The 132103-nt window shown below is 44.9% G+C and overlaps 4 protein-coding genes across 4 annotated transcripts in view; 1 reads left to right on the plus strand and 3 right to left on the minus strand.

Moving 5' to 3' along the window:
* SLC2A9 (solute carrier family 2 member 9) overlaps positions 1-7579 on the plus strand; it is a 187919-nt gene extending 180340 nt beyond the window's left edge. The window contains 2 exon segments of the mRNA XM_029235473.1: positions 6888-7051; positions 7053-7579. Coding sequence (XP_029091306.1) covers positions 6888-7051; positions 7053-7140 — 252 coding nt within the window. The 3' untranslated portion in view covers positions 7141-7579.
* Positions 7580-27269: 19690 nt separating this feature from the next.
* On the minus strand, positions 27270-27923 carry DRD5 (dopamine receptor D5). Its single transcript, XM_029234715.1, has one exon. It carries the CDS (start codon positions 27921-27923, stop codon positions 27270-27272), a length of 654 nt encoding a protein of 217 aa, XP_029090548.1.
* A 19871-nt stretch (positions 27924-47794) lies between these two features.
* On the minus strand, positions 47795-89952 carry OTOP1 (otopetrin 1). The gene is made up of 6 exons (XM_029235939.1): positions 89556-89952; positions 77284-77420; positions 72431-72489; positions 66106-66236; positions 62231-63156; positions 47795-48028 (listed from the first exon to the last, which is right to left on the minus strand). The coding sequence occupies exons 1-6, from the start codon at positions 89950-89952 to the stop codon at positions 47858-47860; spliced, it is 1821 nt and encodes a 606-aa protein (XP_029091772.1). The 3' UTR covers positions 47795-47857.
* A 13691-nt stretch (positions 89953-103643) lies between these two features.
* On the minus strand, positions 103644-113040 carry TMEM128 (transmembrane protein 128). The gene is made up of 5 exons (XM_029236036.1): positions 112913-113040; positions 111140-111281; positions 107610-107768; positions 105557-105665; positions 103644-104290 (listed from the first exon to the last, which is right to left on the minus strand). The coding sequence occupies exons 1-4, from the start codon at positions 113007-113009 to the stop codon at positions 105566-105568; spliced, it is 498 nt and encodes a 165-aa protein (XP_029091869.1). The 5' UTR covers positions 113010-113040; the 3' UTR covers positions 103644-104290; positions 105557-105565.
* Between the last annotated feature and the right edge of the window lie 19063 nt (positions 113041-132103).

Below are 132103 nucleotides of genomic sequence, written 5' to 3' on the forward strand. Positions count from 1 at the left end.
GTAGATAAAGTTTTATTGGAATGCAGCCAAGCACATTCATGTGTGTTTCATTGTCTCTGGTTGCCTTCCCACAAAAGCAGAGTTGAGAGGTCCTGACAGACTGGATGGCCCTTTATAGGAAATGTTTGCCGACCCCTGGGCTAGACTTCCAGCCTGGAGATGCCAAGGGGAGGCTAGATTGGAGGCTACTGAAGGAAGGAAACACACGAGGACTTTTGGGAGGATCTGCTGAGAGGACAGGAGGTGTGACGAATGACTTTCAGAGTTCTAGCCTGTGTGGTCCAGCCTCAAACATCCCCCTCTACATTGTGCAGAGCCCCACAGAGAGGGAGGAAAGCCGACATTCACATCACACTGGATGCTCGGCACTGTTCTAAACACCCTGTGATTAACTTACTTAGGAAAAGAGTCCACACCAGACACTATGATGAGTTCTTGGGACCCAGAGAGGGGTGACATGTGCCTCTGTCCCCAGGGAGACAGCAATTGGGATGCCGCCAACTCGCAAAGAGTGGGACATGCGCTGTACAGGTTTGTGGACATGCTTGGACCCAGTGTGAAAGATGAAGAGAAGGCTTCTAAGTCAGAAAGAGTCCTTCCGGTCAGTTCTGGGGGATGGAGCTACTATTGCAGGAATTATTCATTCTAACTCAGAACACTTTTTGCTTTTGATCATCTGTTTGATGGCTACTTCTAAACTGAACCCAGAATTACACCAGGTTATCATTTTGTTACCTCTAGAGCTCGTGGCTTTTGGTGACTAGATTTCTAGGCAGTGCCCATGCCTCTCCCCCTGTCCACACCCAACAAAGCTGATATGCAAAGGAATCCAGGACTAATTTGTCAGAGCTCATGACTTTGTTCCCAGCACTGTACTTCACATCTACTTTCCTTGTTCAGGGAAGCTGGCAGCTCTAAAGAGCTGCTGTGTTTTCACATCGTTCTGATAAACTGGAGTAGAAGAAAGCTGAGATTTCTCTTTATTCTCAAGGATCTTTTCCTAAAAGTAGCACTTTGCCACAATTGCCTAATATTTTTAGCACAATTTTGTGGTATAGTGCATTCTCAAAAGAAAATTTGTTTCTCCATAGTAAAGAATATGGAACACTTTCATGATCATTTGTAATAACCCAATGGGTGTATTCAGAGAAAGAATGTAACTATAGCTTATAACATTTTCATAAGTTGGAGAAGGAAGTTTACCCAGGTGAGAGGGCCAGACACCTACAACTGATGAAGTTCTACTGTTTCTACTACTTCTGTTTCCTCTGAGGCTCCCAGGGGATCCTCAGGACCTCAGGGTCCTGCCTCTACTTCCAGACTGGTCCTCAGCTGAACCACCTGGGAAGGTGAGCCCTGCATCCTGGAGGATTTTTTTTTTCTTTAACTAAGTGCTTACATCTGACTCCAGCTTTAGAGCTTTCTTTTGGTAAGATTCCTTTTGATACCTGTTCACCATGAGTGAATTACTGCTTGGGTTTAGGTTCTTCCATTTACACTATTAAATGTATATTTATATATGTATATTTTAATTATATTATGAAACATATCATATGCAAAAGAGTATGAAATGCATCATATACATATCAACTGAAAAAAATGCACAACCTGAAAGTTGAGAGTTATGTTTTATTCGGTGGACAAAACTGAGGACTTAAGCCCGGGACACAGCATCTCAGATAGCTCTGACAGACTGCTCTGAAGAGGCAAGGGGGGACCCAGGATATATAGGGGTTTTTGCAACAAAGACCAGGTAGTCGGAACATCAGAAGATTGCTGTTAATTAAAAAAAACCAGATTATCTCAAGTTAGGAAATTTAGCGCTTTTCTATGTATGAGATGATGCAAGAGTCTGGGCTTACTGAAATCATTCCTTTGATATGCACCTCAGCTATCTGGGGCCAGCATCCTGTGTTTTCTCATCCTGAGTTTCTTCAGCGTGCAAAGTTGCGGGGGGGCTACAACGTCTGGTGATTTGATGGCGGGCATTCTGTTTCTATCCTGAGTTCCCTCAGGGCTTACCTTCAGGGTGGCTGTCATGTGATGGCTTGATGGCTGCAACATCCTTTGTTTACTGATATGACAGGCAATATTTTTCTTTCATACATACAAAGAGAAAAATTGTTATTATTGTAATTATAGAATGCATTATATTTAGAAGTAGTAGGGAAAATCAATGTAGTTAGCCAACTTAATCTATTGCAATGCCCTGGGTGCCTCTCCCTAATCCCTTAGCAGGGATTTTGTGCTAATTATTCTCTAGGTTTTCTTTAGGATTTGACCCCTGTATGAATGTGTCCCTTAACAATCTAGTGTTTTGCTTTCCCTGGTTTTTATATTTATACAAAGAAAATCATCCTAAAGGTATTTTATGTGCCTTGTTCTTTTACTCAACATATACTGTTGAGCACCATCTGTGCCATATGCCCGGCTACAGGCCGTTGTTTTTTACTACTCTGTAGAATCTTTTGTATGAACGTACCCAATTTATTTATCCCTTCCCTTTTCCATGAACATTGGTGTCGTCTCCCATTTCCTTGCTCTAGAAATAGTGCTGTTATACAACATTGTAAATCTATACTATACTTCAATAAAATGAATTTAAAAAAAAAAAAACTTTGTAGTGCTACTACGAACATCCGGGTACAATGCACAGGAGTTTCCGTGCTGATGGGAACGTTGGCCGTCTGCTATGCAAAGCGGGAGCCACCAGCCATGCGACTGTTGAACACTTGCACGTGGCTAGTGCAACCGAAGAACTGAACTTTTAATTAATTTAAATTCAAACAGCACCACTCCAGAACAGATCCACTCTGAGTGTCATTGCTGGGTCATAGGACACACACAACTCGCCTTGACTTGGTCAGGCCCAGGGATGCTCCAAAGTAGTCGTGGCTATTTACAGCCTCAACTGTATATCCACAGGTATGAAAATGCGTGTTGCTCATCAACACTTGGTATTGTCATTGTCAGGTTTTTCACATTTTTTGCCAATCCGATAGTGTGAAATGGTATAAAATTATGGCTCTAATTCCTATTATCCCAAATTACTAAGGAGAATGAGCACCTTTTCACAAGCTTGTTTGCCATTTGTATTTCCTCTTTTGTGAAACGCTCATTCATACATTCTGCCATTTTCTCTATTAGGTCATCTTTTTCTTATTGATTCATAAGAGTTGTTTTTTTTAATTTGGGGTACAAATTCTTTGTTCGCTATGTATCACAATACTTCCATTTGTTGCTCTTGTACTCTTTGTATGGTACCCTATTTTGTTTGTTTGTTTGTTTTGTTAGGGCAAGAAATTGTGACTTTATTCGGAAAGCCAGCAGATCAAGAAGATGGTGGACTAGTGTCCCAAAGAACCATCTATGTATGGTACCTTTTGATGAACAGATGCTCTTAATTTTAAAGTTGCCACATTTATTTTTTTTAATTTATGAACTAAGCTTTATGAATGTGAGTGTTTTACAGAAAACCTCTAATATGATTTTGTCCATTTTACTAACGGGGAAAACAAGGCCCACACCAGTCGTGGGTGCTTCCCAGGGTGCCATGATGAGTTGAGTGTTTGACAGAGTCAAATCTGGAGTCGAGGTCTATTTCTTCTTAGGTAAGGTCCTTCCTGCAACAGACGTGCTGCCTAAAATCTCGCTTGGGGGACACTGGACTTACCCTCCCATACCAACCATACTTCGGAGGGGTTGAGTAACTTCTCAGGAGCAGTTGGGCAGAAAGTGAATTTCTGAGCTGTTTTGAAGTAAGAGAGGAGACAGGGAAAAAGTGACATGTATATCCTCTGTGCCAGGCACTTTGCCAGATCAACTGCAGTGAATGAATTTGCCCAAGAGAGGCAGGTATGGAAGTGATACAATGGCCTCCATATCAGGCCAACCTGGGTTCAAATTCTAGACACGGCCCTTACCAGCTGGGTAACTGCAGGCAAATCACTTGCCCTTTCTGATCTTCACTTTCTCACCTGTAAGAGGTTAGGAAGATCTGCTTTGCAACTGCTATTGGGGAAAACTGAAGGATCCCAGTAACATTTATCTGCCCCCCCCACACACACACCCCAGATAGGGAGTCCTGGTAAATAATGGAGAGAGTGTAAGCTCGCAGCCGGGCCCACTTCGGTGTAAGTCCTGACTCTCATCGATCCCTACGTGGCTTTGGACATGTTTCAGAAGCTCTCTAATCCTCAATTTCATCTCTTGTAAAAAGGAAAGTGGCTGTATCATCACAGTGTGGGCTATGGGAATCAGATGAGATAATATCTATAATATTGCTGGTACCCAGGAGGTGCTTAATAAGTGCATTTCTCTTCCCAGATTAAGTGCAATCACAGCTTGCAGTTGATTGCCAGGTTGCCGCATGACTGCTGGCACGATATATATTCCAATAACTTGGCCCCTGAGAGTCCTGAGGTGGGCAGTGTCCTTTCCCAGGATGCCTGCAGTACCGCAGGGTTCTTGGCTCAATTCTGTGAAGTGGTGAGAAAAATCCTGTTGCCGCACATTGGGTCTCTTGGGAAAAGAAGTGAAGCAGGTGGCTGCTCCACCGGTGTCAGCTCTGCAGGTGACAGAGGGGTCCCAGGCAGCTCCACATGTGGCCTGGGGTAAGCAGGGAAGCTCTCTGAGCCTCAGCACATTTATATATTCAGTGAACATTTGTGAAGCACCTACTATGTGTCAAGGAGTCTCCCATGTTCTGGAAATACAAGAAAAATAACAACTCCTGTCCTCGGGCAGCTTACCACCTGTCGGGGAGAGGGTTAATAAACAAGTGACGATCCTGCTGGGTAGCGGTGAATGGTTTAAAGAACAATGAAGCAGAATAAGTGGAGAGCTGGGGGAGCCCTTAGAAACAGACGTCAGAGAGAACTTCTCTGAGAAAGAAAGCCGAGATGAAGGGGAGTGGGAAAGCAGGATGTGCAGACATGTAGAAGAAGATTATTCCAGGAAAAGGGAAGAGCATGTGCAAAGATCCTGAGGATATTGGAGGAGTGTCAGAAAGGCAGTGTAGTGGGAGCAGAGAAAGAGAGTGGGAGGTCAGAGAAGTAAGGGGGCCATGTGGGTGCTGGGCTTAGAGGCCATGGTAGGGACTCGGGCTTTGCTCACCTGCCTTGGGATGTCATGGTGCATTTGGAGCAGAGGAGAGACATGCTCTGTCCTTTGCTCAACAGAATCACTGTGGCTTCTCTCTTGAGAATAATCTTAAGCCGGGACACAGAAGAAGCAGAGAAATCTGTTGGGAAGCTATACTAACAGTCCAACGCAGAGATGATGATAGCTTGCCTTCTGTAACAGCAGAAGTGGTAACAAGTGCTCGGATTCAGAATGTATGTCAAGGTAGAGCTGACATGATTTCCTGATGTATCAGATGTGGGTGTGAGAGATAAAGATAAGTGTTTGGTTGGCTTAAGCAAATGACAGGATGGAGGGGCCATCAACCGAGGCCAGGAACACCAGAGCAGGAACAGGTTTAAAGGCTCCTTTGGGACTTGGTAAGTCAAGATGCACATTTAGCATACAAGTGAGGATGTTGAAAGCCATATTGAATATATTTCATTTCATCTTTAAAACAATATGTGGTATAGATCACCATGTTAGAAATGAGGAAACTTCAATCAGTGCATTGAAGTTCTATCCTAAATGGCACATCTTAAGTGTTAACACATCATGTAAATGATGGAGCCAGGATTTGAATTCCACCCAAATGACTATAGAGCCTATCCCCTCCCTTCTCTGTTCCACTCATGGGATCTCTGTGGACAAGTGGGAAGGCATATGCTCTCCCAGCCAAGTGCTCCCAGGTGTGGACTCTTTACTCCATCCAGGACCGCTCTATGACCTCTACAGGGCAATGCCTCATTTAATTCCCACAATAACCTATAACTACCAGTATTATCCTCATTTTACAACGGTGGAAACTGAGGCACAAAGAGCCTCAGATTCAGTACACGGTGCATCTAGGATGTGATCCAGAGATCAAGTTCTTCAACACTATGTCATATTCCAAAATTAAATGTTTGTCAAGTCAAAGAATAGCATGTAATTGACTAAAATCAAGATATCGCTTGCTGTGAACTATCATTCAAAGACAGTGTCACCTTATCATTGAATCAGTAGACGTTTGTTAAATGAAAAAAGCACAGCCCTGACAGCTGGAACCTATAAAGCCTTTTATTTAACAAACATTTATTGATCAACTACTATGAGCCAGGCACTGGATAGGAACAGGAGCTACAGAGGTGACTGAGTCACGGAGAAGCTCAAGGTCTAATGCAGTGGGCAGGGTCATTCCAGTGCTATAATCAGGATACATAAAGTGATTTCATTCAACATTTCTCTTTTTTTCTAGTCTCTCTTATTTGTAAGAAGCCATACGCCTCAGAGCAGCAGTGAGTTAAATCTTCTGCATATTAGAAAAAATGGTGTTATCTTGGCCTAGCCTATGCTCTGGAATTTTTTTATGAACGGGCATTTCACTTCCCTTTTGACATTGCACTTTTCTCATGTGTATATTGGAGGGAGGAAGAATGTGGTTAATGGTAACTATGAACTTAGGATAAGATTCAGCAAGTATCACATTTTGCTTTCATGATGAGTAATTTTTATATGCTTGTTTTCAAAATAAATAAATAAAGACTGCCATTTCCTCATCTTTACCAGGGTTTGAAGCTGATTCATTTGTGTCTCATGTGAGAACATCTCATATAGACATTTATAAGGCACATTTACCCATAGAGCCAGCCTCACATCTGCAGTGTTTTATCCAGGAACATTAATACATGAATGGGAAACTATTAAAAAAAAATCAGCCCAGAGATGGTTTCACAGCCAATTTAGCAATTGTCTTTCTGATGTTTTTTGTCTCTGCCTTCCCACAGAATAGTCTGGACACCTACTGTTTCCTGGTCTTTGCCGTAATCTGCCTCGCAGGTGCTCTCTGTTTGTATTTTGTCCTGCCTGAGACCAAAAACAAAACCCATGCAGAAATCAGCCAGGCATTTGCCAAAAGGAACAAGGCCTACCCACCAGAGAAGAAAATTGACAGCTGTAACTGATGATAAAACAAATGGAAGGCCTCAACCGGACTCCTCCTCCACACTGGAGAATTGTGTCAAAAAGAGGATTGTCTGAATGGATGATCTCACCATTTTGGGAAACGGAAGAGTCCCCCTGCAAGTTCAACCTTACTAAGTATTTAAAAATAAACCTTTGCTAACCTAACATCGCAGCCATGTGGGGTTGATTCACAGCTGAATCCCCCAAACTCTTCTGGCAGCTGGAAAGAATCACCCTATGTTTCAGTGGACCCAGCATTCTTCTGTAGACATCCATGGCCTGCCTTCTTCATGACTTGCCCCATGGTTTCAAAATGAAATTGGGGAAATAGCATTTGAATGCTTTCTCAAAGAATAACAATCTAGTCCGACAGAGGACTCGATGGACTAGAAATCCAGACTGAGTTTCCAGTCCCAGCTCTGCCAGAAATAGCCTTGAGCCACCCTCAGCCTGGATCCTGAAGCATCCAAGGACCCTTGGCTTTGATCCTAGATGAAGGTTTTCATACCTCCTAATAAATGCCTGTTTCCAATCTTTAGCTGTACCTTGTGGATCTCAGACTCAGGAGAGGCTGATACCAACCCACCACCCTCCAGGTCCCATCTCTCCCAGGCTGTACCGTGGGGCTCCAGAAATATCTTTACCTCTGAGTATCAGATGTGCTCACAGAGGGCATAAAGGGGATCAATATGTAGAAGACCTAGAGACGCAGACATAAGAAGTAACTTCCCAGAAGCTGAGGCAGGGACTGCAAATTTAACACTGTTCAGTTGAAAAAAACAATGTTAAGAATGATTCTGAAGTTAAACCTAAGCTTGGAGAAAAGGAACACTGTGATTGATTAGTGATGTCTGCCACAGGTATAGAGTGAGAGTATCACAAATGCTTTATGTTTGCCAATCTTAGAAGAGATTTACCTGAAAGACAATGTATTAGGGTTATTCAGAAGAACAGGAAAATATATATATATGTATATATGTAATTTATTATGAGGAATTGGTTCACACAGTTACAGAGGTTGAGAAGTCCCACAGTCTGCCACAGGCAAGCTAGAGACCGAAGAAAGCCAAAGGCCTGAGAACCAGGGTAACAAGTGGTGTGAGTTCTACTCCAGGTCTGAAGGCCTGAGAAGAGAAGTGCTGATGGTATAAGTTCCAGCCCAAGGGCTGGAGATCAGTGTCCTAGCTCAGCCATCAGGCTGGGAGCAAATCCTCCCTTTCTCCACCTTTTAGCTCTATTCAGGCCCTCAGTAGATTGGATTCCCACCCACATTGGGAAGGGCAGTCTGCTTTACTCAGTCTACCAATTCAAATACTAATTCCATCCAAATTACCCTTGCAGACACACCCAGAAATAATGTTTAACCAAATATCTGGGCACCCCATGATCTGGTCAAGTTGACACACAAAATTAAACATCACAAGTCCACCGCTTGTCAACTTGGCACCTATACGCATCTCTTTAAATCATACTCAGACTCCAAACAAAGACCATAATGAGGTCATAAATCTGCCTAACATGATAGAACTATCCTATGTTCAACCAAAAGTTCACTAACCCCTTCTCCAGAAGAGGAGGTAAAGCCCTTGAGTGATGTTTGCTCTTCTCCTTGATTCTTCATAACTGAAATGCTATGAGGTAAAATTAACAATACTTAAGGACTATGATATAAAGTCAATACATCTTATGTTACATGGTGAGGAAATAAAAGAAAGAAAACGAAGATATTGTTAGATCTATAGAGAGAAATATAAACCTGTTCATAAAGTGAGGAAATACTCATGATAATTACAATCTTCATTCTGTAACTGGTCATATGGTCATAGTTGGTATTATCACTACCTCCTTCCACTTTTTGTATTCCCTTGGCCTTCAGCAAACACCTCAGCTGGTCCTGGTTCTTTATCTGGTAGGGTGACCCAAACCTTCTTTCCTGAAGGATCTGGGCCATTATTAATCCAGTGACAATTGGGTTGTTACAGTTTTTCATGACCCTTAATCACAGGGCTTGGTAATACTAATGACGCCCTAAGGGATCTCCTGTTTCCAGACGCTCTCCTTTACCTCCACTGTGGAACAGTCATCCAATTTCCCCTTGGTGGTCTGGATCAATCACACTAGACAGCTCAGTATGTCCCTTTTACTGTTTCCTTGTTGATTCAGAGGCACGAGGAGCCCAAAGTGACTGGGTGACAGTCTCAGTGGAATCATTATTGTACATCCTGGTGGAAGGATTCCTCCTCCTGGAACTCAGACTCCTAAGCCAGCAGAGCATAAGGCTGCAGGAACAGGAAACAAACAATTTGCTAGGGGGTCATTAGTGGTAATAGTGAGTGATACCACTCCCATTTCCACCCCTTGATTCCTGGACCCATGAATCTGTGCTATGGGAGAAACAGCACCATACTGGACACTGATTCAGAGCATACACAGCCTTATAGGGAACTTTGCCCCAGTTCTGCAAGGTATTGCCACCTAGCTTCAAAAGTCCATTGCAGCATTCTATGGAGCCAGCTGCTTCAGGATGGTAAGAACATGGTAGAACCAGTGAATTCCATGAGCATGAGCCCATTGCTGTACTTCTTTTGCTGTGAAGTGAGTTCCTTGATCAGAAGTAATTCTATATGGATATCATCATGGTGGATAAAGATTCCATAATTCCATGGGTGTATAGGAAACACTGTGCGCAGAGTAAACAAATCTGTGTCTAGAGTAATTTTCTATTCCAGTAAGGACAAAACACTGCCCCTTCCATGATGAAAGTGGTACAATGTAATCAACCTACCCCAGGTAGCTGGCTGATCACCTAGGGGAATGGTGCCATACTGGGGACTCAGTGTTAGTCTTTGCTGCTGACTGGTGGGGCACTCAGCCTTGGCTGTAGCCAGGTCAGCCTTGGTTAGTGGACGTCCATGTGGCTGAGCCCGTGTGTACCTCGACTCCTGCCACCATGGCCTCTTTGTTAATGAGCCCATCGGGAGATGACAAGGGTGGCTGGGGAAAGAGACTGACCGGAATCCACCAAACGGGTCATTCTATCAATTTGACTATTAAAGGTTCCCTCTGATGAGATCACCCTTTGAAGATCATTCACATGGGATACAAATATCTTCACACTTTTTGTCCATTCAGAGAGGTCTATCCACATACCTCTTCCCCAAATTTGCTTGTCACTGATCTTCCAATCACATTCCTTCCAAATCCCTGGCCACGCAGCTAGACCATTGACGACAGCCCATGAATTGCTACATAAGAACATGACTGGCCATTTCTCTTTCCAAGTAGAGTGAACAACCAAGCGCACTGCCCAAATTCTGCCCAGCAGTAGGGTTTCACTTCACCACTGTCCTTCAGCGATGTCCCAGAGAGGGGTTGTCGTGCTGCAGCTGTCCACTTTGGGGTGTTGCCTGCATATCACGCAGAACCGTCTGTAAACCAGGAAGAGAAGACTCTTCTCTTCCTCTGTCAACTGACTGTAGGGAACTCCTCATGGGGCCACTGGTGCAGACTGGGAGAGAGGAGGCAGCGCAGTCAGAGTGGGGACCATGCGCGTCTGGGCTACTTCATCATGTAACTTGTGTCTTCAGGGCCTGCTCAGGCCTGATCGCATATACACCATTTCCACTAGATAATAGAACTTATGGCTTAGTGGGTCAGATAACACCCAGTTCATGACTGGCAACTCAGGTCAAGTTGTAACTTGGTAGCCCACAGTCTAGTGTTCAGTTTCTACTAAGGCCAGTAGCAGACCAAGAGCTGTTTCACAAAAGGAGAGAAGTTATCCACAGAGGATGGCAAGGTTCTACACCAAATTCCTAAGGTCCTATGCTGGGATTCACTTATAGGGGCTGCCAAAGACTCCAAATAGCATCCTTCTCTGCCATTGAGACTTCAAGTATCATTGGATCTGGTGGCCCAAGTAACAGAGCACAGCAGCCTGGAGCTGGTGCAGAGCCTTATCTTGGGCCCCATTCAAAACTAGCAGCTTTTCAGTAGGTGGGCCAGAGTAATACACCCAAATGTAGAATATGTTGTCTCCAAAATCCCAAGAGGCACACTAGGCATTGTGCCTCTTTTTTGGTTGTAGGAGGAACAAGATGTAACAACTTATCCTTCACTTTGGAAGCAACATTTGACATGCCCCACACCACTGGACTCCTAGAAGTTTTACTGAGGCAGAAGGCACCTGAATTTTTCTCAGATTTATTTCCCACCCCTGACATGCAAATGTCTTACCAATAAGTCTAGAGTCCTTGCTACTTCTTGCTCACTGGGTCCAATAAGCACAATGTCATCCATGTAATGGACAGGTGTGATATCTTGTGGAAGGAAAAGACAACCAAGGTCCCTGTGAACTAAATTGTGACAAAGGGCTGGAGAAATGATAAACCCCTGAGGAAGGATAATGAAGTTGTATTGATGGCCTTGCCAGCTGAAAGCAAACTGCTTCCGATGGCCCTAACAGGTGTCAACAAAAAAGCATTTTCCAGATCAATAGCTGCATACCAGGTACCAGTGGATGTGTTCATCGCTCAAGCAATGAACCCACATCTAGTACAGCAGCTGCAATTGGAGTCACCACCTGATTAAGCTTATAATAATCCACTGTTATTCTCCAAGATCCATCTGTCTTCTGCACAGACAGGATAAGGAAGTTGAATAGGGGTGTGGTGGGAATCACCACCCCTGCATTTTTCAAGTCCTTCTTGGGGACAGTAATCTCTGCAGTCCCTCCAGGAATTTGGTATCGCCTTTGGTTTACTGTTTTCCTAGGTAGAGGCAGTTCTAATGGCTTCCTCTTTGCACCATAATAGTCTTCATTCCACAGGTCATGGAATCAACGTGGGGATCTGCTGATGTATATCTATCCCGATTTTGTGCTGAGAACTAGGAAGATAATCGCAGGGTGGGTAAGAGACCCACCGGACCCAGTTGTGAGATGGACCAGAGCTAAAACTCCATTGATCACCTGGCCTCCATAAGCTCCTACCCTGACTGGTGGACCACAGTGATGTTTTGGGTCTCCTCGACTTTATATCAGGGCAGAGCCCATCCAGTAGTCCCCAAAGGCTGATTATTCTCTTTCCTAATTTACAATTACCTTGGTAAACTTGTAGGTCACTTAAGGATAGGCTGGGAGAAAGATGAACAGGATAAGTTTTTGGTATTGTACCAGGATCTTTCTTCAAGGGGAACCAGCCTCCCCTTCATTCAAGGAATTCTGAGAATAGAATGAGAGGCTGTGTCTCTGTTTTTAGACTTCTGTTCACTTGGTCTAGAACTTTTCTGCTAACACGGATCAAGTAAGAATTTACTAGGCTTTCTATCTATTTCACTTCCAGGAACACCATGGTCAACTAGCCAATGCCATAAGGTCTATGCTAGTCAGGCTATTCTGACTGCAGCTTTGATTCTACTGCCAATTATGGTAACCCAGCCCACCTTGACTTTGGCAACTAAGTGCCAGCACTTGGCCGTGGTCACCCTAGGATCCAATTACTCCCATTGCATTTAGGTTTCCAATTCATTGACGGCAGTTCCCATTGTAAGGTCTTGTCTATAGAGAATAATCATTGAGCTCTTCAAGAATACTATATTTTTCAAACTATTGGTCAACTGTATGTCTTCTGGACCCTCCCAGTATGGATGAAGAGGTCTTAAATGACAAATCCACTCTAACTTACCAATCTCCCTAAAACCTTGAATCCCTACATTGAACAAAGGAAGGTCCAGCATTTCTAATTTGCCCACTGTGGGCCACCTTTTTCGTATCCATATTTCAGCCAACCAACCAAACTAACCATTGGAGCTCTTTCTAATTCCCTGAGCTACAACATTAATTGCAGATCTCTGCTGGGTCCATATTAGTAAGTTCAGCCTGATCCAACTTTATGGTCCTCCTACCATTATCCCACACATTTGACATCCATTCTGACACATGGTCCCCATATTTATGTCTGTTGAATTAGAAAACTCAAGCTGTTCTTTAGGAGTGTGGCACACCTCCATGGGCCACACTTGTACCTCACCTTTAGGGGCCTGCTGGGACTTGAGTCTAGAAGAAAGAGGGGTGGTGAGAGGCCGTTACAGTTTCCCAGGCAATGCAAGGTTAACCCCCTTGGGCAGAAATGCAAAGGCCAATACCACTGTGGGTGCAGAAGACACTACCCATTGGGGATGGGGAGGCTGCTTCTACTGGAGGTGGGAAGGTCACTTCTGCTGGGGATAGGGTGACCTCTTCCACTGGCACAGAAGACTCATCAGAATTTAGGGGCTTGATGTCCCTAGCTTCATCAAGGTCTGCCCACCTGTCCTCATCCCAACTTACAGGCTCACACTCCATGCCCTCACTTTAGCAGTAGACACCCTGTGAGGCTGGGAATTCAACGTGCACTATAATCCAGCTGGCCACAGGATGAGACTTTGTGTTTGGCTTTCAGCGATCTCAGTCCTGCAGCTACAGGAGATAAGGGTCTCCTTCAGGGCACACACAGAAGCTTTTAGGTCATTTATATAGTGCTTGAGCTGGGAATTCAAATCCCTAAACTCATCCTTTTCTTTCATGCCAGCCTACCTCATTATAATCGTTTTCAAAAAAATGTTCAAAAGAATCATATACAGTCACCCCACTCTTTGCTTGTTGTAAGTGGTTGATGAGGAGAATCCAATGGAAATATTTGACATATCTCCATTGCCGGATCATGCATGGACAACCATTGCTCTCTTTACTACTGGAGATAGAGTCATTAGCATCTTTAAATCTAATCAGATCTGAGGGCCAATTCCAGAAACCCCAGAACCAATTCAAACAACTCATCCTTAAAATTCTGTTTATTGAGAACTACTCCGGGTACCAAAACCTATATTCATCAGGGTTCTCTGGAAGAAGAGAACCAATAGCATAAATATAGAGATTTATTAAGAGGAATTGGCTCACATGATTATAGAGGCTGAGAAGTCCCACAATCTGCTCTCTGCAAGCTAGAGACCAAGGAAAGCTAGTGGTGTAATCCCAGTCAGAGTCCAAAGAACTGAAAGCCAGGAATATCGATGACATAAGTTCCAGTCTGAGGGCAGAAGAAGACCTATGCCCCAGTTCAGTCAGTCAGGTTGAATGAATTCTCCCCTCTTTTGCCCTTTTGTTCTATTCAGGCCTTCAACAGACTGGATGATGCCCACCCACATTGAGGAGGGCAGTCTTCATCACAGTCCACAGATTCACATGCTAATCTCATCCAGAAACACCCTCACAGAAACAATGTTTAAACGAATATCTGGGCACCCCAAGACCAGTAATTTTTGACACACAAAATTAACTGTCACAGGTCGTGAGTTCACCATTATTCAAAGTCACAAGTAAACTTCGGTTGATTACTTGCCTTGACAGTTGAGGAAATCTAAGTGTCAATTTGGGAGGAAGTTGTTAGGAGTAGATGTTGGCAGTATACTTAAGGGCTCTTCCAACCCTTCTGTGCTAGCATCGTTTGGGTGGAAACACTTGCAGCCTAACATTATAGTACATGCCTTATGGTTTGGGTGCTTCCCTATACTTGCCTCCAGAGTGAAACAAATGCAAAGTACTTGAATTTAGTATGTCACAGTAGAAAGAGTTTGGCCAGAGGGGAAAAAAGCCCTGGACCTATCAACACCATTGGAATCCGTTCAGCCATAATCCCTTCCGTATTTCTGATCATCCTTGACAAAATAGGCCTTAGCCAAAACTTGAGTTCTGATTTTCCTTTCCTACAGAATATTCTTTCATCACTGGGCCTCTCCTTTGGTTGATTGCCAGCTCAATGCACCATACCATCCAGCTTTGGTTCGGCCAGAAATTTTGGACAGTGTTTGTCAATATGGAGAGAAAATGATATGTGGGTACAAAAAGTGGCTGAAACCCAAAAAAAGCCAAATTTGGCTTAAAAAGAAATATTAGCTTTTGGGTGTTCTCTTTCATTTTTAGACTTGAGTATTTAGTCACTCCGTGTTTATTACGTACCTGCCATATACCAGGCACTGAGGATACGTCAGTGAGCAAGAAAACACACTGCCTTTGCCTGCATTAGCTCATGTCTCCACAGGAGATGGAAAATCACAGAAGTGTTAACAGGAAAGTGTCATCAGCACTTGGGGGAGGAGGGACACAGTGATATTGGAACATGCAACAGGACCACCTTATCTGGGGTTGGAGTGAGAGATGAGAATCAGAAAGTCTTCCCAAAATAATGATACAAGTGGAATGAGAAAGAAGACTATCAGGCAACAGACCAGGAATCATTTTTACATTCTACAGTTGAACAACATTAAGAAATTTTTTGAAAAAGAAAACAATAAGACACCCAAAATCTCATATGTTTCATTCTCCCCAACACTGTCATTTTAATTTTTATACGTCTCTGTCCTTTTCTGGTCTATTATTTATCCTGTTATAATCACAGAATATATAAAGCACAACTCACAACTCTTATCTATCTTCTGTTTTTTCCATTTTATATTAAGTCAAATGCATCATCTCAATTTTCAGGCCTTTTGCTCGTATTCTACTATCCACTGCAGTGAACTCTTCATGTGCAGAGTTGTTTTTTAGATACTGAAAGATAATGGGGAATGGTGAGTCAGAGAGATGAGCATTTCCATGAGCCCGGGGACACAGGCTCTAGTGCTTTGCTGAAAGGTACTAACCATTTATAGCACCCTGTATCCATTCATGGACCCTAAAGGAATCTCCTCGAATTAACAGACCTCCTGTCCTAATTCTTGCTGAGGTCTTAGAGATTAGGTCCTGGTCTTACTATTTTATCTATTCTCCCTTCTCCAAGCCATGGAGGTTGACATTTTTTCTTTTCAAGTTCACTGAAAGAAAAGTAACTCATCCAACTTCTGGCTCTGGTTAAGATGAAATAAGCACATTCCACCCCTTTCACTGATTATAACTAAAAGCCCTGGATATAATATGTAATACAAGTATACAAGAACTCTCAAAATAAATTATAGCAGGCAAATTGACAAGGGAAATCAAAACTTGAAGAACAACCAATTTGGGAGTGAGAATTTTGCATTTTTTCCTCCCATATCTCTTGGCTTATACTCCTGAACAGACAATTCCCAGAACTGCCCAATAAGCACTGGCAGAAAAAGCTCTAAGAGAAATCCTCCCTATCTGGCCAGAGGGACAGAAGTGGTAACTGGCCACGTGGGGAAAAGAATACAGTAGGTGTGAAAGAGTCACCTTTAAAAGTGTAAAAATCTCTCCCTTTTTTTTTTGGCCCTGAGACATCAGCCGTGAAGCTGAACTCCTAGGATTGTGGCAGCACTGGTAGCCACATAGACACCAAAAATCTAAGAAAAGTAATCTTCTCTCTGATAACAGGAACAGGCAAAATGGGCCTCTGTGGTCTGAAGATTGTGGGGGAATGCCAGTTATGTTTTCTTTATTTTTTTTTTCTATTAATGTTTTGCCCCAGGTGCAAACCCATTTGTGAAGCTTAACACAATGGGGAGGCTATATCCTTGCATTTCTAGCCAAAATACCAGAAGTGACAACTGGAAACTGGAGATTATTGGGGAAATCACAGTGAGGAGCCAGCTGAAGAAAGGGATGCTCTGAATCTATGTATGAAGTCCTGGGCTCACCCCTGAGCACCACATCAGGGAACTGACCAGAAGCAATGTAGAAAAAACTTTGAGAAGTGAACTACAAGTTAGACCACCACGTGGGCCCAGACCAGCCCCTGGGTGGTACACACACAGGGCAGACCCAGGTAGCACTGCAAAAACTTTGAAAGTTAAACTGAAAATGGAAATACTGTCCACAGAATGTGGGTCAGGACTTGCAGTCTGAACATAACTAGGTTGATTGCCTGCTTTTAAAAAATTGTCCAGAAAGCTTTAATAGGACACAGAGCTTCATGGTATAATATTCAAAATGCCCAAGATATAATTTAAAATTACTTGACCTATGAAGAGCTAGGAAAACCTCAGCAACACTCAAGGGAAATAACAATCAACAGATGTCAATCCCAAATGACTCCGATTTTTTTTGTTTTACATCTTTATTGGAGTATAATTGCTTTACAATGGTGTGTTAGTTTCTGCTGTATAACAAAGTGAATCAGCTATATGCATACATATATCCCCATATCCCCTCCCTCTTGTGTGTCCCTCCTACCCTCCCTATCCCATCCCTCTAGGTAAAATGACCCCAATTTTATGGCTCCTTTAAAGTAACTATTATAGTCCTGCTCTTTGAAATAAGGGAAAACACTCTTGAAATCAATGGAAAGATAGTTCTCAGCAAAGAAATTAAAACTATTTCTAAAAATTGAAAATATAGAACTGAAAAACACAATAACTGAAAAGTAAAATTAACTTTAGAGCATTAGTAGCAGAATGGAGATGACAGGGGAAAAGATCAGTGAACTTAAAAGCAGATCAATAGAAATTACTCAATCTGAACAACGAGGAGGAAAAGAGTGAAAAAATGAACAATACCAAGTAATGGCAAGTATGTGGGGCATTTGGAACTCCCCTACATCACTGGTGGGAACTATAAACAGGAACAGCCTCTCTAGAATGGTGATCAAAGAAAACATCTAAAGCATGTTTCCTAATATTGAGCTCATGAGCTGAACGTGTGCACCAAGCCCAAACTTCTCACCACCCCCCACCCCACACACACTGACACATTTTCTCTCCCACCTACTCATGGGGCCAGGGCATTCATGCATGGAGGGACAGAGAGTGTGTAGGTCGTGTGGCAAGTCAATTCCTGATACAGAGAAAACAGTGACACTGATAAAGATCCCCTCCTTGACCAAACTTTAGTCAGTCTCCTCTGAGCACTCTTCTTGACTAGACCTTGTCCTTGGCCTGCAGATCCCAGTTTTAGCAAGAATCCTGCCAAGTCAGTTTAATGAGAATACCCCAACCTTTGATATCTAATCAAGGTCCTCTTCCCCCATCTTTCATATCCAATCAAGCTCCTCTTTTCCCTGCTCTTGTTACCTAACCAAGTCCATCTTAGTAATTTCCATCCACTGACTCCCTCACCCTGCCCATTGGCTATAAATCCCTAGCTGCCCCCATTTTATTCAAGTTGAGCTCAATCTCTCTCCCCTATTCAATAGTCTTAACCGCTATTGCGATAGTCTTGAATAATGTTTTCCTTGCCTGCTTAACTCCATCTGGTGCAATTTTCCTTTGGCAATCCTCACAGCTTTAAACCCATATATTTAATCCAATCAGAGAAGTTGAACCAGACTTCCCTGTTGGCGCAGTGGTTAAGAATCTGCCTGCCAATGCAGGGGACACAGGTTCAAGTCCTGGCCCTGGAAGATCCCACATGCTGCAGAGCAACTAAGCCCTTGCACCACAACTACTGAAGCCTGAGCTCTAAAGCCCGTGAGCCACAACTACTGAGCCTGCGTGCCACAACTACTGAAGCCCACGTGCCTAGAGCCTGTGCTCCGCAACAAGAAAAGCCACCACAATGAGAAGCCCATGCGTGGCAACAAAGAGTAGCCCCTGCTTGCTGCAACTAGAGAAAGCCCATGCCAGCAACGAAGACCCAATGCAGCCAAAAAATAATTAATTAATTTTAAAAAAGAAAATGAAAAGTTGAATCAGTGAATGTCAGATTCTCCATTTCCCCAAGAAAACTTCACTTGGGGGAAGAGTGAGTAAAAAGGGCAGAGAAGTTCCTGTTTAAGACAGTGGCTGGTCCATACACAGGGCCAGATGGAGATGAAAGTCTTACAGAGGATAACTTCTCAGTACAGCTAGAGTCATTCAAGATACAGCTTCCATCTTTGGAGTGAAGACAGGAAAGGGAACTCAAGGTTCTGGGCCTCTGACAATGAGGTGGCAAGTGTATCTATAATTCTCAACTCCAAATGGACAGGCAGTTTGGGAAACTTTATAAGTAATTCAGCCCTGGAAGGCTGCCCTGCAAAAAAATCCTTAGCCAGGTATTCATTGGTCAATCCACCAGCCAATCACCAGCAAGCAAGGAAGGTGAGACAAAGTCAGTGATTGGCCAGGCTTGGGTTCCCTCAGCAGGAATTGACTCTGCTCTCCCAGCACTGGCTAGAGTCACCTATGGGCCCTTGAGAGATTAGGAAGCTGAAATTATCAAGAAGCACAGGACTCAGTGGAAAAATATCTCCCCAGTTTTTATTTTCTAGTGAGACTGAGGTAGAGGTGTTTGCACAGAGCATTAGGGATGTTTTCCTTATAACGAAGGTTCACTCATTTAGAAACAGGTCACAGGGTGGGCATTCCATCCTAAACATTTATAGTCACAAGGGTACGTGTACTTGAAGGGATTATGTAAGTGCGTGAATGTGTCTGTGTCTGTTTTAAACACATGAAACATTCCTCTTATGTTACTGCATATGTTCACCTGCTCTGGGCATTATCAACTGGTGCTTATCTAGAAAAATGAAGAACTGCTCCAAGAGAGAGGGGGCCATGTCTGTTTGACTCTACACTGTATCCAGATAGCATCGAATCTGGCACATAGCAGGTGCACAATAAATATTGGTTGAACGAACAAATGAATGAATGGGTAGTGTAGTAGACAGAAAAATAGCCCCCAAAGATACCCAGGGACTAATCCCCAGAACCTGTGAATACGTTACCTTGCATGGCAAAAGAGACTTTGCTGATGTGGATAAGTTACAGAGCTTGAGATGGGGGAATTAGGCAAATCCAATGTGATCACAATGGTCCTTATAAGAGGGAGGCAGGAGGGTCAGAGTCAGAGAAGGAGATGTGATGGTGGAAGCAGAGAGTGGAGAAAGAGAGATAGAGAAAGACATAGAAAGAGAGGGGTGGGGAGAGAGATTTGAAGATGCTACACTGGTGGCCTTGAAGATGGAGGAAGGACTCCTGAGCCAAGGAATGCAGGTACCTCTAGACGCTAGAAAAGGAAAGAAAAATGATTCACCCCTACAGACTCCAAAAGGAATTCAGCCTTGCCAACATACTGATTTTATCATTTCTGACCTCCAGACCTATAAGACAATAAATATGTGTTGTGCTAGGGCACTAAGTTTGCAGTGATTTGTTACATACAGCAGCAATAGGAAACTCATACAGTTAGCCCAGAGCAGCTGTCTCCACAGTGAGATATGAGTAAGCAGAGCACAAGACAATTCATTGGGATCTAAGGAGAAAATATGACAAAGGATCTATATTCATCTTTCTTCTTGAAGTAAATATTACTGGACTTATTTTACGTGGTTCAAACACCATCCCTAACCCAGACTGGCCATTAGTTAGATTACATGTCTTGGCTACTTCTCCTCGCAGATGTTTTTTGGTTTTTGTTTTTTGTGGGTTTTTTTGCGGTACGCGGGCCTCTCATTGTTGCAGCCTCTCCCGTTGCGGAGCACAGGCTCCGGACGTGCAGGCTCAGTGGCCATGGCCCACGGGCCCAGCCGCTCCGCGGCATGTGGGATCTTCCCGGACCGGGGCAAGAACCCGTGTCCCCTGCATCGGCAGGCGGACTCTAAACCACTGCGCCACCAGGGAAGCCCCTCGCAGATGTTTTGAAGAACTTCTCTCTTCCTCTTCTCAGAATTTCAAGATTCGTGATTTTTAATGTAGCACATGTAACCCTTCTGTCTATTTCTGTTACATAGTAGGCCCCAGAAAGGTTGTGTTTATTGGAGGGAGGAGCAAATGAAAGAGTGTAAATGTAGTGACAGGAGCACCAGCCACCCACCTAGACCATGATGTTGAAGGTCACACCCGAAGGATAAAGGGCAGTGAACAGTAAGAATCCCAGGTCTGGACTTCATGGAGCAGAGCTGCTATTACAGTCCTGAACTGTCTAGCAATAACCTTTGCTGGTGAGAGTCAAAACTTCTTTCTTGTTTAAGCTACTCTTATTTGGGGTTTCTCTTCCTCATGACTAAACCTAAACTCAATTCATACGGGTCATGACAGGAAATAGCCCAAGGCAAATGAGAACATATGAAGCAAATCTAATCATTTAGACACTCAGCAGGGTGTTTCTCTAGGGCACAGGTGCCTCCGGGTTCAGGGAGCATGAATTTATATTCATGTCGTGTAGTTACTGCAGCTTCTCTGTAGTCTTGGAGCTGTCTGTGGTGCTGACCCGGGTTTTCCGCCTAAGAATACTAATTTCTCTTCTTTACAAGTTTGCAAAATACTTTCACATTATCACTTATGATGCTGGTGGTAACTTGCGAAGGAAATTTTAATGGATTCATTTCATTTCATCCAAACCCTGTTCTTCCAGCTCCAAGCCCAGCAAAGTTTAGTTCTCCTGTCACTGCACTACAGGAGCTCAGCAATTTGGCCCCAGCCCCTTGTCTCCAGGAGACATGGCTGGGACCATGACTCTGACATGCATCCCTCCCTGTGTGTACCATACATGTATATTCATCCCTTCTGCTCTGACTGCCTGACACATACTGATCTGTGGTAGATTGTAGCATTAACAGCTCCGATGAATCATGCTTCCTGGTGTGCATGATTATGTAATCCCCTTGTGTAATCCCCTACTGCTTTGAGTCTGGACTTGGCCGTGCAACTTTCTTTGGCCACTGAGACATCAGAAAATGTGATATGAGCAGAAGCTTGATGAGCACTTTTGCTCCAGCTCTCTCCCTCTTAGAGTGCTAATATCATCATGTGTGGGAGCCCAATCTAGCCTCCTTGAGGATGAAAGGCCATGTAAAGGGAGAGGCCCAGCTGTATCCACTGTTGCAGCTAAGCCCAGATCCGGTGACCCTCCAGCTGAATGTGGCTGTATGAGTGAGTCCCAGAAAAAATAGCAGGAGAACCACCCAACCAATTCACAGAATCACCAGAAATAAATGATCATTGCTTCAAACTGCCAAGTTTTGGCATTGCTTGTCATGCTAGACAGACCATGTGGGAGACCCCCTAGAGAGGGCAATGCCCGAGGTGCCCCTGCTATTCCATAGGTTGCCATGTCCTGTCTCACCAACCAGGCCATGAAACTTCCCCAAAGTGGGGGACAGAGCGTTCCTGCCATTACCCAGAGACAGGAATAGGGTAAGGAGAGTGAGATGCAAAGCTTAAGGAAGTGCTCACTGCTCGCCTGCCTGTTGTCACATGCTCCTTCCGTGCAGTGGGTGGAGAGAGCGCAGGGATTAAGGCCACCTTCAAATTCAGCGTGGGTCCCTCTGGCTGGGTGATCGCGGGTGAGTCTGTGGACCCCTCCCCAGTTCAACTGCCTCATCTCTTTAATGGGCAGGCTGGAAGGACCTCACGGGGGTATTGTCAAGGTAAACCTCTGAAGGCACTTTGCTAGTTCCAAAGAGCATTCAAGTGTGTTGCATGATGAAAACACTTCTTGTGGGGCTTTCAGCCCTGCAGGCCCTTGATCAGCCCTAAATGTGAGGACCGCCACCACCCCCAACAGAAAACACCACCCCTGGACTCGCTGTGTAAACACCTAGTTGCTCAGTGGCATCACCCGAGCCTGGCATGTGTGTGCGTGTGTGTGTGTGTGTGTGTGCGGAGACCAAGGTCGGGAGAGACATCGACATTTATTGAACACCTACTTCGTGCCCAACACTGGTCTAGGCTGAGAAGGAGACCAAGCCTTGTGGGAACAAGACCAGAGGAGTCTCAGCTCTCGTCGCTGTTGGCTTTCAGGACGATGTAGTTCTACCTAAGCTAGAAACCTCAAAGTCTTCTTAAAATTTATCAAACCGCAGAGTTCTTTTAAAAAGGAGGAAAGGGGGCTTCCCTGGTGGCGCAGTGGTTGAGAGTCCGCCTGCTGATGCAGGGGACGCGGGTTCGTGCCCTGGTCCGGGAAGATCCCACATGCCGCGGAGCAGCTGGGCCCCGTGAGCCATGACCGCTGAGTTGCGCATCCGGAGCCTGTGCTCCGCAACGGGAGAGGCCACAACAGTGAGAGGCCCGCGTACCGAAAAAAAAAAAAAAAAAAAATGAGAAAAGGAAAGGAAAAAGAACGACACGAAAATAATCTCAGTGTTACACGAACTCATTTAATCCTCACCCAGAACGTTGGGGTTAAGTTACCCATTTCTCAGGCAAAGAAACTGAAGCTAGGAGAGGTGCTCAAATTCAGACAATTAAGAAAGGGGAAGCTAAAAGCTGAACTCAAGACTGTGGCGCTTCAAAGCCTAGGTAGTGTGGCTTTGCGACAGGCAGCTGGGATGTGGAGTTAGGGCCTCTCAGGGCCAAATAATCCTTTGTGGTGGGAGGCTGTCCTGCGCACCGTAGGAAGTTTAGCAGCATCCTTGACCTCAGCCCTTAGATGGCAGTGATCTCAGGTGGCCTCAGCCTGCGGTGGCTTGAAACATGATTTCAGTTCCCGGCCAGAAATTGAAGTCGGGCTGCGGCAGCGAGAGCGCTGAATCCCAGCCACTAGACCAGTGGCCAGTGACAAGGCTCTGGCCTGTCGGCTCTGTAGAAATTAATTTCCACAAAGAGACAGAAAGCAGTGAAACAAGTAAAGTGTTTATTAGGAGGAAAAAGGATACGTGTGAGTAGACACACAGTCAGGCTCAGTGTCTCGCCCTTGTGGTAGTTTGAATCACTTCTATGGGGCATTTCTTCCAGGTTTCCTCGGCCTGGTCATCTTGCTTTGCCTGGCTCTGAGTCTGTATTTGGTATAACTCAGGGTCCTCCCCATGTGCACGCACGTCTCTTAGCCAAGGTGGATTCTAGTGAAGAGGCCTATGGTTAAGTTGACATCACCTACTACGGGATGACACCCCCAAATTTTGGCCCCCGAGGAGCCTTTCTGTGCATGTGTAGCCTTGACCTCGAGAATGAGAAATCCGTGGTCTCTTTATCTCTTATCTGGGCAGAGCTCAGCACCTCTTGCTCCAGCTATTATCTTCATCTTGGAGTATCTGTCCACAGGGGACCGACTCCAGCTGCTCAGCCTGGGGCCCATCTATCTCCTCAGCGGGAGCACCTCACACTCAATTGTGGCAACCAAAAAATGTTTCCAGACACGGCCAAATGTCCCCTGGGAGAGAAAATTGTCTCCATTGAGAACCACAGGCCTAGGTAAAAACCCTGGTTCCACCACTTACTAGTCATCTAACCTTGGAAAACCAACTTAACCTCTCTGTGCCTCAGTGTTTGCATCTGTAAAATGGAAAAATAGTAGTACATGTGGTTAATGTGAGGATCAAATAGGGATTAGGAAAGTACCTGGCCAAAATATGGGCTCCTTTTTTCACTGCTGCCTCCCCTCCAAACACAAAGGAGCACCAGGGCAGGGACACAATGAACATCAGCTTACACAAGCATATAGGAATGCGTCAGTTAACCAGCTAATGAACAGATGAGCGAGGAGTATTCTGATACAGGCATCAGTGCGTTTGCTGAGTGCCATGCCTCAGCAGCCCCTCTCACCACCTCAGGGCAGATAAGGAAGACGCAATGGGCAGGCTCTCCGGTTCAAGTCCAGCTTGGCCACTCACGAGCTATGTGACCCAGGGCTAGTTACTTAGCTTCCCAGTGCCTTCACTCCCCCATCTGTAAAATGGGGGTAACAAAAGTGCCTGCCTTGCAGGGTTGCAAGGATTAAATGAATCCGTACATGCGCAGCCCGGGCACAGAATGAGTCTCTACAGTGCCTGCCTTTGCTGTTAGCATTAACCCTCCACAGCCCTGTACCCACACCGGCCACCCTTCTCTCTCCCAACGCGCCCCACACACTCCCGTGTCCAGGCCTCTGCACTGGCCACTCCCTCTGCCCAGAGCACTCCTCCCCCTGGACACTGGTGTCGCCCTGAGCCTTCCTTCTCCATCTGTGTCTCTCTTCTTCATGCCTCTTGCTTGACTTCCCTAAATCAAATGGCAGCCACATCACTCCACTCCCTCTGTTTTATTTTGCGTCACATCAGCATCGCTGCCTGACATGACATTTCAGAGTCTGGATGGCGTAATACACTGTGGTACAGCACAGTATCATAGTGTTCGTTTGCTGTCTCTCTCCCACTGAAATATAAGTTCCCAGACCTCAGAGTAATTAATTGGCAACTATATTCCTAGAAGAGTGCCTAGCACGTAGTAGGTATAAATAATTGTAATGAATGATGAGTGATATTGTGCAGAAGGCATTCCCCAAATCCTCACATAACCCATGTTTCCTAACACAGAAATTATCCGAACTGGGGCCGAGAACAACGTTTGCCACCAAAAAACTTTTCTTGTAACAACCTGTCTTTTAGAATAGAAGAGTTGCATTTTAGAGATTTTTCAGATCAATTAGAGTTTCTGAAACTATGTTCCCTGAAACTGTGATCTCCAAAGAGAGAGTAATAAGGAATTGTACCAAACAAGTATTCACAAGGTCGAAGACATTGGAGAACAATGCAGAATTCTCTCCTGCTTGGGGAGTCACGATGCACAGGAAAAGTTCTAAGAAGCCCTGTAGAAAACAGATATTGTACCTCGGTTTGCCGAATTTATTTCGCCCTAGACCCTATGCACTAATATTTGCATCGTGAAACACGATTTGGAAAACTGTGCTCTAGTATAAGTCTTTCAATTTACAGAGGCAGACAGAAACTGAGACCCAGAGAGGTGAGTTGACTCATTCGAGGTCACACAGCTATCTCCTGAATCTCAGAGCAGGGCGCTTTTCACTGCCCCTGATGTTTCCCTAATGGTCCACTTAGCAATCAGCTCACAAGAGGTAAAAATGGAACACTAGACCTCAGATTCCCATATCAATCTGACTAAATCATATATGAAAACTGATGTATCAAATAGGATTCGCTTTCAATCTCACCATACCAGAAAGTCAGTTATTCATTTAGTAGCTGTTTATTAAGCATTATGTGTCAGGCACTGCGCATTTTGCAGTGAGTAAGACCTGGTTGTTCAGGAGACTGACAATAAAATTCTCCCTAAAGAGACCAAAACTGATTGAACCATCCTTGAGAAGCCTGCTTCAAAGTAGGGACCTGTACGAAATTACATATTCACATTTCATTTGCTTCCATTAACAACGCTCACATCTAGATCTAATGGTAATAATATGCTCTGGTCTGGAGTGGCTCTGGAACTAAGTGCTCCCCTTTGCTGCGCCGACTGCACAGAAGAAAAACAAAAAGACTGGAATTCATTGGGCTTTTTCGTCGATTTTCCAATTTCAAGTTCATTCAAATATCATCTCTGGCTCCTGCATTTTAGTTAAAATGCATTCCCTCACTTCCTATTGTCTACAAATGAAAATGCCTATTTAAAAATTGGCTTTGTCTTTTGTTTTTTTTGTTTTTGTTTTGTTTTGTTTTTGCGGTACGCGGGCCTCTCACTGTTGTGGCCTCTCCCGTTGCGGAGCACAGGCTCTGGATGCACAGGCCCAGCAGCCATGGCTCATGGGCCCAGCCGCTCCGCAGCATGTGGGATCTTCCCGGGCCGGGGCACGAACCCGTGTCCCCTGCAACGGCAGGCGGACTCTCGACCACTGCGCCACCAGGGAAGCCCTGGCTTTGTCTTTTGAAAGCATATCAACTCACACATTTCAAAGCCCTTCAGAAAACACGGTAGATCAAAAGCCATGTAACTTTCAAACATTATAGATTTGAGGTCGAGAAGGACCAGGTGATTATTTTATATGATCTTTTCAATGAACTGATAGCATCTGTCTAGGAACCAGGAGAATTGTTTTATGTCATGTAATTAGAAAAAGAAGATTCCAAATGAGAAAAAAAAAAAATGGAATTCCAGGCTTGAGAAGTCCATATTTGATGTTGTGGCATGAAGCCAGCTTTCAGCACAGACTCAAGATGTGTGTATCTAATTTTTTTAAATTCTGAGATATCAGAAACTCTTCAAATTCTCTTGCCCCTGTGTGTACCTTTAAGGCCAAACTGACTGTAAAGAAAATAAATGGGTGCTTCCAGACCCAGCCAAAATCTTTCCTGCTTTTAAGGATGTTCTCATGGCTTCTCTAGGAGCCATCCTGAAAACCAATCTGGCAAAGCAACGATAATCACCCCATAGAATACATAATTTGTGTCTGTTCGACACCAGAACAAATCAGGAAGAATTCCTCAGCTGTAGCAAAGACACAGAGCAAGGAGAAACTGCAGAAACACAGGCCACAGGAAGCAAGATACAGGAAAGCCACACACACTTCCATCAGCGCTACACACACATTGAACCTTATTGCTTAAAAATCAGCCCAAACACAAATAAGTCACTGAACAATCTATTCATTTAGAAGGGGAGGGGAGGGCTTCCTCTGGCTCCCCGGCTTCCTCCCAGGGCGTCCCGTTGACCAGGTTAGATGGTGGGTCCACCCCACCCCAGGAGTCCATCTTGTCCCTGTGCCAGTGGAGCTGGACTGGGATGAAGGAGATGAGGATGGACAAGGTCCACGCCAGGCCGACCATGACCAAGGCCACACGCTGCGTCATCTTGCACTCGTAGCAGAAGGGCCTGGAGGCGGCCCAGGAGCGGCCCACGCTGATGACGCACATGTTCAGGATGCAGGCGGTGGAGCACGTGATGTCGAAGGCCACCCAGATGTCGCAGAAGGCCCCAAAAGGCCAGTAACCGGCCACCTCGGCGACCGCCTTCCAGGGCATGACCAGCAGCGCCACGAAGAGGTCAGACACAGCCAGAGACACAATGAAGACGTAGGTCATCCTGGCGCGCAGGTGGCGACTGCGCGCGATGGACGCGCACACCAGCACGTTGCCCAGCAGGGTCCAGACGATGAGCAGGGTCAGGAGGCCGGCCGTGACCACTTGCGCTGGCCCCAGCAGCGTCACCCCCTCCGAGGCCCCCACGGCGCCCCCCTGCGCCAGCTTCTGCTGCCGGGACCGCGCCCGGTAGGCGGTGCCGTTTCGCCCCGGCGGCAGCATATCAGGTTCGGCGGCACAGGCTGGCTGCGCGCGGTCCCAACTTCTGCCCTGCGTTCACCGGGCGGCCCCATCGGGTACCCGGGGGCTGGTACCCCGGGACCCGCGGCTAAGGGATCCCCGAGCTTCGGGGGGCGCTCACCGTGCGCTGCGCCGGGGCCCCGGGGCGCGCCGGCACCCCTCTTGCCTCCTCGACCGCCACCGGGTCCGTGGCCGCGTTGCGCCCCTCCGGTGCCGGGAAGCGGCCGGTGCCCGAGGGGCTGTTCCCGGGAGCCGGCAGTGCGCCAGCCGGCGACGGCGGCTGCGTCTGGTTCGGAGCCGGATAAGCGAAGAGCGAGCCACCACCGAGGGGGAGGGGGCCGGGAGCGGCCGGCGCCGGGCTAGCGCTGCTGCGCGGCCTCCTCCGTTCCTCGCTGCTCCCGGGGCCCGCGCTCCCGCACCCGCCCCCCGCCACCGCACTCCCCAATCTCCTGCCTACCCGCCCCACCTATGCCTTGGCGCCCTCACTCTTCAAGCTGCGAGTTTGGGGGCAAACCCGCAGGTTTGAGAGGCGCTCTAGTACCAGACCCCGGCCCTCTGAAGACCCAGACCAGCGCCCCAGGAAGCCGAAGAAGTGCCTGGCCCAGCCCTGGTGCCCTGGGCACTTTTGGGGAACAAGGAGGTGGAGTAGGAATGGGAAGAATCACTGGCTTCTAGACTGGGAAAGGGCGTTTGTAGGGTCAAGAGGATGGCCTTGGATTTCTCATAGACTTAAGTCCCACTCTGGACTGGCTGTGTGACCTTAGGAGTCCTCCTTAACTTCCTTGGGCCTTGGTTTTCTCGTCCACAAAATGGGGTAAACGATTCCTTCCTTCTCCATCGGGTGGTGTAAGGGTTCAGTGAAGCCAGGAGGTGGTGTCTCCTGGGAACATCTTCTCCCAGCCTCCCCCGGAACATCCATCCTAAGATTGGGACTTGACCTGACCTCTTGGGAAAGCCTATTCCCCACCCCCAATCCTTACACGGCTTTTCCTTTGGGGAATAATTTTGGATGAACCCAGCAGGTGAGGAAGAGCCCCAGCCAGGTGCCTTCTCCCTGCAGGGTGCATTCAGTCTTTCTCTTTACAGGGATGGATTCCTATCTCATGCTTAACAGATGAGGAATCTGAGGCTTGAATAGGTGGCCCAAAGCCCAAATTCTTAAAAAAGAACGGTGGGGAGACACTGGAGAGGGAGGGCAGTGTTCCTGGATCTTACCTCCCTCCCAGCTGACAGCTGCGCTTGTGAGTCCCCGGGTCTCTCTGCGGTGTTAAGCTCAGTGGAAGGCAGCTGGCGAGAAATGGAGGAGGCGGCAGCACGCTGCTCAGGCTTATCTGAGACCCGCTGACCTATACACCCACCCTGTGTTGGGGTCTAGAAATGGGGGCTGGACTCTCAACTCCTCCCTAGTCTCTCTCTGCACTCTGACCCACCTGCCCCATTCGCCCTGAGCCCCCCCTGTACCTTGGTCCAACAGCTGCAAGTGAAGCAACTTCTCAGACCCAGCCTGCTCAGCCCTACGCAGCCTCTCCCACCGCAAACCATCTCCCCCTTCAGTGCTTTATGCTGCCAGAGATGACAAGACCACCTGTCCAGGTGTCTGTGCCTAAAACGGGGGAGTCACACTTACACCTGTCTCTCCCCATCTCCTAGGAGCTGGACCACCCCTCTCTCCACTGATGTCCCTGTCCAGGACTTTTCCTTCTCCAAGGTGTTTTGTACTGACACTACCCTAGCCTCCAGGTTCTGTCCACCCTCCACTCAGTGGCAGGCAGAGTGAACTTTCTCAAATCTAACTATGGTCATGCCTCTCCCCAGATGAAAAACTCTCAGTAGCTCCCTGTGATCCTTGATCCTGAGGCAAGCGAGGTCTTTTAAGTCTTTTAATCATTGTGCCCTTGCTCAGTGCCCCAGCTTCTACTGCTGCTCCTCTATATGCAGCCTGGATTCAAACCACTATCAACACACATACACACACACACACACACACAAATTGTAATTTCCCTAACGAGTCAAATGGTAATTCTTCACCCTGAAATGACCTCCCTCCCATTTTGTCCTCCTGGGGAACACCAACACATGACGTTAGCAAAGAACTTGGGTTTTAGAGACAGGGGTTTGAATTTCAGCTTCTTATTCACTTATTCAGCAAATATTTATTGAGCACCTATTATGTCCCAGATGCTGTTTTGTTTGCTGGGAATACAAGGGTATATAAATATATATATATTGCCCTTTCTCTCCACAAGGTTATAGTCTAGTGTTGGAGAGAGGCTTTAATACAAGAATCACCCAGAGAAATGTATGATTACAACTGTGACAAGTGCTATGAAGGAAAAGTACACAACCTGATGAAAGTGTACAATAGGTTGGTTTGACCAAGACAAAATGTCTAGAGAAGACTTCCCTGGGGAAATCTCTCTTTGGGTTGAAATCACAGTTAAGAAGGCAAAAGAGAAGATAAGAGAAGGAAAGCATGGCAGGCAGGAGCAGGTATTTACTAGCTGTGGGATCTTGGGCAAGTTATTTGATCTCTCTGAGCCTCAGTTTTCTCATCTTCAAAATGGGTTGATCATAGTAGTTTAAAAGATAAATGTTATAATACCAAATTCATTCCTGTATGAGTAACTCTGAGCCTCCCTTTTTCCTCTGGCTGTACCGGGGCAGTTCCTCACCCTGGGCTGCTTTCCAAGGATATTTCTGCCCTGAGTTTTGTGAAAGAGAGTCAGAAAGTGGATGCATTATTGGACCTGAGAGGCTGGAGGAAGAAGGAATGGTCCCAGAGGAAGAGATTATGTTTGTCTTCATAATAAAGAGCAGAAGGAGAAAAGTGGGAAAGGGATTGAAAGCTCAAGGTGGGGTTTCCCAGGGAAGTTTGATGTGAATGAGGTGAGGGAACTGGGGTCTGTAGGAAAGTGGATGGGAAGGGACAGGGAATTTTAGAGAAGTATTACCTGCTGCCTTCCCAGAACTTAAGAAATGCAAGAAAAGTTTGAGTTAAGAAATTATCTTCTTGAACATAACACTGCTTGGAGGCTGAAACACACGGATCATGGCTTTATATGTTGTCTGCAGCACTTACCAGTGTTAGTACCTTTCCCTCCTTTTAGATCTGACTTAAACTGCACCCCTCCAGGAAGCCTTCCTGGCTCTTCTGGACTGAGTCAGTATCCTGAGCTCCAGTGGAGCCCTGGGTTGGCTCATAGGCAGCAATCGTGACACTATATTGTCACCATTCATTTACATGGCTATCTGACCCTCTAGCCTCTGAACTTCTTAAATCAACAAACTGCATCTTATTCGTGTCTGAATTCCCCAAACCAACACAATGAGTGGGTGCTTGACAAATCTTCGTTGGTGGAGGAATAATAAAAGGGGGGGCTCTGTGCCCAACACTCTGACACTAATGGACAATTCAATCAGCAAAGGTACACACAAGCTCACCACACAGTTCTGCATTGGTTTTTCAGATAGTTCTGACTCCCTGAATTTCATCCATTCATTCAGCAAGCATTTATTAAGGACCTACTATGTGGGAGATGGAGGGGAGGCTGTATGGGGTATACAAGTCATAGCCAGGGTAGGTTTGTACAGTGTTTATTTAAAACTTCCAGCAAAAGGCAGTAAATTATATTGAGAAAGGGGCATCTTTTTCTAATTAACACAAAGTTGATGTTTGAGCCAGGCTCAAATGTAACTACGTCCCAGGCTCTGCCCTAAGCTGGGGGATACAAGAAGAATCAAGGGCTTCCCTGGTGGTGCAGTTGTTGAGAGGCCATCTGCCGATGCAGGGGACACGGGTTCGTGCCCCGGTCCGGGAAGATCCCACATGCCGCGGAGCTGCTGGGCCCGTGAGCCATGGCCGCTGAGCCTGCACGTCCGGAGCCTGTGCTCCATAACGGGAGAGGCCACAACAGTAAGAGGCCCGCGTACCGAAAAAAAAAAAAAAAAAAAAGAAGAAGAAGAAGAAGAATCAAATATACATTCCTGTCCTCCTGGGGCTTACATTCCCGAAGAAGGAGGAGGTGGTGGAAGAGGAAGAAGGAGGGGAAGGGGAAAAGGAAGAGGAAAGAGAGAGAGTGCGTGAGAGAGAATGACACCTTTGAGCCTCTACCCTGCTCTTTGCAGTTACAAAAGCCTTTTGCTAACACGTATCTGAGTTGAGTTTCAGTTGTCACCTACGACTGAAAAAGCCCTGCCCAGAGCAGGGAATAAACAAGTTCAGTGGTGACCTGAGAACAGGGGAATGAACTGCCCGTTTGGGTGGGCAGCACGGGGAAGGGCAGCACAGAAGAGAGGACACTCAAGCTGGAGTGTTGAACGGAGTCCACCAGCATTCTGGGATTGGAAGGGCATTCCTTGCAGAGGGAACAGCATGTGCAAAGGCTCAGAGGCATGAAGCTTTGTGTGTGAAAGGACAGATTTCAGAACTCCAAGACTCTTTCCTCTGTTATCCAAAATATCAGGTTTCTCATCATTTTTGGAAACTGAGAGTTTTCTCTCTATCCATAAGACCCTGGGCAAGCAAAGTAACTTAATACGCTGCCAGGGTGCTACAGCCCCTGTGTCTTCCATCTTCACAGGGAGCAGTCTGCCTGGTAGGGATGATGGTTTTGTGTAAGTAGTGGCTGTCCTCTCTCACCCAAGCTCTTTCCCACATACTTCAAAAGAGCTGGTTAACAACCGAAAACCAAGGAGTCTCTTGGTCAGCCTCCGAACCCAGGCACATCTGCACAGACTCTAGCCAACTAAGGAGCTAATAAATTCCTTCTCTTATTTTATCCCAGCTAGAGCCCTGCCCTCAGAAGATGACAGCAAGTAAGTGATCCTCTCACACTTTTGGCTCCTGCAAAATTGTACTAAGAGGATTTACTTAGAACATTTTAGCACAAAGGGGGTTTTCCTAATCCGGTTAGCAAATAGTCCTCTATTTAAACTCATTGATCCTTCTTTTTCTGAAGATATATTTTCAGTTGGATTCGTTGCTGAGACAAATGGCTAAATCAGTGGGCCAACAGCCAGGATTTTGCTGCTGCCGCCGCCACCGCCACCGTTGATGATATCAAAAGAGTCAACTCTGTTTTACACCAAGACAGGCTTAGTTCCTTGGCTATAGGATACACCCAGGCTGTCAATGTACTCAGCTTGGCTCAGCGGAACCCAGGCAGAAAGGTAGAGATGAAACATCAGCCTCCATCCCTGAGGCTGGAGAAGCCCCCTCAAGCACACATCCACTGATGGTGACCTGGAGGCCTCTTCAAACCCAAAGGCTGGTCCCCAGGCCCCCACCCCTCTCCCAACTCAGAAACACAGGAAGCCGAAAGCAGCCATTTCTGGCAGGAAAAAATAGCTATCCCAGAAGTTAGCATATTCACATAGATAGAGAATGGAAGAGGGGTTTGCAAGTCAGACAGTCCCATGTTCAAATCCCTCTTCTCTGACTTACTAGCTGTGGGACCTTGAGCAAGTTACTTAACTTCTCTGAGCCTCAGTTTCCTCATCTTTAAAGTGGTAACACCAATACCTACTATGCAGAGATATTACCAGTAAACAACATGCCGTACTTAGGAAATGGTAAGCTCCTGTGTTAGTCAGGTTTTGTTACCATAATGCTGTGTAACAAACAGCCCCAGGATCTCAGTGGCTTAAAATAACGAACTTTTATTTGTCGCTAATGGTCTGTGGTCCGCTGGGGAAGCTTTGCCCCAAAATGTGGGTCAGGTTCAGTTTGCTCCTCCACTCCCTCATTCCCAGGCCACTGATACCCCTGGGGCTTGCCTTCTTGGGATGCAGGGTGGGAGCCAAGAGGGTTGCCCCAGCCATGCACATACTTGGAGCTTCTGGTTGGATGGTGCATATGTTAACTCAACTCATGCATCCAGGACCAAAGCAGGTCAGTGGGCGAGCAAGAACGACGCCCTGTCCACAGGGAAGCCACGGCAATGTGAGGAGGCCAATTGTGAGCAAATAATATCAACCACACGGTCTGCAATAAAGGAAACCACTATGGTTTCATTGTTCTCAAATGGCTCCAACAGCCAACCCCTTCTATCTGTCCCCTCTGCTACCCCCAGTTCAGGTCCTCATTGCTTCATGCCTACACGGTTGCCAGAGCCTCCCAACAGGTCCGTGTGTCTTGATGTCTTCTCTACCCTCCATCTGGTGCTCTACCGTCGAGATGATCCTCCTAAAACACAGATGAGATGTCTTTCATCAGCTTAAACACATCCCACGATGCCTTGTGACCCACACTATTAATTATTCACCCAACTAACAAAAGTTAATCTGTTAATTCCAAACTTCTTAGCACAGCCCTTCCCACCTGGTTATCAGCCTCATCCCTTGCCTCCCAAGCCTTTCCCAGTAGACCCCACCTTCTACCCACCTCAAATTGTTCCCTCTTCTCCCGGCATGCCTAGTTCTTTCAGGTCTTCTGCCCTTGCCCTGGCTCTCTCCTCTGCCTGAGATGTCCCCACCCTTTTCTGAGTGGGAGCGAACTCCCATTCACGTTTCAAACCCAGTGCCAATGGACCACCCAGATGGGTCTTCCTCAAGTCTCCAGGGAGGTAACCATTCAGTGTCGGCGCAACACACAGCACCTACCCCTGCTACAGTGCGCAAGCCCACTGTCATGTGATGGTCTGTTCGCTTACTGTTTACTTACCTTTCTCCCCCTGCTGTAAACCACCTGAGGTGAAGTCATCTCAGCCTCTTGGAGTCAGCTTGGCTATGAGGAACTGAGTTGACATTTGTTGCATGAATGAACATACTGTGGTTAGAAGGGGTAAGGGCGCACCAACTAACTGTGTGTTCCCTGTGCTGCCCAGACTCCCTTGGACTTCTGGCAAATGGCAGCGTGAGCAAAAGTGATGCAGACTTCCTTGCTGGAAGTACCTTAAGAACGGGCATGACTCCTCGGCCTTCTCTTCAGCAATGACCTCGTGCAGGGACGTCAGGGCTGCAAAGATGGACTCTCCCAGGATCCACTAATCTGCATCAGACTCTCCATGAGTGACACATATGCTTCTTTCTCCAGGTCACGCTAGTTAGCATGACTAATACACAGATGAGTAAGTGTTGCTCCATTTCTCATGGCTTCAGACTAAATGTTGCTCAGTACCCACAGGGTACCCAGATCTTGGTTTATAAATACCAGCCTTCACCAAAAGGACTCAGAGAAATGGCTGATGCCAGAGCTGGGCAGAGAAGGTGCCACACAATCCTGGGACATCTTGTGGTACCAGAAAACAAGAGAGTGCTCAAAGAATGATGGAGACACGTGAAAAGGGCACAGCAACCAAGTTGAAGGGGCTCCCACTTGCTAAACCTGGGACAATGTGAGCATCAGAGTTGATAATAATAATGGATTATAACCTATTGAATAAAATGAAAATCCATGAATCCATAGTGATAAGAATAAAAAGGAGGGAAGGAAGAAGAGGGGGAGAGAGGGAAGAAGGAAGGAAGGAAGGATGGAAGGAAGGAAGGGAGGGAGGGAGGGAAGGGGAAGGAGGCTTCCTTACAGTAGAATGACAATTAATAAACATGAAAAGTGGAGAACAGTATGGAGGTTCTTTTAAAAACTAAAAATAGAACTACCACATGACCCAGCAATCCCACTACTGGGTAATACTCCGAGAAAACCATAATTCAAAAAGAGTTATGTACCACAACGTTCATTGCAGCTCTATTTACAATAGCCAGGACATGGAAGCAACCTAAGTGTCCATTGACAGATGAATGGATAAAGAAGATGTGGCACATACATACAATGGAATATTACTCAGCCATAAAAAAAAACGAAACTGAGTTATTTGTAGTGAGGTGGATGGACGTAGAGTCTGTCATACAGAGTGAAGTCAGAAAGAGAAAAACAAATACTGTATGCTAACACATATATATGGAATCTAAAAGAAAAAAATGGTTCTGAAGAACCTAGGGGCAGGACAGGAAAATAGACACAGACGTAGAGAATGGACTTGAGGACACAGGGAGGGGGATGGGTAAGCTGGGACGAAGTGAGAGAGTGGCATGGACATATATACACTACTAAATATAAAATAGCTAGTGGGAAGCAGCCACATAGCACAGGGAGATCAGCTCGGTGCTTTGTGACCACCTAGAGGGGAGGGATAGGGAGGGTGGGAGGGAGACACAAGAGGGAGGAGATATGGGGATATATGTAAATGTATAGCTAATTCACTTTGTTATAAAGCAGAAACTAACACACCACTGTAAAGCAATTATACTCCAATAAAGATGTTAAAAAATAAAGAAAGAAAAGAAAATTTTTTAAAAAACAAGCCATTGGCTAAGAAAAAATAAAATAAAATAAATAAACATCAAAGGAATAAGAGAATTAGAAAATCACATCTTTTGAATGGATAAAGAAGATGTGGTACATATATATACAATGGAATACTACTCAGCCATAAAAAAGAATAAAATAATGTCATTTGCAGCAACATGGATGCAACAGATTATCATACTAAGTGAAGTAAGTCAGAAAGAGAAAGACAAATACCATATGATATCACTTATATGTGGAATCTAAAATATGGCACAAATGAACTTATCTACGAAACAGAATTAGGCTCACAGACACAGAGAACAGACTTGTGGTTGCCAAGGGGGAGTGGATGGGAGGGAGGGATGCACTTGGAGTTTGAGGTTAGTAGATGCAAACTATTACACATAGAATGGATAAACAAGATCCTGCTCTATAGCACAGGAAACCAAATTCAATCTCCTGGGATAAACCATAATGGAAAAGAATATGAAAAAGAATGTATATATGTGTATAACTGAGTCACTTTGCTGTACAGCAGAAATTAACACAATATTGTAAATCAACTCTACTTCAATTAAAAATTGAAAAAAGAAGAAAATAAAATCATATCTTATAACCATAATAGTAATAATTGATTTAGACAAGAATCATCACTAAGTAAAAGTTTGGAGAGGAACAGGATATTTGCATTGTCTCCAAGCACCTCCACTCGTATTATTTATTAATTACAAAGAGAAAAAATGGTGACTTCACTGTTGAGAAACCTTAATGAGGTGAACAAAGTTTAATACCCCCAGGAGTGGGACAAACAGACACCAAGTGGCCCTCGATGTGATGCACCAAGGACACAGCATCTTTACGTAGCATCCCTGCTCCCCGAGGAAACATCAGACAAACCCACATTGGGGACCTTGACCTGAACTCTTCAGAAGTATCAATGTCACAACAGACAAAGAAGGGCCAAGGGACTGTTCCAGATTAAAGAAGACCGTGGAAGCATGCCAGGGATCAGGGGAGACCCTTTAAAAGATGTTATTGCGACAGTTGGCAAAATGTTCATGTGGACACTACATTAGACAATCATTGACAAGTAGACCATTGACAATCAACAATTATTGACAATTAAGACAGTTGGATGGCAGCAACCTTAAATTTCCTGAATTTGATCATTGGACCTCCCTTGTTCTTAGAGAATACCTGCTGAAATGTTTAAGGGAAAAGGAGCCAGATGCCAAAACTAAACTTCACATGCTCCAGGAGAGGATCTATAACAGATCAGATCAGATCAGGCCATATATGCAGTAGAGACATGGGCAAGAACAATTGGTGCATCTGGGTAAAGGGTAAATGAAAGTTCTTTGTCTTACTACTCTTCTGTAAGCTTGAAATGATTTCAAAATAAAAAAATTTTTATGGAAGCAACCTAAACATCCATCAACAGATGAATGGATAAAGAAGATGTGGTACATATACACAATGGAATATTACTCAGCCATAAAAAAGAATGAAATTATGCCATTTGTAGCAACATGGAGGGACCTAGAGATTGTCATACTAAGTGAAGTAAATCAGACAGAGAAAGACAAATATCATATGATATCACTTATAGGTGGAATCTAAAAAAAAAATGATACAAATGAACTTATTTACAAAACAGAAATAGACCCACATAGAAAACAAACTTATTACCAAAGGGGAAAGGGGGTGGGGGAGGGATAAATTGGGGATTGGGGTTTAACAGATACACACTACTATATATAAAATAGATAAACAACAAGGACCTACTGTATAGCACAAGGAACTGTATTCGATATTTTATAATAACCTATAATGGCGAAGAATCTGAAAAAAAATATATATGTATGTATGTATGTATAACTGAATCATTTTGCTGTATATCTGAAACACTGTAAATCAACTATACTTCAATTAAGTTTTTAATTAATTGTTTTAAAAAGAAATTTTAAATAAATATATTGATTAAGGGTGCTCTCAGCTGTGCATAACGGAAAGCCTGACTATTCGTGGTTTATGCACCCGAGACACACATAGCAGGAAGTTCAGAGGGAGCCGGCAAGGGCTGGTGCAAAAGCTCGGTGATACAACCGAGGACCCGGAATCTCTTTATCCAAATGATCCACCTTCTCAAGGCTGTGGCTTTGTGCCCTTGGAGCCTCATGGTCACAGGATGGCTGTTACAGCTTTAGGCATCATGACCAAGTTCAAACTCCAGGAGCAAAATGGGGGTAGGCTATGTCAGCGGGACTTTTCTTGATGTGTCTCTCACCTGTCACCAGTGAAGAAAATCTTCTTAGAAGGACCTTAGGTCTCCTTAGCCAGAAGGGAACCACGTGGCCGCCCCTAGCTACAAGGCAGACTGCAAAATGTTTCCAGTATCAGGGAAAAGGGAACAAACTACCCGTGCTAGGCTTCAACAGACCGTGAGCCATCACCTGAGGCCGGGCACTTTGAGTCCCCAACCAAAGTCAGGGTTTTCTTAGCAAGCAAAGGAACTGTTCTCGGAAAGCAATTAGCAGTGTGTGTCATCATTGATATTTGCTAAATACCTGCTCGGTCGACATTGTACTGAACATTAGAGATGAATTAAAGAGATGAAGACTCAGTCCCCATCCCTGGAGCTCACAGTCTGTAATTCCCCCATCACAGCCCTCCATCTGGAGTGTGGAAGCCCCTTCACAGTTCAGTTAGGAAGTGGTACCAAGAAGAGGTGACCTCACAAAGTTTATCTGAGTTTTTCCATAACAAATAAATAAATAACTTTTTAACCATCCTATCCAAATATCAAACAAATACATGTTTTCTTACTGAGTTTTCCATAGTATTGAAACTATCTTCCAGTTCCCCATTTTTGTCTTAAAAGATCTTTAAGCATTCATTCATTTATTTTTTCATTTGACAACGATTATGGACTCCTCTTCTCCTGGGACTGAGGACACAGTCCTCAGGAAAAAAAAAAAACAAACACTGTCTCTCCCTCTTGAGGCTTACAGTTAAGTGGTTTTAAAAAAAGGACCACTATTCAAACAATCTGACACATAATTGTATGATTAAAAGGTACAATAGACACAGTGAAGGAAAGCTAAATGGTATTGCAAAAGTTCATAGGGACACCAGACCTGGTCTAGGGATGAGTGAAGACTTCCCTGAGAAACCATTGTTTGGATGGAGATCTGAAAGATGAGTAGGAATTAACTAACTGAAAGGAAGAAGAAGCAGCAAGTGCAAAGGTCCTGGGGCAGGAGGGAATATAACACGTTCAAAAAACTAAAGAAGCTGGTCAGTGTGATGGAGCACAGAGGAAAAGTGAACCACAAGGAAAGTGGTATGAGATCAGGTTGGAGAGGTGGTCAAGAAAGACCATGCAGGACCCGGGGCCAAGGTAAATTTCTCTGTCTCAGCAGTGAGGGGAGGCCACCGGAGGATGTTGGGCAGGGGAGGGACAGGAGCATCTTGGCCTTTCTCAAACACCACTCCAGCCATAGCATGAAGGACAGACTGGTAGAGGCAAGGGATGCACTGGAGAAACGAGTGAGGAAGCTACTTCAGAAGACCAAGATGGAGATAATGGTGGCTTGGAGTAGGTGGTGGGATTGGAAGTGGGGAGAAGTGGATGCAACCAAGGTATTTGGGGGTAGAAGTGACAGGTGTGGCCACTGATTGGAAATGAGGCATAACGGTGGTGTAAAGACAGCCCTTGTATGTCTGACTTGAATAACAGACAGAGGCTGGAACAATCCATGGGGATGGAAAATATGAAGGGAGAAGTAGCCAGAGGAGTGGGATATCTTGAGTTTGGTGTTGGACACATTCAGTATAAAATGCCTTTGAGACATCCAAGTATGCTGCTGGAAATAACCAGCCTGCAGTTGAGAGGTCAGGCTGAAAATGCAAATTTCAGAGCCAACAGTATCTGTACCGTAGGCAAGCCCTTGGCCATGAGCTAGACCACCAAGAAGAGCAGTGAGAAGCCAAGAGGACCCAGTATAGCCCCGCAGAAATTCCAACACCAAATGGCCAAGAAGAGGGCCATGAGCCTGCAAACAGCTCTGAGAAGGGAGGCCAGAGAAATAGAACCAACCCAGAGGAGGTGTGTCATTGAAGCCAAGACCCGATTCATGCTGCTCACCCACTCCATCTGCAGACAGCGAAACCAAGACACAGACGGCTCGGTAGTGCCCTGGACCATCCAGCTTTTTCCGGTGCAAAGGGAAAAAGCATTTCCTATGCATGCTATAACAAACTGCCACAAACTTTGTGGCTTAAAACATAAATTTATTATCTTACCGTTCTGGACATCAAAAGATCAAAATGAGTCTTACTGGACTGAAATGAAGGCGTTGGCAGAGCCATCAACAGAGGCCTGAAGGAGAATCCCATCCCTGCCTCTTCCAGCTTCTGGTGGCTGCTGGCACTCCTTGGCTTGTGGCCACATCAGTTCAATCTCTGCCTCTGTGATCACATTGCCTCCTCCTCTTCCATAGTCAAATCTTCCTTTTATAAGGACATTTGTGATTACATTGAGGTCCTGCCCTGATATTCCACGAGAATCTCCCACCTTAATATCCTTGACTTAGTCACATCTGCAAAGTCCCTTTTGCCTTCTAAGGTGACCTATTCACAGGTTCCAGGGATTAGGACGTGTGGACATCTTTAGGGGGCATTGTCTTTCCTCCTACGGGCTCTCTGGCCCATGTTGAGGACCAGCAATCTGAGAATTCTCGGAGCAGCACTTATGTGCAAAGAGAGACATCTGGTCCACACTCGGCAGCATCCCTGGAGGCAGAGACCTGAAATTGTCCGTGTAGCCATAATAATAACTTGCTGCCAGGGCTTCCCTGGTGGCGCAGTGGTTGAGAGTCCGCCTGCCAATGCAGGGGACACGGGGCCCCGGTCCGGGAAGATCCCACATGCCGCGGAGCGGCTGGGCCCGTGAGCCATGGCCGCTGAGCCTGTGCATCTGGAGCCTGTGCTCCGCGACGGGAGAGGCCACAACAGTGAGAGGCCTGCGTACAGCAAAAAAAAAAAAAAAAAAAAACTTTCAAAAATTTAAAAACCATTCTTAGCTCACAGGCATAGGTTACCCCCAACTGGTCTAGAGCTATTCGCATGCCCACCTCCATACCGTCCATACCGATGCCCAGCGAAGGAGAGGAGGTTGTCACTATGCTTGGCTTAGACCAATCACCCAAGACGGGTGTTCTAGAAACATCTGCCAAGACATGTAGGCAGCCCTTGCGGCTGTCAGTCTGTCGGGGAGACGGTCGGATCACTTCCTGTCCCGGCGGGAAGAAGCGATTGGCCGCTGGTTCCTCCCTACGGAGGAGAACAGACCCCACCTACAGGCCTCCGTAGAACTGGGTGCCCCTGCTTAGCTCCTGATGCAGAGCAGGAAGAGGTGAGCACATCCTAATGCACGGTCTTCTCTGGACTCTTTATTAAGCACCAGGCTTAAAGCGCCCTCTTGTGCCTTAAAGGCGAACGAGGGTCCGCAGATGTGGACTAGAATCGGGCAGAGAAGTTCTGCCAGGTCTGAAACAGGCCAATCACAAGCCTTCCTCGGGTCTCCCCACGCCCTGCGATAGTCTGGGGTCGAGAGGGCAACACATGTGGTCATGCAACCCACGTGGTGAGGCCCTGGGAGAGAAAGAGGCAAAGCCCCACCCTCCCAAGAGAAAAGCACAAAAAAACAAGTAACTAATTATGCAAGTAACCGTAAAGGGCACCGAGGTGAAGCACAACAGAGGGTCTGTTTAGACAGATGATCAAGGAGGGGTGGGAAGCACTGCAAAAGTCCTGAGGAGCAGAAGAGCTTGGAATATTCAAGGACGTGCCCTGGGAGACGGCTGTGGCTGGAGCAGTGCAGGCAGGCGGGGGTGGCTGGGGGAGGAGGAGGCAGAGGGAGGGCCTGGCTTGAGAAGAAGATGGAGCTGCAGAGGCCAGCTCCTGAAGATCCCAACAGACTACGGTTAGGAGTTTGTACATTCTTCTAAAAGCAACGGGAAGCCGTTGAAGGGATTTTAGCAGGTGACTTGATTTGATTTACTTTTTTTAGACAATTAACATACCGTCATCACTGTGGTGTTTCCTATGTTATTAATGCAGCTGAAACACCACACCAGAACTACCATCCCTTTTGAGCATTAAAACATTACACTCATCATTCTCCTGTCTCCTCACCACGGTCCCCTCGGCTCTGCTTTTAGGACAAGCTAATGTCTCGGTCATTCCCCATCAGACCCCACAGAGTGCCCTCCCGCCAGCTGCCCTGACCAAGTTGCACCCCAGCCTCATAACACCCTGCATACACCCTGTTCCTCCAAACCTCCCCCAGGAAGTGGGAGGTGGTGAGGGCACGTGGAAGGAGCATCCTTGTTGAAACTAACTAGTTCTCAGCTTCCCTGTGAGAACTCAGAATTTTCCCAGCCCTCCGCTGGGATGGTGACAGCCATCTCTGACACATCGCAGGAACCCAGAGCTATGGATAGAGTACAATCGGGGCATTTTTACCCTTAGGCTGCTACCACATCTCCCCTCACTTTGGCCTGAAAGTGCAAGTGAAGTGGGCTCAGAAGGAAAGGCACCAGCGCCCCCTGCTGGTCACCTCTTCCACAGCAACGCTCGTAATCCCAGGGAAGAACCAGCTGTTTGCAGCAGCTTCCGCTCACTCTTCACCCTGTGAAGCTAAGTGTAGCAATTTACAGCTGGGAGAAAAGGGAGATGTTCTGTCCGTGGATGCATTGGCCTGTACACACATCCTCAAGCAACTGTTTGAATGATATTTTTACCGAATTGGCTTTCTTTTTAAGACGATATGTCTAATAGAGAGGAAAGGCAATGGGTTTTTAAAAGGCTCAGTGGTCCAAATGCTACAACTTCCTCGTGATGTAGGCATGGTCAAAGGTTCCCTGCATTTTTTTTTGGCCGCACCGCATAGCATGCGGGATCTTAGTTCCACGACCGGGGATCGAACCCCATGTCCCCTGCAGTGGAAGCACAGATTCTTAATCAGGGAAGTCCTACCCCCCATTCTAATAGAGTAGTAATGCTTATCCAGTGAGGTCAGCTGGGAGCTGAGACTTCATAGACAGAGACAGACATGAGGAGCTTGGTGAATTTGAAGGGTTATGTAGTGAGCAGGCGAGAGTAGTAATTACTCCAACTGGGCTTCATGTTCCCTGTGGGGAGACAAAGGAGGCTAATTTGACCTCCAGGCAAGGACGACTAGGCAGATTCTGGTGCGGTTTAGGCCAGCAGTTCATAAAAGGTCTTGTGGAAGGGAAATCTTTTCTAAGGCACGCCCAGGTTCCACGGGGCTAGTTGTGACCCTGGGTGTCCAGCTCCAAAGTTTTTGCCCTTCCATTCAGCCTCACCAAGAGCCATGGTACCCAAAAATCATGAGTTCAAATCCTGGCTTGACCAGGGTCAGGGATGAATGAGCTCAAGCTACCAAATGCATAGGCTCCTCCCTGATCAGGTTGCCACAGGTGAGAACAGATGAGAAAGAGATTATCCTGGTAACTTGAGCGCCAAGGGCATCGGTCCCCACAGTAGAGAACCACATGGGAAAACAAATCCATGTCGGGTTTCCTGACGAGCAGGGAATCATCCCTGGGGAGCGAGTCGGGTGATGTTTACAGCTAATGGCATTGAGTTACTCCACCTCTGGGATCTACCTGCCCAGGAGACCACACAGCAGTAGCCTTGACACCCTCGTCCCAGCAATGGTGGATGAATATTGCAAGTTCACCTTCTCTGATGACTCTGAGTTCATCTTCCTTATGTTGACTTTCTTTTCTCTTTCTTTCAAATGTTTTTATTATGAAATATCTTGTGCATATCAAAAAGCACAGAAGAAACTATAATGAATACTTTTATACCGATCACTTTGTCTAAGACATCAAACATTTCAGGCACTGCATGCACTTAGCTGTTTGTCTCCGCTCCAGACCTCCCTCCCAGCCCACAGGTAACCACCACACTGAACTTGGGGTGCATCCTATCTTCATGTGTGTTTATAATTTTACTGTGTATGGATGTATCCCCTAAATATCAGGAATTGTTTTGTCTGTTTTGAAACATTATATTAATGGTATCATACTAATTATTCCTTCATGCTACTTCATTCTTAATTCAGCATTGTCTTGAGGGATTACCCAGGTTGATACATGTTTTTCTGGCCCATTCATTTTTTTCACTCCTGTGAAAAAATATTCCATTGTAGGAATAGTCCATAATTTACCTATTCATACTCCTAACTGATGGACATTTAGGCTGTTTTCAGTTTTTCCCAATGACAAGTACTATTGCTGTAGACATTTCTGAACACATCTCCTATGTGTGATGAACACATGTGAGTGAGGGTACCTCTGGGGCACACACACACCAAGTGGTATTGCTAGGTCTTAAGGAATATGCACCTGTAGCCCTAGTCAATATTGCCAATTGTTCTTCCACGTGGCTTTATCAATATACTCTCCTACCACCCGTGTATGTGAATTCCCTTTCTTTCACATCTTGCCGACCAACCCTTGCCAATCTGATGAATGGGAAATAGTATCTCATAGTTATTTTAATTTGCATTGCTCTTATTCTAGCCCTGAGATCTGGACATTTGTTAATTGCACACTCTGGTTCCTTTTCTGTGAATTGCATTAAGGTAATAAATTTTCCTTGGTGCCTCAACTGGTTGAGTCGGGATGCTTAACTACTTGTGGGTTGAAGCTGCCCGGCTGGAATAGCCACCCCTGAGGCTGTGGGCTCTTCTTGTTCAGGACATCTTTAAGATCCCTCCTCAAAAGCCCTGAGCCCAGCAAGGCTATGCTGACTTTTCTGAGCTCTGATGGTGCCCCACGCCCACCCCAAAACCACCACACCTGGACCAGTTGTTCCCAGCATTCCTGTGATTCCCTATATCTCTTTGGCAGGGCCTAAAACCCACAGGCTGAGGCCCTAGGGCTGTACTGATGTGCTTAGAACAGGGGGAAATTAATAATGACCAAAATGGGATCTTTTGGAGAAATTGGCATTCACGTGTAGTAATCTCACACAGTGTCGTTTACCAATGGGCACAAAAACTCAGCAGAAGACGCTTGCCATGGTATCACTTATAATAGCAAACAAACAAGCAAGCAAACCACTTAAATGTCTCTAAATGTCCAACATCAGGGTTTCACTACATGAGGAATGGTACCTCCCTCCAGGGAATGTACTTTGAAGCCGTGCAAAGTCACACTGCAGAAGACAATACAACGTCGAGGAATGTCCTTCAGGAGTCTTAACTTGAGGTGCGTGGACTCCTGAGATGCTTCTGGAAGGGAGTCGGCATCACCTGAGATGCTTATTTAAGCATCCAGGACCCCGCTGTAGACCAACGGAAGCTGACCTTCTAGCTGGGAAGGCAGGAATCCTAACAGGCTCCCTCAATGATTCTAATGCATTCAGAAGTGCGAGAATCGATGCTGGGGGACCCTAAAATAGTTACAAAGCTTGCTGGCGTATTAAGATTTCAAAAGCAAGTTACATGCAAATACAATATATATAAAAGCAATCCCGTTTGGGACTGTGAGTGTGTGTGTGTCTGTGTGTGTACTTATAGGTACCAAAAATTAACAGCAGTAACCTCTAGATGGTAATTTCTCAACCTAGGCACTGTTAACATTTGGATCAGAATAATTCTTTGTGGTGGAAACAGTCCCGTCCTGTGTACTGGAGGAGGCTTAACAGCTTCCCTGGCCTCTACCCATTAGATGCCAGTAACGCCCCCTAGCGGTAACAAAAATATCTCCAGACATTGTCGAAAGTCCCCTGGAAGACAAGATCACCCACGGTTGAGAACCACTGCCCTAGATCGAAGGTATGATAGATAATGTTTTACTTTGCTTTTAGTCTATCTGTCCATTTCCTATTTTTTCCAAAAATTAATATAAAGTATTTCAGTTATGTAAAAATTTTGGTGTTTCTTATGTCCCTCTGTGTTGTCAAAAAATATATATATATATATACCACACACACACTCAGATGAAACGATGTTCACATTAGTACTTACAGTAAGTTAACTATTTTATTATGATTTTAAAAGAATTAAGAAAAAGCATATACAAAGCCATCCCAAATGTCAATATTCCTTCAGAGGCTTTAAAGTATTTATAACCTTTGGATATGGCATCCTAATTTTAAGGTGTTTTTTTTTTTTTCTTTGCGGTACGCGGGCCTCTCACTGTTGTGGCCTCTCCCGTTGCGGAGCACAGGCTCCGGACGCGCAGGCTCAGCGGCCATGGCTCACGGGCCCAGCCGCTCCACGGCATGTGGGATCTTCCCGGACCGGGGCACGAACCCGCGTCCCCTGCATCAGCAGGCGGACTCTCAACCACTGCGCCACCAGGGAAGCCCTTAAGGAAATATCTTAAGAAGTAATTCTAAATATAGAAAATGTTTTACATATATGGTGGATTTTTGCAGAGTCACTGATAAAAACAAAAAGTTATAAACACTCTAAAACCAACAATAGGAAACAAAGTTAATTACGGTACTCAATAGAATAGAATATAGTATGAAAATTATATTTACAAAGAGTTTATAACAATGCGGGTGGGAAGGTTTGTGCCATATTGTTGAGGGGAAACTGCATACGAAATTGAATATGTCGCATCATCTCTGGCAAGTATAACAAAACAACAATGAAAAGAACCCTGTGAGTCCAACACAGTTAAAAGAAACACATCAAGATGTTTAAAAAATGACTGTCAAGATCCTTATCTTTAATTTTGCATCTATATGAGATGACGAGTGTTCACGAAGCTTATTGTGATAATCATTTCATGATGTAAGCCAAATCATTAATGTACACCTTAAACTTATACAGTGCTATATGTCAATTACATCTCAATTAAACTGGAAGAAAAACATGACTGTCAATTGAACAATGGCATCTTAGGGGATTTTTCTCTCTACTCTTCTGAATGTCCTAATTTTCTAAAATAAGCATATATATATTTATAGTGAAAGATACTAATGTATTAAAAAAAACTTCACAAATGAAAATATACCAAAATTTCAGGTGAGAAATATGTCTTTATATTGATCTATACACAAATTTCCATCCAGACGATAAAAATAACTTTGTTCAAAAAATGAAACGTATTCAGAAAGTACAATATAAACTAAATGTGATTTTAGCTACATTCATAAGCTCTGGGAAAGATAAATCTTAAAGGTGATTAGACTATGCAGATGGTCAGGAAAAGGTTGTATATAGTAACATGATAACAGAAAATATTTTAATGAAAAACAAACTGGATATATTTTTTTCTGACCTGAAATCACATTATTCTAAAACAGAGGATCTCATTTCGAAGGAGATCAAATAATTTAGGTTCAATTAGAATTAACTAACCAAGGGCAGACTTCAGCCATCTCAGATTTTGATCTAACTTGTTTACACTCATCCAGGGTGACGGGCAATTCCAGCTCATGGGAAAAACTATTATCGCAGACAAAAGGCAGCCCTTCTCACATTTGTAAGGCAATATTTGCCCGACCTCGCCATTCCCAGGTGGCTCCACTGAATTCTCTTGTTAGCTCTCTCCTCAGTCTTTGATGTGGAGACAGATTATATCTTACAATAGACCTCAAAGAGGGAGGCAGCTGCGTGCATTCGGTAGAAAATAGAAAAAGGCATGGCCAGGTTGACCACTATTATCCAGGGTTCAAAGCCAAAGACAATTTCCTCCAATCCGTTGTCATACTCGGGGCGGCAGCCAAAGGCAGGAGGGATCCAGAGCTGCAAGAGAAGAGGAGGTGGTCCTAGCAGCCGCCCGGGGGGCCCCCACAAACCCAGGTGCTGACTTGGACTCAGGGAGACCGAGTCACACCTGTCACAGGGGAATAAGCAGCCCCTGTGTGTTTCCCATCTCTATGGAGTCCACTGAGCCAGTCCACTGAGCCCCGATCCTGCATGAATGCTCTTCACACCTACCTGGTTCTCTCCATCCCCACAGCCCTCACCTTGGTCTGGTCCTCCATCTCCCCTTCCCCAGACTGCTGCAATGCCTCCCATGATCCCCCCCACTCCAATGGGTGCCTTCGATTCCCCCCGACACCCCGCTCCAGCACATCACGTGGCTTCAGAGTGATCTTTATAAAGCACACATCTGACCTTGTCACTCCTCTGCTGACCACGCACCAGGGCTCCAAATGCCTTCAGGAGACAGTCCAAATTCCCTCAGTGATCGGGAACACGTCCACGTCTCCACATCTCTCGTCACGCCCTTCACTCTGGCCCTCCCGGGCTGTGCACAGCCCCCAAATGTGCCTTTCCCCAGCCTTCAGGGTTTTGCTCCTGCCTCTTCCTCTATCAGGGACTCCCTGTCTTCCTTCTGCTAAGTCTTACCTTCTTCCAAGTCCTGAGACACCTCCCCTTCCAGGAAGTCCTCCTTGATCTAACCAGTCAGGCAGGAACTCCCTGTGTGTTCCCATAGCCCCCAGTGTTTTCCTACAGTGGTGCTCCCTGTTTCCCACACCCGTCTTTACATTTCACCATTGGTGCTTGGGGGTCCCAGCCACGTGGGTCTGGGCTGGGGAGTTCTGTGGTCCTTTTTCTGTCTTGTTCTTGGCTTAGAGAGGCAGCCCAGGCCCTGCCCACATCCCCCTGATCGGGAGGAGAAGCACATGCCGTGGAACCAGCCCTGGGTTCCTGCCACTTACAGACTATAATTTAACATCTCCAAGCCACAGTTTCCTCACCTATAAGATGGGAATACTAACACCTGTCTCAGAGGGCCCAGGTGAGAATAAAATGGCAACTACGTCTGCAAAACATAAAGCAATAACCTATTATTTTTGTTGCTCATGGAATCTACACACTGGTTCCCCCTTCTCAGCCTCCGTGTCCCAGTTCCTCCTCCTCTACCTCCCCCTAAATTGTTGGGCTCCTAGACCTGCTTCCCTCTCACACTGACATTTCTACAACTTTCTCCACCCCTACACTGTGGCAGGTAGCCTCTCGGGTGACCCCCCATGGTCCCACCTCCTGGGAATCTTGTGGAGCCCTGTCCCGCTGAGTTGGACTGAATCTAGTGACTCTTCTAACCAACAGAATATGACACAAGTCATGGGATGTCACTTCTGAGATTAGGTTACAAAAGGACTCTGGAGTCCATCTTGCTCACCCCCTCTTGCAAGAGAGGAAGCTGGCTGCCACGTGAGCCAGCCTATGGAGAGGCCACATGGCCAGGAACTGAGGGGGATCTCAGGCCCGCAGCCAGCAAGGAACTCAAACCCTCAGCCCAACAGCCCACCAGGAACTGAATCCTTCCAACAGCCACATAAGTGGGTTTAGAAACAGACCCCCTTCCCCTCCAAAATCCAGCCATGAAATGACTGCAGCCCCAGTGGGCACTTTGACCACAGCCTGTAAGGGACCCTGAGCAGAGCCACCCAGCTAAGTCACACTCAGATTCCTGACCCAGAGAAGCTGTGAAATAAGAAATGTCTGTTGTTTTAAGTTGCCGAGTTTAGGGCTCATTTCTTACGCAGCAATGGGTATCTGATACACATGGCTTTCATTAACATCTCCATATAGAACACTCGTGGGCTTATATCTCTAGCCCACTTTGTTCTCTGTGTTCTGGGTCCTTAAGTGTCATCCTCCCACGCCAGCTGGTTCTTCCCGCCCTCCTTAGCTGGTTCCTCCTCCTTTGTTCAGTCTCTTAACGTTGGCTGGTCCCAGGGCTCATTCATTCCTGGGTCCTCTTCTCTGCCCTATACCCATGACCCCTAATGATCTCACCCAGTCCTGGTTGTAAATACCAGCTATGGGCCTACGACTTCCCAATCTAAATCACCAGCCTGGTCCACCCTTGAGAATTGCAGGCTCGTATATCTCACTGGCTACTTGGTTGTCTGAAATGCATCTCAAACTCAACATTACATTCCCATTTCTCCCCATCTCCTCAGGAACATCTTCCTCCCAGAGGCTCAATCAAATTTTCAGGCATCATCCTCATCTTCTCACTCATTCTCATAACAATCCACCTGCCACCCAATGCATCAATTCTCAATCCACCCGTTTCTCTCCACTCCACCTGCCAGGCCACCACCCCCATCTCTCACCTGGACCATTGCAGTGGCGCCCTGCTTAAGCTCTCAGCCTACAGTCTATTCACCACTCATTGCCAGATTAACTATTTATGTAAGATGGTGTCCCTCTCCTGGTTAAACACCCAAGGGCTTCACAGTACATCTAAAATAAAATCTACCTGCTACATGGGATGGCAGAGCTCTCTGTTAGATGGTCCCTTACCACCCCCCAGCCCAGCTCCCCAGATTGTCCCCCACCCACCCACCCCAGTCACATGGCCTTCCTCCTCTTCTCAAAGGAGGAAAGCTCCCCCCACCCAGGGTTTTGCACCGGCTGATTCCTCTGCCTGGAGCACCCATGGCTCCTTCTGCCATCCAGCTCTGGTCTCTAATCCCACCACCTGAGAAAGCCCTTCCCACCAACTTGGCCATGTGATCTACCATGGCCATCCAAGCACCACTTCACGCCCATCCTTTCTTACTTCCCTGCAGGGCACGCAGCACTATAGGCATTTCTCCTGTTTGATTTTTTGTTGCTAGTCCTGCCATCTGGTTTATAGACCCCATAGGAGGAAGACCAGAGCTCTGGGGCATGCTGCACCCTCATCACGCACAGCACTGCTGGCCCTCAGTGGGCACACGGAGGATATATTGTCAAGAAGGAGGGAAAATGAGAAGAAAAGGAAGAGACCTTCAAGATGGCCGAAGAGTAAGACGTGGAGATCACCTTCCTCCCCATGAATACATCAAAAACACAGCTGCATGTGGAACAGCTCCTACAGAACAACTACTGAATGCTGACAGAAGACCTCAGACTTCCCAAAAGGCAAGAAACTCCCCACGTACCTGGGTAGGGCAAAAGAAAAAAGAAAAAACAGAGATAAAAGAATAGGGATGGGACCTGCCCCTCTGGGAGGGAGCTATGAAGGAGGAAAGGTTTCCACACACTAGGAAGCCCCTTCGCGGGCGGAGACTGCGGGTGGCGGAGGGGGGAAGCCTCGGAGCCATGCAGGAGAGCGCAGCTACAGGGGTGCGGAGGGCAAAACGGAGAGATTCCTGCACGGAGGATCAGTGCCGACCAGCACTCACCAGCCCGAGAGGCTTGTCTGCTCACCCGCCGGGGAGGGTGGGGCTGGGAGCTGAGGCTCGGGCTTTGGAGGTCAGACCCCAGGGAATGGACTGGGGTTGGCGGCGTGAACACAGCCTGAAGGGGCTAGTGCGCCAGAGCTAGCTGGAAGGGAGTCCAGGAAAAAGTCTGGACCTGCTGGAGAGGCAAGAGACCATTGTTTCAGGGTGCACAAGGAGAGGGGATTCCTCCCCTGTCTGCACACAGGGGGCAGAGCACCGCCTAAATGAGCTCCAGATACGGGCGCAATCCGTGGCTAACAGCTCAGACACCAGAGACGGGCAGGAACCACTAACGCTGCTGCTGCTGCCACCAAGAATCCTGTGTGCAAGCACAGGTCACTACCCACACCCACCCTGGGAGCCTGTGCAGCCCGCCACTGCCAGGGTCCCATGATCCAGGAACAAGTTCCCCGGGAGAACACACGGCACAGCTCAGGCTGTTGTAACATCACGCCAGTCTCACCCCGCATCCCAATGATGACTACTGTACCCCTGCCTCCCCCGGCCTGAGTGAGCCAGAGCCCCCTTATCAGCCACTGCTTTCACCCCTCCTGTCCGGGTGGGGACAGACTCCCGAGGGCAGCCGACACCCAGAGGCGGGGCCCAAACCAAAGCTGAGCCCCAGGAGCTGTGCTAATAAAGAAGAGGAAGGGAAATCTCTCCATGCAGCCCCAGAGCAGCAGATGAAATCCCCACAATCAACTTGATAAACCCTGCATCTGAAGAATACCTGAATAGACAACGAATGTTTCCAAAATTGAGGCAGTGGATTTTGGGAGCAACTGTAGACTTGGAGTTTGCTGTCTACATCTAATTTGTTTCTGGTTTTATGTTTATCTTAGTTTAGTATTTAGTACTTATTATCATTGGTGGATTTGTTTATTGGTTTGGTTGCTCTCTTCCTTTTTTTTTTAATATATATATATATTTTTTTTTCCTTTTTCTCTTTTTGTGAGTGTGTATGTGTATGCTTCTTTGTGTGATTTTGTCTGTACAGGTTTGCTTTTACCATTTGTCTGAGGGTTCTGTCTGTTCACCTTTTGTTTGTTTTTGGTTTTGTTTTTTTTCTCTCTTCCTTTTCTTCTGAGCCATGTGACTGGCAGGGTCTTGGTGCTCCGGCCAGGTGTCAGGCCTGAGCCTCCGAGGTGGGAGGACTAGTCCAGGACATTGGACCACCAGAAACCTCCCAGCCCCACGTAATATCAATCAGCAAGAGCTCTCCCAGAGATCTCCATCTCAACACTAAGACCCAGCTCCACCCAACGGCCAGCAAATTCCAGTGCTGGACACCCCACGCCAAACAACTAGCAAGACAGAAACACAACCCCACCTTTTAGGCAGAGAGGCTGCCTAAAGTCATACTAAGTTCAAAGACACTCCAAAACACACCACTGGACATGGCCCTCCCCACCAGAAGGACAAGATACAGTCCCACCCACCAGAACACAGGCACCAGTCCCCCCCACCAGGAAGCCTACACAGCCACTGAACCAACCTCACCCATTGGGGGCAGACACCAAAAATAATGGGAACTAAGGACTTGAGGCCTGCGAAAAGAAGACCCCAAACACAGTAAGTTAAACAAAATGAGAAGACAGAGAAATATGCAGCAGATGAAGGAGCAACGTAAAAACCCACCAGACCAAACAAATGAAGAGGAAATAGGCAGTCTACCTGAAAAATATTTCAGAATAATGACAGTAAAGATGATCCAAAATCTCGGAAATAGAATGGAGAAAATACAAGAAATGTTTAACAAGGACCTAGAAGCACTAAAGAGCAAACAAACTATAATGAACAACACAATAAATGAAATTAAAAATACTCTAGAAGGAATCAACAGCAGAATAACGGAGGCAGAAAAATGGATAAGTCACCTGGAAGATAAAATAGTGGAAATAACTACTGCAGAGCAGAATAAATAAAAAAGAATGAAAAGAATTAAGGACAGTCTCAGAGACCTCTGGGACAACATTAAATGCATCAACATTCGAATTATAGGGGTCCCAGAAGAAGAAGAGAAAAAAGAAAGGGACTGAGAAAATATTTGAAGAGATTAGAGTTGAAAATTTCCCTAATATGGGAAAGGAAATAGTCAATCAAGTCCAGGAAGCACAGAGAGTCCCATACCGAATAAATCCAAGGAGAAACATGCCAAGACACATATTAATCAAACTATCAAAAATTAAATTCAAAGAAAAAATATTAAAAGCAGCAAGGGAAAAGTGACAAATAACATAAGAGGGAAACCCAATAAGGTTAACAGCTGATCTTTAAGCAGAAACCCTGCAAACCAGAAGAGAGTGGCAGGACATATTTAAAGTGATGAAAGGGAACAACCTACAACCAAGATTACTCTACCCAGCAAGGATCTCATTCAGATTCGATGGAGAAATTAAAACTTTTACAGACAAGCGAAAGTTAAGAGAAATCAGCACCACCAAACCAGCTTTATCACAAATTCTAAAGGAACTTCTCTAGGCAGGAAACAGAAGAGAAGGAAAAGACCTACAATAACAAACCCAAAACAATTAGGAAAATGGTAATAGGAACATACATATCAATAATTACCTTAAATGTAAATGGATTAAAAGCTCCAACCAAAAGACATACACTGGCTGAATGGATACAAAAACAAGACCTGTATATACGCTGTCTACAGAAGATCATACTTCAGACCTAGGAACACATACAGACTGAAAGTGAGGGGATGGAAAAATATATTCCATGCAAATGGAAATCAAAAGAAAGCTGGAGTAGCTATACTCATATCAGACAAAATAGACTTTAAAATAAAGACTATTACAAGAGACAAAGAAGGATACTACATAATGATCAAGGGATCAATCCAAGAAGAAGATATAACAATTGTAAATATTTATGCACTCAACATAGGTGCACCTCAATACATAAGGCAAGTGCTAACAGCCATAAAAGGGGAAATTGACAGTAACACAATCATAGTAGGGGACTTTAACACCCCACTTTCACCAATGGACAGATCATCCAAAATGAAAATAAATAAGGAAACACAAGCTTTAAATGATACATTAAACAAGATGGACTTAATTGATATTTATAGGACATTCCATCCAAAAACAACAGAATACACATTCTCAAGTGCTCATGGAACATTCTCCAAGATAGATCATATCTTGGGTCACAAATCAAGCCTTGGTATAAATTTAAGAGAACTGAAATTGTATCACGTATCTTTTCCAACCACAATGTATGAGACTAGATATCAATTACAGGAAAAAAAAACTGTAAAAAAAACAAACACATGGAGGCTAACCAATATATTCCTAAATAACCAAGAGATCACTGAAGAAATCAAAGAGGAAATCAAAAATTACCTAGAAACAAATGACAATGAAAACACGATGACCCAAAACCTATGGGATGCAGCAAAAGCAGTTCTAAGAGGGAAGTTTATAGCAATACAATCCTACCTCAAGAAACAAGAAAAATCTCAAATAAACAACCTAACCTTACACCTAAAACAATTAGAGAAAGAAGGACAAAAAAACCCACAAAGTTAGCAGAAGGAAAGAAATCATAAAGATCAGATCGGAAATAAATGAAAAAGAAATGAAGGAAATAATAGCAAAGATCAATAAAATTAAAAGCTGGGTCTTTGAGAAGATAAACAAAATTGATAAACCATTAGCCAGAATCATCAAGAAAAAAAAAGGGAGAGGACTCAAATCAGCAGAATTAGAAATGAAAAAGGAGAAGTAACTGATACTGCAGAAATACAAAGGATCATGAGAGACAACTACAAGCAACTATATGCCAATAAAATGGACAACCTGGAAGAAATGGACAAATTCTTAGAAAAGTGCAAACTTCCAAGACTAAACCAGGAAGAAATAGAAAATATGAACAGACCAATCATAGGCACTGAAATTGAAACTGTGATTAAAAATCTTCCAACAAACCAAAGCCCAGAACCAGATGGCTTCACAGGTGAATTCTATCAAACATTTAGAGAAGAGCTAACACCTATCCTTCTCAAACTCTTCCAAAGTATAGCAGAGGGAGGAACACTCCCAAACTCATTCTATGAGGCCACCATCACCCTGATACCAAAACCAGACAATGATATCACAAAAAAAGAAAACTACAAAAAAGAAAGCCATTATCACCGATGAACATACATGAAAAAATCCTCAACAAAATACTAGCAAACAGAATCCAACAACACATTAAAAAGATCATAGACCATGATCAAGTGCAGTTTATCCCGGGAATGCAAGGATTCTTCAATACGCACAAATCAATGTGATACACTATATTAACAAACTGAAGGCTAAAAACCATATGATCACCTCAATAGACGCAGAAAAAGTTTGCAAGAAAATTCAACACCCATTTATGAAAAAAACTCTCCAGGGCTTCCTGGTGGTGCAGTGGTTGAGAGTCCACCTGCCGATGCAGGGGATATGGGTTCATGCCCTGGTCCGGGAGGATCCCACATGCCACGGAGCGGCTGGGCCCGTGAGCCATGGCCGCTGGGCCTGCGCGTCCGGACCCTGCGCTCTGCAACGGGTGGGGCCGCGGCAGTGAGAGGCCGGCGTACAGAAAAAAAAAAAAAAAAACTCTCCAGAAAGTAGGCATAGAGGGAACTTACCTCAACATAATGAAGGTCATATATGACAAACCCACAGCCAACATCGTTCTCAATGGTGAAAAACTGAAACCATTTCATCTAAAATCAGGTAGAAGACAAGGATGCCCACTCTCACCACTATTATTCAACATAGTTTTGAAAGTTTTAGCCACAGCACTCAGAGAAGAAAAAGAAATAAAAGGAATCCAAATCAGAAAAGAAGAAGTAAAGCTGTCACTGTTTGGAGATGACATGATACTATACATAGAGAATCCTAAAGATGCTACCAGAAAACTACTAGAGCTAATCAATGAATTTGGTAAAGTAGCAGGATACAAAATTAATGCACATTAATCTCTTGCATTCCTATACACTAATGATAAAAAATCTGAAAGATAAATTAAGGAAACCCTCCCATTTACCACTGCAACAAAAATAATAAAATACCTAGGAATAAACCTACCTAAGGAGACAAAAGACCTGTATGCAGATAAGACACTGATGAAAGAAATTAAAGGTGATACAACCAGATGGAGAGATATACCATGTTCTTGGATTGAAACAATCAACATTGTGGAAATGACTATACTACCCAAAACAATCTACAGATTCAATGCAATCCCTATCAAGCTACCAATGGCATTTTTCACAGAACTAGAATAAAAAAATTTACAGTTTGTATGGAAACACAAAAGACCCCGAATAGCTAAAGCAATCCTGAGAAAGAAAAACGGAGCCGGAGGAATCAGGCTCCCTGACTTCAGACTATACTACAAAGCTACAGTAATCAAGACAGTATGGTACTGGCACAAAAACAGAAATATAGATCAATGGAACAGGAGAGAAAGCTCAGAGATAAACCCACACAAATATGGTCACCTTATCTCTGACAAAGGAGGCAAGAATATACAATGGAGAAAAGACAGTCTCTTCAATAAGTGGCGCTGGGAAAACTGGATAGCTACATGTAAAAGAATGAAATTAGAACACTCCCAAACACCACACACAAAAATAAACTCAAAATGGATTAAAGACCTAAATGTAAGGCCAGACACTATAAAACTCTTAGAGGAAAATATAGGCAGAACACTCTATGACATAAATCACAGCAAGATTCTTTCTGACCCACCTCCTAGAGAAATGGAAATAAAAACAAAAATAAACAAATGGGACCTAATGAAACTTAAAAGCTTTTGCACAGCAAAGGAACCAATAAACAAGACCAAAAGACAACCCTCAGAATGGGAGAAAATATTTGCAAATGAAGCAGCTGACAAAGGATTAATCTCCAAAATATACAAGCAGCTCATGCAGCTCAATATCAAAAAAACGAACAACCCAATCCAAAAATGGGCAGAAGACCTAAATCGACGTTTCTCCAAAGAAGATATACAGATTGCCAACAAACACATGAAAGGATGCTCAACATCACTAATCATTAGAGAAATGCAAATCAAACCACAGTGAGGTATCACCTCACACCAGTCAGGATGCCCATCATCAAAAAATCTACAAACAATAAATGCTGGAGAAGGTGTGGAGAAAACAGAACCCTTTTGCACTGTTGGTGGGAATGTTGATACAGCCACTATGGAGAACAGTATGGAGGTTCCTTAAAAAACTAAAAATAGAACTACCTTATGACCCAGCAATCCCTCTACTGGGCATATACCCTGAGAAAACCATAATTCAAAAAGAGTCATGTACCACAATGTTCATTGCAGCTCTATTTACAATAGCCAGGACATGGAAGCAACCTAAGTGTCCATCGACAGATGAATGGATAAAGAAGATATGGCACATGTATACAATGGAATATTACTCAGCCATAAAAAGAAACGAAATTGAGTTATTTGTAGTGAGGTGGATGGACCTAGAGTCCGTCATACAGATTGAAGTAAGCCAGAAAGAGAAAAACAAATACCATATGCTAACACATATATATGGAATCTAAAAAAAAAAAAAAAAAAAAGGCTCTGATGAACCTAGGGGCAGGACAGAAATAAAGACACAGACATAGAGAATGGACTTGAGGACATGGGGAGGTGAAAGGGTAAGCTGGGATGAAGTGAAAGAATAGCATTGGCATATATACACTACCAAATGTAAAACAGATAGCTAGGGGAAAATAGCTGCATAGCACAGGGAGATCAGCTCGGTGCTTTGTGACCACCTAGAGGGGTGGGATAGGGAGGGTGGGAGGGAGACGCAAGAGTGAGGAGATACAGGGATATATGTATATGTATAGCTGATTCACTTTGTTATACACAGCAGAAACTAACACAACATTGTAAAGCAAATTATACTCCATTAAATATGTTAAAAAGAAAAAAAAAAGAAAATGAGAATAAAAGAAGAGTTTATGGACCTCTTTCCTGAAATCCAGATCTTTCCATCTGCTGTGAAGTTGGCTATAATTCTTGCTACTCATCCCCTTGAAAGGCAACCTATGCCCCCTTCCCTTGAATCTGGGTGGACGCTATCACTGCTGGACCCATAAAATATGGCAGAAATGGTGCCGTGCAATGTCCACACCCAGACCTTAAGAGACTGGCACTTCCAGTCCTTTGGAAGCCTGGCTCTGGGTCCTGAGCCATCACCTAAGAAGTCCACCTCCCCTGAGACCGCTGTGCTGGAGAGTCCCCATGAATACGCTGCAGCCAGAGTCCCCACTGAGTCCAGCCTTTCAGCCTCCCCAACCCAAGGCACCAGATCGTGGACTTTCCAACCCAAGCAGCCCATCCAGTAGCTTCAGTCAGTTTCATTAGGAATAGAATTGTCCAGCCAGGCCCTGCCAGAATTCCTAATCCACAAGTTCCTGAGACATAGTAAAATGGTTGTTGTTTTTGTCATGCATTTGGGGTCACTGGTTACACAGCAATAGAAAACCAAAATTTCTGCCTGTTGGTTATGTCCACTTGGATGTCCTTTTACCACTGAAAGTGTCCAGTACTAAACTCACGTGCTTCCTTCCACCTGAGCCCCTCCCAAGCCTGCTCCCCCTCCAGAGACCCCAATCTCCATAAGTAGCATCACCATGTATCAGGAACTCAAGGCAGAACCTGGGAGCCGCTCTTGGCAACCCTCTCCCTCCACAGACTACAACATGGATGAACCTGAAGGTCCTTGCACCACGTGAGATAAATCCCGTATGATTCCACTTATATGAGATACCCAGAGTCAAACTCATAGAGAAAGAGAGTAGAACGGTGGTCGCTAGGGGATGGGGGTGGAGGGAATGGAGAGTTGTTTCATGAGTACAAAATTTTAGTTTTGCAAAGTGAAAAAGTTTTAGAGGTGGGTGGCGGTGATGGTAGCACAATCATGTGAATGCACTAAATGCTACAGAATCGTACACTGGAAAATGGTTAAAATGGTAAATTTTAGGTTATGTGTTCATTACCACCATTAAAATTTAATTTAATTTAAAAGAATAAAAACACGAATCAGATCTTGTCACTCAGAGCATAAAACCCTTAGATGGTTTTCTGTTGCATTTAGGATTAAGTCCTGGCTTGTGGCCACGCCTCTCTCTTCTTGCTCTCCAAGTTCTAGCCACGTGGGTTTCCTTCCAGTTCTTGAGCGCATCCAGCAAGCCCTACCTTGCTCTGCATCCGTGCCTTCCCCGTACCTGCTGCTCCGCCCAGACTGCCCCACTCCACCAAGAGGAGGCCTCCCCTGAACCCCAGTGTTCCCACAGCACCCAAAGTCTTCCATCATCACACCCACCGCCCTTTACTGTCCAACCCACAGCTGCCAATCGCCCCACGTGGTCGTGCACACCAGCACCTCCAGCCGCTGCCTCTGCGCCAGCTCCTGGTCCTGGACAGAAACAGTTCCTGCCTCTGCCAGATGCCCTCAGCACAACATGGGATGAAGTGCAGGGTTTCAAAGTGCTGCCCGTGGAGTTGGCTCAGGTCATCCTAAGACATCAGCCTGCAATCATTTCCGTCCTCTGGCTCACTCCCCAGGGAACGGAGGCAGTGCCTGGGGCCATCAGGGGCAGAGCACAGAGATGAAGAGATAAAACGTGTACTTCTCCTGGTCCAGAGCCCTGAACCTGGCCTTCGGGTCCCAAGAGAACGTCAGTTGCCACTCGATTCTAGTATAGCAGTGCTATTCTCGGTCAAGCTGGTCCAAAAAAAGCAAGCCAAGTGTACCACCTGGTGATCAAGCAAAAAACCAACACAGGGAAAGTGGTCTTTCTGAACTCACTGAAAAGAGAAATCTTTATGCCTTGGGGTGCATAAAAAACAATACGCTTTAGGGGCTTTCTAGAACCAACTCTGACTTTATAAGAACCTAAGCTGATACACCCCTCTCTGGAATGTAAGCCTTATATAAAATGCAGCCCCGTTGTAGTTATTAATATCTCTCTCTCTTGTTCTCCTGTTTTAAGTCCTTTGTTCACTGCTGCACCCACATAGTTCCTGACACAGAGCAGATGCCCCATAAATGTCTATAAGATGAAAGAAGAGGGCGCACCTGGAGCCACACTCTTCTGGGACCCCTTCTCCCTTCAGAACTCCCCATGTCTGTCTGCCGACCTGGAGGGGGACCAAGGTCCAGGTGACCCAAAGCAAGAATCAGATTCGGTTGGCAGACACATGGCCCTTTCAGCTTCAGATGGACCCTCCCAATTTTGTGGCCTTAGGGTAATATCAAAAGTTGCAGTCCCTGGACATGCACCAACTGATATTAGGGAGAGGAAGCTAAAAAGTTAGTAAGCTTCTGGGGAAACAGAGCAGCCCTGATGATACGGAGGCTGGTAGCAGAGAGTTGGCTGCGATGATGGACGGGCCCCGTGTGCTGGGGCGTCGTCACCATTCCACCAGACACAGTCACTGCTGATGCCTGTGTGCACCAAAGGCTGCTTCTCCCTCCTTTTTACCCAGACCTGTCACCCTTCTATGTACCTCTAGAAGAAATCCCAACAACACACAATGCTTTGTATTCCTTTTCCTTCTCACCATCCCCACCAGCACTGCCCTGGTTCAAGTTTCCATCATTTCCTATCTGGGCAGCTCTGTGGGGCTTCTGTTCAGGTTTCCCTGACTTTGATCTTACCTCCCTCCATCCTTCCTGCACGTTGCTGCTAGATCATTCTAAAACACAAATCTGAGAGGGTCCTCTACTGCCCTCAGCGTGAAGATCAGACTCAGCCAGGCTTATGAAGCTCTGCTCAAGCCAGACCCGTCTAACCAGACCCTCCATCCTGCTTCCCGCCCTGCTTCACGTGTATGGAATTCATGACAAGCTGCTCATGCTACTCAAATAGACCATGGCGTCCTTTGCCTCTGTGTCTTTGCACATCACGTGCCCTCTGCCCCAAGCCTTTCTTTTTCTTGCCTTGATCACAGTTGGTAAACTTCCAACTGTTCCTTGAGGCTGAGGCAGACAATATTGAGGGGCTGATTACACATCTTTTTCTACCTTGTTACCGTCCATTATAGAGGCTAGAAAGCAAACCATCCACTTCCCCCTCCTCCCTTGCAGTTAGGGGTGGTCACATCAATTGCAGACATTGCCTGGCACCAGTCCTTCCCTCTGTCTTCCTGTCTTGAACCCAGATGTGATGCCTGGTGCTGCTGCAGCTATCCTATGACCATGTGCCAACCACATTCAGTAGAAAGGTGAACAGTGCCTGGATCCTTGATGATAGGGTTCAGCTGCCAGGCCAACCCTGAATAGCCAACTTCCAGAATTCTTGTCTTTAAGACTGAAGATACTGCTGATCAAGCTATCTGTTATTTGCAGCCAAAAGCACTCCTAATTGAGTCTCTGTCTCACCTCAAGCATCCCCTACTTATTGAAGTCCCTCTTTGACTCCATGCTCCCATTCCACCTTGCAGATAGCCCTGTCCCAGCATTTGCCATATTCACTCTATTATATTTTTTCCTTGTCTCCCTCTCCCACTAATACTGTGACCTTTTTGAGGAAAGAGATTACGTCTTCTCACCTTTAATTCTTAGTTCCCACCCCAGTCCATGGCATACAGATACTCAGTCAGCAAATTTGTAGAATATAAGCCTATGTTCCAGTCTAATATTTTAACCTTACGTTTAAATTATTTTGATTAAAAGCTGCCTTTATTCCTTATTTGAAAATGGCAAGGAAAACAGATTAATCAATATATTTAAATAAAGAAATAACTTGCAGATTACCGAAATATTGCAGAGGAACAAAAAGGCTGCAATATTCCTTAAGACTCTTCTCTGGGCATTGCCCTGCAGGAAATGGGGGTGGCAGGCTGGGCCCAGAGCCCCTTCCCAACTCTTCTCCTCTTCCTCTTTGCTATCAACTTCTCTCAGACACATATTTCCATTGGCCGCATGTGACATCTCGCTGTCCTGGGGAGCCACGTCCCCGGCTGCAGGTCTGCTCTCGAAGCAAGAAGGGAGGGATGTGGCATTGCCATTGTAGACTGTGACCACCTGCAGGGTTCTGATGTCCTTGGAGAGCTTCTCCGGCTCTCGGTGAATGGACTCAATGATGAAGAGGTTCTGGATGTACTTCTCAACAACCACCAGGATGGAGTAGGGCAGGTTGTACCAGGTGTACGGGGGGCAGGACTCGGCACAGAGGATGGCCAGGATGGAGCCCCAGGAGATGAGCCAGGAGCCGGAGGCAGTGCCCACCAACAGGTCTGCATCCAGTTTGCGGGCCGGATTTTTGGACTCGTCTAGTGATTGCTCATCTAGCCTATAAATCCGGATCCCAGCCAGCCCTGCCGCCCCCATGAGTACGAGCAAGATGATGGCATACAGGTAGAACATGATGAGTGCTGACTCGCTCCCGGTTTTGGAACGCCCGATCCAAATCAGATACACCACCACGACCCCAATGGTGGCAGCCAGTGCGGTCAGGCCCAGTACCGAGCCCAGCATGACCCCGTGAGACCTGAACTGCATCTTCTGACGCTGATGACTGTCAACTTTGCGCCCGATGTTTTTCCACAGGACGTAGAGCATCGTGGAGGCCAGTATCTGATATTCTATGTTGAAAGGGTAGAGGTAGTAGATCCCGTGGGAGATGGCAGAGCAGAGGGTCGGGGGTGTGCAGTTACATGGAGGCGTGTGGTCATCTAAAACTAGCGCGGAGACAGACCACAGGGGAGGACAATTAGAACATTCAGTGGCGAAGCAGAAAACCACAAACAAATACTCTCACTGTGGATTCATGCTTGGGTTTGCCATTGAATTAAAAGCTTTATTTCATGGCTTTTTGTCATGTTTCATATCATGGCTAAATTGACAGCCATGAATACTCCCCAAAGAGTACTAATTACACGAATTAGATCTTATCCATACATCAGAATATTGTCCAGCCATTGCAAATGGTATTTTAGAAATTTACTCATCAACATATAAAGACGTTCAGAAGACACTGTTGAACAAAAGCAGCTTCCAAAGAGGCTGGAGTATGGCTCCATTTTTATAAATTATAGATATCTTGGTGATATATATATACAGAGACAGAGAGATAGGGAGACAGACATAGAAAAAAATTGGAAGGACATAAACTAAAATGTTAACAATGGTTATCTCTGGGCGGAAAAATGGCAGGTGAATTTTTTTTTTTTTCAGTAAAAGAAACTTCTATTGAGATATAATTGACATACAACCTTATGTAAGTTTCCCTCTAGATTTTGCTTCGCTGTATTTTCTAAACTTTCTATATGAATATGATTGACCTGTGTGATTTTTAAATTACTTTTTAAAAACAACTTTGTGAGGGAAAATGCCCCTTATCAGCAAAAATTTTCCTCTTGAGAATATCCGAAGCCAGCAAGTGTGGCACGAGACAGGCCCCACCTTCTGAAAGACACTTGGCAATGGTATAAAGGACCATTTCATAACAAGGAGGGGAAAAGCTGTAAGTAATTAATGAAATATGCAACAAAAGCCTTAAAGATGATATAAAGTCTCTGGCCTATAATTCCAATCTATTCTAAAGGACAAGTCAAAAATATAGTCAAAGCATTAGGTAAAATTTTGCTGTGAGTTTTTGAGAAAGAAAGAGAAACACCTCAATGTGTAACAATTTAGAAAGTGTTAAATGAATTTTGGTACATCCTTACAATAGAATAGTAGGCAGCCATTAAAAATTATAATTGTGTTTTAATGATACAAGAAAATAATTGTTACAATAACAATGGGAAAAAAGAACAAATTGTATATCCAGTATTTTTAAATGCATACCACAACACAGAACTCAGTTGTGAAATCAATTTAGAGGGTAGCAACCAATATATTTTTTAATGGAATTGCAATGGAATAAAACAGGATTGAATAAATGGAATCAAATACAATAGAAATTTGAGTGCCTCTGAGATAGTAAGATTATTATTTCATGTGTACACACATACAGGTATGTGTTCATTTGGGTTGCAATGTAAAATCTATTTCTTATTGTATGTTGTAGAAAAAAAATGATCGAATATGTACAGTATGATCTCAACTATAAAAAAATAGATAGCACCAAGACCAAAAAATAACCAGATGTTAATAGCATTTAAGTGCACTTCTGGGTAGGTGCTACTGTGGATTTTTTCTTTACGTTTTGTCATTGTTTTAATTTATGATATGTTTTAATTTATATGATACTACTTATAAAATCAGACAAAAAAGCTTGGTAGTAGCATTAATTACCCTCACTTTTGCAGAACACTGCAATTTTCAATTCAAAAGGAGTTTCCCCAACACTTGTAACACAATACAATACAATGCAAAAGACAAGGGAAATACTCAGGAGAAAAGGTTCAGATTAACAGAACGTTAGAGCTGACAGAGTCCTTTTTTATAAATTAATCTAATCCCATCTTCACCAAGGTCTCTGGAGCCAGATTGCTGGAATTCAAATCCCAGCTCAATCGTCCATCTGCTGTGTGATCTTGGGTTAGTCACTTAACTTCTCTCTGGCTCAATGGCTTCACCCATATAATGAGGTCACTGTTGCCTACCTCAGAGTGTTGGGACAAGAGTTTAATGTGCCAGCCACTCAGAAAATGCTTAACAAAACTTTTTGTTATTGTTGTCACTGCTGTTACTGTTATTGATACCAGTGAGGAGACGGGTCCCAAAGAGAATGGCCTTCCCAAGAGCAGGCTGCTTGTTAGGGGTGGTGAAGAAATGTAGTGTGTCCCCCTAATTTTGTCATCCCCACCGCACTGGTGAGGAAACGGGTTTAAAGTTGCTCTCTGGGACTGACCTGGGTTTGTACAGAGAGGATAGATGTGCATTACATTAAAGCTGGAAGGACTCATGGAAAGTACATGGTTCAAGTCCCTTCACTTCATAAAAGAGAAAAGGGAGGCTCGGAGTGGTTGAATGTTTTCCAAAGGTCACACAGCTAGAAGGTGATGGGAACAAGACCCAAACCTGAGACATCAGTCCCCTGTACATTGCACCTTCCTCTACACCACATTCTTCTCAACCCCAGTGCTCTAATATAGAAGCAACAGGTCACAAATGCTAAAGAATTTTGGAAGAAAATGAAGAGTCATGAGACAGGCGCTCCAATAGGAACAAGGGGGGAATAAAGATGGGCCAAAATTATAAACTAAGTAGAGTTAAATAAAACTTCAAATGAACGAAAACCAATTAACCACAACATACCATTAGACTTCTATGGATTTTTTAAAGCTATACTTTTAGTAGAAAGAACTGGTAATAGAGGTTTAATTAAAAGCACAAACAGAAACAACCACCAATCTTCCAAGGTTGTAAACAAAGACATTCATTTCCATACCAAACTGGACCATGAGAAATGGTGATCAAAATGATGAGCCCTGGATCTGACAAGTCCCTGAGTCACTGAAGAAACCTTTAATTATGCTCAGCACACCCTACTTATGGAAGCAGGATGAGAGACTTAGGAGGTTTTGAAAGATTTTCAACAACAGAGGATTGTCTGGCCGATGTTGAATTGGGTGGACCCTGCAGGTCTTTGAAACCCGTACCTCCATCTATGGACATTCTGGTCTCTGCAGGTTTCCAAGCTGTTCCAAGATGGCAGCTGGGCAACTCTTACCACTCACCTATTGTTATGTTCCCGAAGCCCAGGGTGATGAGCCGTTCCTTGTGCTCGTTAAGTTGGTGCTTTGACTCATTCAGGACACTGTTCGCCCAAAGAAGCAGGTTGGTGAACACTGAGTGGATCACCCCAAACCTGAAAAACACAAGGACTCACTTCCTGAGCAGCCCTGGGAAGCTCCTAGCCCCGTGAGGTGAGATGGAGACATTGCACACATGTACACGGGCACACACACAAGCTTCCTTCTTAGCAGTGATTGTGATTTCATCTGGCAGCTCAGGCTCTGGTCCTGAGGGTCCCCTGTCTGGCAGTTCCATGGGACCTTCCAAAACCACAGCCTTGGCATCCTGCCTTAATCTTGAACCTGCCAGTACTCAACTCATTGTCTACAGGACAAAACAAAACAAATAAAAATCTGGGTCTCAGAAGCAGGGATACAGGGATGGAAATTTACTAAAAACGGGCAGCCTACCCCACCATACCTCAAACCCTTTCTTCCAAAAGGGAATAGAACAATGAAGGAAAGATGAAAGGGCTACTTTGGAAATCTGGAGAACTGGGTACGCCTTTACTGTTGGGTTGCCAACCCAATGATCATTATCCACGCCCTCTGTCTTACCCCTTACTTCTAAAGACACCAAAACAAACCAGAAGCTCACCATCTGGCCTCCCTTGAAGTTAAGCATGGCCACTGTGGCCAGTAGGATGTGAGATGAGGTCTACTGGGCACTACTGAAAAGCTTTTGCTTTCTTGATGGAAGAGATCAGAATGAGAAAAGCCTACTTCTTCTCCCCCTTTTTCCCAGGCTTCAATACAGACACGAAGGCTGGAGTTTTGGCAGCTATCTTGTGACCATGAAGCAACAAGCATGGGATGAAACCCTCACCCACTGAGGGTGGCAGAGTGGAAACATAGAAAGATCCTGCTCTGTGACGACACTGTTGAGCTGCTGGAGTCTTGGATAGGTTCAGGAATTAGGCCATATTATTTACAAATAGAATATGTAGCTGCATTGGGGGTTTGAAAGTTAGGAAGCGACAAGGCTGTTCTCGTCTGACCTCAGAGTTCTGTCCTTGCCTCTGACCACACTGCCTCCTAAAGAAGAAGAAAAGAAATGACATGGAGGGTGGACTCTGGACTCTGGAGAACAGAGGAGGGATCTGGGGGAATATGGTTCCAATGGAGTCACTGTCTGTTTCAAAACCTCCAAAGATTCCCCATGGCTGCCAGTTTAAGATGTATTCACTTTGGTAGCTTCCAGGGTGCTTAACAATGGGCCTTGCATGGAGCAGGTGCAGCAAATACAGGTGATTTGAGAGAGGAATTCCTTGAAACCTGTGTGTAACTGATCACTTCTCAGTTGGAGAGCAGAGGCCCAGAGGATGTGAGCCCCCTCCCCATGTAACCAAGAGCACCCTTGTCCATAATCTCCCTACAGGAAGAATGGTACAGTTGGGTCCTCAACCCTGACCTTGCCTCTCCTCTGAGTTTTAACCCCAGATGACCCCCTGGGGTTCCCACGAGCAACTGCAAGCAAAGTCTTTCCTCATTTGAACTCCAGCTTCCTTTGGCAACTTCCCAGTGTCCAGGCACAAGTGGGGAAGGAAACAGCCGCCTGCGGGTGTCTGAGTCAGCTGTTTGCCCATCTGCTTGCCCCTCATGCTTGCCCAGTTGCTATAGATTGTGGCCAGCCTTCCCCGGGACACCTGGGAGGCATTGTATAGAGCCTTTGACAAATGCAGACAATGCTGTTTGCCTCCGGCTGGCTGGCTTTTCTTTTACTTATAATGCACACAGCTCCCCTTTCTTCTCCTCTTTCCTGGTCCAAATGGTGTTGTCTCATCCCAGGTCCACTGAACCTGAGCAGGTAATACTAATGCCGCCCACAGCTGCTGGCCGTTCTGCCACAAATGCTCCCTGCGAGCTGGCAGCCTCCTGTTGATTTGATCTGGAAATTGTCCTACCAACTAAAGGCAGGCGTTCTTTCCTCATGCCAAGCTGCCTTTCTCACACTTGGATCCGATAACCCCAGACCACAATAAAGAAGGGTTCTGTGAGCCATTCTCTAATCTCAATTTATGTTTCCAGGTCTTTTTTCAGAACTGCTGCTCCTCGAAACTTCACTCTTGAGAAAAGTAAAGGACTCAAACCAGTAAGAGGAATTCTCACACCAGGAGAAAAGTCCTTGTATGTACTAAAAGCACAGAGAGTGGAATATTGGCTCGAAAGATCAGAAAAAAGGGTAAGTCCAGGAGAGGGAAGTTTTAAAAACTCCAGGGCATGGCAAGAAATGTCAACGGCTAAAGCAGGCCTGGGATAACATTAGGGAGTGCTGGGGACTGTAGCTAACTGAGCAGCCACCCCCCCCCATCTGGAGGGAACAACCCCAACTTGGCTCTAGCTCTTTGTTGCCATGCACATTTTGGATTATCAAACCTCCCAATTTTTCTAGAGACATCTAAATCTAAAACTAAAAGGTGGGATTTCCCTGGTGGCGCAGTGGTTAAGAATCCGCCTGCCAATGCAGGGGACATGGGTTCGAGCCCTTGTCCAGGAAGATCCCACATGCCGTGGAGCAACTAAGCCCATGCACCACAACTGCTGAACCTGCGCTCTAGAGCCCACAAGTCACAACTACTGAGTCCGCGTGCCACAACTACTGAAGCCCATGCACCTAGAGCCCGTGCTCCGCAACAATAGAAGCCACCGTGATGAGAAGCCCATGCACCACAACGAAGAGTAGACCCCACTCACCACAACTAGAGAAAGCCTGCGCACAACAACAGAGACCCAATGCAATGAAAACGCAAATTAAAAAAAAAAAACTGAAAGGTGGTAACTCAAAAATGGTTAACACTTTGCCCTATTTAAAAAAAAAACAACAACAGGCTAAATCAAGTTATAAGCATATCTAGTTCAAACCACTCACTATCCAGTTTAGGAAAGAGGCCCAGAGACAGGGAGAGACTTGTCTCCAATTGCTCAACAAGCAAGGCCAAGGCAGGACTAGGCCCCAGTCCTATAGGATTCCCTCAAATGAAAAATCCTGGTGGGAAATGTCTGCGTACATGGCTAGAACAGCATTTTCCCCCAAAAGATAATGCAAGACACTGATGTGAGCCACATATGTAATTTTTAATTTCTTAGTAGCCACATTTAAAGAATAGTAAAAAGGAACAGGTGAAAATAATTTTAATGATATTTTGTTAATCCCAATATATCTAATATACTGTGATGTCAACTAATCAAAGAGAAAGATTTCACCCAGCAAACCCTGCTGGCCACTGCAGCCACTGCAATTCCATGGAAATAGCAGTAGATTTAAAGTCAGCATTCAGATCCCACCCAGCTATGCACAGGCGAGCTGCCTGACCTTGGACATTTACTTCATTTCTCAGTTTCCTCATCTCAAAGTGGGATCATGATCATACCTACTGTCCCTGACAGGGCTACTGTGAGAGGGTCTCATAAGTAACACATGTAAAAGAAAATGCTTTATGAATGGGAAAGCCCATTTCATTCAGCCAGGAGTTCCCAGTAGGTCAAACTACCCAATATACATTTGTTGAAAACATCTCACCCTTTATCCCCACAATCCTACTTCTAGGAATTTAACTCAAGAAAATAACCAGAGGATAAACAACAAGGTCCTACTGTATAGCACAGGGAACTATGTTCAATATCCTGCAATAAATTGTAATGGAAAAGGAATATACACAACTGAATCACTTTCCTAGACAGCAGAAATTAACACAACATTGTAAATCAACTATACTGCAATAAAATAATTTAAAAAAAGAAAAGAATCAGAGATGTTCAAAAATATTTTTAGCCAAAGATGTTCATCACAGTACTATTTATAATAACAACAAAAACTTTCAGAAAAATTCGATGTCCAACAAGATGTGTTATGGACTGGATTGTGGCCCCTCAAAATGTATATGTTGAAGCCCTAACCCCCAATGTGACTGTACTTGGAGATGGGGTATAAGGAGGTAATTAAGGTTAAATGAGGTCATAAGGGTGGGGCCCTGATCCAATAGGACTTGTGTCCTTATAAGAAGAGGAAGAGACACCAGAGAGGTCTCTCTCTCCCTGCCCAGAGAAAAGGCCATGTGAGGACATGGCAAGAAGGCAGCACCTGAAAGTCAGGAAGAGAGCCTCACCAGGACCACAATTGTAAAAAGGAAAAAAGAAAAAAATATATATATCTATTCACCGAAAAAAGACTGGAAGAAAACAGACCAAAGTGTGAATAGTAGTGACCTCTGGGTAGCGGCTGTCTTAGCTGTGGTTGCTATAACAAAACAACAGATATTTATTTCTCACAGTTCTAGAGGCTCAAAGTCCAAGAGCAAGGTGTCAGCAGAGTTGGTCTCTGGTGATGCCTCTCTTCTTGGCTTGCAGATGGCTGCCTGTCACTGTGTCTTCACGTGGCCTTTCCTCTGGGTGCTCTCGGTGCAGGGGTCGAGGAAGGGGGAGATCTGGTGTCTCTTCCTCTAAGAACACTAATCCCATCATGGAGAATTAGTGGAACCTAATGACCCTCCTGACCTAACTACTTCCCAAAGGCACCACCTAATACCATCACATTGGGGGTTAGGGCTTCAACATATGCATTTGGGGGGGGACACAAACATTCAGTCCATAACAGTGGCATTATGATGATTTTTAATTACACTGTACCCTTACAAGTTTTATCAGGAAAAAAGAAAAGTGACATTTTTTAAAGAATGTCTATGGAATAGATGAAGTGAAACCCATGCCCCAGAACAAAATCAACAAGTGTTGTCCTCAAGCTGCGAGTGGAGCCCAGGCTCACTGATGGAAGGAGGACCAGGTGACCTGGTCCAGCACACAAAATGGGAGAAACTGGATGGGAATCCCCAGCTGGCCACTTGCACTCTGGAGACCCAGCTAAGTCCCCTAACCTGCCACATGCATTTAATGCAGAGAAGAATAGTTACCATAGTTACCCTGGCAGAGCCTGGATTAAATGTGAGGATGGATGTGGAAGTCTTTGTCCTGCCCTAAGGCACAATTAAAGCTGCCTTTGCTGGGTCATCGGGGCCTGGACTTCATTTGTCCCTGACTTATCCATTGGACCCCATTTGTCCATTCTCCTCCCCTGGAGGCAGAGCAGTGGCGCCTTCTGCCAGGAGGTGTGGCTTCTCGTGTTAAGATGGGAGTTAAAGATCACTGCCAAGGCCACTGCTTGGGGCTGCACAGGGGAGAGCACAGGCTGCACATTCCTGGAATGATGCTCAGATGCCTGGATATCTCGGCCCATTACCTCTGCATATCACCACCAGTGCCTGGCAGCAGGCTCTGTGCACAGTAGGAGCTCAATAGTTGCCTCACTCCTTGTCGAAGCTGATCCTTTTTGCGTAATGAGGTTGGTGAAAGTTATTTCTAATTCAATAGTCTGTTAAAATAGTTCCAACCAGTGGTCTTACATAAGTCACTCTCTTAAATAGCAGATTTCATTTCAAGAGGTACTGGGGGACTTTTCTGTTCCTCACTGACAGTTTATATGATGAGGGATCTTTCTAGAAACCAAATAGTGATCCCTTGATTCCCCTGTATGTGTGCACAGAGGCTTTCTTACATGATAATCATACCATGCGTTTAGGTAATTCACCCTCTTATCCTGTAGATTCTCTCCCTTGATCTTCACAATCATCTCGAGGGAGAGGTGATCAGAGATAATAATAGAGCCAACACTTACTGAGTCCTTGTTCTATGCCAGGAACAAGCTTTACATCAATTATTTCATCCAGTCCCCAGAGGTTGGCTATGCTATTATCTCCATTTTACAGATGAGAAAAACTGAAGCTCATAAAGGGGAAGTTTCTAAGACAGCAGAAGTGAAATCCAACCCACAACACCCTACTTCCAGAGCTGTCCCAGAGAGGCCAAAGCGGAGGGTCCCCTTCCCAGGCCACAAATGAAGGCTTTGCTTGTCAGGATGGAGAGGAGATTCGGTCTCATTTAAAACCCAAGCAAGCTACTTGGCAGAGTCCAGACTGTTGCTTTTTCGCCACGGCTGACACCGTATCATAACTCAGAAGACATAGCGTCCGCCAGCGACCAGGAAACCGAGGGCTTGCAGTGTGCTCAGAGCCATTTCAGGAGGTGAAATCCGTTACAAACAAACATGAAGATGTGATCATTCATTGTAAAGCGCTTTGTAAAATTCACATTTACAAAATAATAAAGTCAGTTCAAACCCCCCAAAAAAAACCCCAATCAAGATGGCAGTGATGAGTTTTGTTTGTTTCAAATGAACATTAAATTCAACACGTAAGCAATTACCCATGATTTTTACCTTTCCAGTGTTTTGAAAGATTGGATGATATCCTTTGCGTGCCCCCAAAGAAAGTACACCTAAATGGAAATAAAGGAAGAAAAAAAAGATACATCAATGGGAAAGCCATCACTGTATTTGCACCCTTGAGAAGGTATAAAACCTAAGGGAAAGGTGTGAAAAATTTTGGGAGAGTCAGTGCAGTGACCTCCCCCGCCCCAAAATGGCAAGTCACTATCGTCATCTCAGGTGGCAGTGCCATTCCTGGGGGTGTTGGGGGGAACAGTGCTGCAGGGACACTGCCGTGAGAACCAGATGGAGGCCTCCAGGTTTAGGAGGAAATAGTGACGAGTCTGCCATGGGGCGGGGCTTGGGGAGTGGCAGCCTGCCTACCATAACCCCTGTTCACGTGTTTATGTCATCCTTATCAGGCTTCCTTCGAGAAATATTCACTGAACTGTTACTACGTCAGCGGCCGGAAACCAGATTCTGAGTGCTTTAAATGAGGAACAGAATTAATTCAAGCTGGTCTTTTATTTCACTCTGTTATATACGCTGCCCAGGCCCCTGGCCACGCAGTCACTAGAAGCAACTCAGGATGGGGGCTGTATCGGACCCGTGTGCAAATCCTGACTCTCTCGGCCTTGGGCAGGTTTGTTTTCCCATCTATGAAATGGGTATGATAGTGGAACCTACCTTGGAGGGTGTTGTGAGCAGTGAAATAGGACAATCCATGTCAACTACTTAGAACAGTGCCTGGAGCAGATACCTTTTCAGTAAAATCTCTCTGCTCTCAACTCACTTATGTGTGGACATTGAATGAGCACCTCCTCTGTCCCAGGCACTTTCTGAGCTCTAAAAGCATTTGGGGCCTTATTTAGACACAAACACATGTTGAGCACCTACTACGTGCCAAACACAGCTGGGCACTTTATAAATTTGTCTCATTTAGCCTTCATTTTCAATTAAGTGTCATAAAAAAGAAAATCAAACAACACACAAGAAATTACACTTACACATACTCTCTCTTCCACATCATTTCACCTAAGATTTACTATCCTGCTCTGGAAAACACTTTCAGGCATGATTCTCGAAACATCTAACAATTTAAAAAACAGACAGTAGTGACTCCTGGTAAAGAGGACATTCAACCCAACAACAGGGAAACACTGAAGTAAATTAGCTTTTATCTATGAATTCTAAGTTAGAAGACCACTTAACTGATTCTTGATAAAGACTACATAGCAACACAAAAATGTTTATGATTTTTTAAGTGAAACACTCAAAACAGTAAATTCTGCACCTTACATGTAGAACTTTGCCAAGAATGTACACTTGAGTACAAAGAATGGAGGGAACACATAAAAACAGCCACAAATATTTCAGTTAATGGGCTTACAGACACATTTTTAGTCTCTTTTTCAATTTTTTCAGTAATGTTATACTATATTTTTTAAATAAATATTTTTTAAATTACCATACAACCCAGCAATCCCACTTCTGGGTACAAATCCAAAAGAACTGAAAGCAGGGTCTCAAAAAGATATTTGTACACCCATATCCACAGCAGCATTATTCACAATGGTCAAGAGATGGAAGTAACCCAAGTGTCCACACAACACGTGGTCCATCCACACAACGGAATAGTATTCAGCCTTAACAAGGAAGAAAATTCTGACACGTTACGACATGGATGAACCTTGAGGACATTATGCTAAGTGAAGTAAGCCAGTCACAGAAGGACAGATCCTGTAGGATTCCACTTGTCTGATTCAAAGAGACAGAAAATACTCAAATTCATAGAGATGCAAAGTTGAATGGCAGTTGCCAGGGGCTAGGGGTGGTGGGAATCAGGAGTTAGTGTTTAAAGAGGACAGAACTTCCTTTGCAAGATGAAAGAGTTCTGCTGATTGGTTGCACAGCAATGTGAAGATACTTAACACTGCTGAACCATACACATAAAAATGGCTAAGGTGGCAAATGTCATGGTATGTGTACTCTACCACAATTTAAAAATAAATAGTATGTTTTAGAAAGTAATGTTTTGTATTCTCCCATCATCTAACGTCGCAAATGCACGTAGTAAGTGTCCAATAGGTATAGAAAGATTGATTAATTGACTTACTGACCAAATGCCTTAAATGAGGAAGAAAGAGATCCCCAACCCACCAAGTAACGGTTTTTGAAAAACTCACTTCTGTCCAGGTCCTTCCTCTGCCGAGAACCTTCAATGGCTCCCCACTGCCCTCAAGGTAAAGTCAAAGCTGCTAAGTGGTTGTCAGCCTTGACCAAGCGCTCACTGCAAAGTGCTCTACACACAGCACCTTAATCCTCACAACGACCCCGTGAAGGAGGCATTTTTACAGATGAGACCCATGAGGCCTAGAGAGGTTAACACATTTGCCCGAGGTCACACTGCTGGTGTGAGCCAAAGCCAGGTAGTCTGACCAGAGTGCATGCTTATAAGCCCTACACTAAACCATGGCTCCAGTCCGGGCCCGTCACCCCTGCTCACCTTCCCCCGCGGGCCACACATCTTCCCCCCATCTGGTGGAGAGACTTCACAGCCCCAGATGTCCTTTGTAATGGTGTCTGACACACCACACCCCTCTCTCCTTGACAACCACCCCGCACCCCAAAGCTAGTGAGAGGCCCTTCCTGGCACCCCCTCTAGGCGATTATGTCAAAGCATTGACAGCGAGGACAGAGTCTGTTTTGGTGATTGTCTCCCGCTCTGACACCTCCATGGGGCACAGACCACGGCTTTTCAACCCTGGACTCACAGTACTGAACACAGGGTTTTGCCCCGTGTGGAAGGAAGGCAGGGAGGGAGAGAGAGAGAGAGCAGAGTGGAAGGAGGGAGGAAGGGGTGGGAGGAAGGAGGAAGGAAGGGAGGGAGGAGGAAGGAAGGGAGGGAGGGAGGAAAGAAGGGGAGGAAGGGGGGAACGGGGGAGGGAGGGAGGAAGGAAGTTCTTTCTGGTCCCCTAAGGCTTTCCATGTTGTCACTGGCATCACTATAAGACTGTCATCATGGGATTGGACGCCCCTGGAATAAATAACCAGTTAACTCTTGTATTCCTTTACCGGCATTTCCAGAACAAAGTACCACAGACTGGATGGCTTAAAACAACCAAAATTAATTTTCCCATAGTTCTAGAAGCCGTAAGTCCGAGATCAAGGTATTGGCAGGTTGGTTCCTCCTGAGGCCCCTCTCCTTGCCCTGCAGATGGCCACCTCCCTTCAGCATCCTCACACTGTGTGTCTGTGTCCTTCCCTCCTCTTCTCAGAAAGGTGCCAGTCCTATTGGATTAGGGCCCACCCTCATGACCTTATTTAGCCTTAATTACTGCCGTCAAGACCCTATCTGCACACAGTCACATTGTGAGGTCCTGGAGGTTAGGACTTCAACATCTGAATGCAGGGGACACAGTTCAGCCCTTAACAACCCTCAAAACGCAAGGCGACCCATTCAAACAAGTCTCCCTGGAAGCTGCCACCCTGTTCCACCGATGTTGCCACCCTGTTCCTCCCGCAGAGGCAAACTGCTACCAGGCTCGTCTCTCACAGAGTTTCACTTGTGAGAGTGTGTTTGATCTCAAGAAACACCGTAAGGTCACCAAGAGCTGACTGGCAGTCACCTGGGTGCAGAGTGGAGACCACTTTCTGATAAAAGACTGAGATTAAAAATGGCATCCTTGGCATTCGGAGGTGAGAAATTGGTCCTGAAGGATGTTCCTAAATCGGGAATGCAGAAATATTTTGAGCAATGACAGTATGCCTGGACCAAGTTCATGGTCTTTCTGGGTGACTTCTGTGGAGAAGAACCACAGACAATGTAATATATATATATATATATATATATATATATATATATATATATATGCATAAGATTGTGTGTGTATATATATATATATATAAAGAATGTATTCAATATGTCTGTAAAAGAATGTGTGTATATATATATATAAAGAATATATATATATGTATAACTGAATCACTTTGCGGTACAGCAGAAATTAACACAACGTTGTAAATCAACCATACTTCAATTTAAAAAAAAGAATCATGGCGTCTTGGCTGTGACTTAGGGCAAGTCATTTGTCCCCTCTCCTTCCTTAGTGTGACAATCCAACAGTTGTTCTCGTGGAGTTGTTGAAAGCATTACACGAAGTGAAAATGAAAAGTACCTTGCAAAAGTCCTATAGACATACTACTTATTACTTTTACTGTTATCTCAACTCTGATAGCCATTTCCAGGGATTTCTGCCAAGGATGGAAGCTACACTGGAGATCCATCTAAGGTTTTTTTCAAACATGAGATTTTTCTGATTCTAAGCTATAGGTTCAAATTATATATCAAATCCTTATTTCTTACCCACACCAAGTTGACCAAGGCTGAGAATGAACCCCTCATTCATTTCTAAAGAATTTAATCCACAAGTAAGCAAAGAACAAATGAACAAAGAAAAGGTCTCAGTGACTCAGAGGAGGGACTGTAATGGCACAAAGTTTCTTTTGGTGGTGATGAAAATGCTCTAAAATGGACTGTGGTAATGGTAGCACAACCCTATGAATATACTAAACCACTGAAATGTACACTTTAAATCAGTGAATTGTATAGTATGTGAATTATATCTCAATAAAACTGTTAAATAAAATTCCCCAGAGCCTTTTCTGGTGGCCTCTGACTTGGCAGAGTTTCCTGATTCTTCATCAGTGTAAGTTCTGCCACTCATGATTCCCACAAAAATGGCCAAGAGGACACAGTCCCACTTTACAGTGCAGGCAGCTTAAGGACCGTTTTATATACCCTGGGATACACTTAACAGGAATCCAGGCAACAAGGAACAAGCAACAAGCGTCGTGTGGTTTACCTGCAACAGAGTATGTACCGCATGGGTAACAGGGAAAACTCCTTCTGTGGCTGATAAACATTCAGAAAATCCAACGAAGTACCCAATTTTCAGGCATCCCAGGATGATGGTAATAACTGCAAACAACGTGATACTACCTAAATTGGGGGAGGGGGATGGGTAGAAATACACACATATAAGTGTTAATATGCACTAATATCATTTCAAAATAAATTATATTAAACCTTCACATAAATGGTCAAATGATTTTTGACAAGAGTGCCAAGACAATTCGATGGGGAAAGTACATTTGTTTCAACAACTAGTGCTAGGAAACTGGGTATCAACATGCAGAAGAATGAAGCTGGATGCTTACCTTACAGTATATCAAAAATTACCTCAAAATGAATCAAAGACTTAAATGTAAAACCTAAATCTATAAAAATCTTAGACGAAAACATAGGGGGAAATCTTTATCATGTTGGATTTGGCAGTGACTTATTGGATATGACACCAAAAGCACAAGCCACAAAAGTAAGAAATAGGTAACTTGGGCTACATCAAAATGAAAAAGAAATTATGCATCAGAGGACACTGTCAACCCACAGAATGGAGAAAATGTTCACAAATCGTATCTCTGATAAGGTGTGAGGGTCCAGACTCTATACAGAACTACAATTTAACCATTAATAAAAAAAAAAAAAATAAACAAAGGATTTGACTAGACATTTCTCCAAAGAACATATGTAAATGGATAATTAATACATGAAAAGATGCTCAACATCACTAATCATTAGGGAAATGAAAATGAAAATCACTATGAAATACCACCTCAGGGACTTCCCCGGTGGTCCAGTGGTTAAGACTCCATGCTTCCACTTCAGGGGGTGTGGTTCGATCCCTGGTCAGGGAACTAAGATCCCACATGCTGTATGCCATGGCCAAAAAAAAAAGAAAAGAAATACCACTTCATGTGCATTAGCATGGCTACTACCCAAAAAAGAGAAAGAAAAGGGGTGGGGGGAGGGGGGAAGGAGGGGGGAGGGGAGCGAGGTGAGGCGGGAAAGGAAGGAAGGAAGGGAGGGAGAGAGGGAGGGAGGGAGAGAAGGCGTGGGGAGAGAAGTAAAATAATAACAAATGCTGGCAAAGATGTGGAGAAATTGGAACCCTTATACACTGTTGATGGAATGTAAAATGGTGTAGCCACTATGGAAAACAGTATGGCAGTTTCTCAAAATTTTAAAAACAGTAACTCCACATGGTCCAGCAACATACCCAAGAGGATCAAAAGCAGGTACAAAAGCATATACACCCATGTTCATGGCAGCATTATTCACAATAGCCTAAAGGTGAAAGCAACCCAAGTGTCCATCAATGGATGAACAGATAAAGCTTGGCAGGGACTTCCCTGGTGGTGCAGTGGTTGAGAATCCACCTGCCAATGCAGGGGACAAGGTTCAAGCCCTGGTCAGGGAAGATCCCACATGCCGCGGAGCAACAAAGTTCGTGAACCACAACTACTGAACCCTTGTGCCACAACTACTGAAGCCCGTACACCTAGAGCCCATGCTCTGCAACAACAGAAGCCACCGCAATGAGAAGCCCGCGCACTGCAACAAAGGGTAGCCCCTGCTCGCCGCAACTAGAGAAAGCCCACGCGCAGCAACGAAGACCCAATACAGCCAAAAATAAATAAATAAATATTTAATAAATAAATAAATTTATTTTTTAATTGCCCTGTTTTTTTTTAAAAAAAAAGTGTGGCATATCTGTGCAATGGAATATGATTCCGTTTTAAAAAGGAAAGGCATTCTGACCCCTGCTACACCGTGGCTGAACCTTGAGGACATTATGCCAAGTGAAACAAGCCAGTCACAAAAGGACAGATGCTGCATGACTGTGCTCCTAGGAGATGCCTTAGAATAGTTCAGTTCATAGGGGGAAAAAGCAACATGGTGGCTACCAGGGGCTGGGAAATGGGGGGTTATTTAATGATACAGACTTTTCATTTTACAGGATGAAAGAGTGTTGGACATTACAATTGTAATGAATTCACAATATGAATGTACTTAACACCACTGAACTGTACACTTAAATGATTAAGTTGGTAAATTGTACGTTATGTCTATTTTATCACAATTTTAAAAGTTTTAAATATATATAAAGCAAATTCTACTATTGGCCTCACAAGCTGAAAGTAGGAGACAGTATTATGTCTTGTTTATCACTGGACCGACCTCATGCATATTCCAGGGTCTGATAAGGGACGTACATTCAACAAAGTTTGGCCAAAACAACACAAGTCCTCTAGAAGTTTTCCCCCAAAATGATCCATCTAAGAGTGTCACTGTTCTGCTCAAAAATCTCAGTTCTCTGATCCTAAATTCCTGCTCTAAATAATAAAAGTAAGGGGTATACGGTATACAGGAACTTTCTGTACTATCTTTGCAATTCGTCTGTAAAATAGAAAGTTTATTTTTTCAAAATGATAGGGAGGGGTCTAGAGCAGTGGCATGAAAAGGGCTGTGCTAGTGAAGTGAAGAAAGGCAAGTTCTCTGATGGTACATCCAGCATAGTTGACAACAAATTAAACAAACAAGAAATATGCATATGAATAAGACTGGGAAGGAATATGCAAAATACATTAAAAAGAAACTCGTAACCAAATGAAAAAAAATAGCAAGAAAACCATAATGATGGTGGGGACTTGATCGATGTTACAGTCCCTAATCCCCCTTCTGGGCCAACATTAACCACCATTCATACATTCTCTCCCACGAACAGAGGAAACTGGATCGTGTTTGACATGAATTATGGCACGAGAAGAGAGAAGGGCATGAGCCATAACAGGGAGCTATAATATTACAGCTCTGGCCTAAGAAGCCTCCAGTGAAGAGTAATGCAATCGCCTGGCTCCTTTCCATTGCTCAAAGCATTATAGAAACAACTCTAAGTCACATTTTCTTAAATCCTGGAAATGCCCCAGTGAAATCAGAAACTTTGTAGGAGTGGAGAATCAATCCCAGGGCTTTGAAATGGTTTGATAAATGCATGGTTCGTTTTGATTACAAAGAGAAATAGCAAGATGAGGTGAGGCAGCCTGGTTGGGTGGCAAGGGCACAGGCTGTAACTCTGGGAACCTGGCTGTGCCACCAATGGAACATGGGAGTTCAGACAGGTCACTTCCATGCTCCCGGCCTCGGTTTTCCCATCTATAAAATGAGATTGGTCCACAGCAGTGGCTCACAAACTGCAACAGAATCACCTGGAGGGCTTGTTAAAACACAGAGTGTGCTGGGCCGCACCCCCAGAGTTTCTGATTCAATAGATCTGGGGTGGGGCCCCCAAATTTGCATCTCTAACAAGTTCACAGGTGGGGTGATGCTGGTGATCTGGGACCCCACCTTGAGAACCACTGATCTTTGCCACTGACATTTCAAGAGCTGTAACAAACACATCACGTGCCTTCTCACGCTCTTAAAGCCCTTCCTTCCTTCATCCATCCTTCCATCCATTTATCTGTACAACAAATATTTTAGGGACTCATACTATGCATGAGGCATTTTGCCAGGGGCTCAAAGGTAAACAAGTAAGATTGCTGGAGAAACAAAAATACACACATATAGTATTGCATAAATTGTGGAGTACACAAAATATAGAGCGATGAGCTGGCCCCAGACTTCTCATCCGCATCGTGGGAAACCAGAAGCCAGTGGAAGAGTAGCTAGAGTCCACTGCGAGGAAAGGACTGCATCTCAAGAACCCTATTCCCAGCCAAGATGGCACCCACTTGTCAGGGCAAAAGACAGAAAGATATATGAAGGTATGCCAAATATAATTGTTTGACAATTATTTGTTTTTCAACTATGATCCAGGTCCTTGGGATATTAAAATGTCAGTAAAATAAAGTACCTGTCCTTGATGAGTTTAACATTGAGTGGGGAAGCAGAAAAATAAATAAATAATAAACATAGAAGAAATGTCAGGAAGTGCTAAGTGCATGAAGGAAAGTAAAGCAGGGAAGAGGACTGAGGTTGACGGTGGTGGTCAGAAAAGGATTCTCTGAGAAGGTGACAGTTGAACAGACAAAAAAGGACAGTTGAACAGACAAAAAAAGGACAGGGAGAAAAATATCATCCACATAACTCACCTGAAAAAGGGCTTTAACCAAACAACCAGTGAATTAGGAGAGAGTCCTCTCAATGAGAGAAGACGAAGAGGAGAGGCAACGATAGTGAGCAACAAACTTTGCAACAGAATGAAGAGGTAGATGGACATATAATGGAAGGAAGGAGAGAAGGAAGGGAGGGAGGGTGTAAATGAACGTATGATGGATGGATGAAAAGATGGAAGGATGATGGATGGATGGATGATGGATGGATGGATGGATGATGGATGGATGGATGGATAGATGATGGATGGATGAATGAGTGAATGGGTGAATAGTCCAGTAGATAAACAGATTAATAGAAAAGAAAGCAAGATAAGAGAGGTTAAATCCGAATGGATGAAGATAAACTGTCTGGAAATGTGTCATTTACATGCTATATAAAGACTTGTGATACAGAATAAAATTGGGGATGACTGAGTAGGGAGCAGGGATGAAAAACCTCTCAAAGTTATCATGGTAAAAAGATGGGTACTAGGGGAAAAGAGGGAAACAAATGTATACTCTAAAGGTCTTGTCTCACTGGAATAGAGAGTGGGTGGGAGGATCTTGGAGTGGGAAGCAATGTGTCTTGCTGGGGGAAATGTTGCATATTTTGTTTTCAGGTAAGAATGGAGTAATATGTATCTGGTTATGAGAATGAGAAAAGGGAATCTAGCCATTAATGGAATAGAAAAACACAATAAAATGTTCAAAGTGCTCCAAAAAGCAAACGTGGAAAAGGCACATGAGGCAACAAAATGTAAAATAAATCATTATAATCAACATAAAGAAAAATAGAAATAATAAAGTCTGGGATATAAATCATTACAATTAGAATGATCCAAGTCTCGCATTAATTAAGGGATGGGAATATTGAATTAAAAACAAAACCTAGCTATATGTTCTTTTTACGAAACACACTTTTAACTAAGTGATAATAGTGGAAAATAGAGGGGTGGGCAAAGAGGAAGTAGCAATGCAAACGAATAGAAAGAAGGAACAGCAATATTAATATCAGACCACTTGGGATTTAGGGTTCAATGTAATAAATAGGATAAAGAATCCTTCCACCCTTATCACTACACATGAAAAAAAAACCCATAATGTATGAGGAAGACATAATAATCAAATAGCCCATATAAAATCATTTTTGTTTTGTATATTTAACTGCTACTTTAAAAAAAAAGAGTGGAAGATTTCAGAACTAGACAGATCTAGTAGACATAAGATATGACACAGAAGAATTGAATCACACAATTGATAAACTTGGTTTTATAATACCACCTTGCATATTGATAAAAATCAATTATGCTATCAAAACACAGTACACAGAGTATAGAGGTAGGTACTGACTGCCTGGCTTCAAATCCTTTTTCTACCACTTATTACAGTTGATGACCTTGAGCAATTACTTAACCTCTCTGTGCCTCAGTTTCCTCATCTGTAAAATGTGGATAATAAGATTGACTATCTCCTAGGGATGTAGAGGGGATTAAATGATTCATAACATGAAAAGCACCTAGAACAGTGCCCCACAAATAGAAAATTCTATAAACGGGATGTTGTCATCATCACTCAACCACAAAGAAACACTTAATGAATTAGAACCAATGAGAAAGCTCCCCAGCCACATTCCTTGAGAATAATCCTAAAATGTCTAGTGTTGGCAGAGGGGAGACTCCTCCTCTGTGTTAGGCTCCCAGATCCTTTCTAGGAGTCTAGAATCTTGAACCATAAGCTCTTAGAGGTGGAAGGTTCCACAAAGTTAGTTTACATCTCCCATCTCATGCAAGGATGCTTCCCAGTGCATCATGACCAGCGGCCATCTGGTCTCCACCTGGGCATGCCCAGGGCTGGGAGGCTCACCCTTCCATCGCCAGCTGGTGCTTAGATTACAATGCTCTTCCCCACAGTGAACTGCAGTCAGCCTCCCAGAACTGCCATCCCCTTCCCTGGAGATTCTGCCGTGGTTCACTCATTCCTTCATCCATTCATCCATGCATTCACCCATTTGATGATTCAGTAAATATCAACTGGCCCTTGTTACATGTTAGGCACTGTGCCAGGAGCTCAGGTTATAATGGTAATTACATTCAGACAGGGTCTTTGCCTTCAAGAGCTCACCATCTGGTCAGATCAACAAACAAACTGAATGACACAATCTCCTGCTTGAGAAGTGCTAGGAAGAAAACAGGGTGTTATGAGAACATACAACCCGGAAGCCACACCTGGTCTGAAGGCATCGGGAAAGGCTTCCCTGAAGAAGTGACTCTCGTTTGCTGACCTGGAGCTGAAGGGGGTGGGCCTGCAGCATTTTCCACCCCACCATCTCCACATCCTCTCTCTCCTGGACTGGACATCCTTTCGCTCCTCCTGGGGCCGCCCTCCTGCAGGCATCCATGTGATGCTCAAAGGGGGACGTGACACTCCACGTGCAGCCTGACCTCCTTTCCAATCAATGTCTGACCAGCATCGGCTTTTTGGGCAGCTACATCATGAGGTTGAAATCCTGACATCAGGTTTACATTTTCTACTAGAGCAGAAATCCCATCCCAAAACCCCAAACGTGCATGATAATGCATGCAGTTAGGCAAGACTCTCTCACGGTGACCCCAGGCTGGATCACGGCTCCCTTTCCTGAGGGAATTGCTCAAAACTCCCTGCATCTTGATCTGCTCCAGAATTTTGCTGGGAGTTGCTGTTATGCTCAGTTCTCTATATTCTGTGTATTCTTTATCATTTTTAAAATTCAGGGTAGCTTCCTGAGACCCTACATATTCTCCCTAAGTCCACTTAATTCCTAACTGACCTCTCAGCCTCCTGTTTTACTCCTCTGAAAACCAGGTCCCACCCTGCAGATGGAGTGATCATTCTGAAATACAAGTATGATCATATCATTCCCTTTGTTCAAAACCTTCAATGGCTCCCCACTACCCACTGCACAAAACCAAGATCTGAAGCCTGCAGATAGGGTTCCAGCTAACTCAGATCTTGCTGACATCTCTGGACTCACTTCCAGACTCCAGCAAAAGCAGAAGGTCCTCCTCTGGGACCTCTCCCTAAACCCCCAAACCCTTGCCCCAGGCTACCCTTCTGCCTATCCACCCATCCCCTGCACATCATAACACTGAATCATTTAGTGAATGATAATAGTGTATTTCTCTTACTAAATGCCACAGGTTTCTCTAAGCATTTTATATGTACAAACTCACTGATTCTCATACAACCCTATGTGATGGTTGGGGGGTATCATCCTCCCCATTTTACAGATGAGGGAACCGGGGCAGAAAAGTGAGGCTACATGGGTTGGGGTGGGGTTTGGTGGGGAGCTCTTAGCCATCGTGCTCTGCTGCCCCTCATTGTCTGCACCGTCTTTGCCCCCTCCTGCAGCCCTCCATGCAGGGCCAAACCTGAGCCTCCTGCTGTCCCCAGGGCTCAGCCAGCGCCTGGCACAGAATGGGAGCTCGGTCCAGACTGCTGAACAAAACCAGACCAAAGTTTCTGCCCCGACGTCACAAAAGTTGTCCCCATGCAGTGGGCTTGGCCACCTTCTCTGTTGTTCCCTGCAAGTTCCAAAGGTCCCTCTGCTCGATGAAGAGGACAGAAACCAAATGGAAGTTAGAGGTTTTGCCTTCTCTGTCACCTGCTAATATCACACCCTCTGTCCCGAAGCCAGGAACTTATCTCTCTTCTCTTTCTCACTCTGTCCGAATATTTCTGGTGACAGGGGCTCAACCCTCCTCCTGATGCCCTTTCAGCTTCCTGGTCTAGAAAATGAGGGTGATAACACCCACCCCAAGAACCGCTGGGAGACTGAAAACATTACGCTCAGTGAAAGAAGCCAGTCGCCAAGATGACATATTATGTGATTCCATTTATAAAAATGTCCAGACCAGGCGAGTCTAGAGACATAAAGTAGATCCATGGTTGTCTATTCCTGGGGAGGGTCTGGGGGATGATAGCTAAAGGGCATAGTGTTTCTTTTTGAGATGATAAAATGTTTTAAAAATTGACTGTGGTGATGGTTGCACATCTCTGTGAATATCCTACAAACCATTGGCTTGTGCACCTTAAATGGGTAAACTGTAGACTATGTGGACTACATCTCAGGAAAACTATTGTTTTAAAGAAAGGAGGAGAATTGCTAGGCACACTGACATGGGCTCACTATACCCAGAGCAGGGACAGAAGCCCAAGGAAATGAGGAGTATCTGGAGAGGCCGTGTCTGCAGAGGAGTGAGGTGATCAAACTGAGATGAGCGTGCATTCTGAGGAGGGAAACAAGGTGAAGCCCAGACCCATGTTCATGAACTTGCTGCATCTGCCCCGAAGTCAGCAGGGTGGGCTGGAATACCACGGTGGCCCACCCTGACCACTCCCTCCTTGGCCACACCAGACGCGGCCACAGGACTGCACACCAGGTTTTGCAATCCTGTCAGTCATCCTCCAGTGGTTTCTGTGAGTCCTGGCTGCACTCCTAGACTGTGGGCTCCCCTGGGTGCAGGGGCAGTTGCATCCTCGTGTCCTGCAGCCTTCCTCCTTCCCCTCTCCCTCCTCTTCTGCTCTCTGCCACCATCCTGCATGGCAGCCCGCCTCTCTTCACACATGCACTTGGAACCATTTCTTTTAGCAACCTTCACTTTCTCACACATTGGACCGCCTGTTTCTAAAACCCATCACTGTGTCCCAATCTTTATCTCTACAGCCTGTACAGCCACCTGTCCTGGGCAGATCTTACAAAAGCAGCTCACGTCTGCCCCTTTACTTGCAGCCCCTTAGGGATAAGGAACACAGTGCTCTGAGCAGCCCTTTTCCAAGGATGGTGCACTGGACAGAGATGTAATGTGTCGTACACATGGATGTGCCTCATTTTAAGTAGAAAGCACTTTGTAAAAATCTGATCTCATAAAAGTAGATTTGGGAGTGATTATTCACACGCACAAAGAAAGCCTCACTGTGACAAACAACTGGGACAATGCCTCTAATGTACCAGCGTTCCAAACGCACTCAATAACTGTGGCTATTAGTCTTACTGTCGTCATTGCCATGATTTTGTGTTAATAACACTTCTCTGGGCTTGAGGCAGGCCAGAAACAAGGAAAAGGACTACCTTCACCACTGCGGTCTTTTAAGAGACCAGAAACAGAACAGAAACAGGACCCTGGTAATTAACAGGAAGAAATGGCTATTCATTAGGTTTTCATGTCACTGGACACACAGGACTGGCATGAGATATCCCAGCTGCTGCCACTTCTTCCAGAAGAAATCAATCTCTTTACTTAGCAAACAGAGGATCTGGATGAATAATCCATCATTTCCACTCATTTTTAAAAATTAGTCAATATTTTTTGTTCCAAAGAAAGCCTTCACTTTCTCACACCCAGTAGGTGGGACAGAATGTTTTCCTGCTCAAAGAAATGCCTCACAGCCCGTACCAAGACCCAAAATCTTTCTCTGGAAAACCTCAGTGCCCACAATTCCACAGGGTGGCTCTTTCTCAGAGCCCCAGACTTCTAAGACCATCACAGAAGCCAGGGCAGAGCTAAGTCAAACCTGTTTTTCCAGCTAGGATTCCAGGGAAATCCTCAGTCCCTGCTGGGGCTGAAGGCACTTCCCTTGGCATTATGGCCTCCTGGGGTACTTTGGGGATAATTAGGCTCTTGCTTCTTTGATAAACTGCAGCTCATTTACAGGGATAGACAGTGCTTTGCAAATAGCTTTCACTCGACCTCTCCCAGCTCCTCCCTGAGAGGTGGCCAGTATTCTTATTTTACTCATGAGGAAACTGGGACTCAGAAAGGCGAAGGTAACAGAGCCGAGACATCAAGCCAAGACTTCCAGGGTCAGCACCACTTCCATCATCCACATAGCTCACTTGAATAGTTGTGTTATTATGGGGTAACTTGCTGAGTGTCTAAACAGCCACACCCTTTACTGAACACCTACTATGTGCTCTCCTACACTGCCTCATTTGCTCCAGCTCTACCTGGTGTCTAATGGACATCTCAAATGTAACACGTCCACAAGAGGAATCCTGATTCTGCATCCCCACGCTTACTCCTCCTTCTGTCTTCCCAGTCTTGGGAAATGGCACCACCATTCACCCATTGACTGGGGTCCCAGTGCTTAGAGTCTTCCTGGAAAGAGGGAGAGAGAGAGGAGGGAAGAGAGAGGAAGAACATGGTGGGGGAGGGAGAGAGGAAGGAAGGGAGAAAGGAGAGAGGGAGAGAGGAAGGAAGGATGAGGGGAGGGCAGGAGAGAGAAAAAGAGGAAGGAGGGAGAGAGGGAGGGAGGGCGAGAGAAAGGAAAGGAGGGAGGAGGGGGAGGACGGAACAGGGAGGGGTAACACAGAAAGGAAGGGATGGATGAGGAGAGAAGAAGAAGGGAAGAAGAGAAGAAAGAAGGACAGAAGGATGGAGTAGGAAGGAAGTGAGGGAAAGACCAAGGAAGGATCCTGCCACTACAGGAAAGCATAGGTCAAAAGCCTCTGTATGCAATATTATTTTAGCCTGTTTAAGTCAACAACCTCAAAATAACATTTTATTCTTGTTTGCTTGTTTGCTATGACACTGGATTCACTCCATTTATAGGGTCACAAAACCACGAACCTCCCTGAAACAACTACTTTCAGAGAAGTAATCTGGGTCACGCTGCAGTTTTGTGCAGTTTTTCCAAAGGCAAGATGAACTAGACACAGTCCCTGAGCCTAAGAAACCTAAAATCCCATCCAGATGACAAGGCTTATATCCACTAATCATAAGACAAGGCAGAAATAGACAAGCGCCAGAGAGAGAGCTCTACAGCAGAGAGAGCTGTGGCAGCCCATGGGAGTGAGGAGTAATTCCTGCCAGGTGTGTAGAGAAGGTGTCCTTGGGGCAGACCTTTGAAGGGAGTGTGGGTGGGAGGGAGAGTGACTGTGTGCTGGGCGCCCACCCTGTACCCAGCAGTCACTGGTCCTACACGTGTGATTCCCATTCTACACGTGCTGAAACTAGGGGAGTGGGAAGACTAAATAATGTGCCCAAGAGCATGCAAGGAAAATGACAGCCACACTCTGAGACTTAAATTCAGATCGAACATGAGAATTCAAGCAGAGACCTGTGATGTGTCTGGACCACACAGAGTGAAATGTACCCGGCCCCTCCCATGAAGATTTCTCAGGCACCCGCTTTCTCCACAGACTCCCCACCACCTCCTCCCTTTGACCTGCATCATGTCTATCTCCCTTCCAACAGTGCAAGGTCCTTGAGGAGAGAAGGGTTCCTGTCTTGACAACATTTCAATCAATGTGTTGTGGGTACCTAGCAAGTGCTTCTATTCCCCGCTGCCTGAACATTTATCCACTCATTGATTACATCATTCATCTCAACCGCATTTTCTTAGCACCCACTCTATACCAGGCCCTGAGTTGGCTCTAGGACGAAGAGATGAGCATCTTAGAGTTCCCCCAGTGTGCTGGAGGGGACAGAAGTGTCAACAAGAAGCACAGTGCCTTCCCAGGGCGCAGTGAGGGGTGAAGGAGTGCGGTCAGAACCCCAAAGGGTGAGAGATGGGGTCTGAAAAGCATCACTGGGGAGCACGGGGTGGAGCCTGAGCCCTATCTCCTAAAGCAAGGCAGGCGGGAGGCATTCCAGGAAGAGGGAACAGAATATGCAAAGGCAGATAAGCATGAAGTATTGTGATGGGAACTAAAAGCCTTTGAGACTGGAGCACAGAATGCGGGCCAAGGAGAGGATTAAACTAAAGAGACCATCTGAGCTCAGATCTTAGCAGGCCTTGAATGCCAGGATAAGGAGTGTGGCCTCCATCGTGGGGTCCGTGGAACCATGGCAGGGCTTTAAACAAGGAAAGATGTGAATAGGTTTGTGTAACCTAGTTCCAACGATGGCATGTAAGGCAAGAGCCTGAAGGCGGAGAGAGGAGACTATGGCAATAATCCAGCCTTAAGAAAGAAAGAGAGAGAAGGGAAGGTGGGCGGAGGCGGGCAGAAAAGATGTGCAGGAAGATGGAGGCAGAAAAGACTAAAGGAGAGAAGTCAGAGGAGGAAAGGGCACAGAGCTGCTGTCGGGCTGCGGCTAGCGGACGAGCAGGCTGGATTCGCTGGGCACTCACCCGCCGGCCGGCTCGCTGCTTGGGGACTCACCGCGGAGCCAGCGCGCGCCGGCGTGCGTGTCCTTGAGGCGGCGGTGCGCGGAGCTGCGGCCCACGTACCACAGCATCCAGAGCAGCTGCAGCAGCATGAGCGCCGTGAGGAAGCACAGCAGGTCGCTCTTGCCCACGCCCGAGGCGTGCACGGCCCAGGCCAGCAGGAACAGCAGCCCCGCCACGAACACGTTCAGCCCATACTGGCTGCTCAGCGCCTCCGCCAGCTTCTGCGGGAAGCTGGCGCGGATGGCGCCCCGACGAGGGGCCGGGGACTCCGGGGGCCCCGGGGCCGGGAGCTGGGGCAGCGGGCAGGCTGCGGGTCCCGACAAGCCCCTGTCCGGGCTGCTCCGAAACGCCTGGGGAGAGGCAGGCGCCCCCTGGCCCTCGGGCATCATTGAGGGACCCGCACTGAGTCTAGTCCCGGGGGCGGCTGCGACCCGGGCCCCACCCGCTGCCCCTGTCCTCTGCCCTAATCCCGACGCCCTCTGCCAACCAGCCCGCTGTCCTGATCACCCTCGGACGCCTGATCTCCCGCCTTCTGCCCCCTACCCCCGGTCAAGGTACCCACCCGATCCACTTACCACCTTCCCCCCCCCGCCCCCCGCCAACCCGGGCTGACCCGGGCTGACCCCGGCTTCTTCGCGCTCCCTAATTCGCACCGCCCACCTTCCCTCCCTCCTCAATGTCCGGGGCAACACTTCCGCCCACTCTGCACCCACGCAGGCCGCTCCCCGCCCCTGGTGCCTCGGCCTGGGGCCAGCCCTGCCCCGATGGCCGCGCGTCCTCCCGCTCCCCGACCCGCGCACTGTCCTCAGCTCTGTCCCCTGAGCCGATGCCGGGTGACAGGTGCCTCCCGCCGGCTTCCAGGGGTGGGATGGGGGGCAAGGTGTCGCCCTGAGCCGGCCCGAGGGTGTGGGCGCGGAGGCGTGGCCGCGGCGGAGCGGCGCGTCTGGGGCCCCGCGGGTGAGTGCGCTCCTCTGGTGCCCCTGAGCGTCTCCGTAGCGGACCACGGAGGTCTAGGTGAGCCCGATCGAACGCGTCCGTGTGCGTGAGTGTCTGCCTGTCCTCGTCTCTGCGTATTTCTACGGTCTGTTTTCTCTGTTGCGTGTTGCTGTCTCTCTCTGGAGGTCAGTCTTTGGGTGTGTCTGGTTGGGTCGGGGAGGATGGGAGGGGGTGGCAGCTCCTGTCCCTAGATCTATGAATAGGGGGACAGGGTGTCCTTTTCGTTTGTGTCTATGTTTGTCTGTCCGTCTGGTGTACCTGGGTGTCTGCCAGGAGATGCCCAGATGCGGACAAGACAGGAGCCACTTCCCAAGAAAAGAGATCCTCTCTCTCCCTCCTCCAAGGGAATGGGGAGCTACTTCTGGACTGAGCTGAGCTGGGGCTGGGGGCTGCCAGGAATCCTCCCTGGAGCCGGGGGAACCGGAGCGTCTCCCTCTGCTCCCCCAGGCCCCCCAAGCTGACCTGGTCCGCCACAGTGCCCCTCTCAGGAGGTCTTAAGGGCTGGCGTGGCTGAGATCAGGGCTGGAGCAGGAAGCTGGGAGGGAGCCGCTGGAGGATGGAGCCCAGGAAAGGGCAGGCAGGGCTCACAGCGAGCCCCTTGTGCAGTAGCATAGGGCTCAGCACTCAGGAGACACCCTTTCCCCCTTGGTTTAACATCCTGCTGTTGTCGTTCTGAAAGTCTTAATTTTTCAACAGGGGGACCCACATTTTCATTTTTGCAGTGGATCCAGCAAATTACGTAGCTGGTTCTGATTGCCAGAGGGTCCTGGCTGTGAGGGAGCCCTGGGCTGGGAGGGAGTCAACCTGAGGACTTGCCATCATTCACGTTTTCACTTTGCTTGTTCGTTTATGTGGTCAACACTCATTTATACTACACTGAATCATTTCAGGCTCTGTTCTAGGTGCCAGGAATTCAGTTATGAAAGACTGCCCTCACGGAGCTGACATTCTGGTGGAGACACACTCAATGGATAACTATTTAACTCGCTGAGAAGCTATAGAGTATCAAACATGAGACTCAGCCCTGCCTTCCAGGAGCTCATGACCCAGGACTGCCTAGGGCGGGAGGGTTGGACAAGCCCTGAGTCTGCCAAGAAGGGTGAGAGGTTCCCGGAGGAGGCACCACCTGTACAGTTGTTTTTGTGGGGTTTTTGTAACATCTTAATTGGAGTGTAATTGCTTTACAATGGTGTGTTAGTTTCTGCTTAATAACAAAGTGAATCAGCTATATATATACATATATCCCCATGTCTCCTCCCTCTTGCGTCTCCCTCCCACCCTCCCTATCCCACCACCTGTACACTTTTTTTTTTTGCGGTACACGGGCCTCTCACTGTTGTGGCCTCTCCCGCTGCGGAGCACAGGCTCTGGACACGCAGGCTCAGCGGCCATGGCTCACGGGCCCAGCCGCTCTGCGGCATGTGGGATCTTCCCAGACCGGGGCACGAACCCTTGTCCCCTGCATCGGCAGGCGGACTCTCAACCACTGCGCCACCAGGGAAGCCCATGTACACTTTTGATAGGAGTAGGAGCTGGCCAGGTGACATGGGGCTGGGCAGAGGAGGGCGTTCCAGAGAGAGAATGAAGCACGTGCACAGAAATGAGTGTGAAAAGGCAGGTGGGGACCAGGAAACGTGTCCATCAGTATGAGGCTTAGAGTGTGCCCTTCAGCTGGGTGTCCCCAGAGCCAAGCCAGGTGGGTGCTCAGTAAATAAACCAAAGAGTTAATGAATGCACACGTGGATGGAGGCTGTATGAATGAGTAAGTGAAGTGTCGTCTTCTCATCAGATCACTGGGAGGTGGGACTCGGGATGTGTTCACCCCCCACCCAGTGCTCTAGCCCCTGACCTTGCTTCGTTTTCCTTCTTAGCACACAGCGTTACCTGGAATGTGTGTGTATCTGGGGCCCATCACTCCCACTGTAATGAAAGCTCTATGAGAAGGATGTGGCCTGTCTTGTCCACTGCTGTATTTCCAGCATGTAGAACAGTGGTGCCTGGCACATAGTAGGTACTCAATAAATATCTGTTGAATTGTGTCCCCCCAAAAGATGTTGAAGTACCTGTGAATGGGACCCTCTTTGCAAAGAAGGTCTTTGCAAATGATCAAGTTGAGGTCATTAGTGTGGGTCCCAATCCAATATGACTGCATCCTTATAAAAAAAGGAAATTTGAAGATAGACACATACAGAGGGAAGAGGATGTAAAGATATAGAAAGAATGTCACCTGCAAGCCAAGGATTATCTGAGACTACCAGAAACTAGGAGGGGCCTGGAACAGCTTTTTCCCTCCCAGCCCCCAGAAGTAACCAACCCCTCTGACACCTTGATCTTGGACTTCTAGTCTTGAGAATTGTGAGATTATAAATTTCTGTTGCTTAAGCCATCCAGTGTGGTCTTTGTTAGGGCAGCCCCAGGAAACTAAGACACCCAACTTATTCCTTCTGTGGTCTCCTGGGGACCTGTTCACCTCTCCATCCTCTATTTTCCACATGGCATAATCTATTTTTTAACTGTCTTTCCTACTCTGAGCTCCCTACAGGCAAGAATTACATCTGGTTCATTCTGTTTTCTAAACCCAGCATGTGTTTTTTTCTTTTTATCTATTGAAAAATGTGTCCTAAGCACCTCTCATGTGCCAGGTATGGGACCAGGCCTGGGGCCAACAAGATGAAACCCAGTTTATGCCAAATGCCACGGGAACCTGGGAGAGAGAGAGCTTAGTGTCTGACAGGTGGCCAGGGCTCCATGAATGCCCCAGAGTCCCATAAAAACCAGCTCTGCTTTTATTTCACTCTACAAGTTTACAAAGCACATTCACATCCGTTATCTCTTTTACATACATCAGCTCAAGTCAACATGAATGTAGAGGGAAAGGCAGCACCAAGTGGTGGTTAGGGGGATGAGCTCTAAAGCCAGGCTGCGAGGTTTGATTCCTGTCTCCATCACTTCCTGCTGTGTGACCCTGGATGAGTTACCAAGACTCACTGTGCCTCAATTTCCTCATCGGTAAAAGGGAGCTCTTAATAGTAACCACTCTTACAAGTTTCTATGAGGACAAAATGAGTTGATACATATGAAGCACTTTGGAAGGTGCCCGCCAAATACAAAGTACCTAAGACCCTTTGTTATTTACTGAGCACCTACTATGTATCAGACCCTGGGCTGACACTGTGTGGCAGAGGCTGCCAACTGTCCATTAAACACATGCTCCCCTTCCGGAGCATAGAGCTGTCACAGGGAAGTGTCTGCCCAGCCAGGGACTCAATTCCCAGTGCAACTTGCATCTAAGTGGACCAAATGACTAAGTTCTGGACAGTGGGGTGCGGACAGAAGTGACACACAAACTCGGGGCCCTAGCCCATGAAAAACCCCTACACAATCCTCCATTTTCTCCCACCCCCACCCCCGCCCCGCCACCAGCCAGATATTGACACCAACACCCAGGGCAACCTTGGAGCCTCGTGCTGAAGACGGCGGAGCCTGTCAGCCTGAGCCCCCAGTGACTGGTGAAGCATATTCTCCCTGCTGAAACTGGACCTTACATGAGTGAGACATGAGCTTCTATTGTGCGACGCCACTGCAATTTGGAAAGGTATCTGCTACAGCAGCTAGCATGACCCTTAACTCGCTTAGAATACAAAGATAGATAACACACAATCCCCATCAGAAAATCAGGTGGGACTCCCTGGTCTGGGCTACCTCGATTCTTTTTAATAAGCAATGAAATGTAAGTTTCTGGACACCAAAGAGAGAAACAAAAGTCTGTCCCCTTTCCTCTCTACTCAAGACAATGGGAAAAACTGATTGAGAGATTTACCCACGCTGCTTTCTGCCTTCTGCAGATGACATTTTTTCAAAGGTCTGAACTGCACAGGAACCTCAATGTCTTCTGATTGATCCCAGCTCAGCAGTGGGCAGACATGGGGGTGTGAGAAATGGTGGGCTCTGATGGTATCCAGGCCCCTGGCTTTCACCTCTGGAGCACGTTACTCCACCCACATTCCACGGTGAGAGCTGGTCGCAGGGCTCACCTAGTTGTAAGGGGCTGCGAATGCCTTGACCAGGCAGCTGCTCTCCTGTGACAATTCAGCGCCTCTTGGATGATGCTGAGAAACGCTGCCCTGAAACACGGGCTCCCCAACTTCAATGAGGATGACAGAATCCCCAGAGGGGCAGAGGCCAACCAGACGTGCTTAACTGCCACAGGTAACACGGGCACAGTTACTCTGATAGGCAACAGGACCCGAGTGCCAATTAGAAGATTTTGTCCCCACTTATGTTTGCTGGTGGCTACATAATCCCAGAGTTTCTAAGAATAACAGAGGCGAGCAGTGTATTAGCTTCCTAGGGCGCTGTAACAAAGTACCACCAAGTGGGTTCCTTAACAGAAATTTCTTGGCTCACAGTTCTGGAGCCCGGAATTTGGAAATCAAGGTGTCGGCAGGGACAGGCTCTCTCTGAGGGTTCTAGGGATGAGCCTTCCTTGCCTATTCTAGCTTCTGGTGGCTGCTGGCGATCCTTGGCGTTCCTTTGCTTACAGGAAGACTTGAACAGCCAGGGTGACTCAACGGCCAGGGCTGGAATCATTTAACGGTTTCCTCACTCACATTCTGGTGCTTGGAATAGGATAACCCGAAGGCTGGGCTCAGCTGGGACTCTCGACCAGAGCACCTCGACGTGGCTTCTTTATGTGTGGCTTAAACCTCTCACAGCGTTGCATCTGGGCTTTGAAAGGGAGCATACCAGGAGGGAACATCTGGCAAGCAAGCATTCCAAGAGAACTAGCAAAAGCTGTATGGCCTTTACGACCTAGCCTGAGAAGCCACATAGCATCATTTATGGCATCCTATGTTCCCAGATTCAAGGGAAGGGGATAAAGATTTCCCCCTCTCAGTGGAAGACGTTTCCAAAATTTTATTTTTTCAGATCATCACAGCAGGTTCTGCACTCAGCACTCTGTTAACCACATCAGCCTTGGAGAGATTTCTGTGTTGCTGAGCACATGCATGGCCTCCATCCCTGCCACCGTGTACCTTGTACATGGGCCCGTAGAGCAAGCACTGGGGTGGCCAGGCAACGAGGCTGACGGACTCCCACAGAACGGCCATTTCATCCCGCTCCTCTGTAGGGGACGCCGCTGGTGAGCATTCACATGAGATGCAAATCTTCATACCCTGAATCCATTCTGAGAGGTCCATCCACACACTTTTCCCCCAAACCTCCTTGTAACTAATCTTCAGATTTTATTTCCAAGTCACTGAGTATCTAGACAAACTGGTAGCCTGTTAGCAACCATCCATGAGTTCATGTATATTTGTACTCTGGACGTCTCTCAATCCAGACAAAGTGAACAACCCTATGTACCACTCCACACTCTGCCCACTGGGGAGATTTTCCTTTACCACCCTTCCCTTCAGGGATCCCTTTGGGTGGGGCTGTAATGCTGCAGCTGTCCACATGGTTGGACATCATATCATGATGGCTGGTGTTGTCATATCACATAGAGCCACTGTAAACTAAGCCTGAGCTTTTTCTCATCAGTCATGAAAAGAACCCCATGAGACCACGGGTGTGAATTAAAGGAAAGGAGACAATGCAGGAGGAGCGGTTTCAAAGGAATCTGAACCACCTGTGCATGCAACTTATTCATGGTTTTCAACCCTGCTCAAGTCAAGTCTTCTACATCATTCCTACTCAACAATATATCACTGCTGGGCATGCCCAACCTTGTGGTTTGGTGGGTCAGATGACTGCAGTCCATGCAATAGATGGACATTCAGTCTCTACCAGGGCCTAGTAGCAAGTGAGAAGTTATTTTTCAAAGGAGAAATAATTATCTACAGAAGAAGGTATGGATTTGCTCCAAAATCCTTGTGGTTTGTGCTAGAGTCTCCAACATAAGACCACTATTTGCCACAAATACTTCAAGTGCCATTGGCTTTGTTGGGTTGTAAGATCCAAGTGGGAGAATGTGTGCGCTACAGCCTGGAGATGCTTCCGAGCCTTCTCTTGCTCCAACACCCACTCAAAATGGCCAGCCTCGTGAGTTCCTCAGTTAATAGGTCAAAGTAACACACTTAGATGTAGTCTATGTTGCCTCCAACGTCTAGAAATCCCTATTAAGTATTTGCCTCTTTTTTAATGGAAGTACAAGGAGCAGCATCTTGTCTTTCATCTTGGAGGTGATATGCCAACACGTTCAAGATCACTGAACCCCCAGAGACTTCACCAAAGTTATAGCCTCCTGAATTTTAGTAGGTTTTCTCATCCACCCTGTTTCAGATAAGACATCTAAAGTACTGGCTGCTTCCTGCTCATCAGATCCAATGACTGTAGATCATCAGTGTAGTGGCCCAGTATGATATTGTGTAGAATGTCAGATAATCCAGTTCTGTATTATGGGAGATAACAAGAGTCAGGTAGCTCTGAGGCAAGGCTGTGAAGGTGCACTGTTAGACCCGCCTGGGAAAAGCAAAAATGGTACAGCCTCCACTATTATGGGATCCTAGCATTCCAACTGCTGCTAGGGAGACCAGTTCTGTAACAGCATTCCTGCCTCAGCATGGCCTACAGAGGACAGTCACTGTTGACCAACTCAATGATGCCTGTCTCTTCTTATTGGCATATTTCTTATCTCCATGATCAACGGAGAGCCTTTGGGGTCCTCCAAAGATCAGCTGATAGGTTTTCTAATCTTACACGGTGGACCCACTTGAGCACGCCCACTTCCCTGAGTCCGTTGATCCCTTCCCCCACAATGTGTCATGGCGATCCTGGCATCTCTACTTTGTTTAATGTGGGCCATGACTTTTTCCAAGCCTCCAAGAACCATAACAGCAGTGGATTAGAAACATCTCTTCAAGCCCTTGCCAGGGTGTTGAATCCTGTTTCAAAAGGGAGCACCCACACTGACAAACTCTCCCTAAACCAATGTTATAGTCTGCTTTTAATCCAGCACCACCATGATTTACTCCCAGGCACAGGCTCCTGAAGTATTTGTCAGTATATGTTATTCAGGTCCTGAAGCACCTTTGCCATATGATCCCTCTCTCTACTCAGCAGGCCAGCACATCCCCAGTAAGGCTATGCAAGCATTTGATCCAGAATAATGGATGGGTGGCCAGGAGGGACATGGGGACAAATCTGGAGGAGAGCAAGCATTGCTTTGTAAGGTTCCTACCGCCTCTGGGGCCTCAGCATGGTCTTCAAGCAAGGAGTGGCTCTATCACCCAGTAAGAGGGAGGTGGCCCTTCTGTAGGTCCAGAAGGTTCTGAGGAATCTAGGAGTGCAAGGTTCTCAAGCGCATTTCACCAGTTATCCCCTTCCCAATTCTCAAATTCCTGCTCCTTCCCTATCAGGGCTCTGACTCTGGTGGATATTTTCCTAGACTGAGAATTCAGCCTTCTCTGCTACTCTGCCACTCTCACAATTCAGTTTTGTGCTGATCCTTAGCTATGTCTACCCTCCAGCTCCAGGAGGTAAAGATTTCTTTAAATGCTACCAAGAAGCTCTTCTGGGACTTCCCTGGTGGTCCAGTGGTTAAGAATTTGCCTTCTAATGCAGGGAATGCAGGTTTGATCCCTGGTCGGGGAACTAAGATCCCACACGCCATGGGGCTACTAAGCCCACGCACCGCAACTACTGAGCCTGGGCACTACAACTAGAGAGCCCACGCGCCTCAGCAAAGAGCCCACGTGACACAATGGAAGATCCCTCGTGCCACAACTAAGACCTGACAGAGCCATAAATAAATAAATAAATAAATAATTAAAAAAAAAAAAAAAAGCAGCAGCAGCTCTTCTACTTCTCACTCTCTGAGACTTGTTCTAATGGAAGAACCACCAGCTTCCACTACAAAAAGGATGACACAGAGGGTAGAATAGAGCCCAGAGGGTAGAGCCTAAAGCTTTGCACAGTCCTAAGAAGCAGCACTGGTCCCTAAACAAGAGAGGGAGACATATGCCCAGCTGGCTTTCAGAATTTTTAGGGAACAGAAGCCACGTGCCTTGTTACCCCTCTTTGAACGGGAATATTATTACGAGCACCCTATCTCTAGCTCACCCCTGTATGTTTGGTGTGTAATTGGCAGGTAACTTACCTTTAAAGGTGTGCAGATTGAGAGGACCTTGCACCTGAGGCACCTTTTATTGATTTAGATGATGAGATCCAGGAGCTCGAGCCTGAACCTGATGCTGTAATGGGATGAAACTTCAGTGATTCCTGGAAGATAAACGACTTTTGCATGTGGAAGGAATCTAGAGAATTTATGAACAGAGATTAGACTGTGGCAATTTTCACTTTTCTTTTTTTTTTATTGAAGTATAGTTGATTTACAATGTTAGTTTCTATCATACAGCAAAGTGAATCTCATATATATATATATATATATATAATTCTTTTTCATATTCTTTTCCTTAGGGTTTATACAAGATATTGAACATAGCTCCTTGTGCTATACAGTAGGACTTTGTTGTTTATCTATTTTACATATAGTAGTGTGTACCTGTTAATCCCAAACTCCTAATTTGTTCCTCCCCCATCTCCATTCCCCTTTGGTAACCGTATGTTTGTTTTCTGTCTGTGTCTGTTTGTTTTGTAAATAAGTTCATTTGTATCATATTTTAGATTCCACACATAAGTGATATCATATGACATTACTATTTGTCTTTTTCTGTCTGACTTACTTCACTTAGTATGATAATCTCTAGGTCCATCCATGTTGCTGCAAACGGCATTATCTCATTCTTTTTTATGGCTGAGCAGTATTCCATTGTATTTATACACATCTTCTTTATCCATTCATCTGTTGATGGACATTTAGGTTGCTTCCATGACTTGCCTGTTGTGAACAGTGCTGCTATGATCACTGGGGTGCATGTACCTTTTAGAATTCAAGTTTTCTCAGGATATATGCCCAGGAGTGGGATTGCTGGATCATATGGCAACTCTATTTTTAGTTTTTTAAGGAAACTCCCTACTGCTCTCCAGTGGCTGCTAGACTATGGCAATTTTAAAACACGACCTCCAAATTTTTTGGTACTCCTCCTTTAGGATGGGGCAAAGCCATGTCCCCTCCCCTTAAATAGGGGATCTGTGACTGCCTGACCAGTAGCATAGGATGGAAGTGACATTCAGCTTCTGAGCCCACGCTTTAAGCAGTAGCTTCCATTTCCTGTCTCTAGAACACCGTGGTAGGTGGAGTAATGGCCCCAAAGATGTCCACACCCTACTCCCTGGAACCTATAAATATGTTGTGTTACCTGGCAAAAGGAACACTGAAATGAAGTAAGGATTTTAAAACACGGAGATGATGTTGGGTGGCCCAGGTGGGTGGGCCCAATGTATTCACACGGACCCTTAGGAGTGAAGGAGGCAGCAGAAGAGTGGGTCAGAGCAATGTGGCAATGGAAGAAGAGGCAGGAGAATTTCAAAGTATAAGAGCGATGTGTTGACCCACTGTCCTAGGCTTTGAAGATGGAGGAAGAAGGCTACACGAGCAAGAAATGCACGTGGCTGGCGTCTCCAAGCTGAGAATGGGCCTCAGCTGCCAGCCAGCTGGGAAATGGGGATCTCAGTCCTTCAGCTGCAAGGGACTGAATTCTGCCAACGGCCTGAAAGAACAAGGACATGGATTCTCCCCTAACAGCCTCCAGAAAGGGATGCAGCCCTGCCGAGACCCATATTAGACTTCTAACCAAGGAACCGTGAGATAATCAATGTCTGTCATTTTTAGCGCTATTGGTGGCAATCTGTTACAGCAGCAACAGAAAACTAATGTAAAAGCTCACCCTTGAATCCCAGCTACTATGCCATGAGGACACCCAAGCTGCCCATGAAGAGGTCCAGGCGGAGTAAAATTGGCGGCCAGCACCATCTCGTCAACCACAAGGGAACCACCTTGGAAGTGGACCGTCCAGTCCCAGTTGAGTCACTCCATACATAACAAGCTGTTCCTATCAATTCCTGCTCAAATTTCAGATTCCTGAGCAAAATAAAGGGTGGTGGTTGTCCTAAGGCACTTAGTTTTGGCGTGGTTTGTTATGCAGTGATAGGTGATAACCGGAACATACAGACAGATGCACGTGGAAGTCAGCCCAGGGTATGAGAAGGAATCCCAGGTTTTGTGGTGGCACCATGACCAGGGGTGGAGGGATTACAAGGAGTCCTGCTGGTCCTGAGAGAGAGTGGGGATCAGGCTGCAGGCTGGGCGCGTGGGAGCAAGGGAAGCAGTGAGCTGAGTGAACTCCAGGGTCCACTCCTACCCCCGAGTGTGGGCTGGGGAGGGACCAAGTTCCTGACATCCTTTTGGACTCTATTTTTATACATAAAGGAACATTACACACACTCTTTTGAGTCCATACGTCCTAATACAATTTTTTTTAATGAGGAACACAATTGGATATAAGCCTGGAGAATTCTTCGGTGGAGTTTTGCTGTAAAGGGGACCCAAAAAGTGGTTAATAACTGGAGAAGCGTGAGGGAGCCCTATCTTGGGTGTTTGTTTGAAGATGGTAAATAGTACAACACATTTGTATGTGGATAGGAATGATGCATCTCAAGGCATCATGAATATACCCAAAGTGAGGTATAATAAGGTTTGCCAAAGCTACAGCTCTACCAAAAGCTAGTTGCTCACATTGCTTTAGAAATAAAATAGCTACACATTACATTTCTGCCGAATTGGGAAAATCCCATTCCTCAACTTCAGAACTGAATCTGAGAGACTTAGAAGAGATCTTTGTGGCCTTTTTAGGAATAATTTACTCTTCTGTTCAACTCCCAATCTTCCCTTGACCCAGAGCCTGCAATTTGGCTTCTTTCAAATTAGTCCTTAGTGTATGCGAAATATTCCTGATTGCTATTTATTTTTATGAATTCTATGTAAACATTTCTTAAAATCTACCAAGCTCTTTCCCACCTCAAGAAACACTGAGCTGAATCAAAGTCTTTAAAATATTTTTAAGTGAAGGGCAGTTATCCTAACTGTGGCCACGGAAGAGGGCATCTATTAACCCCTATTACCTAGGACCACCCCGCCCCACTGCCCCAAATGATTCTACTTATAAAGATGTGGCTCTTAGCTTTTCCCTCAATTCCTTTCCAATGCATTTCTCTTTTGCTTAAGCATAGCCAGAGACCTTTTCTTGTTATTGTTGTATAAAACCAAAGAACCCTGAGACAGCCAGGATGTTAAATGCTATAAAGTCTCCTAGAAAGACCATTGCCTCCCAAGCTAGGTCCCAGACACAGATTTGGAGGGAGCCTCAATCTGGTTTTTAGCCTAGGTAGCTAAGTTCAATTCTGCTATCTCTGTGTTCCCTGACAATTCGAACATTCTAGCTTCTGCAGAGACGTCTCTGCCCAAAGTGATTGGAACAGGATAGTTCTGGAATGAGGCTGAACGTTAGAATCACCTGGAGGACTCTTCACAAGACAGCCTTGTCACCAGCTGCAATGGAAACCTCTGAGCAGCAGGCCTGTGGCAACCAGTGTGCAACCTGGGTGGAAGACTCGGTCTTGACACTTGGGACTGTCAGTCAGGGACATTTTTAAGAGCACACGCTTGCTTCTACCATATCCCTGACTTTCACGATAAACATTCACAACTGTTAATTCCGTTATTCATTACTATTCTGAGTGGATGCTCCTCCCACAGGCTTGTTCAGAAGAAGCAACAACACTGCTTGACACAGTTTTTATTTAATAATTATAACAAGGGCTTCCCTGGTAGCGCAATGGTTGAGAATCTGCCTGCCAATAAAGGGAACACGGGTTCAAGCCCTGGTCTGGGAAGATCCCACATGCCGCGGAGCAACTGGGCCCATAAGCCACAACTACTGAGCCTGCGTGTCTGGAGCCTGTGCTCCGCAACAAAGAGAGGCCGCGATAGTGAGAGGCCTGCGCACCGCGATGAAGAGTGGCCCCCACTCGCCGCAACTAGAGAAAGCCCTCGCACAGAAACGAAGACCCAACACAGCCCTAAATAAATAAATAAATTTATTTTAGAAAATAATAACAATAGGAAAAGACCCACAAATAATCTGCACAGCACTTATTTAATGGGCACAGGGACCAGGAATGATCCTGCTTAAACAAATTTATTCAGATGTCTCTTTGTAACAGGATCACCTCCTTACCACCCTAGCTATACCACGGTATCAGCACTTGGCTAACTGGGTTCTAATGACTGTATTACACAGAAAATCCCAGCCTTAGGTTTCTATCCAAGTATCAACAGTAAAACTACTTTGCAAGAAAAGAAAAATGGAAGGAAGGGAGGGAGGGAAGGAAGGATTTCTTGCAGAATCTGCCCAAAGACTCTGTGGGAGTTGTCACGGGGGTACGTCCCTTGCCCCCCACCAAGTTCCCCCCGGAGGGTCTGAACCAGGGCTCCCTCTAATTCTACTTCCTGGGTTTGCAACCTCAGCCTTGCATTGGACCCTCACATCACTGACTGACTTGGCCACCTGATTCTGACCTTCGCCTGACTTTGCTCCTTACTTTAAATGACTCTCTCTACACACCCTCACATGCATATGTACACAAACTGAGCTTGAATCTGTTTATCGATCATGCCTGCCTCTTCCCATTCCTGCTCTTTGATCTACTTTGTCTTTCATTCCCTCTCCATTACCATTTATTGAGTGAGCACCTACTGTGTGCCAGGCACTGTAGTAGGTGTCTCATAAACATTATTCTTATCACCCACAACTCAACAACACAGATATTGTTCCTGCCTCACAGCTGGAGAAAGACTAACTGCTACTCAAGGTCAAGATTAACTACTACTGCAGGGTGTGATCCGAGTCAGACACAAGTGTTGACTGAAACATATCATTACCTGAAGTCCCTTGGGGGTGGGGAGCGCAGAAACCAACATAAGGTACTTAAAATGTCACAATGCTTACGATGTTTAGGTTTAATGTAAACATATTTGCATTTGAAAGTGCAAATACTGTCTTCCATTGGTCTTTGAAAAGCAGGGTAGCCTTCGCTAAAAAGAAGCCTTATTTCTATAGTGAAAGTGCTAATAGCTGAAGACAGAAACAATTCCAAAGTTTGTATTAACAAAACCCACAAGAAAGTTATAGAAATACTTTATTTAAATATTAAGAAAAAAATTACACGCACTTAAGATGATTAAAAGTTCATATGTTAAACAAATGCTAAAAACCCAGTAATTTACACAGTGATAAATCTTAAGTGATGGGAAAACACAAAATCCTTTCAACTGGTCCTCCTCCTTACAAAACTATTATAAAAATGGTATTATATAGGAATTGCTGAAGTTGGGTTAAAGGCACATGACACTATCATTCCTTTATATACACAGCCAGTCATCTCATACACTGAACTGCTCACCCTTAAATGGAAGAGTGAACAACTTCTCTACACTATCGGGAGTACATTATGCATCTCTAATGAAAATTCATTTAAATTTTTACACCAACAATTTCTCCAATGATCCAAACAGATTAACACTGCAAATCAGTTATTTCTGTCTTGAATATTTCTACTTTGAATCTGAAAAATTCGATGAGTTTAGGAATATGCAAATGAAATATAATTTATTCTGATTTCAACTACAGAGCTATAAAGTTACAATTCTTCCAAGGAAACCATTCACTTCATAGATGCAAAAACACACTGTAGCTTTTCCATTATGTCTGCGGTGCTTTCAGCTAGCAGGATATTAATCATTCACTTTAAACTGACATGCCCTTACACCTGAAAGAAAACCCAAGCGAGACATTCTATCTCAGGCTGTTGGATTTAATATTAAAAAGCACAGTTCAATCTCCCTGCCTACAACATTCTCTGGCTCTCTGTTACCAATTAAACGTTGATGTCGGCAGTAAGTCAAAAGCTCCTGAACACGTGGAAAAACTCAATACGGAACAGCCAGAGATTCAAAGCAGACAGGGTCAGATGAGGGAATGCTCTTGTGGCGACAGGTCAACAGGGACAGAGGACATACTGTGAGAGTCCAAACGGTCCTAGACACAGCACAACGTGTGGAGGGGACTCTGCACATCAGCATGTGTGTGCTAGCAGCTAATTTCAGACTAGCAACAATGAGAGGACATCCATTTCTTCTTTACCTGGTTATAGGGACTTTCCAAACTCCAAAGGGAGAACATGCTGTCTGTGAGCCGCAATGTCAGTTTTCTTTTGCACCCCAATAATTGAGTGCATTAACTTTTTCTTCTCTGGGCCTCAGTTTTCCATGTTTACTTCTCTGGGTCTCAGTTTTGAAGTTTACTCCTCTGGGTCTCAGTTTTTAAGTTTACAAGTAAGTAAACTGACATATGGAATAGATTTTCTCCAAGTTCTAACGTAAGCAACGTGAAGAGAGGGACCGTCTGTCTTTTTCACCATGTCCCTAAGCATGTACAGTGAGTACTCTGAACACATACTTATTCAATAAATGAGTTATCTGCCAATTAGCAAATAGACCCCATTGTGAAGGCAGCAGGCCCAGGGACACAGTGGTCTCTAGGTAAACAGAAATTCTATAAATAACATGGAAGGAAAAGGCTGATGTGCCATCCATCAGATTTTTATGAGGCAGCCAGGACAGTTAGAAAACAGATTTTTCTTCTCAACTGGGTAAAATTGCCCATTCTTCCCATATTCCCATTAACTAAGAACGATCTAGCCAATAGTCATCTGTATAGAAGTAGATGGAAGTTTACTGCAATAGAAAATCGATCAATGTGTGAACTTATCCATATTGGAAGGTGCAAATACTCTCTTCATGAGATCTTGGAAGGTCAGGGTGCCTTCTCTAAAAAAGTAGTCACTTAGAACTAAATTATGCAAATGGGAAGGGATCACAGTCCCTTCTACCTCAGAGTTCAATGGATGAACAACTCTGGTGTAAACATGACTGAAATAATTTACTAGTCCGTTATTGCTATGTCCACTGAAAATTATCATGAAAGACTTTTTCAAATGCATTCATTATTAGAAATACCATTCCAGAAATCTTACCTTTAGAAATCATCCAAGGAGTGAGATCAACATTACAACCCCCATAAACTGGGTAAACAACAGCAGTGGAGTGAAAAATGACCACACATGCCATAAAGCAACATTGAAGCTGAAAAGAAAAGGACAAAATAGCCACACAGTTCACAACTGTAGCTATACTCTACACAACTATATTCTACTGCAGAATCTAGATTTAAAGGACTCACTTTTACCCGGTTTGGGAAAGTTCATTCAGCCAGTAACTTTCTATATATAAATCATGTTTCTCAGGTATGTGACTTAGCCAATATTGGAAATATCACAATTTCTTCACAAAGTACTCAGAACTGGAATCACTAAAGCTCCTCTAACGAGAGCTGGCCTGGCTTAACAGAGACTTCAGTCTCTTAACATTAGTATCTGTAAAGGAACACGAAATAAAATGACTACAGCCTGCTTTTACGATCTCACACACTACCAAACTATAATGGTTAAAAAAAAAAAAAAAAAAGACGGTTAAAGTATTTTTCTGTTAGAAACAGAATGAAAAAGTAATCATTTATAAGCTGCTATTAAACTTTCCATTGAGAAAAATACTATTCCTGTCACCAGGTAAGAATAACACACTAAGTGCAATGATTTTTATGAACTGAATACTGTTCTAAAACATACAATAATATTTCTGGGGGTGACGTTAGCCTTATAAGAAATTGTAAAATAAGACAACTGTCTACACTCGTCACCGAAGGGTTAATAAAAAACCGCATCACAATGCAACATGTCAAACACCCATAAACTTCAACTACAGAAAATACATAATAGAAAAAATACATTTAAGCTGAATATGTACAAAGGTGTGTGGTTTTCCCTAAATTAAAATGCAATTAATATAAAGAGAGGAAAAAAACCTAAAAGCCCAAACACAATGTTCAGTGTAGTTTTCTCTCTGGTTGGCAGGATCATGGGATTTACTTCCTTTGTGTTTTTCTGTAATTTACAGATTTTTCTTTAATGAGCAAGTTATAAAATACTTTTATAAACATAAAAAAACTTTTCACTGAGAACCTCTTAGCTTATGAAAAATTATGTTAATTGTGGCATTATTTATAACAGCGAAAGAATAAAAAAACAGGGAGCTGGTTAAATAAATCATGATATGTCCATGCAGTGATAATGATGTAACTGTTAAAAAGAATGAGACACATCTATATGTACTGGTATGGAAGAATTCCAAACTCAATTTAAAAAAAAAAAAAAAGATCACTCTGGAAAACAGTTTGGCACTATTTACTAGAGTTGGAGGTATGCATACCCGATGAGCCAACGATTTCCCTTCTAGAGGTATGTATATATGTATGCATGTACATATACATCCAACAGAAACACACACAGGCACACAAGACATACACAAGAATGTTCTTAACAGCATCACTCATAATAACCCCAAACTGGAAACAATCCAAATGCGATCAACAGCAGAACAGATAAACTGGGAGTTGATTATAAGATGGAATGCTGAACAGCAATGAAAACGTGCAACTGTTATGCACAATATGGACGAATCATACATAGTGTTGCATGTAAACAGTCAAATGTAAAAGAATACATACTATATGAACCCATTTCTATAAGAGATGCAAAAGAAAGCAGTTACCATGAAGGTGGGGACAGTGTTTACCTGCGGGCAGGAATGAAGGTACAGTGACTGGGAGGGGGCATGGAAGGGGTTAGAGGGGGCCGGCACAGATCTTTCTCTTGACCTCGTTAGGGTTTACACCAAGGCTCACTGCATGATAATTCAGCTGTATATTTTAGATTCTTCCACTTTTCTGTCTGTATTATACTTCACAATGAAAATGATTTAAAAAGCAAAATGCAATATATATATATATATATATATAGCATGTCACCATTTGTATTTTAAATAACTAAATATATAAGTAAAGAAAGACACTACTGAAAAGGGAATCAAGGAGACTGTTTTCCCATTATTCCCTTTTTTTTCCCCTCTTGAATTTTGTACCATGTACATCATTACCTGATCAAAAAAATTTTCATTCCAAAGGTAACTTACCAAATTCCTGCTACAATAAAAGTAGCAGTTGTAATAGGTATCAACGTTGGATACTTGATATCATAATCTTCAATTCCACAATACCATTCCAGATAGACTATGCAGTAAAATGCAATCGATAAGCTAACAAGCAACAAGGTACCGCCAAACAGAAACCAACTGTAGAGACAAAAATAATACCCTTCTATTATCCTCTTTTACATCCTCTACAGCCTAATAGTAAATAATCTTTTTTGACACATCTGAAATGTGACACAGGCTAATATCATTGCTGGCTTACCATACCAATGGCAGTGATCTCATTTTTTTTTTTTTTTTTTTTCGGTACCCGGGCCTCTCCCGTTGCGGAGCACAGGCTCCGGACGCGCAGGCTCAGCGGCCATGGCTCACGGGCCCAGCAGCTCCGCGGCACGTGGGATCCTCCCGGACCAGGGCACGAACCCATGTCTCCTGCATCGGCAGGCGGACTCTCAACCACTGCGCCACCAGGGAAGCCCCAGTGATCCCATTTTTGACAGTGCATGTATCTGACAAAGGTTTTGTAAGTTTACCTTTGAATACAGGTGATTTGAATTTTGAGTCCTGTCCCATAACACAGGGCCTACCAGCCAGGTATGACTCAGCCCTGCCACTAGAGAAAGGAAGCATCTTAACTTACTGAATCAGAATTTCTATGCCTATCTTTAGAAAGATGTTATTTGCAATTCTGCTCCAGACTGTGTGCAGCATACCTTGGGTCTAGACAATATAAACTACTTTTAAAGGCTCTTCAGATACCTGAAGCTGACTAGAAATTCAGTGATTGTTAAGCAAATATGTACACAAAAATAAAGTGGTTTAAAAAAAAAAGTGCTAATTGACAGCACTTAACAAATCAGGTATCTTAAAAGTTTTCATTAATAGACTAAATATGTATTTCTAAGAAGAATATCAACTGGAGAAGGGGCAGAGAGACCCACAGTTACTCAATCCCAGCTTGCAGAAAGTCTAGATCTAATAGATGGGTAGGTAAAGATGAGCGTGAGACACATGAAAGGATGAAAAAGTAAGACTTTAAACACACACACACACACACACTTTCATAAACTAACTGACAAAAAAGGACGTTTTCTTTAAACATACAGGAAAGCGAGCGGCTTTCTGGTTGTTTCTGAAGTTTTGAGTGTGAGAGTAATAAAGATTTCAACAGACACCATCAACTCCTCCAAGTTAAGCTGGGTTTCTTGAAATACTGAATATCAATTTGGAAGGAGTTAATTCATATTGCCTCTCGCAAAAGATTTCTAAATGAAACCCTCCCGTTCCTAGAATATCTCCAGTCCTCCCTCAAGGGCCAGTGGCTTTTTGCTCCTTCCAACTCCACAGAAGACCTGGCTCAGTGTGTGTGAGAAAAAGCTCATCAGCCCCTTCCTTCCAGCCCCTGCTGGTCATGGGAGGAGGCCAGATTTGGAAAATCAGAGGAATGAACCCTTTTCGAGAAAGCAGAAGGCAGCCTGCACGGCCTGCCTCTGGGTAGCGCTCTCCCGCCACAGCTGCCCCAACTCCCCGCTGCTTACCAAGGCCTCAGCAAGAATGCAACCCTACTCTACTCAAAATCCTCAGCCTTCGGCCATGCGTTTCTGTCTCTTTTCCTCTAAGATGACACTTCTTTAAGGACAGGCCTATGACTCCCACTTTGTTTTCATGCCCCCCAGTCCTGGTCCGGAGGCTGAGTCCAGGCTCTGTCACACACCACCGTTGGGCTACTGTGTGCCACTACTCCTGTGGGCACCCCCAAACACCTTACAGTGTAGTGAGTTATTCCTTACCTCACCATCTCCTTTAACTACTAAGAATACTTAGTATTCTCATATACAAGGATACATAGGACACAAATGGATAAATCCTCTCATCTCTCCTGAAACCTCAAAAAGGCCTACCTCCTGAGGCTGGGCTGGACTGGGTGCCCCTTCTAGGTGCATTCACGGCATCCCGCACATACCCTCGTACACGCAAACAGTACGCACCACATGACTTACTCATCTATCACAGCCTAAAATGAGCTGGTGGAGGGTGAGAAGTGTGCCTTGTTCATCACTGTGACCATAACTGGATACATCTCAGGCTCTCATGAGATATTTCATGAACAAAGCAGCAGGTGCTACTGATGGTGTCTGAAACAACCATCGCTTCTTTTCCCGGCCCAAGTTCTAGACCAATTGAAAGACACAAAGAAACCAAACTGATAAAGACCAACTGTCAGCTTCTTTACTGATAGAGCTACGAAAAGAAGATAGCTTTGGTGAATGGTGACAACGTGCTTCCTCACACTGAAACCCAGAAAGAGACAGACTTACCCACTGGGTTTCAAGTCACAGTGAAAACCTAGAGACCTTCTCATGTCAGGGTCGCCCCATAAAACAATGGTGCAGAAAAGCAGCCCAGAATCTGTGCTTCCCATGGGCAGCTGGCTCCCAAGAGGAAGAAGGTGCTGAGCTACACGCCTGGTTCTTCATCCCAAACCCTATCAGGAGGTCTAGCACCTCCCAGGGAAGAAGCCAGTGAGGGGAAGGGCCAGAAGATGGGAGTGTTTAGGGAAAGCTCCTGCTTGTGGAAATAAGGAACGGGAACAAGCTCTCTCCCTGCCATAGTTTACATAACACCGCCCCCCCACCCCCCACCTGCTTTCCCCGGACCACCTGCTCCCTCACTCTCCTCAGGCGCCCCTCCAGCAGTCAATGCTCTTCCTGAGGGCCTCTGCGGGAGAGGCTGGGTGTCCCCCAACCCCCAACGATATCACCGGATCAAACAGTCCCGTCTGCACCTTTCTAGCCCCGCTGGTCCTTCCAAACAATTACACTCACACTTTAAGCAAATCAGCCCTCCCGATGCCAGCTCCGATGCTCACCAACACCTCTCCCTCTTTTTCTGTTATCTAGGGGCCTCCAGAACACTCTCCAATGCCCAGTGAGGACTCAGGAGTGTGATGAACAACCTTCCCCTCCATGTCAACTCCTAGATTTCATACTAAAGAGATTTCAATCCTCATGAACGATGGACTATCTGACATCCTGCCTCAAAGCTCCTGACTCCTCCACCAGTGACCTCAACTCTAATTCAGTCACAGACTGTACATGTAGTTACCTTGTTGGCTGTAACTATTCTCTGAAAACGAGCTCTGAGACCCAATTCCCACCCACCACAATTCTCATTCCCTCCTCCCAATGCTCTTGTACTTGATCTTCTTAAAGACCTTCAGTCATTCTCTCTGCATGGTTTACAAATGGATTAGATCCTTCTTAAATTCACTACCGTCCTCATCCTACAAAACACCTGTGCTGAGAAAGCCCACTGAAATAATTTCCAGCCTCACCCACTCTGCGGTACGTGCCCAGAACACACACTCTCTTTTTCAACTCTGCGTCACCAGCACCTCCAACACCATGCCCGGCAGAAAGTAGATGCCTACTAAGCGTTTGAAGAATTCGGCTCACAAAACGTGAAAAATAAAACAAGTGTGTTTAACTTACAAAGTAATTAAGTTTTCTTACCTGCTGGTGTGAAAGTTCTCTTTAACGGTTTGAAAGAAATCAACATAATAGGTCACAGCAATGGATGCCAAAATCCAGAATCCAGAATGGATATTAAGTCTTGGAAGAGGTTTCTCCTTTTTCTCAACAGGTGTAGAGGTTTCTGCAAATAACGGAGAGTTCAACTTATGAAGTAACCATTAACGTCACAGGAAAAATTATACCTTTTTTTTGGCCACGCCGTGCCGCTTACAGGATCTTAGTTCCCCAACCAGGGGCTGAACCTGCTCCCTCGGCAGTGAAAGCGTGGAGTCCTAACTACTGGACTGCCAGGAAATTCCTTTTTTTTTTTTTTTTTTAATTACACCTATTTTAAGTCAAATAAAATAATTTCCTAGAGCTTTCTAAGAACCACATTCTCTCCCATTACAGTACCAATTTCTTCTGTAAAACCACCAAAATAGGTTTATATTTTTAGAAATAATTAATAGGACCCTGCCATAAAACCTGTCCAATATAGTCAACTTTTTTGCCGCTAAATGAGTTTTGCAACCAAATTTATTTATATAGTCTTTTGGAAAGAATAATGCCATCTGGTAGTATAGGAATTTTAATGCTATGCTTCACGTGTAGTCTAGGAAAGTGATTAGTCCTGTTAATTAAGAAAAATGCAAGTGGCAAACATTAGAACACAAAATGGACTTGATTTTCCACAAACACTACTTACAACTACATATTTTAATTTTTTAAACAAACACAACCTTTTGGGGCAGCTCAAAAGTGGAAAGGGCACACTGGAGGTCCAGTCCCAACATGGTACTGCCTTAGACAGGTGATGGACAAGTCAAATTCCTTCCATTTGGGACCCAATCTGAAAGAATGGGTCAAACGGGGTCTGACAAGTTCCCCATGTGACTGACATGCCCTCTCTCTCAGTTCATGTGAGAACCACTAGTATGTAGCCAAGGTTCCCGAGCTTTTAGCAGACCATCAGAATTCCTGGGAAGCTTATTCATAATACAAATTCTGCGAGACACCCTCAAAATTTGTAAACCAGCATGCCTGCGCATGTTGTTTTCTGCGTTTACTTTTTAAAATAAATACACAAGATTTACAACATACAGGACAAAAAGATGAAATCGCTCTCTTTATCCTTAACCCCAGTTCCCCAGCCCCAAAGCAGTTACCAGTAATAACGTCTACTGAATTCTTGCATATTCTATGCATCTACAGGTGAACACACACCGCATGTTATCTGGTTTGAACACAAATGGTGGCATACCATACGTTGTTCTGCGCCTCCCTTTGAAAAGCATCCACATTGATTCATAAAAGTCTGCCTGCTGTGTCATGTATAAACAGCCAAGTGTATTTAACCAGCTCCCTGCTGACGGACAATTAGATGTTTCCAGTCGTTCGCTATTACAAGCAAAGCTGAGATGAAAGACTTTGCACACACGCCCTTGTGTACTGCTACGAGTACGCTCCTTTGTTAGGTTCTTAGAAATACAATCTGTGGATATATTTTATTTTAATGGATATTGCCAAACAGGTGTTAAGCCAGCTCTCCTGGGAATCCTGAAGACCAAGATGCGCAGGGCTACCTGATCTCTAAGGGTCTTTTACAACAGTAAATACCCGACTTGCAAAACTACTTGGTAAGCCTTGAAAAAACGAAACCCGGTCCCTCCTGACTGGGTAGGGCTGCGACAGGCCCGCGGGGCCGGCCGTGGCCGGCGCCTCGCCTCTGGGAACCTCGGCGCGACTCGGAGCGCGCCAGCGGGGGTGCCTCACCCGGCCCGGCGTAGCCCTCGCGGTCCAGCCGGACCACCGCGTCCCGCGGGAACAGGTATCTCCGCCGGAGTCGCTCCCGAGCCTGTAGCGCGTCCATCTTAGCACCGCCCAGAAACTGGGCGGTAGTGACGTCAAGCCCACCGGAACTTCCGGCATCGGTTCGCCGGAGGAGGGAGGGATTTCCTTTTGTGAAGGGGAGAGGGTGTGTTGTCTTCGCGGTTTTAGTTCGTGAGAACGTACGGAGGGTTTGGCTTTGCTGTCTCAGTGCTCAAATCCGGAAACATGATTTGAATTTCAAAATATTTATCCTTCCCCACCTAAAGATATACAGTTTGTTCCGAACTACGGAAGCCCAGAAGGGTCAAGCTTACCGATGCCGGCGAATGCGCGCGGGCGTGTGTGCTAGGCCCTACGGGGGCACTTCGTTGCTTTTGTGCTCTGCGTCCTGAACCCCGTGGCTACTGTATGCCCAGAGCATCTCAGCCCCCAGCTTCTTTCCTCCTCCTCCTCCTCAGGAGTTGTCCAGCTAGACTTGAAAGGGTCAGAGGCCACCCAGGAGGAGGAAAGGACCGCTGGGCTGGGCCCGGGAACCTGCGGTGGAGTCTGGGCCTGGCACTGACCGCTGCGGGGGGGTGGGGGTGGGGGCTCAGGCAAGAAATAAACCTTTCTGGGCCTGTTTCCTCTTCTGTACAACGGGGATTATACCTGCCTCATGGATTTGTTCTGGGGTTTTAAATGTGAAGCACCTGTATGTGGTTCGTGGTAGCCCCCTTCTTACGGCTTGTGAGAAATTGCCCCCAGCCAGAAACGTGAAAACTAAATTTGTACTTTCCCAGAAATCCGTCAGTTCCCATCGCTCAACGCTCATAAACTGAAAAAGACTGTGTCACTAATTCACAAGTTTTCCTCCATCAGTAATCCTGTTTGCTACTCTCTTGCCTCCTTCCTACTGTGTCATATGTTGAGAAATTTTGTGCTTAACCCTTCAAACTTTTGCTGAGCACCTACTGCCTGCTAGGAACTGTTAGGCACCATGCGAGGCAATGGAGATAAGATGGATAAGACATGACGTTGCCCTTGAGGAGCTCCTGGGCCAAAAATGACCACAGAGACCTAGTACAGTAGAAAGCAGTATTTATAAATGTATGGAAGCGTTTCATTAATTCAGTCAACAAACATTTTCCGAGCAGCTACATCTGCTAAAATGCTGAGGACAGGGGCAAGTTAGAATCTAGTGGTGGAGACGATTTCCATCCAATGCCATGACAGAGATACTGCATATGAGGTTATGAGAGCGTCGAATAAAGGGCAGCCCTTCATTCTGCTGTGGTACGTGGGGACCAGGGAGAGTGGCTTGAGGTAGGTTGAATACAGGGATGGATAGTCCAGAAAGCCACCCAGGAAGTAAAATCTGAATTAGTAGGCACTCTTTAATATCACTATGTGTTGTGAGTGTTTGCAGAAGAAATGCAATAAGTATTCAAGAAAAGAATGTCAAGTTTCTACAGGTTTATTTCTATCATTTCTTCAGCCCTTGTAGCAAACCCTTTGGAGCAAAGGATTTAACAACTGGGTGGATCATATGGCCTTTCTACACAATACCTCCTTTTTCCCGTTTTGTTTTTTTCTTTTTCTTTTCAGACTCCTAAAGAACCAGGGTTTATCTCTTCAAAGCCACCTGGGGTCTTTGCCCTCCCTTCTCCTTTTGCTTGTACAGGGTTAGAAGCCTTGTTAACAGGAAGTGAATTCCTCTTATCAAATACAGTCTTCTGTTGATTGTCTCCTTGTAAAAAGGTCAGTGCTGGGTCTCCCTTGTAATTGAATATTCCCGAGAGCATCGCAACCATTCCAGGGTTTCCATATGTAGTATGTTCGGGTCAGATCAGTTTCCCCTTTGGTGGTTTCAGGGCCTTTGTATCTGGATCCGAATGCCTTTCAGCTTTTTTTTCCCCCCTGATATTTTAAATGCACTTCTTGCAGACCATATTGATGATACTTAAAAGCAGGTTGGAAAAAATCCGGTATTTAATGACCACATCTTCATTGCTAGGGCCCATTAAATAAGTTCTTCAATGTGTGTACTGTGCACCGAAATGATAGATGTATGATATCAGATTGCTACCAACCAAGAAATTTCATTTTGACTGTGGATTACTTGTGGGGAAAAAATGAATTTGACTCTGACCTTTGCTGGCCTTCCCTTAGCAATGTGGTTAAATCCAAGGTGTTCATAGACTATTGAATCCCCTGGCTCCATCACTCTGGATTCCTTGGGCAAGTTATTTCATTGTTCTAAGTATCGGTTTCCTCATCTGTGACACAGTAGGTACCAGAGTGAAGATAAGTGTATACCGATTGTTTAGGCTAGTGCCTCGCACGTTCAAGCAGTGGTAGTTGGTAGTTATTAATTGGCCTTGCCAGGCTTTCTGGATTTGGTTCCTGCTTACCTCCTCATCAGTTATTCCCTTCTCCTTGGACTCCAGTTACTCTTTTTATTATTATTATTATTTTTTTTTATGGTACGCGGGCCTCTCACTGTTGTGGCCTCTCCCATTGCGGAGCACAGGCTCCGGACGCGCAGGCTCAGCGGCCATGGCTCACGGGCCCAGCCGCTCCGCGGCATATGGGATCTTCCCGGACCGGGGCACGAACCCGTGTTCTGCATCGGCAGGCAGACTCTCAACCACTGCGCCACCAGGGAAGCCCTCCGGTTACTCTTTGTTGCAATTTTCCTTTTGTTTGTGCTCTCTCAGTTGACGGGGGGCTACAACCATGTCATAGCTGCTCCCCAATGCCTTGCAAACACCTGGCACATAGCAGGTGATAAAAGAAATTTTTACATATTGAGATATAGGGAAATCATTCTGGCTTCTACATGAGTTAACCAGAATTTTATGCTAACTAAAATAGCCTGTTTCTGGCCTATCAAACCTACTTTGTACATCTGTTTTATTTTTTTAAATTAAATTGTTTATTTATTTATTTTTGGCTGCATTGGGTCTTCGTTGCTGTGTGCAGGCATTCTTTAGTTGCAGCAAGCGGGGGCTACTCTTCGTTGTGGTGTGTGGGCTTCTCATTGTGGTGGCTTCTCTTGTTGCGGAGCACAGGCTCTAGGTGCAAGGGCTTCAGTAGTTGTGGCACATGTGCCCAGTAGTTGTGGCTCATGGGCCCTAGAGCACAGGCTCAGTAGCTGTGGCACACAGGCTTAGTTGCTCTACGGCATGTGGAATCTTCCTGGACCAGGGCTTGAACCCGTGTCCCCTGCATTGGCAGGCGGATTCTTAACGACGGCACCACCAGGGAAGCCCTGTACATCTGCTTTAATTATTAAAGAAAAGGGCACATTGACCAGATGTAAAGAATGTCCATTTGAAAAATAAAGATTAAATGCCCCTCTTCCTAGGACGCCAATGCTGGTCCTCCTTTGATGAAAAGACTCCCTTCCCAGGTGCCAAGGCCATTACTGTATGTGCTGTATGTGTATGCATTTGTGTTTTTTTGAAACCTTGAAGAAATGTATCCCTGACTTGTTTAATGTTCTTTATTCTGACAAGATATAAAACTGTGCTGAAAACCTGCTTCTCCAGAGCAGTTTCTTAGAGTAATCTGGGAACCAGGCTTCTGGGCTACTCCTCAGTTTGGCGCAAATAAAACTCTTTTCTAATTATTGATTGTTTATTGATTATTTTCGTCGACATAGGAATTCCAGTACCTGGTTTTCACTTTGACCCTTGGTCACAATTAACTCTGGTCTTTGGTGTAGACATCCCTTCCTCTGAGAAAACACTTTTTCTCCCTTCTATAGCAGTCCTGCAGTGTTCTCAGGAGGCTGACCCTGCCCTAGGAGAGGGCACATGACCCAGACCAGACCTGTCAGTCCCCAGGACTTAGGCTAGAGCTGTTGGGAAGACCTCTCTGAGGTCAGTGTGGGCTTGTCACCATGGAGACACACAGAGGAGCCCACCTTAGGAAGGAAGCTCTGAGATGCAAGCCAAGCCAAGCAGTCTCATAGCACTGTTTCAACCCCTGAATCCAGCCAAACCCTACTTAAGCTAGCCTGGCCAGCTGTCATTACTGGTTCTGTCATTACTGGCTGTTTCAACCTTGGGCAAGCCAGTGATCCTCTCTTTTGTCTACAAGATTGGGTAAAGATGAAAACTACTAATACATGTAGGGATTCGTTCAAGATGGCAGAATAGAAGGACGTGCACTCACTCCTTCTTGCGAGAGCACCAGAATCACAACTAACTGTTGAACAATCATCAACAGGAAGACACTGGAACTCACCAAAAAAGATACCCCACATCCAAAGACAAAGGAGAAGCCGCAGTGAGACAGTAGGAGGGGCGCCATCACAATAAACTCAAATCCCATAACCACTGGGTGGGTGACTCACAAACTGGAGAACAGTTATACCACAGAAGTCCGCCCACTGGAGTAAAGGTTCTGAGCTCCATGTCAGGCTTCCCAACCTGGGGGTCCGGCAATGGGAGGAGGAATTCCCAGAGAATCAGACTTTGAAGGCTAACAGGATTTGATTGCAGGACTTCGACAGAACTAGGGGAAACAGAGACTCCACTCATGGAGGGCACACACAAAGTAGTGTGTGCATTAGGACCTGGGAGAAGGAGCAGTGACCCCATAGGAGACTGAACCAGACCTACCTGCTAGTGTTGGAGGGTCTCCTGCAGAGGTGGGGGGCAGCTGTGGCTCACTGCAAGACCAAGGACACAGGCAGGAGAAGTTCTGGCAAGTACTGCCTGGCATGAGCCCTCCTGGAGTCTGCCATTAGCGCCACCAAAAAGACTGTGGCCTCCCGTGCTGGGTCCCCTCAGGCCAAACAACCAACGGGAAGGGAACTCAACCCCACCCATCAGCAGACAAGCAGATTAGTTTTACCGAGCTCCACCCACCAGAGCAACACCCAGCTCTACCCACTACCAGTCCCTCCCATCAGGAAGCTTGCACAAGCCTCTTCCACCAGAGGGCAGACAGCAGAAGCAAGAAGAACTACAGTCCTGCAGCCTGTGGAACAAAAACCACATTCACAGAAAGGTAGACAACATGAAAAGGCAGAGGACTATGTACCAGATGAAGGAACAAGATAAAACCTCAGAAAAACAATTAAATGAAGTGGAGATAGGCAACCTTCCAGAAAAAGAATTGAGGATAATGTTAGTGAAGATGGTCCAGGACTTTGGAAAAAGAATGGAGGCAAAGATCGAGAAGATGCAAGAAATGTTTAACAAAGACCTAGAAGAACTAAAGAACAAACACCTAGAAGAATTAAAGAGCAAACAAACAGAGATGAACAATACAATAACTGAAATGAAGAATACACTAGAAGGAATCAATAGCAGAATAACTGAGGCAGAAGAACGGATAAGTGACCTGGAAGACAGAATGGTGGAATTCACTGCCACGGAACAGAATAAAGAAAAAAGAATGAAAAGAAATGAAAACAGCCTAAGAGACCTCTGGGACAACATTAACCCACCAACATTCACATTATAGGGGTCCCAGAAGGAGAAGAGAGAGAGAAAGAACCTGAGAAAACATTTGAAGAGATCAAAAACTTCCCTAACACGGAAGAGGAAATAGCCACCCAAGTCCAGGAAGCGCAAAGAGTCCCAGGCAGGAAAAACCCAAGGAGAGACACACTGAGACACATAGTAATCAAACTCAAAAGAATTAAAGACAAGGAAAAATTGTTAAAAGCAACAGGGGAAAAACGACAAATAAAATACAAGGGAATTCCCATAAGGTTAGCAGCTGATTTCTCAGCAGAAAGCCAGAAGGGAGTGGCACAATATATTTAAAGTGATGAAAGGGAAGAACCAAGATTACTCTACCTGGCAAGGATCTCATTCAGATTCAACGGAGAAATCAAAAGCTTTACAGACAAGCAAAAGGTAAGAGAATTCAGCACCACCAAACCAGCTCTACAACAATGGTAAAAGAACTTCTCTATGCAGGAAACACAAGAGAAGAAAAGGACCTACAAAAACAAACCCAAATCAATTAAGGAAATGGGAATAGGAACATACATATCGATAATTACCTTAAATGTAAATGGATTAAATGCTCCAACCAAAAGACACAGGCTCGCTGAATGGATACAAAAACAAGAACCATATATATGCTGTCTACAAGAGACCCACTTCAGACCTAGAGACACATACAGACTGAAAGTGAGGGGATGGAAAAAGATATTCCATGCAAATGGAAATTAAAAGAAAGCTGGAGTAGCAATACTCATATCAGACAAAATAGACTTTAAAATAAAGGATATTACAAGAGACAAGCAAGGACACTACATAATGATCAAGGGATCAATCCAAGAGGAAGATATAACAATTCTAAATAAATATGCACCCAACAGAGGAGCACCTCAATACACAAGGCAAATGCCAACAGCTATAAAAGAGGAAACTGACAGTAACACAATAATAGTGGGGGACTTTAACACCTTATTTACACCAATGGACAGATCATCCAGACAGAAAATTAATAAGGAAACACAAGCTTTAAATGACACAATAGACCAGATAGATTTAATTGATATTTATAGGACATTCCAGCCAAAAACAGCAGATTACACTTTCTTCTCAAGTGCAGACGGAACATTCTCCACGATAGAGCACATCTTAGGTCAACAAATCAAGCCTCAGCAAATTTAAGAAAATTGAAATCATATCAAGCATCTTTTCTGACCACAATGCTATGAGATTAGGAATCAATTACAGGGAAAAAAATAAATAAAAAGCACAAACACATGGAGGCTAAACAATACGTTACTAAATACCAAGAGATCACTGAAGAAATCAAAGAGGAAATCAAAAAATACCTAGAGACAAATGACAACAAAAACACGACGATCCAAAACCTATGGGATGCAGCAAAAGCAGTTTAAGAGGGAAGTTTATAGCAATACAATCCTACCTCAAGAAACAAGAAAAATCTCAAATAGACAATCTAACCTTAAACCTAAAGGAACTAGAGAAAGAATAACAAACAAAACCCAAAGTTAGTAGAAGGAAAGAAATCATAAAGATCCGAGCAGAAATAAATGAAATAGAAACAAAGAAAATAATAGCAAAGATCAATAAAACTAAAAGCTGGTTCTTTGAGGAAAACAATAACAAAGATAAATAAAACTAAAAGCTAGTTCTTTCAGAAGATAAACAAAATTGATAAACCTTTAGCCAGACTAATCAAGAAAAAGAGGAAGAGGACTCAAATCAATAAAATTAGAAATGAAAAAGGAGAAGTTACAATGGACACCACAGAAATACAAAGTATCCTTAGACACTACTACAAGCAACTCTATGCCAATAAAATGGACAAACTGGAAGAAATGGACAAATTCTTAGAAAGGTATAACCTTCCAAGACTGAACCAGGAACAAATAGAAAATATGAACAGACCAATCACAAGTAATGAAATTGAAACTGTGATTAAAAATCTTCCAACAAAGTCCAGGACCAGATGGCTTCACAGGTGAATTCTATCAAACATTTAGAGAAGAGCTAACACCCATCCTTCTCAAACTCTTCCAAAAATTGCAAAGGAAGGATCACGTCCAAAGTCATTCTACGAGGCCACCATCACCCTGATACCAAAACCAGACAAAGATAATACAGAAAAAGAAAATTACAGACCAATATCACTGATGAATATAGATGCAAAAATCCTAAACAAAATACTAGCAAAGAGAATCCAACAACACATTAAAAGGATCATACACCATGATCAAGTTGGGATTTATCCCAGGGATGCAAGGATTCTTCAATATATGCAAATCAATCAATGTGATACACCATATTAACAAACTGAAGAATGAAAACCATATGATCAACTCAATAGATGCAGAAAAAGCTTTTGACAAAATTCAACACCCATTTATGATAAAAACTCTCCAGAAAGTGGGCGTAGAGGGAACCTACCTCAACATAATAAAGGCCATATATGGCAAGCCCACAGCCAACATCATTCTCAATGGTGAAAAACTGAAAGCATTTCCTCTAAGATCAGGAACAAGACAAGGATGTCCACTCTCTCCACTATTATTCAACATAGTTTTGGAAGTCCTAGCCATGGCAATCAGAGAAGAAAAAGGAATCCAAATTGGAAAAGAAGAAGTAAAACTGTCACTGTTTGCAGATAACATGATACGATACAAAGATAATCCTAAAGATAACTACTAGAGCTCATCAAAGTTGCAGGATACAAAACTATGCACAGAAATCTCTTGCATTCCTATACACTAACAACGAAAAATCAGAAAGAGAAATTAAGGAAACAATTCCATTCACCATTGCAACAAAAAGAATAAAATACCTAGGAATAAACCTACCTAAGGAGGTAGAAGACCTGTACTCAGAAAACTATAAGACATTGATGAAAGAAATCAAAGATGACACAAACAGATGGAGAGATATACCATGTTCTTGGATTGGAAGAATCAATATTGTGAAAATGACTATACTACCCAAAGCAATCTACAGATTCAATGCAATCACTATAAAATTACCAATGGCATTTTTACAGAACTGGAACAAAAAATCTTAAAATTTGTATGGAGACACAAAAGACCCCGAATAGCCAAAGCAATCTTGAGGGGAAAAAAAAAAAAATGGAGCTAGAGGAATCAGACTCCCTGACTTCAGAGTACACTAAAAAGCTACAGTAATCAAGACAATATGGTACTGGCACAGAAACAGAAATATAAATCAATGGAACAGGAGATAAAGCCCAGAGATAAACCCACGCACCTGTGGTCAACTAATCTATGACAAAGGAGGCAAGTATATAAAATGGGGAAAAGACAGTCTCTTCCATAAGTGGTGCTGGGAAAACTGGACAGCTACATGTAAAAGATTGAAATTAGAACACTCCCTAACACCATATGCAAAAATAAACTCAAAATCGATCAAAGACCTAAATGTTAGGCCAGACACTATAAAACTCTTAGAGAAAAACAAAGGAAGAACACTCTTTGACATAAATCACAGGAAGATCTCTTTTGACCCACATCCTAGAGTAACGGAAATAAAAACAAAAATAAAGAAATGGGACCTAATGAAACTTAAAAGCTTTTGCACAGCAAAGGAAACTATAAACAAGACGAAAAGACAACCCTCAGAATGGGAGAAAATATTTGCAAACGAATCAACAGACAAAGGATTAATCTCCAAAATATATACCAGCTCATGCAGCTCAATATTAGAAAAATAAACAACCCAATCCAAAAATGGGCAGAAGACTTAAATAGACATTTCTCCAAAGAAGACATACAGATGGCCAAGAGGCACATGAAAAGCTGCTCATCATCACTAATTATTAGAGAAATACAAATCAAAACTACCATGAAGTATCACCTCACGCCAGTTAGAATGGGCATCATCAGAAAATCTGCAAACAACAAATGCTGGAGAGTGTGTGGAGAAAACAGAACCATCTTGCACTTTTGATGGGAATGTAAACTGATACAGCCACTATGCAGAACAGTATGGAGGTTCCTTAAAAAACTAAAAATAGAATTACCATATGACCCAGCAACCCCAGTACTGGGCATATACCCCAAAGAAGACCATAATTCAAAAAGACACATGCACCCCAATGTTCATTGCAGCACTATTTACAATAGCCAGGTCATGGAAGCAACCTAAATGCCCATCGACAGACGAATGGATAAAGAAGATGTGGTACATATATACAGTAGAATATTACTCAGCCATAAAAAGGAACAAAATTGGGTCATTTGTAGAGACGTGGATGGACGCAGAGACTGTCATACAGAGTGAAGTAAGTCACAAAGAGGAAAACAAATATCGTATATTAACGCATATATGTGGAATCTAGAAAAATGGTACAGATGAACCAGTTTGCAAGGCAGAAATGCACACACAGATATAGAGAACAAACATGGACACAAAGCGGGGAAAGCAGGAGGGCAGGGTGGTGGTGGTGGGAGGAATTGGGAGATTGGGATTGACATATATACACTAATATGTATAAAATAGATAACTAATAAGAACCCGCTGTATAAAAAATAAATTAAATTAAATTAAAAAATACATGCATAGTGCTTAGTACGGTGCCTGGCCCATAGAAAACTCTCAATAAGTCTTTTTAATTGAAGTATAGTTGATTTACAATGTTGTGTGTGTTTCTGGTGTACAGCAAAGTGATTCAGTTATACATATATATATTGTGTACATATATATATTCTTTTTCAAATTCTCATCCATTATGGTTTATTACAGAATATTGAATATAGTTCCCCCAGTAAGTCTTAGCTGTTGTGCTTATCCATTGCTGAGACTTCACAGATTTCTGAGCCAAAAAAAAAGGATTTTTATTTTTCAAATGCATGCTAATTTGAGCGGGTTTCTGTTACTTGCAACACTGAGGCCCGACCAATACCACCCTATTCTCCCGTTGTACCATGTACCTGCCCCCATTGGTCCCTAGCTGGACTGCGAGTGCCGCCAAGAGGGACTTCATACATGTGAAGCCCTTAGAAAATCGCCTGACATGTGAAAAATGCTCAGTAGATGTTAATATCTATCACTTGGGATACTGTAACCAAAAGTGGGGTCCAGCGGCTTGCTGCTCAAAAGCCAATAAAGAAGCAAGGTTGGTGGAAAGGAAAGTTTGCTTTATGTCAGATGCCGGCAACCGGGGGAGGGGATGGGGCAGACGGCTGTCCACAGGCCCACTGCCCCCCACGCACACAATCAGGGGGCAAGAGCTTTTCTGAGTGGAGGGAGGGGGCTACATGCAGAAACAGCACAGTCAGCTCCGACAGTCATCCGGAAACTGGTCACACGGTTGTCTGATCAGCATCATCTTGATTGTTTTAAGTACAGTTGATCTTCAGTTCCAGGGTCGGTTTGTTCCCATTTATTTGAGGCCAATTCTCGGAATTATAGGCAGGCTGAGGACATGGGGCAGCTTATGTCATGGCTACGGTCTGGTCATCGTGTAGTTAACTTCTTCTACCTGGTAGGGGTTTCAGGATCTACAAAACAGGTCGCAGGATATGGCTGAGAATATTATCTATAGCCCTTGAGGAGGAACTAAATGTCCTCAATAAAGCAAGTCTTCCGGGGAGCAGTTCAGTGTTCAGCCTATCAATACCGGCCAGGATGCACGAGATAGGTCATCAACAACATCAAGAAGCGTTTATTCAGCATGTATTGGTATGTGGTGCTAGGTTCTGTTCAGATCAAAGAGAACAGTCTAGACATGGCCCTTTCCTAGCCGTACCTTTCAACATACACAGAATGATAATGATCCCCGTCAGTGCTATGGGCCTCTTTGGTTTACAAAGACCTTTCAGCAACTCAGTGAATTAGGTAGGGAAGGTATGAAAATTACTTTCATTTTAGAGGTGAAGGAACCTCAGAGAGGTGTCTGAGAAGACACCTCAGAGAAGTGTCTTGCCTAAGGTCACACAGCTTGTAAGGGTCAAAGATCCATTTCAGAGCAGGAATCGCACACTCAAAGGGGAAAATGAAGAAGGTTCAATGAAAGGATTCTTTAACAAGCTAGGGGCAGGGCTAAGGGAACTGACAGTGGACTAGGAAGCAACCCTGAGTGTTATGGGTTGAAGTGTGTCCCTCAAAGATGCTTTGTTGAAGCCCTAGCCGCCAGTACCTCAGAATGTGACCTTATTTGGAAATAGGGTCATTGCAGATGTAATTAGCAAAGATGAGATTATCCTGGAGAAGGGTGGGCTTAATCCAAAGTGACTATTGTCCTTATATGAAGAAGAGAGAGACACAGAGAGGCCAGGGGACAATGCCCTGTGACCAGGAAGGCAGAGACTGAAGTACTGCATATACTGTGAGCCGAGGAGTGCAGAGGAGCTTGGAGGAGCGCCAGGATCCACAACCAGCCACCAGAAGCCAGGAGGAGGGAAGAAGAATGGATTCTCCTCCACAGGCTTCAGAGGGAGCTCCGCCCTGCCATCACTTTAATTTTGAACTTCTAGCCTCCAGAACTGTGGGAGAATGCATTTCTATTGTTTTAAAAAATAAATAAATAAAGTGAGTCACATGAATTTTCTAGTTTCCTGGTGCATCTAAAAGTTATGTTTACACTATGCTGTAGTCTATTAAGTGTGCAATAGCATTATGTCTAAAAAAAAGCAGTGTACATACCTGAATTTTAAAATGCAAGACAAAAAATTACAATAGTAACATGAAAGATCACCCATCACAATAACAAATATAATAATAATGAAAAAGTTTGAACTATGGCGAGAATTACCAAAATGTGACACAGAGACACAAGGTGAGCAAATGCTCTTGGGAGAATGGCACCGATAGATTTGCCTGATGCAGGGTTGCCACAAACCTTCAATTTGTAAAAAATGCAAATGTCTGCAAATTACAGTAAAACGAGGTTTGAGTGTAATTGAACTACCCGTTTGGCAGTTTAATTGTAATTGCTGAGTGAATACCTAGTTTCCCAGAGTGTAAAGGTCTCTGCCAAGACTCACAGCTAGTGAAGTGGCGCTGGGATTTGAACCCACGGAGGTTTAGGCTCCCAGCCTAAGCACTGAGCTGCCGTGCTAATGACTCAGAGCTTCTCAGAACAGAAGCTGTGGAAAAGTCAGAGTGCCCGGAGGACTCATTCTTGCCGAATGCTGGCTCCCTGGTGCCAGACTCCCTCATCCTGTTAGAAACCCAGAAGGGAACATGTGGTGGCCCCTTCCCTACCCAACCCATGGCAGGCATTGCTAATAGAAAACAGCATTTCTTCCCCTTCCTAAGAGAGGGATAATGCCTCAAATCCTCAAGAATACCAGAAAAACACCCGCAATTAACTGGAGTTGATAGGTCAGATACAATCTATTTGCTGTTATTAGCTTGAGGGCTTGGGACATGCCAGACAACAGTACAGTATGCTAGCTGGGGACTGCTTTTATTTCAGTAAGAATCTTCGTGTCATTCCCTAAAAGACTCACTTCACTCATCTAGATGAACTGAAAATCACTAAAGTAAATATGCAAACATACATATATTAAACAGAATCCATAGGGAGACCCCCGTCAACCTTAGGAAAATCAAGGTGTTTCACGGTTGTATTGGTGGGCAAATCCTGATCACAAAGGGTCAGCTGGGCTCTGTGACCTCCCCTTGGGCATCACCTCCACCAGCACGGCCACAACTCCTGAGGAAGCTGCAGGCCCTCAGGTTAAGAAAACCGAACAAGGGGGAGAAAACACCAGCCTGGCAACGGAGAGGGGGGTGGGGGGAGGGATAAATTAGGAGATTGGGATTAACATATACACACTACTAGATATAAAATAGATAACCAACAAGGACCTACTGTATAGCACAGGGAACTATACTCAATATTTTGTAATAACCTATATATACAGGTTATTAACATATATATACATATAAAACTGAATCACTGTGCTGTATACCTGAAACTAACACGATATTGTAAATCAACTTAAAAAAAAAAAAAGACTGGCAATGGAGAGCAGAACTGGCTGCAACGGAAGGGTGGCCACACCATGAAAGCCAGCATCAGGCTGGGTGAAACTGGAAGACGGATATTAGGGACCTACACACAGTACCTGCCACCACGACAGTGCTTTGGAACCACCATCTCTCTTCCAGACTCACTCTTCTCAAACATCCTCATACAGTAGAGCACCAAACACTTTTGGGGGATATAATGAAATATGAATAAATTAAGTAAAAAATAACCAAGTGCTATAAAAGTTTATGCCAGATTTCACAGCATCTAAACTAGAATCAAGTGGTGACAAGGGCCAAGAAGCTTAAGAAATTTTATGCAGGGACACCTTAAAATTGAGAAAATTCTATTACCTTAAACTTTTTCTAAAACTGAGAGATTGCAGTTTAAATTTTAGCTGTAAAATACCTCTCTGTTCAGGATAAAATTGCTTGGAGCAGAGCTATCCTATTACATTACTGTTAGAATCCCGATGTAAACTCGATGCCAGATCCCAAGAGCAACGCTGTTCAAACTACCCAGTAGGACCGAGTCTTTACCTACCTTTGATCTACAGTGGAGAAATCTAATATATGGACGACCACAGGCCGCCAACAGAAGTTGGCCTGAGGTTGCCAGGAAGGCACAGCAGCAAGGGTCGTATTTCAGCAGCTCACAATACTGGCTCTGTGGCCAAACAATGGCCTGACCTTCCCAGGGATGTCTGACCTTTCAACTCTGACAAACACATGTATTTACTCAGCAATTACAATTTAAGCTACTAAAAGGGCAGTTTAATGACTTATATCAAAGGGAATAAATTAAAGCTTCCCTGGATCCCAGAAGAAAAAAAGCTACATTAGCCTTTGACCTCTAAAACAAAGAAACTTTTCTTTTTCACCAGGGTATACAGTGGTTTCTCCGAAATCCTCATTGTCTGTAACCAAGACAGACAGAAGGAAGGTTCAGCCCCAAATTACAAGTTAAAAAATCTGAAATCTAAAAGGACAGTCGTAGAGTATCCAAGTAGTTGTCATTTTTTAAGCTTAGGGAAATTGCTATTCTGATTTATTTTTAACATCATTCGAGACTGAAATCTGAAAACTTGGAGATGACATTTTCCAGTTTTATAATCTAGTGGTAACCCCCGGGGATTATACTTGACAGCATTGAATTTAACAGCTATTTAGAGGAGCTAGATACAGAGATAGAAATTTGAGAAATATTCAATTTCAGCGCATTTTGGGGCAAAATAAACACATATCTCCTCACACACTGAGGGTGGCAATGTAAACTGGGAAACACACCCTGGAAAACAGTTTGGCTGTATCTATTACAGCTGAAATCCACCTGATGATTCAGCAATTCCACTCCAAGGCAGGCACTCAGCAGAAATGAGAAAGTGTATGTACCAGTATATGTGTAGATGTTGATTTCATTAGACATTCAGCTGCCCTCCCCCGCCCCCGCCCCCGCCCCCGCCCCCGCCCCCGCCCCACAGGAAAAGCTGAACATCTCATTGACAGTAGAATGGAGAAATACTGTACAGCAATAAAGACAGCATAAGCTCCTGTTACAAAGCAACATGGATGAATCTCATGGAATCTTTTTTTTTTTTAAATAAATTTATTTATTTATTTATTGGCCGTGTTGGGTCTTCCTTGCTGTGCACGGGCTTTCTCTAGTTGCGGCGAGCGGGGGCTGCTCTTCATTGTGGTGCGCGGGCCTCTCATTGTCGTGGCTTGTCTTGTGCACAGCATGGGCTCTAGGCGCGCGGGCTTCAGCAGTTGTGGCGCATGCGGGTTCAGTAGCTGTGGCTCGCGGGCTCTTGAGCACAGGCTCAGTAGTTGTGGTGCACGGGCTTAGTGGCTCTGCGGCAGGTGGGATCTTCCCGGGCCAGGGCTCGAACCCATGTCCCCTGCATTGGCAGGCGGATTCTTAACCACTGCGCCACCAGGTAAGTCCTCTCATGGAATCTTAAGTGAAAGAAGCCAGACACCAAAGGGTACACGCCCTATGATTCCATTTACATAAAATTCAAAACCAGGCTAAATCAATCCATGCTGACAGAAGTAAGGATATGCTTACCCTTCGGCTAGGGTCTATTTCTTTGATTTGGGTAGTAATGGCATTTAAGTGTGTGCACCCTGTGAAATGCTTTGAGCTGTCCATGCAAGTTTTTATGTTTCTGTATGTATAGACTTCAGTACAAAGCTTTTATCAAAAATATAGGTTTGTGTGACAGTCTTATGGCTGTATCTGTATCTTGAAAAATGATTATATATAACTGAAAACTAGAGAATTACTTCAGAATTAAAGTGGATTTCTACATTAAAACATGCTGCCTTACTGCTCGGTTTGGCCACTGTGGTTCTTTTTGCTTTAACAGTCCAGTCACTTGGAAAGCCATGTGCTGGAAAAAAGCAAGGTATCTAGAGGATGTGGCCTCTCCCTTGGGCCAGTGCCTCAGACAATCCATGGTAGACAGTGCAGTCTGGGCAGACTTCACACACTGGAAGACGAAATATTATCAGATACTTACTATGTGCCGGACACCTCATGTACAATATTTTAATTTCACTCTGTCTACCCTACAAAGGCAGTATAATAGACAAAACCCCTGAGGTTCAGGGAGGCTACATAACCTGCCCTTGGCTAATAAGATGAAGTCAGATTCAATGTCAAGTCTCATTCTGGCACATGGAGCCCTGTCTAGCGTTTACCGCCTCCCACCGTCTCCCTTGTGGGTGGGAATGAGAGTCAGGGCGAAGTAGGTGATGTTGCCGAAATTCGGCCTCTGTTCACCAGGGACAAATAGAAACACAGCCACAGTTTTGGGTGAAGTAGAAAAGAATAGCTTTATTGCTTTGCCAGGCAAAGGGGGCCACAGCAGGCTAACACCCTCAAAACTGTGTGTTCCCCACTGGAGGGTGTAGTGAGGGGTCTTACAGTGTTCAAGGAGCCGGACATGATCAGCTCATGGACGTTCTTCTGATCGGTTGGTGGTGAAGTAATCAGGAATCAGCATCATCAACCTTCAGGTTCCAACGGGTCTGGGGTCTACGTGGCTTGTGGGCAGCACACAGTTAACTTCTTCCACCTGGTGGGGGTTTTAATCTGCAAAACAGCTCAAAGGACACGGCTCAGAATATTATCTACAGTCCTTGAGGAAGAACTTGACTTTGTTTAAAGGTTCTTGACTTTGTTTAATGGCTAAAGTATGAGTATTTTGTCCTGCCTGTTTTCCTTTCTTTCTGCATTTTCTCACTTCTCTGATTAAATTTATTCTTTGACTAAAGTTTTTCTAAGACAAAAGGCAGGTGGAGCACGTGGGTGGGGATCTCTTCTGGGAAGGCCTCACAGGGTCCTCCTTACAGTGAGGTGGCAAGAGTAAGAGAAAGATGACCCGAGCCCGCAAGGAGTTAGTAAATACCTGTCACTCAATCTAGAGGGCCAGTAATAACCTAATGGCCTCCATCCCCACCCTAAGCGGAATGACTCCCTCCCCCTCTGGGTGTACCTTACAACTGGTTCATCCGCAGGACTTCTTACTGTGCTTGCCTTGAGGTTGTCTGTTTCCCTCTCCCTGAAGACAGGGCAGAGCCTGGCCCAGGGTGGGCACTCTGGAATTATCTCATTAGTCCCTGTGACTTAGAATAATTTTAACAACAAGAGGGCTTAGAGCAGAACTGCAGGCTCTTAGGGTACTGGAGGATTCGGGTCCAAACATATGTTTGTGAGGAAAGGCAAAAATCAGTGCACACAACTTCCCAACAGAATCTCCTTAATTGTGAAATCCCACTGCATGCTTATGATCAATGATTCCTCTTCCGAACCTGAAAGGGGCGAGGTTCTCACGTGTACCAACTCTTCTGCCAAAATCCAGCTTACTTGAGAGAGAACGAGGATTAACTACACAACCCACCTCCTGCCCATGTGTCATTCAGGAATCAACATAAAGTTAACACTGCTGTACCTAGGAAATGAGAAATACAATACACTCTCCTTGGCTAAGAATAGCCAAGGAGAATAGCCAGGCCTTCTAAGTCTAGCCATTCTAGCCTATTAGAATGCCTATTCTAATAGGCCAGAATGGCTAGAAGGCCTATTCTAGCCATCTTGAAAGCTTAATTAGAAGAAGGGATAAAGGCTGAACGTATGCTGAGTTCCAGTAACCACAAAGTACTGGTAAGTACATATAAAATGCCTTTTCTCCTATCTGAGCATAACTGATCTCTAATTTCCTTCCACAAGGAAGGAATTATAATCTTAAGAGTGCTGTGGTGTCATGGTTCTATATCCAGGTAAAAGTCAACAATATACAATTATCTACTTTATGCGGGAGTCCAGTTTCATCACCGAGACAGGGCAGGGGGCACCACACACACACACACACACACACACACACACACACACACACACAAAAACACCTAGGAGGATCAGTTTTCAGTGGTGGAATAAAGAACTATACATGTTTTCACCAATGGAGGTGAACTGAATAAAACTACTGATTTCTTAAAACTTTCCTTATTCAACTGCCATCTAAAAGAAAACAATCTACACCAAAGACTGCTTCTTCTTTTTCTTTTTCTCCCCAAGTCCTAGAAATCTATTTCGGAAAAGAGAGGAAATTCAGGCTGCTTTGATACTGGGTTGGCCGACAAGTCTGTTCAAGTTTTTCTGTAAGGTGTTATGGCTAGACTCGAACGAACTTTTTGGCCAACCCAATACTATCAAAGTAAACTGCTTTAATAGGACCTGATCAGCTCAAGGTTTAACTCTGAAAGAAAAATGACGTGTTTAGAAGGATAATACAATAACTTTTTAAGGATATTCATAAAAATTTGCAGACCTGTTACAATGCGATTAACCTTGACTTTTATTAGTTTATTCTTACAACCACCCTGTGAGGTGGGTTTAAACAGAGAACTAGGAACAGGGTACTTGAAAGCCTCTTTTTTCTTACTTCACACTGAGGTAACAAACCACTCGTACCTGCCTGGAGCAAGATTAACCTGGGGAAACTTGAGTGGTTTTGCAGTTTTTCAACTCTCTCCACCTAAATGCCCCCTGCCTTCAGCTGCCTGAATATTTAGACTTCTGCAACAGCACAAGTCTGGCTGTCACAGCCAATCAGAAGAAAGGGCAGCCCTGCGTTCACTCCTGCTTGGCCTCCCTTTCACTGTTCTGAGCCTCAGTTTCCTCATCAGACTGCAAAATGCCTTGTGTGTCTGACATAAAGGAGGACCCCAGCCGGCAACACGTCTTAATCTTTTGGCGGGCAGAATACAGCCCACCTTCTCCCAAATCCTATTTGTAAAGAGCATCACAGAAAATGGCCAATGCATACAGTTGACAAATACCAGGAATGCCAGAAAGGAAGGTATCAAAAAAAAAATTTTTTTAAGTGTGTCAAAATGCATACCTGGCAGGTTTGGGGAAACCCAAGTGCCAGACCCATCAGACCAGCAGAGGGACAGGCGGAACATGGTAGAATCCAATCTTACACTCAACTTAGACAAAAGGAAGCTGTAAAGCCCAAAGCAAGTGTCATTAGATTGGTTCCAAAGTCCCCAGAGTTCCAATATCATCTGTGTTTGAGGTCAAGTCAGGCAGGCAATCGCCAAAACCAAAGGGTGGTCTCTGTGCCAAGACCTTGGGAAGGAGCTGTAGATTGTGCTTTGCAGCCAGGCATGGGGAGACGTTCCT

Source organism: Monodon monoceros, unplaced genomic scaffold, assembly GCF_005190385.1.
Source record: "Monodon monoceros isolate NGI ecotype Baffin Bay Population unplaced genomic scaffold, NGI_Narwhal_1 Super_Scaffold_20, whole genome shotgun sequence".
NCBI lineage: Eukaryota > Metazoa > Chordata > Mammalia > Artiodactyla > Monodontidae > Monodon > Monodon monoceros.

Bases quoted from the DNA above. Each gene is read 5' to 3' on its own strand.
- DRD5 (XM_029234715.1), bottom strand. From the start codon at position 27,923: ATGCTGCCGCCGGGGCGAAACGGCACCGCCTACCGGGCGCGGTCCCGG.
- OTOP1 (XM_029235939.1), bottom strand. From the start codon at position 89,952: ATGATGCCCGAGGGCCAGGGGGCGCCTGCCTCTCCCCAGGCGTTTCGG. The intron at 72,490-77,283 runs GTAAACCACACG...ATTTCCATTTAG, and splicing joins CGGTACATACTCTGTTGCAG to GTGTACTTTCTTTGGGGGCA. The intron at 63,157-66,105 runs GTGAGTGGTAAG...TCTCCGCGCTAG, and splicing joins CTTCGGGAACATAACAATAG to TTTTAGATGACCACACGCCT.
- TMEM128 (XM_029236036.1), bottom strand. From the start codon at position 113,009: ATGGACGCGCTACAGGCTCGGGAGCGACTCCGGCGGAGATACCTGTTC. The intron at 111,282-112,912 runs GTGAGGCACCCC...CGTTATTTGCAG, and splicing joins CGAGGGCTACGCCGGGCCGG to AAACCTCTACACCTGTTGAG. The intron at 105,666-107,609 runs GTAAGTTACCTT...TTTTCTTTTCAG, and splicing joins TTTATTGTAGCAGGAATTTG to CTTCAATGTTGCTTTATGGC.